The sequence below is a fragment of the Chanos chanos genome, chromosome 3 (assembly GCF_902362185.1).
Source record: "Chanos chanos chromosome 3, fChaCha1.1, whole genome shotgun sequence".
NCBI classification, from domain to species: Eukaryota; Metazoa; Chordata; class Actinopteri; order Gonorynchiformes; family Chanidae; genus Chanos; species Chanos chanos.
Window position 1 is genome coordinate 11,153,616 of NC_044497.1, and position 144,179 is coordinate 11,297,794.

Genomic DNA, 144,179 nt, shown 5'->3' on the forward strand with positions numbered 1-144,179 from the left:
ATATCGTAACCTTGTCAAAGATATTCATCAGTTAAGCAGAATATTAGCCATTGCAAAAATTCACTACGTCTGCTATCTGCTATAATACATTTACATGCCTCTTCTTTCCTGACCATTAGTTGGCCTTAATGTCCACTAACTGTCTCTCCCCACTTCCTCTGGATGATGATTACAGTCTTGATTGAGTATGCCGTGCTGATGCATTGCATAGATGCAGGCCAGTTGCTGGGAGACAGACCCAAGTGATAAGGATTTACACAAAAGGAGTGACAGTTGTTTAGTGCCCAGCATAGAATCCTGAAACAGAATGAGTTGGAAAAAGCCCAAACTAGGCTTCAAAGTCTTGTGGACCTGGTGTTGTTTTCTAAATCAAGTTACTTTCAAGTAAGGAGATCACTACATCTGAAGTATTGTTGATCTAAGAGGAAACTCATTTAGAACTTCTGAAATAAAATGTTATTTTTGACCAGTGTTTCACCAAGCTTGTGTCTAGAAGTGCTTTGGATGGTCGGTAGTTGGTGGGGGGAAAACCTCTCTTTTGGTGCATTTAATGCATATGAATCACTTTGAAGGAATAGCTACTATACTGAAATACCTTGACTCTCACCAGCATTTGACAGACTTCCTCTGCACTGAGTTAATGTTGATATTAATTTTCATGCTGACTCATCCCTCTTATGTTCACGCACTTTTATGTTCAAAGCTCCCAAGTGAGACTGATTCTAGCCACCATTACTGGTTAGAGACAAAAGTTAAAACAAACTAACATCACATGTCTTTACTGTTGTGTTTCTTTCAGGTGTCGGACTTATATTGTTACTGCAGTGGGTTGCATGATCTTCTCCACCAAGTGAATAATCTATTCTCTAAGCTTTTGTCTTGACTCACAGGCGCTCTGTTTTCACTCACAGGTTGAACAGGTAAAGCTGCAGGACCGATTTAGCAACAAGTCCATCACAGGAACCTTGTATCTGACGGCCACACACCTTATCTTTGTGGAGAGTAACTCTACCAGTGCTCAAGAGATATGGGTAAGTTTAGGTTAATTCTCATGCATTCTGCTCCACTGGCCACACCTGACATTGTGATGCTCTCCGTAGAAATACACTGTACAAAAGTCGGTGAGGACTGAAATGAACAGGGAAGTAACAACTTTGTTTACGGACTGAAAGGGGTTTAATCCATGGGAATTGGGTTAGCGGCGCCTCGGTGGGGTAGAATGCGGTGTTGCCGTGGTAACCCGCGGGCAGAGACTCGGACAGAGGATAGGAGAAGCGATTGAACGTCAGGAAGGACTGGAGAAGACAGGAATACCAATGACCCAAAGGAAACGGGTCGTGATCTGACATGTTTGACCCAAAGGAAACAGGTCATGATCTGACATGTTTACACTCCGCTACATTGATCTGATCTGCTGGATAGCCACGATGTGTGTGTGTGTGTGTGTGTGTGTGTGTGTGTGTGTGTGTAAGATTATCTCGGCTCAGGGCATTAGTCTTATCTCTCGATCTGTTGTCTGAGGAAACGCAAGATGCGACGTGACACTCGCGCAATTCCTCCAATCAGCGTTCAAAATATGTGTGTCCAGCATGGCCTCTCAGATTGAATTACCGTCGGGGGACTCTAGGAATAGCTACAAGAAGAAACAATGTTTTAGCCCAACGTTAGAGAAGATTTTCTTTTTTTTTTTTTTTGGTCAGGACAAATGCAGTGATGGCAGCGCTTCCTCTTATTTTTCAGCCTTTGGTGGTTTCCTTAGCCCTCAGACATAAATCTGCAAACAAACAGGATCTACTGACCGCGGTGTGGCCTAGTGCACAGAACGTTTGTGGGGTTTTTTTTTCACTGCCGCCTTCTGGCTAGGTTTTACCCAATACTTCAGTATCTCATGATGAGGTAGTGTGCATTAAAGAGGATAGCCAGGCAGAATGAGTCCCGACGCATAAATTATTGAAATGAACATCGGGAGATAGTCTTGTGTTTGGATGATGAGATAAGTTTTTAAGAGAGAAACGCATGAGAAATCTCCTGCATTACCTCACCTCTGCTGATGTCACCGATGCACTAAGCGTGGAATACTGGCTTGACGTTTACAACAAGCTTAATTTTCATATAAGCTGGTCCCTAGTGTTCTCCCTGATCCCAGAAATATGTACTTTTTCAGAGAGTAGGACTAAATCAACATGTAGCTTATGACGTGTTGACAGTTTTGGAACAATGCAGACAGTAAAAGTACAGGCAAGTAAATGTGGATTTTAAAAGGCTTTCTGAATATTCTGCCCTAAATGAATATAGATGTTTTATGTGTGGAAAGTCCACATCGATACATGGATATTAAATCATTCTAATGGAAACTCTCTGAAAACTATGTTGTGAAGAGAGGTAAAAATGAAGGCGGGGGGGGGGGGGGGGGAGGTTGTGTGGATGACTGTTAACTTTGGAAAGAACCATGACGTGTGAGAACTGAACAAACGGTGACAGCAAATTCTATGTGACATTGGCCATATGTCTCTCTATCTCTCTCTCCCTCTCCCGGTCTCTCTCTGCAGATCTTACACCATCACATCGCGTCTGTGGAGAAACTTTCTCTGACCACCACTGGCTGCCCCCTGGTCATCCAGTGCCGGAACTTTCGGGTTGTCCACTTTGTGGTTCCACGCGAGAGAGACTGTCACGATGTCTACAGTTCCCTGCTGCGACTGCTCAGGCCAGGTGGGCAAACTCCCATAGGGACAGGAACAGGGCCTGAGAGGGCACTGTCTCTCCTACTAGACTAGGGGGAGGGGAGACAAAAGACAAAGTTTTGGGAAAGTCAAAAAGGTGACCGTCAGGCCTCCTTCTGTTTTTTTTTTTTTTTTTTTCGATCTTTGTTTTTTGTTCCGGTAAGCCACAGATGGTGTTGTCATGCTTTGGTGACTCAGTAACCAAGGCCTTGTGTGTGTGTGTGTATCTGTATATGTGTGTGAAAGTGAGAGAGAGTGTGGTGTTAGGTCAGCACCCAGATGGAGAGCAGTATCCGTTTCCCTATGACTGTGTCACTGAACTCTCTGACGTTTTTTCCTGTCTGTTTGCAGTATCCTATGAGGAGCTCTATGCCTTTTCCTATAACCCTAAGCAGAATGACGAGCAGAGGGAGGAGGGCTGGCAGCTCATTGACCTGGCTGCCGAGTTTGAGCGAATGGGCGTGCCCTGTGACCAATGGCAACTGACCGACGTTAACAGGGAATACAAGGTAGGCGTGGCAAGTCAAGCCTGTTTCAAACAACAAAGCACCCTACCTGTCACAACAAGGTTTCACACCAACACAGCCAACTTTTCAAGCTCATTCATGTAGTACGGGAGAGAGAGAGAGGAGCTTGTCTAACGACTTGGTTACAGGGAACAATAGAGAAATGTTTCTCTTCGAAACCAATTCAGGATGTGCCTTTTCCTCCTTTGTTTCCGTACGATTAAAGGACCAGAAATATAATCAAACAAAAGAGATGATTTAGAAAAGATTGTAAGAAGAATGTTCAGTGGAACTAATTTGCTGGAGAGAATCAATGCCAAACTTCAGCTGTGTACTATTTTCTCCTTCTACTTTAAAAAAAAAAAAAAAAAAAAAAAGACCATGAGCCTAGATACCTCTAGATGCCTCCCAAACTCCGTCTCAGTTCAGTGCAGTCTTTCACAGACTATTGTGTGCAGGTCATGCACTGTTTATTAACTGAGCTGAATGGTGTATTCAGGTGTGTGAAACATATCCCAGAGACCTGTATGTGCCCATCACGGCCAGCAAACCAATTATCGTCGGGAGCTCAAAGTTCAGAAGCAAAGGGCGCTTTCCTGTCCTCACATATTTCTACCAGGAGAAGAAGGTGAGTCATACTAAACTCCATTAGAGAGAGAAAGAGAGAGAGAGAGAGAGAGAGAGAGAGAGAGAGAGAGAGAGAGAGACAGAGAGAGAGAGAGAGAGACAGAGAGAGACAGAGAGAGAGAGAGTCAGAGAAAGAGAGAGACAGAGAGAGAGAGAGAGAGGGAGTGGGTAGAGAGTTAGCTATAGTTTTAATCAGTTTTAATAACTGTTTGTGTTGTTTCTGTTGGCAGTGTGGAGAATTGAGCTCATTCAGGCTGCTTGATGTGTTGATTTCTTTTTGTCGGTTCTCACTGTGTCCGTATTCAACAGGCTGAGTCATCAGTCGGTTTTGTGCTCTTATGTCTCTCCGATAAGACATGAATGGACGGGCACGCCGAAAAGCTGTCAACAAAGCCTGCCTTATTTATGTTATTAGGACACACACCGAAGACTGTTATTAATTCTGGTGCTTATCGGGATTCATGTCACCGGCAAAGACAAAACTCTGCATTTGCCAACATGTCCCACCCTGACCCTGGCTCACTACACTGCCTCAGCTTATCTCTCCATGTTTACTTTACGCTGTTCCTCTAACCGGAAGACCTCTAGCATAAATACCATCTGTTTGCATTGATCTAAGTAACAGTGGTTTGGGGTGGTATTTTATTGCATAGTTAATGGTTGTGGTGTGTTTGTAGAGCTGTTTTAAGACGTGTGTGTGTGTGTGTGTGTGTGTGTATTATTCCCAGGCCGCTGTGTGTCGATGCAGTCAGCCTCTGTCGGGTTTCAGTGCTCGTTGCCTGGAGGATGAACACATGCTACAGGCCATCAGCAGAGCCAATCACAACAGTCGCTTTGTCTACGTTATGGACACGCGGCCTAAGGTAGCTCACCTCTCCCTCTGCCCTTTCCCTCTCACAGACAGTCTGGAGCTTTTGAATAAGGGGATTGTGATCTCTGCTCTTTGTGTGTTAGCTGAATGCACTGGCGAACCGAGCAGCAGGAAAAGGTTACGAGAATGAGGACAACTACTCCAATATTCGCTTCCAGTTCGTGGGCATTGAGAACATTCATGTCATGAGAGCCAGTCTGCAGAAGCTTCTGGAAGGTCAGAGATACGTGACCGTTAAAGGCTGGGTCTAATACATTCCTTTTGCCCAATCGGATGAAAATGTTAATTGCGCTCTTTTTTTTTTTCCCTTCCTGTCCCTCCTAATCTATATCTCTCGTTTTGTCCCTCTCCCGTCTCTCAGTGGTGGGTACTCGCGCTCTCTCTATGACTGATTACCTGCAAGGCCTGGAAAACAGCGGCTGGTTACGCCATATTAAGGCTGTCGTTGATGCCGCCATCTTCCTCGCCAAGGTCGGTTTCTCACCGTTCTCTTCCCAGATACCATCTCCTCTTATTTACTCAAACTGTTCATTGGCCACACTGACTCTCATCATATCAAGTTTGATATGACCCGACTGTTTGACTGACTGTGCTGTGTGTCAGTGTACATGTACTGAAAATGATGTGGATTGGTTGAATGGTGTGCATCCTGTTGGTTGCAGGCTGTGACGGTGGAGGGGGCCAGCGTGCTGGTACACTGCTCAGACGGGTGGGATCGCACGGCTCAGGTCTGCTCTCTGGGAGCCCTGCTGATGGACCCCTACTACCGCACCATCAAAGGTTTCATGGTACGGCCAATCAGATCTCTCGTGACCTTGTGCCCCCCCTCCCTGTACCTGAGCCTAATGGTACAGCATCCAGCAGCCCCTAGGCCACCTTCCTCCCCCCCAAATAATCCCACGCCCCTCGTCACGAGGCCTTACCCATACATCCCGGCTCCCCATGGACTATCCTAGTGTCACACTGTAAATGCAAGTATATCTGGGTAGGAGCCTCAGACGACTAGGCCAACACTCTCATTTCAAGAGCTTAGTAATTTTTCTCTCATTTCAAGAGCTTAGTAATTTGTCACACATATCCTCTCTGTTTTTTTTTGTCTCTCTCTCACTCTCCCCTGTGTCTTTCTGTCTCAGGTGCTGATTGAGAAAGACTGGATCTCATTCGGGCACAAGTTTGCTGACAGGTAATTCAATGTGTTGTATTCTACCACTGGTGGTGCTGTTGCAGGTCAAATCAACTGATCATCTTTGATGCTCTTGCTTGTGTCCAGGTGTGACCAGTTAGATGGGGACAGTAAAGAAGTATCCCCAGTGTTTACACAGTTTCTGGAGTGTGTGTGGCAGCTGACAGAACAGTTCCCTCAAGCCTTTGAGTTCAGTGAGTGGTTCCTCATTCAGATCCATGAGCATGTGCACTCGTGTCAGTTTGGCAATTTCCTGGGGAACAACCAACGACAGAGAGAGGAACTTCAGTAAGTGTCTTGAGACAAAACCCAAAACCACATCCAACGCCTCTCTTTCTTTCTTTCTTTTTTTTGTTCTTTAGCATGTCTCACAAACGTTGTCTGTGTTTTATCTCAGGATAAAGGAGAGGACCTATTCTCTGTGGGCTCACCTTTTGAGCGAGAAGCAGAACTACCTGAACCCTTTGTACAACCCCATCCTTGCGGAGACAAACCCAGTTCTGGAACCTTCCACCCAGCCTTGTTTTTTCAAGTATGGCTCCCCTCCTCCGGCTTCAATTCTCAGTTCACCTCGGCACTGCCGCTGTTTTCTGTGCAAAGTCTCTGAGCTTGTGTTTGCGTTCCAGGTTCTGGAGGAATATGTATCACCAGTTCGACCGCTCCATGCATCCACGACAGTCCATCCTCAAGCACATCCTCACGCTGACCGAGAACAACAGGGAACTGGAAAAAACAGCCCAAACCCTGAAAGCTGTGAGTCCGCGGGCGCTCTGCCTTTGACCAGTTCAGCTTGTCTTCTGTTCTAAATACCCATTCGCCAATGACATCAATGCTTTCTCCTCCTTTTCACCGTTTTTTTTTTTCCCCACTTTCTTTTCCATCTCCTGTTCTGCACGTGCCTTGTAGCGAAGTTCTCACCTGTTCTCCTGTTCTTGTTCTGTGCTTTTTCTCTCGCTCTCGGACCTTTTGTCGGCCTCCTGGATGTAGTTATTTAGTCCCTTTTGTTCCTCTGGTGTGACGCATGCCTCCCTGCTCCCTGTGTCTCCCTGCAGAAACTTCAGAAGCTGGGGGTTAGTACCTCCCCGTTGGGACTGTACACCCCCTCCCGGGAACGGGCTCTCCCTCCCCGACCACAGTCCTTGATTCTGGGGGCTCCTCTCAGTCGGAAGGAGGCGCAGCAGGACGAGGAGGAAGAGGAGGCGGTGTTTGGAGAAGAAGCGCGGGAGGACGAACCTCCCGGCAGTGACGGGGAGCGGACAGTAGAGGGCAGCAGTGCCACAGAGAACGGATACCCAGAGCTGCAGGGCACGTTCGAGTCAAAGAGCGAGCCAGCTATAGTCAGCCTGGAGTTTGGAGTGGCCAGAATGACCTGCTGAGGCCTGCAGGGATACTGGAGTTCATGCATTACTGGAGGAATGGAGATTTTTGGAGACGTTGGGTTCAGTGAGGAAGGACAAAGAGAGAGAGAGAGAGGGTGTGGTGAGAATAAGAGTGAGTGTGTGTGTGTGTGTGTGTGTGTGTGTGTGTGTGTGTGTGTGTGTGGTTTGGCAGTGGTGATGGTATAAACCCTGTGGTGACTGCCATGTGCTGAATGGGTGGTGTCTGTTCTGTGAATCCACTATAGTTAAAATGTTACCTAATGATTACCTGCACTTAAACAAGTTGTTTTTTTAAAGAATGAAATGATTGAACGAAATGGAAGAGAATAAATGAAGCGGTGACTGTACCCGTGACCAAACAACGTCAGTTTGCTTTTGTATGTGTTGGAAACACCGGTTCAAACAGTAAATCAAATATGCACCAGTATAGCAAGGACAGAAACATCCCAGTTCAAACACTGTGTGACACTCATAAATTGCCTGAACTGTTATGCAGCCGAAATGAAGAAGAATGTCGACTGAAATGAAAGATCAGTGCAATGACTCTTCTCCAACAGTAGATGTCAAAAAGATCACGACCCTCACCGCTATGGTCCCAGCAAAGGTCAACCCAGTCACACAGGATATTAAAAGAGGTCAACGTGGGGTCATAAAACAACACTGTATTCAAAAGAGGTTATTGGTAGGCATGCTGGGTCGCTATAGATCGCAGTACCTTAAATGGCTGATGGGTATTTTCCATTACTGTCAATTACAAATGATAGATGAATCTCAGTCCTCCCAGCTTTAAACGTTCGTCCAAGCACTCGGCTGTACGAGTGTGTCCCAGGAGTGATTAGCACATACACAACCTCGAGACCTGTATTACTGGCTGGAATAGGATTACTGGGAGGAATGGGAGGATTTTCCCCTTGATCCCCACCCCAGTATGTGAACCTGGGCGACGGCCAGCATTAGCGGCGGAAAACACGCGCGTAAATAAGAGGAGTGTGCGGCGGGTAAAGAGTGTGTACGCGCACACACGCGCACACGTGTCGTTTTCAGAAGAGATTTTCACATAAATTCTCCAGTCTCGGTAGTAAAAAAAAAAACAGAGAGGGAGAATCAGGCCCTCTTTGCAGATACACTGTCGGAATAATAGGATTGGTACATTGGCGGTTATGTGCTTAGTGGTGAGCTGTGTATTGGATGATAAAACACGCTGAAAGAGTGATGTTCTCTTGTGGGTTAAGTGCCTGTGGAGTGGGTATGGATGTCTCTCTGCAGAAATGAGGTAATGAGGTCTGCGAAATTCATGCCGCTTAATTCAATCTCCCATGTGCACTTACCAAGCATCAAACATTAATGCCCGTTTTTCATCACAATTGTGTATGGCACTGAAACACTGAAACGCATTCACATTGGTCCGCACAATATTAGCGTTGGGACTAAGAGAAAGCTGGCGCGGGGAACGCTACGTTTATTTATTTTTTATTTTATTTATTTATTTTTTGATACGCTGAACCTGAGGGATGTTGTCTCTACGCAGTTTATTTGACCTGAAAGTCAGAGCATTGTTTGTGTTGCTATGCCTCAAGCTTTTAAACCAGACTGCACGCTCTGTTCCTTATTAAGCTATCCACACACTGAAATTCACATTCGGTGAAATGAGCATTTTAAAGATAATCTCACAGGTGTTGTCGATTTGGAATATAGAACGGTATGAAATGACATAAATGGCCATTTCTGTGAAGTGAATGCGGAGTAATGAGCAGAGGACTGAAGCCAGGGTGTGTGAATGTGGTACTGTGGAGCTGTGCGTGTAGACTGATGAACAGTGGTGGAAGGTACATGTTTAATGGAATAAACACTGGGGGCCTGTTTGTAATTCTGTTAATGAGAGTTAAGTCTTCTCACCAAGTCATGAGAAGAAAAGGACAATAGTCTATAGTGAGGTCTCTACTTCTTAAACCCTCCCACTAACCCCCTTTAACAGATTAGAATAATTCGGACCACTTTCTGTCTGCACAACGCAACATTTGTTGCTAGAAATGGGTGGGGGGGGGGGGGGGTGTTGACTGTAATTTTTAAATGTTCACCCTCTCTCTCTCTCTCTCTCTCTCTCTCTCTCTCTCTCGGTTTTAATCACTCATCTCTTTACAGAGTAGGGAAAAAAAAGCTTGATCTCAAAACGTGAAGAATTATTTTAGGGTGCAGTCTGTTTGAGAATATGCTACCTTTTTTTTAAACACTAATTTGATTCAGTTCATCAGCGTTCTTTGTCTCTAGTGTGATGATTCAATTGACATTTTTGTTCCTGGCTCATTAAGGCTGAGAACATAACAATAAGAGCTGACCTATCTATTGAACAGTCTTCACCATCTTTCTGCATGCCTCTAAACAGTCAATAAAGAGGCGTTGTTGGGGAAAGAAGAGCCACATTATTGAGATACTGTATGTGTATAAGCATAAACAGTACCTATCTGCGCTGTTCCTTAACTGTTCTTTTTTTACCACCGTGGAGGGATTTGCCCTTGGCAGTGCTGGCGATGTCAGCCTCCCATTTCTTTCCCACTTTCTTTCTGTTGTATAATTTTGTTATTAGTTCTCACTCAGTTTCTTCTCTGCCTCCTCTGTCCGTTTATTGTCTCCAATCTCACTCTTTTTCTCTCTCTCTCTCTCTCTCTCTCTCTCTCTCTCTCGCTTTCACTCTCTCTCTCTTTTTCACGTGGTCATGGTTAGTATTGGCTTCCTTTACCTCACGGCCTCACAGTGGAGATCCTGTGTCCCAGATTTCTGTTGGTGTTGAGGACTGAGTGTGCAGTGTGCAGGTCCAAACTGACCCACAGAGAGACAATGAGAGGAGACTCAATGCTGGACACGCTCATTGTTGCATCAGCCACGCATTCCATCCACAGTGTCAATGCCATTTGGAGAACCTGGACCAAACGCTAAAAGTGTGACAACAAAAGTTGACCTGCTCCATCGTGAAGGACATGATCCGGTTAATGTTCCCCCCTGAATATTGCTTCCACCGTCACTAAAACTGGAGCTAGGGGAGACGGAGAGCCATGACAGGAGAGAGGCAGGGACAGTGAAGGGCAAGCTCCTGAGTTGCCTTCCTCTTGGTCAGGCCCCCCACCACTTAATATGAATGCACACATTGTTTCACATCAGTGAGGTGGAAGAGGAGGCCTGTGTTTGGAGTTTGGGGGAGTGTGTTTGTGTGTGTGTGTGTGTGTGTGTGTGTGTTTGGGAGGGGGGGGCGTTAAGAATGCACAGCCTTTTTAGTGGGGCATGTCCCGTGGGATTTGACTGTCCTCTCAGATACTTGAGAGAGATACACTCTTTTTTTTTTAATTGTGCTGAAGGGACCCTGTCATTTTTGCAGTAACACACACAACAGCTTTTTACCCTTCATTGAGACTACATACTACAGCGGCTCCTGTTATGTAAGAATCAGCTGTTTTCTTTATTCTGGCCCATTTCTGTGAAGTCCATCACTGAGGGTCAATCAGTGACCAAGCACATGAACTCTTAAAGAACCTTGATCATGTGCTGTCACACACACACACACACACACACACACTTACATAGACTGTGTTGTGGAGCAGTAGCCTGTCATAACTGGAGTTAGCCTGTGTCCATATGGCAAGGGCAGATGGGAGAGAGCTTTACTGAGGGGTGACAGGAGCATGTGGAGCCTGATAACAACACTAGACAGGCGGGAAGAACCGTGGACTGTCAACAAGTACAGCATTTGGTCAAAATTAAATTTTAGAAGATTTTGAGAGTAATACTCAGAATCTCACTGCACTTAATTTATGTCGACAAGAGAGGAACTTAACATTCTGTTCTCTCTCTCTCTCTCTCTCTCTCTCTCTCTCTCTCTTTCTTTCTCTCTAACCCTCCTTTCCTAAGTGAGGGTTGAAATATTTCACTAAATCCACATCCCTGCTTTATCCCTGTAATTTCTCCAGTCAGCAGCTTTTGCCAATCCTGTACACAGACATTACATTAGTCATTCAGCTCCATCTCTGTGTTTCCTGAGTCTTTTCATCTGAGGGGGATTTTCAGAGGCTTATTTTTGTTTATTCAAAAAAGGCTTTTTGCTTATGCCATTTTTCAACGGTGTAGAGATAGGTTCAAAAGTCTTTGCACATAATTGTGTTTTCTAAGTGACACCTTAACGTCAAAGTGGCAGTAACGGTATCTAAGTGTCAAAACGAACACAGAGGAAACTCTGTAGCATTCAAACACAGACACCCCCCCCCCCCCAATGTATGCACATACTATCTCATACACATTTTCCCATGCATGCTACAAGTCTAGCACAAATAAGTCATCAGTTTCTAGCACATAGGAAGAGAGGCAATAAATTTAGGATGAAGAGATAAATAATGAAGGTAAAGAAAAGAGGAGCAGGATCCTGGTGCTGGTGGGGTGGGGAAAGGGGGGCAGGGGTGGTGGTGTGGGCGGAGGGGCGGAGGGATGAGAGCTGGCTCCCCTCCAGCACTGACGAAAGCTGCTTAGCCCTCCCAGTTACCATAGAGACTGTCGGGAGCAGCCACCAGAGAGACGGAGGGAGAGGGCGAGAGAGGGAGGGAGGGACAGAGAGAGAGAGAGAACACCAACAAGCTAGAGCACGAGACAGACTCACGGAAGGAGTGATAGAGAGAGAGAGGCTGCAGTTGTGAGACGGAGGGAAATAATAGACAGATAGATAGAGAACAAGAGAAAGAGAGGGATAGAGTTGCAGCAGCAGTGATGGAGGTTCAGACCGAGTGCAATGAACCGCCTCTGTGCGACCCCCAGCCATCCGGAAAGATCAACAAAGCCGCCTTCAAGCTGTTCGGCAAGCGTAAGTCTGGCAGCGGCTTCTCAAGCTTCTTCTCTATGAGGAACAAAGGGGACGGAGGCAGTAAGCCTGCCGGCAAGGTTCTGGAGCTGGTCAGGAGCAAAACCCACGAGGGTTTAATAACCGACACACCGTCTGAGCTGGAGGGTCGCAAAAAGGAAGAGTCGGCAAGCAGTGACCAGCTCCACCACGCCACGAATGGGGACAGCGAATCTACGGCTCCTGCCCGCAGCTCCATCACCAAATCTTTCAGTTTCTTCTCCCTGTTGCGACGCAGCAGCACGCGCGCTAGCGATGGTGCAGCCACGGTGGGGCGCAGGGGACGGGGACTGAAGGGGTTGTTCAGCAGCATGCGCTGGCGTCGTAAGGAGCGGCCAGCACTCGAGGACTCGGGTGAGGTGCAGGAGGTGGCCAAGGAGGTGAAGGAAGGAGATCTGATCCTGTCTTCCTGCTCGAACAGTGTGGAGATTCTCAACCAGGATGTGACGCTCACCTTGGAGCCCCAGACGCAAGTCTTTGAGGAGAACTCTGCCCCAGAGAGTGTGGAGAGCTGGAATGGACACTCTCCTCAACCAGAGCAGGGCATAGATGAAGAGTGCGGAAAGAGTCCTCCTCAGTTAGAGCATCTGCTCGCTAAGGAATCTCCTCCTCCCTCTCCACTCAGAGCCCAAACACAAGGGTCCCTCGTGGCCAAACTCAGCAGCCCGGCCCATGGGTTCTCGAGTTCTGCTCCCGTTTCCGCTGCTACCCCTCCGCTGGAGCACAGTGTGGCCGACCCACCCTCCGAACCTTCCATGGACCGCCTGTGTTCCATGTTCACTGATGTGACATCCCTCAAGAGCTTTGATTCGCTGACAGGCTGCGGTGACATCATTGCTGATCCAGAGGAGGACTCTGGGAACGGTGGCAGTGGGACGAGCAGTGGAACGTGCAGCAGCAGTGGGGGAGGTGGTGGGGGGCGAAGAGTTAGTGGGGCAGGAGGCGTCGCTGAGAGGTGCTCTCCAGCCAAACCACCCATTTCCACTCAGGCGTCAGCCCTCACCTCCATCCCAGCATCATCTTACATTCCAGTTCACCAGCGACCACGTGCACCGGTAAAGAAACCACAGGGTAGTGGAGTGGTGGCCTATATGGGTGGTGGGGAAGAGATGGCCAGTCCTGAAGGGGTTGATGACGCAGATATGCAGGGGCTGTGGCACATGTTGCCTCAGAAGGGGGAGGATTCTCCAGCACTACCCCGTGCTGAGCCTGTCCTGCATCATGCACCTCAACGATCAGAGAAAAGGCCACCGCCAGTGAAGGGTTTGGGGCTCAGTAAGATCCCTGTTAGTGGGGTTAGCAGAGCATGTAAACAACAACCCACACGTCCATCTCCTCCTCCCACTGAGAAAGAGCTCCAGGACGCTCCACCCAGTGATGAGGGGTACTGGGATTCTTCCACACCTGGGCCAGAAGAAGAGGAGAGCGGCTTCCTACTTCGAGATAGCAGCCTCTTGCCACGCGACAGCTGTTCCGGAGATGCGCTCTATGACCTCTACGATCACGAAAGCCCGGGAGCTGTCGGCTCCGACGACGATGACATGAGCTCGCCGACGCTGTCCACAGGTGATCTGAAACTCAGCCCGCCCTCGCAGAACCCTTCGTCTTCCTCCTCATCCTCCTTCCGTTCAATGAAGGGCAGCACCAGCCTCCCGCGCGATTCCAAGATCCCCATCAGTGTGAGGCAGGTGCCACCACCTCATTCCTCCAGCCAGGGGTCACTCTCGTCCTCAGCTTCTCACAACCCCCCTCCAAAAACTGATGCACCCACTCGCACTCGCATTCCTGTCTCCAAGGTTCCCGTCCGTCGATCAGGAAACAAGAATACGGGTGCCGCACGAAACCTGAAATAGAGCTCTTCAAACATTTCCGATCATGCAGACCCATCACTGAGAGCTTTAGCCCAAAATAAGCTTTTTATATTTTAGAACCAACAACTTTCACGTCACTGGTAACACAGTCTTGTAGAAGACTGTTTGCACTTTTTCTTTTTTTTCTTTTTCATAAATTGTTGTCCCATGGTAAAACTAATGTCATTTAATATGTCATATATAATCAAATTAATATATATGTAGTATGTTGTTGGTAACATATTACTTTGAATGATCTGAGCCTGTTTCAGTTCTCTATCCACATTAGAATCACAAATTTTCGAACCCATCCTCACACATCCGGGACACAGGGAAATGAATTGTCTTTTTCTCCAGAATATGTCCCTCTGGAGAGACTCTTCAACCAGCAACTGCGGGAGTCTTTGGCCAGGCAACACACAAACGTTCTGAGAACTCTGGGAAATACAGCTGCAAACACAGTCTCTTTGGGATTTTACTAAACAGAATAAACATGGAATACCCTGCAGGAGAAACTCAAAGCCAAGGACTACAAACACTGTCCCAACCCCCCCCCAAAAAACTGAGATGCATGGAGTGTTCAACACTCAGTCTGGATCAGGGAACATATTCTTTATTTGAGACTCTCTTTCTTAAAACACAAGATGACTTCCTACCATGTTAAAAACATTTTTTACTCAAAATATTCTTGCCACCTTTCTTACTCTTTTTTGTAGGACATGCATCCTGGCAAACCTCACTGTGGATACATGTGTGCTGCTTATTTTGTCCTATGTCGGGAAACACCACTTGCAAAAATGGGTCAGGACGACCCCCCCTCCCCCGACTGCTTTTCATATTGACTGTCCCTTTTACCACTCTCACCATTCTGGAAACACAGGAGATCTTTGAATGTAGCATGTCGCTGTTCTCCACCTCCACGTTTCTACGTTTGCTCACACACTGATTCAAGGAAGAGTAAGGTCTAGGACACAAGTCAAGTGTCTGCCCTGAGGCCATCCTGAAGGAGACTTCATCTCCCACCATCCCCCTGTGACTCTCAAACAGAATGGCTGTGGGTAGGAGTAAGGTCATAAGTTTGGGGCAAGATTTAATCGCTTTCAATAATGGATCTTTTCCATCTTTTCTGGGGTTTTTTTTGTTTTGTTTTGTTTTGTTTATTTTTTTTAACCTGTTTTTTTTTTGCACACCTGTCCAAGTTGTACCAGGTATCATTAGAGAGAGAGAGAGAGAGAGAGAGAGACAGACAGACAGACAGGCCGCAGCATTTCTCCTCTCTCTACTGACTGTGTGTGATTAGAATTGCTGTTTGTTTCTGTTCCTTATTTAAATGAATAAAAACACTGCTGTGTGTGTGTGTATGCCAAGGCAGGGGCTCCAGACTGGTGAATGTGAGCGTCTTTTTCACACCTACAGCAGGACCGTATGGGGAACTGGTTCAGGCTAATGACTAAGAGGCACCGACATACTTTTCTGTCTCTTGTCTGTCACTCACATCCTTATTGGGTCCTAATTCCCCCCGGAGAAAGGGAGAAGAGTGGTTTATGTTTAGGACTTTAGCATGTGCTGGGGCAGCTGCTGATTCTGGAGGTGTTTACTGTAGGTGCACTACTGAAAATGGAAGGCCCTCTGACTGACTGTGGTATCGACGGTGTTATTGATGTGGATGTGGAGAGGAAGTACGAGTAGTAATGTGTGGGCTGAATACAAATGAAGAGGAGGGACTCTGCATGTAGAGCAGCTCTTGTTGTTACTCATGAGGGGAAGCCAGTTAGAAAGAATGGAGACAGACGTGTGTCATAAGATAGTGGTGTGTGTGTGTCTGTGCGTGTGTGTGTGTGTGTTTGTAAGGAGGGAGTTTGGTGCAGTCCGCACTGTAAGAGTGCAGGGAAAAACAAAACAATCATTCCTGATCACACACTCTCTCTCTTTTTCTGCAGTTTGGCTCCTTATATAAAGATCTTATGTAACACTACAGTATTCATGTCTGGGAACCCACCAGATCATTTAGTGGATAGAGTCAGAGATGCATGAGTAAATGTATATATTTGTGTGTACATAACCTGGTATGATGGATTGGTGGTGTTTAAAACAGGTCTATGTTTATATTTTTTATGGGTCAGTGAGTGTATAGTGCAGTAAGTCTCACTTTGTGTCTGTGATTATTATAGCACTGCTAATAGCATTAATATATCTTGCAGAGGTGTGTGGGTGTATGTGTGTGAGACTGGTGGTGGAATGCCCCAGTTTTCAAAGACCTAAGAAAAAGCGAGAAAGAAAGAGAGAGGGAGAGAGAGAGAGGGAGAGAGAGAATGGGTTGAGAGTAGAGAGAGAGTGAGAAAATAAGGTTGTTTCAGGTGTGTGGAGCCAGACAAACATCACTCATTGAGAAAAAAAATTGGTATGTGAGTAAATGTAATTGGTGTGAAAAAAAAAATGCATGAAGAGGTTTGGTTTGATGGTGCAAACAGAGGCATATGTGTCTATGCATGTGTCTGCACATGGATGATAAGATGTTTGAATACTGGCTGACAGCTGGGACCGGGGGGGTGGGGGGGGGGTAGAGTCAGAGCTGTCGCTGAGATACACTCATGTTCTCATTAGCCTCTTATCCCACCTGGGTGTCAGGCGACCACCCCTGGGCCCAGGCTGCAGCCAGCTCAGCTGGGACAGCTCAGGGAGGCCCGTTTAATGAGCTTCCAGCTTTGTTGGAGCCCAGTCTTATCCCAGAACAAAGCTAAAGACCTCCAAACTGTCACAGAATGAGCCCAGAGCCCATTACAGCACTGGATGTGGATACCTGTGTCACTGTTGATCTGAAAGATGTACTCCCAAACAAGAACAAGGACTCTCTGAGTCTACCACTGCCTGTCTTTCCACAGACCCTGCGTTTGGTAACTGTCAGAGCTGGGTATGTGACGGTGCATTGTGGAGTGTGTGGGTGAGGGAAGAGTTTCACTGGAAGGCTTTGGAAGACTTTCTGTAGGGTGGAATCTCATTGAATTTGCTTACAGAGGAGAACACAGAGTAGACACAGAGCAGTGCATTTACACAAATAAGTGAAAGAGAGAGTGAGGGAGAGAATCAGGCACAGAGAAAGAAATGGCTCTGTTTCATTGCTGAGAAAGGGATTGTTCCAAGAGGACTCCAAATGTCAACTGGTCCATCTATGGAACAAGGGTAAAAGACAATCTGTGCTCTTATACATACACTATTTGTGTGTTTGTGCGTGTGTGTATTTGTGTGTGTGTGAGTGTGTGTGTGTGTGTGAGAGAGAGAGAGAGAATTTACATCCGTATGCAAACATTTAATTATGTGAAAATGTATCAGTGGAATAAGAGAAGGAAGCGTCCTACTGAGAGCGCTGTAAAAATGGGCACTTAAAATTCCTGCAAAGGTCTTCCAAGTTGTTTTGTTTCTCTCGCTCTCTCTCTCTCTTTCTCTCTCTCTCGCTCTCTCTCTTTCCTTCTCTTTCTCTCTCTCTCTCGCTTTCTCTGCTTCTCATGGAGCTCTTATCCCTTCATCTCCAGGGGAAACTTGAACTGGTTGTATAAAACTGCATCAGTGTTTACTTCTTGCCTGGGGCTTTTAGTTCACTCCAAACTTGAACGTGAACAGTACTCTGTCTTCTTGTGGTAAGTCCTGTATGACTAGAGAAAACATACGTATGTACATTTCTCTCTCTCTCTCTCTCTCTCTTTCTTTCCCTCCCTCTCTCTCTCTCTGTCATACTGACATTCTCTCACACAGAGGGCATTGCAGTGTAAGGAAAGGTCACAGGGCTTTAAATATTATGCAGTGTATGATTTATCAGACTTTCAGGTTTCAGGGCATATTGTTAAAGGATTGAGTGTGTGCTCTCATGCCACCCTCTTGTGTGTATATTTGTGTGTGCGCGTGTGCGTGGAACAGAAAGAGAGGGAGAGGGTGTATGGTGGGGGTTTGCCCATTCAAATCTGCACCCCTGATTTTGCACGGCTGTCTCACTACACAAGTCTCCATGGCAACCTCACTAGGTCATCCAATGAGAGGTGGAGGTGGGGCTGGGAGTGGGGTGTAAATGGGGCTGACACAGAGAGTCTGAGGGAGCTGATTGGAGTGAGACTGGTGCAGTGTGAGTGAGTGTACAAGAACACACACACACACACACACACACATACACAAACACACGCAAACACGTGCACAGGACGGGACATGCACTTACTGGTAACAACAGTGAAGCACAAAAAACCCCCCAAAAAAACAGGTTGTTATATTTCATATGCAAATCTCTCATCTCTCTTTGACTCACCTCAGATGTTTTGCTGCAGTCTCACGAAATTAGAAACTAAACACAAGCACTGTATGACAGACTATTCCTCCTGTCAGATTTACAAACAACACAGTAATTACATGGTTCAAACTGTTTTTCTCTTATCTGTGAACCAGGCAGCCTACTACTATACTGAAAGCTCAGATTCAAAAGATGATGTCATCTCGTGTCCTCAGAAGTGGGTCTGTCTCTTACGTTGTTGTATAATGGCTGTTCAGTCCTCATAAATTATATACACACATCCTGTGCCTGTGTGAGTGATATTTCATAATTCATCTACCCTGAGTGGAAGCAACACTGTTCCTTAACCCCCAGAACATGACAGCCTGTGTAAAAGACTGTTGTGTGATTACATGTGTTTGTGTCTGAGTCTGTGTTTTTGTGTGTGTGTGTGTGTGTGTGTGTGTGTGTGTGTGTGTATTTGTATGTGGGGATCTTGCTCTGTTGTAAATGCATAGCTGTCTGAAGGCATTTTTCTGTCCAGTGCATGCAGTAGGTAGTTTGTAGCCTTGCTCTTCTCACTGCTGATGAAACTCTGTCAGCGTTTTTCTGGGCTCTGGTGCACACTGTCGAGAGGATAAGCCTCAGGAGAGAGGGGGGATTTAAAAATCAATCTGATCAATACTCTATATCAGACTGATCTGATGTGATGAGTTAATGTCCCACAAATCTCTCAGAGCTCCAACACTGGCTCTGAGAGAGAGAGAGGAGAGAGAGAGAGAGAGAGAGAGAGAGAGATAGAACGAGAACGAGAACGAGAGAGAGAAAATAGCTCTGGTTTAACTGCCCAAACACCAGCGGCTTTTGAGGGCCAAGGCCAGCATCTAGGGGAATTACACTTTTAGTTTTCTGTTAACGCTCACAAATCACCGAGAAAACCGACTGAAGAGATGAAATTAAGGGGACTGCGGTACAGTGCAGCAAATGTCCCAAACTCTCAGTGAACAAGACTTACATAACAGTGAGTAAGCGCACATCTGGTGTGTAGTGGCAGATCGTTGCTCCTCTGTGTCTGCGCGGATCACAGTCCTGTCTGAAGAGAGTAAACACTGTTAGCAGGCATGACCACTACAATACTTCTTAATCCTAAAGAGGGGTGCACTTTTATCTGTGACTGCAGCTGGGATCACCAGCTGTGCTTTTTCACAGAAAAAAACCCCACACGCTCCTGAAATTGGGTTTGAGCCTATGACCCTTAGATTAGTACCCCAAACACACACGCACACACACACACACATTCTGCAGTCACTGTACACTTCCCCCACTCCTGGTCCATGTTACAGAGAAGTACTGAGACATACACAAAGGCATAAGGTCAAGTTCATTTGGGGTTGACCCAGGAGGACGTCAGTGCCACAGACAGATCTTTGTAATGCAGTGGTCTAACAGAATACACAAAGGGACCTGTGACTGACAGTTCAACACACTGACAGGTTCCTCTCTGAACTGGTGCTCTTGTCATATTATGGCTCAGACATTACAACCCCCCCCCTTTTAAGTATTATGTGTCCATAACATTATACGACCCTCCTGAAGTATAATGTGTCTCTCTCCATTACCTAAGAAAACCTTGATGAAATATTCATTTTGTGGGTGAGGGGTTAGGCGAGGGAGGGGTTGACCTAAAGGGTGTTCTGCTTCACAAAGCTGTCAGTATACATTTCCCTAAAACACGGCCCCCTCCTCTGAAGACTCTTCCTTCTTTCTCCCTCTGTCTCCTGCTCTGTCCATCACTGTCAAAGGGTGCAATGGGGGTTTAAACACTGATGGGGGGGGGGGGGGGGGGGGGGGGGGGGCAGGGGGCGGGCAAGTGACCGTGTGTGCATTCAAAGGGGAAAGATATTCTCTAACGTGTAGCGGAGGTAGACCAACACCCCCATCATTTATCCTATGACTGACAAAACCGAACACGACAACAGGGGGTCCAAATCAGACCCCCCCCACTCAAATGATAAAGGATGCGTTCAACACATTGAATTTGTCATGCACCACTGGCGTGTGGGGAAACGGGTCCATCACAGTGGGAGATTCATCTTAAAAGAGATTTTTATTAAAGCAAAGGGGAGGGCAAGACAGACAAAAAAAAAAAAGGATGATAAAATGAAAGAGGAAGGTGCGAAGATGAAAGAGAGAAAAAAGAAAGAAAGAAAGAAAAAAAAGGACGGTCGAGAGGTGGAAAAAACGAGGGATGATCAGATTGACGGATGTAAGCGAGTTTGCAGAGGTTCAGGCTGTTCTCACCCTATCGTGATGAGTGGATTCACCGCACTAATAATCTATAGGTTTACGTAACTACCCTTGCTTGCCCAGTTCGCGTTAGACACCCGTTTATTCTGCGCATAGAGCAAAGCACAGGGGGCCAGAGAGAGACAGAATCTCTCCAAACCGGAGAACAAAAACATCACTGGATAAAAAATGAGACAGAGAACCTGAGGCTATAACACCAAGATTCATGTATTAACTAGGCCAAACATGAAGAAATTAGGTTAGGCTTTTGCTCATGCATACATGCATGTAGAAGCATGTCATAGTGTTGGTGCATGTGTGAACACTGCATCTGTTATTGGGTGAAGGTTTCTGTCGTTGGTTTTCGAGAGGGGGGTTGGTAACACTGGCTTCACACATATGGATACGTACTTTAGATGAAAAAACATGTTCAGTTTATGACGGTCTTACTTGGCCGAACACCGAATCCACACAGTAATATTTGGACTAGTCTGAGAAATCTACGTCCTTGCTGTTATCAGTCAAAAGCCTTTTCTGACGAGAGTCCAAAGGATGAGAAGCGTAAAACCGAGCCAAAAGCATTCGAGCAGAAGAGCGGATTCGCGCAGACTGGAGTGAGCACAGCGAAAGCATCCCCTACTCCCCCGAGTCTTCAGAGCAGAGTTAAAGTGGGTTTAGGACTAAGCTCCACTCGCTTGCTTGTTTAGCAGAAGTACCGAGTGGGTCTGGGTACCTTTCTGTAAAACCTAGCTCCTCTCCAGACAGTGGTGTTCCCCTCTAACATGAGGTTCTAACATAACATTGCAGATGACAGTAACTGACAAAAAAAAAAAAAAAAAAAAGATTGCTGTATCTCATTAGCAAAATAAATTGTAAAAATTAAACACAAAAGAGTCAGAACACTTTCAGAAGACTGATAGATGTCACTCCAGAACTCTTACTGACAGACCGAACATTTTCAACACTCAGTAGAATGACAAAAGACATGACAAGACTGTGCAAAAACTTGGAACTTACCCAGAAAATATAAAATGATATTCACCAATTTCATGGTTTGTATCACTTCCAAGTTACAACAGAACAAATGAACACGGATATGCTTATTTATGTTTGGGCTTTTATTGTTTTCTGCATGAAAAAATAATGAAACATGCATGATAAACAGCAGCTTAAATATCCTCATAAAAGATTACAAACAGGGCAGTCATCCACGTAACATCAATGGGCTTTAGAAAACATACAGTAGGCTGAAGCAGCTAAGGACGCCAGAGAGAGGACAGCTCCCTGTGAACGTATCAGCCTCTCAGGGCAGCTACTGCCCTCTGCTGGCGAGAAAGAGTAGTGGTAAGAATGAGAGAAAAGGCATAAAAGATTCATCACACGTACAGTCATTTTAACCTACTATAAAACCGCTGAAGACAGATTAAAAAAATATGTGCAAATTAAATACAATTGTGTGAATAATACAAAATAAGCTCTTCATAAAAACTGAACATAACGACCACAGACTAATCACTCTCCTTGGCAAAGTGTTAGAAAGCAACTGATGCGAAAGCATGAGTGGGATCAGGCAGAAGTATGTGGTGATTTCACAGGTTAAAAATAAGATAAAAAAAAAAATCTAACCGTGGCCTGAAAACCGGCCTAAAAATGCATAACCTTTGCTTTATTCCTCTTCTGAAACACCTCATCAGTGGTGTATTGTCCCCACAACACATAGAGTGGGGGAGAGAAAGAAGCATTCAAATAAATTTCACTATTATTCTCAGTACTACATAAAATGTTTTCATATTAATATGGCATAACCTGGTTAATACAAGATAATTCTAGAAACACTACAAATTACAAAATAATCTGTGCTGTACTCTGTGTTATAATCTGTCATATGTTGTAAATCTTGGGCATATATCCTATGGGATCTATTTAATAGCTCAAAACTAGTGTAATAATATATCGCCTTAGTGACAAAGAGATTGGACTGAGTAGCTCAGCCGTCAGTAATGTTTTGAGGAGTCATAACTCTCAGCACCTTTGGCTACCGTGAATAATACACTGTACAAAAGCTTCTCTGATACACACATACACACACCAGCATATGGTCTTCTCGTTTCACTCTCTCATCTCTGGCAGTTGTAGGAACAGCTGAGTGCCGTCAATACCTCCATTAAATCTGCTCCCTGAGGTGAATAATTAAAAGACCACACACTCAGAGTGGCCCGCTGACACAAATACCTCAGATTGCTCACGCACAAACACACAAACACATGCACGCACGCACACGTTTGCATGTACACATGTATGCACACACGCTCGCACATGCATTCACACACCCGCACTCACATACGTTCATTCTCAGGGACACTCACATGCACTCACACGCACAATGCTTCAAAAGCGGTAAGCAAAAAAAAAACAAACAAAATAAACAAACAAAAAAACAAAACAAAACAAATAAAAAAAGGTTTTTTCAGCCCCTTTTCTTGTTTTCAGTCATGTGATGCAGAAACCACTGTTCATTGGATAACCAGTTAGTCCTCTTTTTTTCTTAGGTAAAAAACTCATGTAGTGTAATACGGAAATAAGGCACTCATTTTTCCATTGTTTAGTGAAGACATAATATATATATATATATAAGAACATTCTTTATCAAAAGAACATTTAAGACAAAATAATAAAAATATACAAAATTTGTTCAAATAGTGTGAGATACCAGAGGCCAGTGAGGGACAGAAGAGCAAGTTCAGTCTTTACGTAACAATCCTGCATCTATCCCTTTGAGCTGACTGAAGGATGACTCTTAAACCATGAACTGTGTGTATCCCTCTGCCCCTGTGACGATGACATCCATCCAGATGCGCATGGCTTCGGGGGAAGGAGCTACCATGTAGTAAACCCGATCGTGAGTCTTCACACTGAAGGTCAGGGATGGATTGGGGCTCTAAGGAAATCCACAGAGAAATTATACAATCATACCACTAGGGGGCAGCACTTGAGTGATGCATAATCTTTGCCAAATAAATAGTGTTGAATGAAGAGTTAAATTAAAGTAACACTAGCATACCTTATGAGCATTCTTTAAGTGGTCGTAATACACCTCCTCTATCGCCTGGAAGTAAATGACGCCTTTCAGTTTGGCCTCATGTTTATCTGAAATAAAAAAAAAAGCCCTTAATCAATTTAACAGCTCATCACTCACAATTCAGCAGTGTTACTGAACCCTTTTCTGTGCTCTCACCTGCGTAATAGGAGAGGGTTCTGCGATTTCGGTCAAAAACGAACCAACGCTTTTTCCAAGTCTTGATCTTGCCGCCCATCTTGATGAGGAAACCTCTGCAGGTTTTCTCTGTGATGGAAATGTGGTAACACGTCTCAATGTTGTGGCCGGCGGACTCGATGTGACCTCGAAGGTCAAAGTCATCTTTTCTCACGGGTAGGTAGCGGGTGAGGGGTCGAGACTAAGCCCAAAAAAAACCCAGAACCGAAGATCAAATATTTTGGTATTATAGATTGAAATGGCAACAGCTAGTTACGGTTTAAATGAATAAATCAGATTTACTGACTTGGTAAAATGAAGACTTCTTTCTCTTACCTGCGCTCTCTGTTTCTCACGGAGTTTGACTTCTCTCTCGATGAGTTTCTGTCGTCTGTTGGTCTCTTCCTGCAATCGTTTCTCCAGTTCCTCTCTTCTCCTCCTCTCCTCTTCCAGAGCCTGCTTGCGTACCTCTATCTCCCTCTCCTGAAGAAAAAAAACAAAACAAAACAAAAGGGAAGTAAACAAACATGGAAAAACATCAACGGTGTAACGAAAAATTCCGACATGATCGGCCAAATCACAGTCATGGCCAATCAAGTCTGGAACAGAATCCCATGAAGAGTTCTTCAGAAAGGTCCATTAGTCCTAATGACTGTGCCTACCCACACTCTTCCCATGGCCTTGTCTAAATCTGTCACACTTCACGGCTGAGTGAGAGACTTCTAACAGAGTAAACAGGCTGTTACAGAAAGACCAGTGCGATGCATTACCAGAATATACGGAAGTGTTTATGGGTGAGTGAGTCTCAGAAGGATTCACAGGTGAATTTGTATGATTTGAATTGTGAATCCATGGTGGTATGTACATTGGATATATTACCCTGTGCTCCAGGAGTCTGTTCTTCTCGGCCTGCGCCTCCCGAAGGAGGCGCTCCATTTCCACAATCTTCTCCACGTTGGAGGTGCTGGCACTGCTTGTAACGAACGAGAGCAGACATTCCATTTACTTTTCAGAACTCAGCAACCCCCACATGCATACTACAATGCAATATCACACTCTACAGGAACTAAATGAATTCCCAGTGGAGTTTAAAAATATCTTCAGTTTTCAGAATGTAAGAACACACACGCACACAGACACACAGACATGCACACACACACACACACACACACACACACACACACACACACACACTCTACTTGGTTTTTCAGCACAGCAGGAATCAATAAGACTGGTCACTGCTGGAACGCATTAAACTCCAGGCAGCCAGCCTAAGAGTAGGGCTGAGAGAGAGAGAGACTCTGATGCTTTCATTTCAACTTCAAAAGACACACAAGGAAGACATCTGAGTAGCTCCACCCCTTTTCAATCCCTCACTTTCTCCCCCAAAGCCCTCTCTCCATCTCTCTCCTCTCCAACCATAACAGCCATCTCACCCAGCCCACCCCACTTCTGCTTAACTCTGTCCCACTAAGTGGTCTCTTTCTGGTATTCCTCCTCCACAACACTGTCCAGTAAATGCATGTAACTCTGTCAACAGATGTGTTTCTAAACATTAAACAGAGATCTTCACTTTGAACTGCTTCGGAAAGGCAGTACCCAAACCAGACAGGGACATAATCCGGATCTCCGCCAAATCCCGAGGCTGAACGGTTAATTCTGAGAGCCGGGTGACTGAAGGAGTACCCTCTGAAACTGCTCTACTGATAAAGAGTCTTGACTGGAGCCTGGACAAATCCACACTCCTGATGCTGAATATCATTCAAGCTGTGCTGCTGATTTCCATCCGCTCTCAGAACGGTTTGATATTTTTCTCATTCTGACTTGGCCAAATTTTAATTCACAAAGTTCTAATGAACTCTCTCTACAGCTGTTTGCATTCATAGTGAGGAACTATTGATTGATATCGTTCAAAATAAATCCGGAACCCTTAGCGCCAATCCAGTCTAATGAGGCTTTGAGTAACCACTGTTTACTTTCCAACACGCAAAAAAATGAAAACACATTTCTGAAACTGCCCACACACATATAAACACACAATCAGATTGTATGACCGTCCAAACCGACGTTAAGACGTTACTGTTGCAGAAACACAGTGTATCGTGCCGTTTTTCCAATAAATGTGGAACGGCTGAAAATAACTGTATATATTTCTGTCAAATCCTCTCTCCATCCATCTCTCTTTCTTTTCTCCTGCCCAGCGTCCATCTGATCTTACCATATACACATGGCTTTCCATCTGTACATCACATTACTGTCCTCCTTCACTCCACTCTTCTCCTTCACACTCTTTCCTCATCCCTCGCTCTTCATCCTTATCTCGTCTTCTGATTACTCAGGTACTGTTGCTCTCTGTTTGTAACATCTCTCCAGGGATGTTTTTTTTTTAATGGTAATAGCTTCTTACCGGCGGTGTTGAGGATGAACAGAGGTCATATCCACTCAAGAACCCACAGAGCAGAGAACCATCGGATTGAACAAGACCACGCAGAACCGCACAATGAACCGCCAAGTACAGAAAATGCGCGCTCTGTTGCTGATTACATTCAAAAAGCGAGGGGGGGAAAAAAAAAAATTGTAAATCGGTTTCCTCTCACTGTAATCCGATCGCCCCTCTTCCCCGGGGTGGAGGTGAGGAGGGGGCTGTAGTTGTACTCTCTCCTGAGAGGCCTGCCTGGATCCCGGTACATGACGTTTCTTTTTCTCTCTCTCTCTCTCTCTCTCTCCCCTTGCCTGGATCCCTGCGTGCCTTGTCTCTCAGGAGTACTGTGGCCCTGCAGTTCAGCTGACACTAAACATTTGTCCAGTGCACCACTCGCGTTACACACACACGGGAACCACACCGATGCCTGAGGTGCACGTGCCAGTGCACACACACTTCCACAGTCATAAACATAACAGGCCACTCGACTCGATGATCTCAGCAAAGTCTCAGGCGTCGCTTTCCATTTTCTCCGGCTGCTGTCACCCAATCATCTCAAACTGGAGTTGTGAACGTTCTCTACAATAATCCCCTAACATCACTCACTCCTTCTTTCTCTGTCCATCCTCTCTCACTCTATCGTTCCCTCATCCCTTTCTTTATTCGACAAGAACCATAAAAGGGCAGCTCCTGCAGTACTGTTTCAGATTATGAGAGATAAAAAGTGCACAAAACTACCATGACTTCATGAGGTCAGTATGTACTACTCTCTGTAGGCTCTGAAAAGTGTGTATGGAATGCACAGCGAAGCTGGAAGTAAGGTACTGAACCCTGATTAATGGGGCCTCACTCACCTGGAGATGTTGTCAGGGGAACAGGCAGAGATGCTGGTCTCCATGCTGTCCGAACTGTCCACGCTCAGCGTGTCGAAGGCGTGGCCGTTGTCGTGGTAACCGTAAGAGTCCAGGTAGACGTTAGACTGAGAGGCAGCGCGGCTGTTCAAGTCACTCAGCCTCTGCCTGGGATCCTCTCCAACATGCTGCTGACTGTGTCCTAAACAAGGAAAGAAAGAAAGAAAGAATGAGAGAGAGAGAGAGAGAGAGAGAGAGTGAACATAAGAAGACAATAGAGTCTACAAAGACACGACAGGCATTTCAGAGCTCCGACCATCACACAGACCACAAACAGAAAGCAGTCCCAGACACATCCACATGCCTGTCTCTGAGCAGGCACACAGTTACCTGCTGTATGTGGAGCACTTTTCCCAGGAGCCTGTTCTCCATGGCTAGTTCCAGACTCGCTCAGAGCTGGCTGACTGCTGTCCAGCTCAGCCTGAGGCCCCTCTATCTGCTCACACAGATCAGCCACTGTGGAGCGATGTTCCCAAACCAAACCTCAGAGAACAGCAAAGGCTAACCGCTACAGTGAGGCGTACGGCTTCTCCCAAATCTGTTACAACTGTAGCCTACGCGCTGAGACCATTCCTCGCGCGTAAAACTAAATTAAATATGCTTTTCTGTCTGTAACCTCTCCTGCCGAGACAGATGTGATTCTTTGAAAAGCTGCGTTTAATGTGTGGAAGAGCCTGCCCGCTTCAACCTAGCGGATGTGAGACAGTGCGGGAACTAACTGATAGCATCTGCTAATGTGGACCCGAGCACGGACACGCCCCACTGATGACCTGGCCCTGGGGACGTCACTGATAAACCACTCTACTACTGTATACCCCAACCTGGAGTTTCTCTAAAGCACATCTTAAAAACGACTTAAAGCTCAAAAATCTATAAAACACAGAAACACTGCGAATATCTTTGCCATCACTCACCTTATCAAGACCTGACTGGGTGTCCTCATTGGGACGTGTAGGTAGCGTGTTGACAAACAGGACAAAACTACTCATCTTTACCAGGCAGAGAGCATTTCCTGTCTCTCCTCTAACTAACATTCCTCCATTATCTCAACAAACAAATAAATATAGCCAAATATTCTCCGCCCAGATACACACGAGTCACCGCAGACTACCTTATCCCATCAGTCTAAAGGCTAAGAGGCCTTCAAAAAAAAAACCTTATAGGAAAAAAAACCCCCCCAAAACAATAGAATCTGTTTCATTGAAAGGGTTCTGGGCCCTAACCTACGCTAACGTCTCTTTGATTTACGCGTTGTTCTCGGTCGTGACAGGAGAGATCTTGTGATAGAGATAGGGGGCTGACAGGAAACAAGGCACGCTGCTAAGTGCAGGCTATCTGATGTCACAGTAGTCATCTGAAAATTATGACTCAGGGTGTGCATGCCCAGGACACTGAGGGATTCAGAGGAATAATTTGTCCTCACAGCACAGGGAACGGCGACTAAAATGACTTTCAAAGTATTTAAATCACTCGTCCCTGCATCTGCTTCAAATAAACACATTTAACAAGATCAGGACACACTGCTTTTTATAGAAATGGGGTTGTAAAAGTTAAATTAAAAAAACAACTTTGAAAGAAAACATAAGGAGAACTTGCGCACACGTGAAACTGAATGAAGACATGCAGGGAAAGTTCAAAAGCTAAAAAACACATGGGGAAAGACAATGCCGAGCTTTTCAAAGGGCGATGCATGAGAGAACCATCCTGTACCAACCAAACAACATCCCACGAGAAAAAAAAAAAAAGAAAAAGAAATGAGAAGTTTAAAAACATCCAACTACGTTCATGCACTAACATGAGCTACATGGAGATCCCATTGCAATGACCATAAATCCAAAAGACACTCTGTAGTTTTGGGATCGGTATGAGTTGACAGACAGATCCTCTGCTACATCGAGGAGCCCAGTAACACCACAGGGACTGAGAGGGTTGAATTTCATAAAGTTATGATATAATATCATTGCAATGCAAATCACGCGACTGTGTGATTTGATAGGTCACACGCCGCCCTACCTGTCTTAGACTTTCCTGGGGAGGCCGCAAAGAGAGAACAAAGAGTAAAGATACAGTATTAAATCATACACTCTTTCTCTGTGTGTGTGTGTGTGTGTATGTGTGTGTCTGTAGAGTACTGTGGAGACCCTTACCCTTGTGCAGGCGTCGTGAATCTGGGTCTTTAGGGGAGACGGTGAGGACTCGGTTTAACACGCTGCTACAGCTGGAGCTTTGGGCCAGTGGTAAATGAGACTGAAATGAGAAAATCCCAGTCAGTGACAGTTTGCTACACTATACACATGCGAATGTTTGTGTGTTTATTTGTTTGCGTGTTTACCTTGGACATCACATTGCGGCCAAGAGTGGCACAGTTGTACTGCGGGCTGACGGTGGGTTGGGTCTTCTTACGCGGCAGCGTGTCGCTCAAGTGTGCTCCGCCCTCTTTGCCCAATCTCTTTCTTTCCTCTAGAGTGCGGAAGTGCTGAGATCGCACGCACAATTATAACCAATCACAATCTGCACCGAAACACATGGAGCTTTCCCCACATACACAAATGGTCTTCAGACACTCTTTACCTGCCTGTGACGGCGGTGTTTTTTGGCAGGGAGAGGTGGAGGAGAGTCGGGGGGAGGTGAGGGGCTGACATAAGTCACCATGTCCTCAGGCCAGTGCACGGAGACGGGTTTGGCTGAGACTGGCCGAGAACACAGCGGGACAGAGGAGGAAGAAGAAGAGGAGGTGGAGGAGCGGGAGACAGAACAGACCGCTAGAGAAGAAGAGCTACAAAACTTAGACACAAAGAGAGAAGATAGGACAGAGGGGTAAGAAAGCAGAGAGGAAGCGAGAAATATTGCCTAACATATTGAAATGCTTGCACCCGCTTGCATGTGCACCTGCTTGAGCAAAACACTACGAGTCCAACCCTGAGATAACAAGCGTCAGAAAAGCTGGACAATAATCATAGTGGGCTGACAGCCAAAGGACGAGAGGTACCTTCAAGCAGGCGCTATACCCACTCACACTAACCTAAAGTTAAAAAAATAAATAAATAAAAAAATTGGCATCCAACAAAGATGCACATGCTGTGTCTATTCCCACGCACACACACACACACACACACACACACACACACGTAGACAACGTCCCACTCACACACCTCGTCCTCTCCTGGTGGGGAGGTGTTTTCTTCAGGAGCAAGACTAGACTCTTGTTCAGGCTCAGAGGCCTCTGGGGAGGGCTTGGCTGGGTCAGGGAGGGGAGCTGAGGTGGGGTTTACCCCCAGCTGAGAGTAGAGCTCATTAATCTCACTGACTGTGACATAGCCCTGTGGAGCAGACCATGAAGACAAACAAGAGGAGAGAAGACGGGATAAAGAGGGTTAGACAAAGCAGGACACGGACGCATCCAGCCAGGTTAAAACGCCATAGCAAGTCATGTTAGAAAGTTTACAATTATGAGACACAGCGACAAAACTTTATTCAGTCAAAGGAATTTATTATAGGGTTACTGGTACTGTATGATTCAACAAAGAGGATATCGAGTATAGCTTACAAAGCGAATCTATTAAAGTGTGTGATAGGTGGATTGATGAATGTGACCGTTTTGGACAGAATTAAGAGCGTTAAGAGTGTTATCAGCGTAGTTGTAGTTGAGGAAGAGTCGGACAGACCATGCAATGATAGCAAAGGTACAGATACCTCAGCGCTCTTCACGGAAAGAGAGGAGAAGAGAGAGATGGCCACGAGATCGGCAGGAAACACAGAGAGAGCTTTATTGGCTTGGGAGGAGTCACCATGAGACAAACACACATCAGCCAATGAGGAGCCATCCTGAGGGACAGTGAAAGAGATCCTATTTCTATGATTAAAAAAAAAAAAACCCTCGGCCCTGTGATTCTACACTCTACCAGCGGGAGACAGTAAAGATACATACGAACACAGGTTAGCCTGTCGAATTCTCCATGTCCTTGAATGGAGATGATGAGGAAAGCAAGAGAAGTCCAAAATACTACCACTCATTATAGTCCAGGCAGCACACAGTGCTGCAGTGTACTATAGCGAGTACTACCAAGGTACAGAATGTGTATTCTCAGGTAGGGAAAAACGTGCTACAGTTTGAGCTGACACATCATGTGTAACTCCATATGCAAGAGCAGAGAGTAATACAGACCAAAGTGGACTGACACACAAACACAGAATGAATGTAACTGGTTCCTTCCCTCTTACCTCCTTCATACTAATGGGACTGACTGGGAAACTATGACCTCCTGTCAGTTCAGCATATTTCTTCTCAAGACTGGCCAGTTTTTCCTTTTCCTAAAACAAAAAGAAGTCTTAAAGCTACAAAATCAGGTCCCAACATGGCAGCTGTAGTAAATATAAAATGCACCTGTTTATGTTTAGAAACAACCTGGATGTATCGGTGATCTTGTTTTATGGACGTTAGCGACCCGCACGCTTACCCTCTGCAGCATCATCTGAAGGTTACTCTTCTCTTTCAAGAAGCTTTCCTTTTCTCGCTGAGTCTGCTGGGTTATCTGAGCCGTCTGCTTCTTCAGAGTCAAGAGTCTCTCCTAAAAACATATTGTGTTAAAACGCCAACATTATGATACATAATCGAGAGAACACAAACAAACACATACAAACATGCTACATTCTTACCTTGCGCGTGACTGTGTTGCGTTGGTACTCTGCAATCTCGCGTAGAAGTTCTTGGGTCTGAGTTTCTTTCTCCTCGTCTTGGCGGCTCTCTCTCTCCAGCTGCTGGAACTCCAGATCTTCAAATCGTTTCGTCTCTACCTCCAGCACCTCTGCATCCTGAGGGATACATCGTAACATCCCCACACACAGGTTGGTTAGGCACGGAGCTTGTTTGTATTTGAACTGGGACCAGTCTAAATTACATGTCAAATGCTGCTGGCAAAGTTGAGGATGTCTTCAAACATTCCAAGGAAGTTTGTCAATGCCGAAGAAGCCAGACACTCTCTGACTAAACCATGCTTCATTCCGCCTCCCCTGTCCCCTGGGACGAGGCACGAGATTCGAATTTCACATCTGGAGAAGAGCCAAACAGTGCCATAATCAAGCAGCCTCCCCCCCTACCCCCCAAGCCTCTCCCGGATGCCAATCAAGACAGAGCAAGTTCTACAACTTTCCCTCGTGACCTGTGAACTTCAAATAAATCAACCCACCGCATACCACATAAGATGAAAGTCAGCAACATACAAACACTGCGGTCATTTGACCTAACCCTGACAGTGACCGTCATGCCAAACATACTTATGGGTTTCATCACCAACTGCCCAGTTTCTCCATAACCTCAGAAACCAAGCGTAGCAGCTCCCTCTGATCTCAGCATTTAACCTCTTCTTAACCTCCAAATGGCCCACATAACCTCCGAGCACTCCAAGCAACATAAAAGCCCCAGGGCGACAGAGCCTGAAACCAGCCGGAGACAGCAAGTGTCACGAAGGGGGATGCAAATACAGCCACAAACCACACGAGCAGTCCCTTGCGGAATGAGAAAAAAAAGGTGTTTCAAACCAGTACGCAGGAGATACTGAAAGTTTGAGGAGAAGGACGGCCAATCGTTGCCGCGGATACAAGAAGAGGCGGTGCAAGTAAGGGGAAGGAGTGGCAGGAAACAGGTTAATAGGAAAGAGGAGGGGCCTATGTTACTGACCCTGGAGAGCTGGAGTTGGAGCTGTTCCTTCAGTGCCTCTGGGCAGGTGTCAAGTTGGTTCTTCTGCTCAGACACAAGCTCTGCCAACTTCTCTACCTTAACCCTCTCAGCATCGAGGAGGGCTTTGTCCTACACGGCACCACGAAGACACACGTAAACACACACACACACACACACACACACAGACACACACATGGGGTGGACAGAGAGATAGAGGACAGAAGCGTTAGTGCTGGGGAAGGGAGTGGGCTGGGTGTTAGTTACTACATTAGGACCAGCAGCAGCAGGACACATGGAACACACAGGATGACAGTTATGAAGGTGTTACACGTATGGTGGAAATAAAACGAGAAGAAATATATGAAGTTATACGTGACCAAAGAAGATGAAGGTTCTTGTCCTTGTCTCATAATCTGATGTCAAAACCGAAACAGTTTTAAGCCGACGTACTTCATAAACACCAGTCTCTAATCTAACAGCTACAGCTAGTATCTTCCAAACACCCTCTATCATATGTTCTCTGTCATTCTCATGTCTCTCTGAGTGAAGGTTCTAGCATAGCAGCATAGCTGTGAGTTTTAGTGTGTATGACAGTTGCTGGGGGTAAGTGGAAGACACAGGAAGCAACTCTGAACACGCCCTTACGGATGGGAGAGGCCACGGGTGCCAAACCTGCCATCTCAGCTCCAGTCACCACACTCTTTCTACAGCAGCGTAAATGGAGACAGAGCCAGTGGATGGGGTCACTGCTACATCCAGCTTAAGCTCTAGGAAGGTATATTTGAAGCTGACAGGCTGTGAAGCGGATAGGGTGGAGATTATCACCTGGGCTGACCACTGACAGTGCCAAACAGTGTGTGTGTGTGTGTGTGTGTGTGTGTGTATGTGTGTATATGTATGTGTGTGTGTGTGTGTGTGTGTGTGTGTGTGTGTGCACATGGGAAAATGGGCTTAGGCTGAGTGTACCACAATGCAGGGTGGGCATGTGTGTAAATATATATTGATATACATTGGCACTCACCTTGAGAACAGATAGAGGTCAAATTGGTTCAAAACCCACTGAGAGGTTTTGATTCATATTAGAATGTGTCTAATTACCTCAGACTTTTCTGTCTGCGCCTTCTTCTCCAGTTCAGCCATCTTATCATTGAGCTGTTCTAAGGCTTCCTTCTCCTGCTGGAGCTGAGCCATCTCAGAGTCCTGCTCCCCTTCCAGAAGAGCACGTTCCACCTCCATCTAGACCACACACACACACACACACACACACACACACACGCACAGACACACACACACACACACACACACAGACACACCTTCATTATCATCATCATGGCTGTAATTCAATTTCTGAAACAACCAGTTCTCACATATTCCATCCTCTATGCTAGGTTCATATCTCTCGCTATCCACACGGACTCATCAGTAAATGAAGGGAGGCAGTTATGACTGCAGCTATTGTTCTAACACTGGGGGTGAGATCACAGTCTGTAACTAAACCACAGAGTGATATAATTTACTGAAACTAGCTGTGCCTAATTTCACATCAGTAAAACTAAGGTTTCCACATTCTGAACCTATTAAGTAGTTGAATCTTGTAAAAGTGCTGGCTGCCAAGTCTGGAGTGGGTAAATGAATTGCGAATGGTTCGGTAAATTTAGCAACTATGAGAGACTTCTGATAGCTGTACAATAAGCTTGAAGGCATAATTGATCAGGTGTTTGGAGAGGTAATGGATAGAGCTTGACAAAGTACGAACACATTCGGCAGCGTGTTCTGTTACTTCGGACATTGGCCTTTGTGAACGCCACATAATTGTTTAATACTCAGATAATCAGGCAGAACTGGAAAGTATGAAAACTTGGCAGCAATGAGAGAGAGCCCTTAACAGTCACATCACAAGAGAGAAAGAGACAAGGAGGAGATCTGAGCTCAGACGAGCAGATTTGCTCGGCCGTAGCTTTATTTTACATCACCACCTTAAAAGCCTTTTTCAGCACGTGTGCTCTCTAACACAAAGACGTTCTCTCTCTCTCTCTCTCTCTCGCTCTTTCCCGCATGCTATTAAATTAATCATTGGTTTCTCTGAAAACTCAAGACTCACTCAGTGGTGTGTCAGTGCAAAGTTGCAGAAATTCTTTGATCTGTAAACAGTCCAGAAGAGAAGAAGAAGCGAAAAAAGAAAAGACAAAAAAAAAGTTTCCAGTTTCCCCGTCACCCCTTTTTACCTCTCTGACAGACTCATCCATCTGGTTGTCCAGGTCTTTGATCTTCTGTTCCAGCTCTTCCATGTTGTTGAGGACCTGAATTCTCTCCTCCTCTATCCGTGTCACCTCCTGCTTCAGTTGTAGATCTTCCTCAGGAGTCTGTTAACCATACCACACAATAACAATTCACAATATTCATCTGTAAACAAAACAAAACAAAAAAAGGCTGGCTTATAAAAACACTGGAAGACGCTTCATTTTTCTCATCATTAAACCGCAATGACTGTTAATGTGAGGACTGTATGATGATCTACGATCAACGACAGGCTTGATGGTAAGAACTGGGGTTTAGGATTGGGTCGTCTTTGGCCCACTAACCAAGCCCCAAGATAGCAGCCAGCTGTCTGTGTGTTTTTTGAAGCTCTTTAATCTAATAAACGCACTCACTTTGGTGCGCACATGCCTTGCCTGCTCTCAGCTGCGTTCATATCTAAGCTCTGAGAAAGAAAACCTACCGAAATATCGAGTATATCTCGTCGATACCGGGCAGATCCTATTCGGTTTCAAGGGACTGGAGCCAGTCTACATTCTGAAATGACCCCCCAAAAAAATCATTTATCCGTGGTTTTAATACCCGTGGCAACAGGGATTGTTTATATTAAGTTTTATTGGCCACGTGCTGACCTGTGCTTCCAATAAAGCAAATTCCAGTCAAATGCAAGCACTGAGGAATGCACACAGAGGGGGAGATGACATTGCAACCCTCGCTGTGTGTGTGCGCGCGTGTGTGTTTGTGTGTACGTGTGTGTACTTAAAGGTGTGTTTGGTTATCACGCACAGGTGAATTGAATGCAAGCTGCACTGCAAGCCAACTTTTCTTCCACTGTTGTGGTTTAGCGAAGGAACTGGTGCATAATCTCCCTCTCACACAAGCACAAACACACTGCTCACGACCTCTCTATATTTGGGTAATGATGTTTATCTCTGCTCATCACAGTTTATGCTAAGAAGTGTGTTCATGAACTGCACCAGCTCTGTGTGCATCTGCGTAAACATGAGTGAGAGAGAGAGAGAGAGAGAGAGAGAGAGAGAGAGAGAGAGAGAAAGAGTGAGATGAGAGACAATAAACGGAAAGAGGAGGCAGAGAGGAAACTGAGTGAGAACTAATAACAAAATTATACAACAGAAAGGAAGCGGGAAAGAAATGGGAAAAATTAAGCCTCAGAATAAAGTATGGTTACCTTTGCGCCATCTTTTGTGTGTATGTATGTGTGTGTGTGTGTGTGTGTGTGTGTGTGTGTGTGTGTGTATGTGCGTGTGTGTGTGCGTGTGTGCGTGTGCGTGTGCGTGTGTGTGTGTGTGTGTATGTATGTGTATGTATGTGTATGTGTGTGTGTATGTGTGTGTGTGTGTGTGTGCGTGTGTATGTATGTGTGTGTGTGTGTGTGTGTGTGTGTGTGTGCGTGTATGTGTGTGTGTGTGTGTGTGTGTGTGTGTGTGCGTGTATGTGTGTGTGTGTGTGTGTGTGTGTGTGTGTGTGTGTGTTTGTGTGTGTGTGTGTGTGTGTGTGTGTGTGTTTGTGTGCGCATGCCAGAGGAGGGTGGAGAGCAAAGTGACTTGAGGCCTCTCCAAAGGTCAAATGAATGAGCAGCACGGAGATGGCCTGCTTTCACTAAATATTCAATTACCTAACAAGATTACTCAAATTAGGATGCTATATAGCCATTCTAAACAGCTGGCCGTTTGTATTTTAAATCTGGAGTTTATTAGACCAAAATGTCAAATCTGTTTGAAGAATAAAGGTCTTCAGGGTATTAAAAACACATCCAAGATAAGACAGTATCAGCACTACTCTCTTCTTTACCACTTGGAGCAAAAAAACAACAGATTACATAGCTCTTTAAGAAACGTCATTGTTTCTAGAGTATTCTATAGTAGAGAGCCCACCTTATTGGTCCGTACAAGACGAGGTGAGGGGGAAGGGGCGGAGTTGCGGAGCCCGACCGAGGGGGACTCTGCCCTGATGTCTCTGCTACGGTGCTGTCGAACCTGGCGCTCCTCTGTAGCCTGGTATTCCCGGATTTTGGATGTGTAGCCATTCTCTGGACCAAGGCTGATGGAGTCGGAAAAAACAGACTCATCTTCAGACACCTGTAACTTCTCTAGCTCTTTATTGATTTTCTGTAGGTCAGCAACAGCTGAGCCTCCCTTCTCCCCATCTGCTGAACCCATCTCTGAACATAGACTCAAAATGGTCTCCAGACGCTGACGTTCCTTAAAAGACGGAGAGGGAGACAGAAAGACATAAAGACAGAGAGAATTAGAGAAATAACAGATGGGGAAATTCAATGACATGAGCTTTGCCATAACATTTAAACAGTGCTCTCCTGACATACCTTCAAAACAAAACCAAGAGGGAGAAAGACATTACTCTAAAACAAACAACTGTAGTCTGGATTCTTTAAAAAAAAAAAAAAAAGCTTTTTGTAATTTTAGAATTGTTATACCAGAAATACATATTTCTCACCTTGGATATACAGATGGATCTATTTGCTGAGGTCTTAAACACATTTCTACAAATATCCATAACAATAAACAAACACATTTCACACCCAGGGACCAGCCAGAAAATAGCACAAAACTGCTACATGACAGCTTCTCTCACAGACCCTTAAAGTGCTACCAAGGACCTGGTCATAATCCATTTCAGTGTTCTCCACTATCAGATAGAGACTAAACCTGGGCAGTGGAGTGAGTTACTGAAGGACCATCCAAGAGTTTTTTTTATTTAAAAAAAAAAAAAAAAAGACTTAGGAGATTTGGTTAAGGAGCCTGGCTTTCCTGAAAATGCCTTTGGCTCTAAGTCTGACTCACAGGGGAGAAAAGCCTTGCAGTAACTGAATAATAATGATACAAATACACAAGCTAAAAACCCTCCAAAGATCTTTACACACACTCCGAAACTCAATCTTCACAGCGTTATAGCCTGTGCAAACCTCTTAAGCTCTCATGTATAAAATCCACTTGACTCTCAACTTTGGCGAGTTGGCGTCTACAAGTCTACTGTAGAGAGCATCGTTTAAACTGCTCTGTCTAATGCCCCATATTAGCTTTGCATTCGCAACTTCCATGAAAAAGACACATGGCCTTGATTACGCCATACTGCATCAAGTGACAGTCCCAAAACATTCAGAGATCCAGCTCACGGCTAGAGAGAGTGCCTGACTCACCATACTCAAAGCCCCGGCGGCCAGGGGCTGGGCGCGCATGATGATCAGCCCAACCGGAGGACTTCACGATGATTCAGGAGAGCGGACCGAAAAAAAACCACTCACTAACGCTACCTCAGGTATTTTAAATAACATGACACATAGGGCACTTGAGACGATGAAAAGACTCGACCAGACTTCAACCGGAGTCCCGTCAGGCTTAGTAACAGAAGGATACTGATGAGTGGGATGGATGAACGCACAGAGTGATGAGGAGAGGAGAGTGGGAAAGGAACTGAGGTGGCACTGAGGGTCCAGTTCATAGTAACTGAGTCCAGAGTGAAACTGGATATCATCAAAAACAGTCCTGGCACTGGACAGAAGAGGATATACAAATATAGGCGCAAGGGTGATTTAATCCTTCCGCTCACAACTCCGCACTAGCCCAATGCGGCAGCTGGTCGATCCCAACGCAGTGCATTACTGAGAGGGATATCACGGCGACAAACTCTTCTGCCCCTGTGCAGAAACCCAGGACGTCGACAACGTAAACAACCCTAAAAGCAGCTCTCTCTTTCGCCCTATTATTGCTAAAATTCATCCGCCGTCACTTCATGAAGCTGACATGTTTGAACAACCCTGAAAGAAACCATCTTTTCGCTTTTGAGATGAGAGCACACGGAAAGGGAAGAGTCCAAATACAGTGACAGTGCAACAGATACACTCTCAATGTTTGTCTTTCACTCAAAGACCGCAAGGTCTCGTGACCCCTCTGAAAGTCCTGTGCGTGACCCCGTGAGTGGGTTAACCTTGAAACTGTGACTGAGGCTTTGTCCCAGTGGATGGGGGTAGGTGGGCTCTCACATTTCCACACCCTGAGGGAGTAAACACGATCTATCTCAAAGAAAGGGAAGGCGTCTTGTCTTCAGAGTGGTGCACTAGAGTAATACTTCATCAATTTGTGTGTGTGTGTCTTAAAATGTGGAGGGGAGGAATATATTTCAGTGTGTATGATGATTCAGAATACTGTGTGTAAGCACAGTGTGTATGGACAGTTTGTATGAGTGTACATTTGCCAAAGTGACTTGCTGCATAATTGTACACACTTGTAGAGCATATTTTTGAGTGAGTGTTTTTGGGCCAGAGGGAGAGAGAGAGAGACAGAGAGAGAGAGAGAGAGAGAGAGAGAGAGAGAGAGTGTGTGTGTGTGTGTGTACTTCTCCACCTGCAATACACTAGTATTTACACTCCAAAGCCTTACCCTGTAATCTAGCCTGTAAAAAGCACCACAACTACAGGCCTGTAATGGGTAATGAGTGAGCGGCCTTCACTTTTGGTCTGGCTTAAACCCAGCTGGGTGGTGCTACAGGTGGCCTCCCTAACCTCTAGCGGACAAACAGCACTGCCTTCTATTTGAACTCCACTAAAACCGGCTGTAGCGTAAGAATAGCATTGTTAGCATGGGAAAGCTGCCAGCATCTTCTGCCTCCGCGGTATGCCTCCCAAAGAGACAGTGTTGGGGAGGCCACAGTCAATGAATGTGGATGCAATTCAAGATTATCTATTAATAGAGGGCATGCAACTCCACCTCTGGTTGGGTCTTCCCCAACACCCACTCCAGGGAGGGGGTTTTTGCATCTTTACTACTTCTGCGCTGTGCACAACCCTCCAAGTTACTAAGTCACTGGAATGTGACAGGGAGAGTGAGCTCCAGAAAGAGATTAATTTGGAGACAGGTGGGCCTCTCCCTTCCTGACCTCCCACAGAACCCTGAATTCCGCAGGAGCACCATGTTGTTAGCCTTCCTCTTAAGGCCCTTCGGGCCAACAGCTAACCAACAGGAAAGTCTAAATACCTTCTCGTCACAGATAACAATGTGTAAAATGAAACCCATCAAACCTGTCAAACTCTGCTTTTGTTGGACAGCTATCTTCATGATTTGTTGATCTGACAGCAAACCTGTAATTAATTAGATTACGCAGTGGAAAGAGAGACAATGGAAAGAGAGAGGAAAAGGAAAAGAAAGAGATAAGATTTTCCTTACCAGTCTTTCCACCTCCTGTTCTCTGAGACGCTCATCTCTCTGTCTCTGGTGGTAGTCTTGTAGCTCTTCTTTCCCACTCAGGGAACTGATGCTGCCTTTTCGTTCCCTGAAGCCACCTTGTGGGCCCAAGCCAGCCTTCCCAAAAGACTGCCTCCTCTCTCCTAGACCCACCTCCAGGGCTGGAGAAGGTCCACGGGCTACCTGACGCTCCAGGTCTGAGTATGAGCTACTGGAGGTCAGACTCATTTTCTTGGCCACCCTGGGACTGGTAGGGGCACCAGAGGGCACAGTAACATCAGGAGGAGCTGGTGAGCGCTTCGGTTTGGTAGACAGAGAAATGGAGATTACTTCAGAATGCCCGTTATGCTGTCCAGGCTCGGGTGTAACACAGGGGCGAGGGGGGTGACTGTCCAGGGAACGTCGGGGTGGAAGGATGGAGAGGGGGACGAGTTGGGTTTCGGAAGGCCGGTAGAGACGGGGCAGAGAGCGACTGTGCGTACCCATACCGGTGAGGGAGCCGGCCGAGTACTTCCTTTGACGCGGTGTGGGCTCCAAGCAACCGTTACGACTCGAATCATGAGACTGATGCCTGCGGGCTAGACGAGGGCTGGAGGGCATGCTGGCGGCCCCGCTACCGCCCCCCGGTGTAGGGGGGAGAGAATCGCCCACCGTGGAAGAGGAGCCATTCCACATGGACAGAAGGGAGCCAGAACTCGGTGCACGTCGACCATCTGTAGACGTCGACAGGAGCAGACTGTCTTGGGACTGGTTTCGTGTTATGGGACGTGATTGCGGCAAAGACATCTCCCGTTCTCGAGGGTCAGATCGACGTGGTGAGGGAGGCATGCTGGTGGATGTGTGGGAGGGAACTTTAACAGATAGGGGTGGGCGCTCAGAACTATATAGCCTCCTGGCTTGATCCTGATAGGATGAAGCAGGGCTAGAGCAGGTGATAGGTGACAAAGGGTTGGGTGTGGTGGGTGGGGACTGTGTCATGCTGAAGTAGGAGGGGCTGCTGTCCCCATTGGTACGCAAACTGTTCTCCAAAGCCAATTTCTTTCTCTGCAGAGTGTCCATCAGTTCCCGAAGCTCTGACGCAGAGCGCATGCCCCTAGGGCTGGAACCCCCGATACCATGGCTATAGTCACTGCTGAACTTCAGATAGTCTGTGAGTGAGAGGGGGGAAAAAAAGCATGCATTCATCGAAAGTGTAACTTTCTTCCAAAACTCAGTCTGTAAATTGCACATCTGTAAGCATGATTCACGACCCGCTCCTTCATTTCAACATTACATACCATCTGAAGAATGCGAATCTCCTTAGTTAGCATCAGAAAAACTTACCTCACAGTCTAGTTAGCCTTCATTAACTCCTGAAATTACTTTAATAATATCTGGGGGGGGAAAGACAGCCTGGCCATAAAAACACACCTGAGACTAGTCTGACCTAAGAAAGGCTTGGTATGAACTTCTCAAAGGAAACAACCAAATTCTGCTTTGAAATGATCCAATGTCTTAAGCCATGCTCTGTGCCCAAAACAAACACACATAGCAATTCATGCTTTTAGAAATAGCAACTGAACCACCCACCGTCCAATCTGAGGAAAATGTTTCTTTTTTTAACATATCCGAAAGAGTAACACACTTCCTTTCCCTTTCTCTCTTTCTCTTCCTCTCTCTCTCACACACACATACAGCCACACACACATTTCTGCTGTTACAGGGGTCATATAAAATATTCTCTCAAATTCTCCTCTCTCTCCTTTCTATATTTCAGTCCACCTGTGTTTTGACTGGAGCAAAGACGGACAGCAGAACACTGTGTGCTCTCTGCTTTGAAGCCTGTTGGACTCCCTTGCGATTCACACTGATGCTTCTCATCTGTTTTGTGTCTATGCTTCACAGGCGTAAGTAGAGACCATGCCAACATGTACCAACACTGAGAGGTCAAAGTATATCTCACATCAGCCGCATCACAAAGGAAAACTGCGACACCACAAATACCACGACAGAGCTGAAACTCACAACGGCTACAGCAAGCACTCTGAGATGTGCGTGCGTGTGTGTGTGTGTGTATGTGTATGTGTATGTGTGCATGCATCTATATGAAAATTTGAGGCACAAGATAAGATTAAGAGAGTGATCTCAGCCTTGTATAGGGCAGAGGAAATAGAGCAGAAACAGAGCTATCAGAAGAGTTTGTTAGGTCATTGAGTTAGAGGCATGCACACACACACACACACACAAACACACACATCTGTAGCAGTCTGTTCATGCCATACATGGGGCGATTTAATCTTCACAACAGAGCTATGTGAGTGAGCTGTAAAGGACTGACTCAACCCAGACAAACAGAACACACAGATAGCAACACTGTGGTTAACCTTTACCTTCACAAGGGCTACGAGAGAAAACAATGAGACCATGAATGTATACATGTGGGTATGTGTGCTTTTCTTAGTTCTGTTGTACGTTATAGGCTCTGTGTAAGCAGGCTCTGTGTTTGTTTATGTGTACGCACATTCCAGCTGTCTGCAGATGCAGACAGAGAGAGTGAAGAACAGTGATATATGACACATGCTCTGCACCTCACTCAAACACATCAATCACCATGGCAACAGCTGACCACATCTGCATGCAGGATGGGGGGAGAAAATTCCACAAGCCTTACAAACTCTGTGCAAAGGTGAATATGTGTGTGTGTGTGTGTGTGTGTGTGTGTGTGTGTGTGTGTTTCTCTGAGAGGGAGGCAATAAAAAAAAAAAAAAATTCACACCCTTAAAGAATGGTTTAGCTTGTGAGTAACATCAAAAGCCTAGTGACTCCTGACAGAGGTGACTGTCTCAGATAACACACACCTGTGGAGAGGGGAGGGGGAGTAGTATTGCTACCCGTAACTTAATCCAGACAGACAGACAGACAGACAGACAGACAGACAGACACACACACACACACACACACACACACACACACACAGAGGTTTTTCCATGGTGGTGGTGGACATGGTATAGGACTGTAAGAGACGTGTATGGAGAAGTATATGTGTACAGCTTTGTGGTTTCACCGCCTGAGGTTTGGAACATAAGGTAGAATAACAAGACGAGGGAGTGTGGAAGACTAGAACAGCAGTGGGACAGATGCATAGAAGGAGCAAAGAATATTTTGGAAATACTGGAAAAGAATATGTTGGAAATATTTTGGAAAAATATATTTGTCAAATTTGGAATGAGAGTCTAGATAACTTACCGGTGCTATACACCAAGGGCGACACTGGACTCTTTTGGGGTAGCATGCTTTTCATTCGGCTGGCCTCCTCTGGGTGGTTAAAACGGAAGAAGTAGGATTTACCCAGACAGAGAGAGTACCCTGTGAAGAGGAGCACACCCAGGGTCAATGACACACACACACACACAAAAAAAAACCCCACACACGTTCACAAACACAGTGTCGAATTCAGTCCAAACAAGTCCATATTTGAATTGTGTAACCTTTTGGTCTGTTTCTATTTGTTCTGCAACAGCCTGTGTCCATCTGCAGTTTTCAGTCAGTGTGCGTTGGGCTCCATTAGAGACCAGACTGTGTATTCTGGGCATCAATTCCCATCAAAAACCCAATCATTAAACAAAACGTCGGGGCCACGACCCCTTCAAGACATAGCCCCAGCTGTCCAAATATTTCATAGCACTGGAGAGATGAACCGGGCAGTGAAGTATGACAGCTATACTGCTGCCTTTGCTTACATTATTACTCAACAATATTAATGATGAAACTTGACAGAGTCTCCATGGTACTTCTTAACCTGGAGAGCAGAACTATCAATATGACACACAGAGTTCTCTCATGACACCTTTTTTTTTACAAGCTTCTGGTTCTTGTTTTATTTCCACTTCCTTTGCTCCAGGGGTTCATGGAACCGACTGTGAAATTTTGCAAGGCCATTTTCAGCGCTGCTTGGTTCCTAGGCGCTCATATCTGATGTTTAAACGCATTATCATACAGATGGCAAGACTGTTGTGGGTGGTTGTTATGCAAAGTAGTGTTTTTAAATATACATTTTAAGTATTCAAAGAGCAGACTAGCTACTAGAAGAACATTTCCTTTTCTGGGTCCCCTCTTGGACTGAAAATAAATCAGGAACCAGGCCGTCAGACTGCTTGGTTCCAGTCCAAGCTTAGTTCCAATTCTGAAGTGGTAGTGGAAAAATGACATCAAGTTAACTGCTTCCTGCCTACTTCATTTTAATATCTCACAACCATTGTGTCTCCAACGTCTCCAAAAATAATTCAAAAGGAGTTAGACAGATGCTCATTTTAGACAAAATGCTCCGTCAGTGGGCTCATTTAAATGAACGCACAATCTCTTCGGACCATCGAAAGGCTGTTGACTTTCCATTGATTTGAAATCGGAGACACGGAGGCAGCAGTCGGATGAGAGCCCAGAAAAAGTAAGTCACACAAAGCAGAAAAACAGATGATGGAAAAAATTCAGAACCTCTTCACTCTCCCCATTCTAAAACCCCAAGCGTCTGCCTCAGTGTTTACTGAGATCTTTATTTTTCTGCTTAGAATAAGGGAATCAGAGAGGAGAGAAGAGGCCTCTATTTTGGGTAGTTAAAAAAAAGGGCTTCCCATCAAAAAAAAAAAAAAATTAAAAACATGATTGATACTCTTTAGATCTGAACAGACTTTAGTAATAGTTGTCCTTGTGTATATGCATAGATTGTGTATTGAGATGTACACAGTGCTGCTCTATTTGGTTTGAGTCAGTCACTGGATGTATGTTACAGGTGTATGGCACTTGGCATTACAACGGCAACTTCCTGTCCAGCTGAATGCAGGAGGCCTGTCTAGCACGCTTCCTTTAAATTGCTTATTCAGGCCTTTTCCACTTCAATAAGCCTTCTACTAGAGATTTCTCCCTCAGATCACGTCTTTTTTTTACTGAGCGAATCTTGCACTGAATCGATAGACAAAGGCCTGCAGCAGTTCAGCTTGTCCACTGCACATTTGAGTGCCCCCTCGTGAAAGGATTGAAATATTGTACTTAATTAACATGCCAGATCTCTGATACTGCATCTACTAAATCAGCCAGATACATTCCTCGGGTTGGCATTCCAACAGCCTGTTCTTTCAGAGATGAGGTTGGTATTTCTTGGCTTCTCCTATTATTTCCATGAGCTCTTAACTTCCACCATAGAAGGATATGGGCAAAAAGAGGACAAAGGGCAGACGTGGCTGGAAGATGCAGAGATTTCATAACTATCCCAGATGGACTCAGTTTTCACGAAGAGCTTTTCATACAGACAGATATTTCATCGTTTTAAGAAACTCCTCCACAATTACGCAACAGATATACATAACTTTGAGATGAATATCCCGTCAGATTTCGGAGTTCAGTCATCACACACACACACACACACACACACAGACACACGCACTTACACACCAGCATGACACTGATGCGCAAGGATGTGTTTAGTCTACACAGCTGTGCTCTGAGGGTTCAAACTTACAAAAATACACTCTTACAGAACCATCAAATCACACATCAAAGACTGCCATTCTCCCCCCAACTGACACCCTCCCTCTGGGTGTCACTCATACTTACACACACACACGCACACACACTCATGCATGGACATATATCCTAATCTTTTCACAAGTTCTGTCTAATGATCACCACGTTCTGAAGAAGGGGGTCCGTGATTTTAACATCTGTCTGTAGAACCATTTTATAGACTAGACTCTGGACCTAATACTGTGGCACATGTGATCTTTAATAAGAAGAGTGAGTTTTCTCTTGTTTATTATGTTCTTTTCTCATTTCCTGCCTTTGCATCCCTACAAATGAAACCCAACTAATGAGTAAATGCAGTCACATAGACCCATAAGTCTCTCTTGGAACAAGGAAAATGACTTTGATCACTAAATCAAATGTACATGGTCGTTCCCTCTCCTTCAAAATTAGTTCAGGATTGTAAGAACACAAAGTACTGTTGGAGTAAAATAGTTTGCGTGTATTTCTGGCAGCTGTACTTAAATGAAAGAAAACGACTCGACAGAGCTAGGCATATCCAGTGCTGTCGAACGATTAAATTAATTCCCCACTTCTAATTACCAAGGGAATCGTCCGTGCCTCAGTGGCCACAAATTAACCCGTCCGATCACAGGTCATGGCTTGCACACACATAAACTGACCGAGAGCAAAACAATGCCAGGCTCTGTGTAGGTGACCACACCAGAGGGCGCGTGTCGTTAATTTCGCTGTTCTAAAACAGATTTCACCATCTCTGCCATCATGGGAGTCAGATTCCAACAAAGATGAAAGCGGCTTTGGGTGACGTACACTTCTCACAGTTTTGAATGTTGTGAGGTGATCGCTGAACAAGTCCCTCAACTGAACTTTAAGTTGACAAATAACAGAAACTTTGCTACAGTGACCTGAGCATGTATTAACTAGTGCTACATGCGTAAGAAGCTGTCCATATCTCAAATCATCGTAGCAAAGTATTCCAGATTATTAATCACAGAACATTTCTAGTCTTTATATTGGGTCGAGTAAAGTTCATTCATATATAAAATATAATTGTCATTGACATATTAAAGGTTAAAAATTACAGAGGTATTACTTTGGCCGGCAAAACATAAACAATAAATTAAGACAATGGATCACAAGTTTGTCATGGGGCCTACACTGCGTAAAACAAACATATGTAAGGTGTGAAATAATTGAAACACAGTAGATGATTACAACTACGTACAGAGCTATGTATATGCCTAAGCAAAAAGTAGCCTATATCAGTGGAAACGCGATGCGTTCTTCAGTAATAAGGATAACCAACCTTTTCACGCAGTCCCATTCAGTGAGCTCCACAAGCGCTCCGCGCTAAGTGTGGCAGTTATGTTTGTCAAATTCTTCCTGGGGATATCGACTCTCTGTGCTGAATAGTTTTCCCCTCTCTAGTCTAACCCACCACTACTTCAATAGACAGACGCCCCTACGCTTCTCCATGGATCCAGATTCGTTAATACGGAATGTGATGTACGAGCAAAAGTCGGCAAAAGGGGAGGTGCTACACGATTTCCGAATTTATCTTAGAAAAAACAGACCAGTTTAAGAGACGTAACTAGATTAAGTTTTAAAAAAAAAGTTTCAATAAACTTTGCAAGAGTCTCTTTCTCTCTCTGGCTGGACGGACTCTTTCTCTTGGTTGGCTAACAAAGGTTTTGAGCCAGAAAGCAGTTAATCCCGCCCCTTCACTTTTCTCATTTCTCTACCTATCCTGGTCCACCCTGATTTACCTCAAGGTACACAATACAAACACAACGGTATTGGACAATGTCAGAGGTCATCTCAGTCAACTAAACGATAGCTTTAGACACTCATCAGAACGCAGACGTGGAAAAGAACTTTGGCCATGGTAACGTTGTTTTTGGTGTGCATGCAAAGTAAATAGTGTGTTTTTTTTCAGTGCTTGTTTTTGTGACCTATTAACATGACAAACAGGCCTGATTCAGAGGAAACACCTCTTACCTTATGCTGTAGCCTACAATCTTATCACTGTAAATGACTAATATTGATACCTGGAAAACCAAATATGGTACTCAGCAAAAAAAACAAAACAACAACAACAAAAAAAACACAACTCCCACAGGGTAATAGATAGTCAGAAGCCACAACGGAAATCCCTGTGAGTCAGTTTCTTTTAGATCAGTCTGACTAGAGCTGTCTAACTCATACTACTATCAGTAGTATGATGAGGACAGGGTCAAAGACAAACATAGAAGTTGGAGCTCACTTAGTCACTACGGGGCCACTGGCCACACAGACTGTGCTCTGAGCTTTAAACATAAGTCACTTGGAGCATCTAGAGCCCAGCAGATCAGCCTGAGCCTGGAGGATGTTTTCATTTCACGCCCTCCGTTTGCACTCTCTCACTGGCATGTGGCTCCCCTGCGCTTGCAAACAGATAAGGACGATTACTTTTGTTGTCACCTCCTCCACCATTCCTCCTCCACCTCCTCCACCATGCCTCCTCCATCTCTTCAAACTCCCCACATAGGAGAGTGACATTATTGCTTCTCAAGTCTTAAGTGCAAAAAAAAAAAAAAAAAAACCCTTAACATTTTAGTCAAATTGCACCATTGTCACTATAGTCACCCACAAACCAGCATCTATAGTCACCCACAAACCAGCACAGCACAGTCCTGTACTCCACAATGCTGTCAATATTTGCAACCCCCCCCCCCACCCCCCCAAAAAAAACCCCCAAAGTCAAAATAAATAAAAAACAAACTGGCAAGAAAACACCAAACACAATGGCATAGATGTATTTAATAGTAGAGAAAGAATGATGACTGATGAAGTCTTGGGAGTAAGAAAAGCAAGCGATTACGTGGAGAGGGATGGAGAGAGTAAGAGTGAAATAAATGGGGGAAAAGGAGCAGTAATAGCAGAAATCATTTGAGCTCTATTGCATTGCCCTGTTGCCTTTGGAAACTCTGAGTCACTGCATAGCAGACAACAGCAGACAACCATCCCAAAAGCCACTCTAATTAAGCAAGCTCTGACGTACAAAACCAGGGCACTACTGGAAAAAAACACACATCACACACATTCACAGTACAGAGCACAGAGTTCACCACCAACTGTTAAGATCATACAATGCAGAGTCGGGGGGGGGGGGGGGGTGGCAAAATAAAATATGCATAGATTTTGAGAGAGTGAAAAAAAAAATACCCCTGCCAGATCTCTGGACAAACAAATGCATAAACTGATCAGAGATCAGGGAAAATATCAGACAAGATGAGATAAGATTAGGGAGCTGATCCAAGCCTTGCAGTTAGATGAACCAGCAGGGGGCAGCAGCAACATTTGTTAGTAAGGACATGTAAGTCCTCTTTAATGGAGAAGTAAATAGCACTGGCCATGCATAAGAAATGTATGAGAGAACATGACAGAAAATGACAATGTCAATGTCAATGTCACACACAATGTCTTTACCTTGTGTTAGCGGTGTGGGTTTGGTCACAGGTACACCATCAAGAGAACACATATGTCCACAGGGATCAAGGCTTACGACCCCTCCTCTGTTTTCAATTGTACAGTGCTCTGCCTCTATGCCAGGACCTTCTATAGTGATGTCCTGGGGAACAGGGGCATCTTCCCGCCCTATGCGTGTCACCCCTAAAACACAGAGAGGTGTCAGTGGAGAGTTTGAAGTGTGTTTACATGCCTGGGTGTGTAGGTGATTGATAAACTGTGCACGTAAATGTATTTACTCATTTTATTTACACCATATATCTGTTGGGTAGATCTCTTTGTTGAGGTGCGTAAGTTTTGCAGTCAACCCTCTATTTACTTTCAGATCAACGTATCTTTAAAATCTACACAGGCTGTATCTGTTGGATCTGATAGTAAACCTCTTAATGACTCACTGCCAACTGTGTGGTTTTCACACTCCCCTGAGGGACTTTAATTTTATTGAATTTTAATATAAATGTGTTATTTCCCACAGCACGAAAGATTTAAATTCTAGTAATGTCAGAACACAGCAGAGCTATGTCTGTCTCAGGACAGACTCTGTCTGACTGACTTTGTGTCTACATTAAGAGGAAGTGTGTTTGTATGAGCGTGAGAGTGTGTGTGTGTGTGGGTGTGTGTGTGTGTGTGTGCGTGTGCGTGTGTGTATCTATGTATAAACCTGTGAAATTTCTACACTGTGTAACCACACCAAAACATTTCCATTCCACTCAGAACATTAAAGCTTCACCCCCACAAAAATGATTTCTGACACAAACTGATTTAAAGATCTCTTCATTTAGTTTCCTAGTCTCAGTACCAGACACTCCTCACACATATCTACTATGTTAAACATCAGTAAGTGAGTATTATGACTAAATTTTCTGGAGCCAGATCCAAACATTGTCTATGAGACAATAGCATTGGGATTTTATCATTACTACAGGTTTAATAACAAGCAGCCCCCAGATGAAGGAAGTTTGTCTGACTCCCTTATCCGGTCCCTGTTCTAAAACACTTCATACTTCTCTTCCTTTCAGAGTGTCAGATTACATTCCTCTGTCTACCCTGGAGACCACAGATAACAGGGGCCAGAGAGGTGGAGTAGTCAGTAGGCAGTCTGCAGACACACTGTGACCAAGACCTGACCTGGTACCTGAGTGTACAAAGGTCTAGGTGGAGCATCTTTATCATCTCTTAGAGGGGAAGAAGAATGAAGCGTACTCTGTTTGTATTGGGGGAAAACGGAAAATCAGCATCAGAAATGTAGACCCCCCCCCCCCCCTCCCCACCCTCAACCCTCCACCCCCACACCCCCATTCCTCACAGATGATATTAACACAGCATTCAGTTTCTGCAACCTCCGGGCCTCAGACTACAACACACAATAGAAGTCACACAATGGCATTAGCACAGACAGAGCAGTGAGGATGCACCTTGTTTATTGTGCTATAACTAGGTACCATAAGTTTGTTTAGGCCACTGGCAATGCTTAAAACTGTGTGTGTGTGTGTGTGTATATGTGTGTGTTTGTGTTTGTTTGTGTGTGCGCGTGTTAATGTGTACTTGAGTGCAGCTGAGACTGGCTTACCCTCTTTCAGAGGTAACAGAGTGATTGCCACGCTGAGTCGGCCACTGCCCAAGCTGACCAGGTGGGGTGTGGCTGTCTGTACCTTAACTCCTTTTCCTGTGTCAATCAGGTCAAGGGGTGGGCTCTGAGAGCCAGAGGAGATGCTTGTTGACATAATTTACGTTGAATGTTCAAAGGGTTCAGAATTCTTTGTGAAGCTTACACAGTACAGAGTGAGACTACAGTATTCATGTATCTCTTTTACCTTAGGGCTGTCGAGGCTCAACTGGTCAGACTCTGGCTGAAACATACGATTTGCACAGTCACTCTCCGGCTCCTGGAAGAGAAGCATGAAATACCAGAGGCATAAACACACAATAACACAAACAAAAATGACTCCTGCTGTTGCGTATCCAGCTGAAGCATCTGGTACTAATCAGTTGTATTGTTGATTGTGGTGTTTGTATTTGTATGTATGTGTGTGTGTGTCCATGCACACACACACACACACACACACACACACACACACACACACACGTATGTGTGTTTGTGTGCATGTGTCTGCCTGTACGTTTGTGTGTGTGTGTGTGTGTGTGTGTGTGTGTGTGTGTGTATGTGTTTGTGTTTGTGTGCATGTGTCTGTCTGTATATGTGTGTGTGTCTGTCTGACTGTCTGTGTGTGTCTGTGTGTGTGTGTCTGTGTGTGTGAGTGATCACACCCAGGGACTGTCCCAGGGGCTAAATAACAGGCATGCTGCTGTGATAAACCATTATCAACTCAAATTCTGACGCCATGCGTGAAACTATTACCAACTGAGGGTAATGTGTCTCCATTGGCTCAAAGTGGTACCATAATGACACTCACAAGAACCTTCCATTTTTGCAAACACAGATGAAAACAGTTAGGGCAGACAAACAAAAACTCTCACGTACAGCTGCCACATACAATACAAGGAGGAACGTGTGTGTGCCAAAAGCTTCCAAAGGGAAAAAGGCACATTTCAGCTGGGCAGAGGGTGGGAAGAATGGACAGGAATGTTCCTTGCCTACGATTTCCCACGAGTCACTGGGAGTGTTTGGCATGCCATGTCATTGGAGGAGTTGTGAGAATGAACAGCTTTGGTCCAACCACCTTGAAGTAAGCAGTAACCATGGAAATAAAGCCAAAGATGGAACAGCCACACATCTGTGGGTCCCATAACTTTGGCCTGAGATCACAGCCTACTCTATCAATCACAGCACCGGCCATGTAAAAGCTGGATAAGGCCATTCTTTGGGTTGAGTAGCTTAGTCTTGAGTGGTCACTTCAGATGTTTTTTCTCTCTTGTATGTTGTATAATGCTCTTCCAAAGCGACTTATGTCTGTGAAAATGCGATATACAAATAAATTTTACTTACTTACTTACCAATGTGAGAATACCCATCAGTTGTCTGGTAATTTCTTTGAATTAAGAACCTAGCGTATCCATGGCTAAAATATTTCAGACTGGATTTTGCAGCACAGTGGATGACTACAGGGGTATTTACAATTCTGAGAGAATTCTGTATATAGACACATAATTCCTTTGAGTCGGGGGACGACGGGATAGTTTAAATGTACAGTGGCTGAAAATGGGCAACACAGAGAAAGAATGAGAGCGAGAAAGAAATAAACAGATGAACAAAATTCACATCAGAAAGGTATTAAGTAGGCAGAGACCATCTGCCAAAATCAACTACCCATAACCCAGCACAGATCAATTGTGATCCCAAATAAAATGTGCCACAGTTCTACAGTGGAGCTGATTAAAGATTTTAGGAAAACCACCGCGTCCTGTGAGCTGTGCCCCTCCTCCTTGGCATCGCTCCGAGCATTGGTCTAAGGCTTTGGATGGCCTGATCACAGCCAGTTCACAACACTCCCGTTTCCTGAAATTCAAGCCTGGCTTCCCGTGTGAGGTCAGCAGTGCTCAAACACCCTCATCTCAGCACACACACACTCCAGACTGTAATCAGCTTTCTCTGTTTGTCAATCATCCGTTTCCCTTCATCACACCACAACACAATGTATGCATCACACAACACACCTCATTAAAGCATATTGTCACTGCTGATTACTCCAAAGACATTTCTTAAAATTGCTTACAGAATTCAGCAGGTGAGCTTTTGTTAAAATGTGTTTTTAAACTCTTCATACATAAATAAGGTATTTCAGAAGAGGGCAAGTTCATGTATGCACATATTTCTCAGGGTACTTGACTATGACTTGACCTTCTTCAACGGCCTCGTTGAACCTCCCCTTTCCCTGGCCCGCTCCGCCTCCACCTCCACCTCCACCTTCATCTTCACCAAGCCCACTGTCGCTCTCCCCTCTCTCCCAGGTGAGCGGGCATGTCCCAGCAAGACTCACACACTGTGATCCCTCTGAGATAATCTGAGGTATGTCGCCCCAGGACATGAATACTGCTGCAAGACACATTCCTCATCACCAGTGCATGAACCAGGCAGCCACAAGGTAAAGATTGATGATAATATAGATGGGCAAAGAGGGGGGGGGGGGGCGTCTTATGAGACAAACGGTTATTTATAATTCTACGCATTCTCCTTTTTGCTGGTCCTGCAGATAACTCAGCACCAAAAAAAAACAAAACCAAAAAACCCCCCCACTTATTAAGACAACAGGGACTTAGACATGCCCGTACAGTTAAAACAGAAACAAAAACAAACAGGTGGCCTTTAATGTCGAAAGCGGAAAGTTATTTACAGTCGGTGAAAAAAATCAAAAAGGGAGGGGAAGTGAGCTTTAAACTTCACTAGATTTTGGTTTTAGACAATCTGAGAAAAGAAAAACCAAACGAAACAGGTGAGGGCCTTTGTAAGGAGGTAAAAGACGTAGAGCGTTAAGATGTAAATGTGGGAATGGAGTGACAGATACAGACACACACTGAGCAAACATCAGACACGAGGCATTGTCTGCAGTCTCTATTCTGTTAACTTAGACACAGAGGTGTAATGCGCAGAGAAATCATTAGCTGGATTACAGGCTGGGATGATGAAGGAGTGTGTCTAAAGACAGCATATCGTTGATTAAACGCTATAGAGCCTCAGAGAGAATTGTGGGAAGAGTGTTGGAAGTGTGTAAGCTGTCAAGGTCAGTGAAAAAAACTAGGCTGGGGTTTTAAAAGGGGAAACTCCTGTCACTTGATTCTCTCATGTTTTCTTTCCTCCCCTCTCACAAACTCTAACACAAATATCTGCAAAGGCATTGCCTCTGTGGAGGTCAGCGTAGATGTGTTTAATGTTTGCTGGCCTTGACTTTGACGGCCAGTTAAAACTCTTCTAACCACATGGAAACACTTGGAAGATTATTAAAAAAAATGATCTCTTGTAAGTGCTTCGCATTCACTGAAAACTTGCGTGTGCCTTTTGGATGGAGTTCAACAACAATATAACTTTGATGTACAAAGTTATTGGAGTACCATATAATTATTTATCAACTGAAGCTCTCCCTCTGCTTTTACAGCGGGGGAAAGTGAATAATGTTTGGCTTGTGCTGAGTTTGTCCTTATTAGGCATCTATCGTGTCTAAAACATCACACTATGATCAGCCCTCGGCAGACTGGCCCGTAGGTTCAGTGAAAATCACGGAAATCAATGCTACCGGTCACTACATGATAACGTTTCCATGGAAACCAAATCTGTCTTCTTGGAGGGGCCCAAATCCACGTCAATCATTCAGGTCTGCGTGTAACCATGACAATGTGCACATTGTGTCCAGCCTCCTGTTCATTATGGGATTCCCTTCAGCATGCCACACATTTATGAGGGGGTGAAGCAGCCCCCCGCGCTCCCCCAGACACACACTCTCCTCAGTGATGCTAGGACCTTTGGGAAGACAAACCCCTCTCTGTTCTGAGTCTGCCCCCTGCATGGCTCCTCTCACACACTGAGTCCAGAGAACTGCATTAGAAGGGCGTTCAAAAAGAGAATCGGATGAATTCCGAAATGTTCAACACAGCAAGGGGTAAAAGCGACTTTATGCAATGAACGGTGCCAAACAAAAAAGAGCGCCTTGGGAAATAATGCCACTTTGTCTCAGTAAGTGGCATTTTCTGTCAGCCAACTGATGGAACTGTAGTTCCGAAAAACCAAAACGCTAAACACTGCTATTGTCTAAAACTGGCTTTGTTTAAAATCCTATTAACTTCATAATTTCAGAATAAACACATGTGGCAGAACACAGAATGTTGTTACAGCTGAGTGTGGAAAAGGACAAAATCATAATACCACATGTAAAATCTCAAATGGGTATCACTTGAGCTCCATGAAACGTGAAACATTTTATAGTTATGATAAGTTAACCTTCAGCATTTTGATACATCCTGGATCACGATTAAAAAAAAAGATACTATCTTATTTGAGGTTATGAATCCTGGTGTTATATATGTAATTCCTCCTACGTGTGTGGACTTTAAAGAAGCCTCCAAGTGAAGGCAGACCATATGCGTGCTCCTCTCCTACTGCAGCAGGTAACATGACAGTTTCACCATACAGCAAGTTGATCAGCTGTCTCAAGGGCAAATAGATACCATACCCAGCGCATAATTTCCATTACTGTCTTGTCTCCACTTGTCTATATGAAACATATGTGTGTGTTGTTTTTTTTTTTTTAGATTTTGTCTTTGGAGATATCTGTGTCTCGTACTGGTCATTGTGTGTGGTTGAATATGGTGTCAGGTTGGTGTCATGAATACATTCCCATTTTCTTGTTGACTCTGTGTGCCCTCGCTCACCGTTCATTAACACCAGGTCTCCTGTACTTCTTTAAGGTCCAGACCTCAAGAAGTGCAGTGAACCACCACTCTCGCACTAATAAGAACATACAAAGGTACATGTGACAATAAACATGTTCTCTAATCACCTCCAGCCAGAACAAAATAGAGCTGCACTGATCATTGTTTTCATAAATGAATGCCTTATGAGGGTTTATTGCGATCACAATGAAAACGCTTTTGCATGACTCCAATGTCACCTGTGATTTCTGGACCCTACTTATGAAATAACTCTAACTGTGATCCAAATTTATGTCTTCTTAAGTGGGTCACTTGTACCTCGTGGATCCGAACAAAAGTAGGTTATCTTAGCATCTCTGGAGCAGATTACTGTGTGATGGTTATCGTTGAATCCAGGCGCCTCGCTGCACGTGATAAATTCAACAGACGCACCTTATCATTCGTCTCGTCCCGCTAAAGCTTGAGCAAGGGACGTGGTCCAAAGATGTGTTGGCATACAGAGTTTGCAAAAATACGTTAACGACCAAAGCTGTGATTTCTTAGTACAGAATCTGTCAAATCCACAGTCAAATACATCTTAAACCGAGCAAAGCCGTTAAATTCTCAGAAAACGCAAAGAATACCACTTTATACTAAATCGAAAATTCTAAATGACAGATTTGTACAATGATTTTCAATGTATTTGTTAGAAATCTGTTCTTTGGAAATAATATATCGTGAAGTCTCACCATTGTTGAAATGAGGTCTGTCATGATGTGAAGTAAAACCAAAGCAATTCCTCAGGTGCGCAAAATTGTCCCTCAATTTACAAAACAAATCCAAATGGTTTATGACTTGCGGCAAGTGCAATATCCACAGTTAATTTAGTAGACGTCGCTGCCCAGAGTGGCAATTGGTACATAAACTCAAAAACTCTTGTGGCTTTTTTGCGATCAGAGGCGCTGTCCTTTCCCTTCCGCCAGCGGCGACTTCGCGCTGTGGAATGCGCAACAGCTGGAAAGGGACCCTGGACAGACTTGCCGCCTGCGCAGTAGTGATGGTGTAGAAAATAGTTCAGCCCACGAGGTTAACAGGCACTTCAATTAAGACATAATGAGTAGGTGTTAACAAAGACTGGTGCTACTCTTTTGGATGAAACACTTCCTCACCTCAGGAATTTGTGAGCTACCAAAACACACGTTAGTTTATTTGCTAACATCTATCACACTAGCCTATGTTCCGGCGCTTTTATCCATGCACATAAAAGAAAATAAAAATATGAAAGAGGCTTAATTATCAAGTTTATTTTGGAATATACCAGAATTCAAGATTATAAATGGCTCGGTAGGAGTCATATCATTAAGCAGGTTGTATTCATGCCGTACTGTGACTGAATATTGCTGGAATTTGATCCAACGGGACCAGAATTTTCCTTAAAACATTCAGAGGAGACTATCAATCTGTACTACAAAAAAAAAAAAAAACAGCCACAGAGGCACACTGAGCAGCTTCTGTGTACTTTCTCTTCTACCACCCTCGCTGTAGCCTACCCCTTAAAAAGTTTCTCAGCTTTGTCATATTTATGGTTAACAGGGTTTTCCTAGGTCATGTCTGGTTTGTAAGACTGGGAATACTCACCATAAACAGGAAGCATACGCATGTGCCCAGCCCTACGGTATTCTCTTTGGCTTTGGAAAATGATCTGAATAAGCAAAACCATGGCAGAGTGCATTTTTCATCTAAAGATTTATTAGTATTTCCATGAATAGAGCACGTGGGGAAGCTTTTTTATCCTCTCTTGTGAGATATAGCTATACCCATTGTTAGTTACACATAGTATTTTAGAAGTAACAAAAGAAGTAACAAAACATACCGTAATGCAGCTTATCACCAAGTCTGTGTGAATTTTTTGGAAACAATTCAAGTCTATTTAAATATTTTAAAATTATTATTATTATTATTTTATTTGATCTCACATCAGCATTAAAATATATAAATAATGCATGGGAAATGTCCCCCCTTTTTATTTTGTAAGCAATGCATGTTTAAGGTATGAGCTCCATTAGAAGGTGATAAAACAATGATAATAACATATATTACATTATGCTGTTTATACACATTTCACAAATGTTTTAAATACTAAAAACACTATATTCTGAGTGATAAATATGCTATAAATATATTATAAAAATATAATCATAAATATTTGATTAAAAATTCCTGTTGTAAAGTTTTATTAAAACCATTAAATACATTGCATTAATCACATTTCTAATGTACTGATAAGATACATAAGGTGGAACTCTTGTCCTACAGTCTCATAGACTGAAATGATATCATTCTACAATGACTACAATGTTTGCAGTCTAAAATTTGTTACAGGCATCTTATTTGATATGATAGTGACTTTGTGGCAAATGTTGTTGGATGAAGATATTTTATAAAATGTGTAAACTCTTCTCTTGTTTGACCGAAAATTTAATGAACACATGGAATTGTAGAGTGCAGGTCAGAAGTTTGTGAGCAATACAGTTTGTGGATAGTGTTCGGTCTTATACCTCAGCACAGGTGAACTCTGAAAGCTGTTGTCAGTCTACCATACAATGTCCTAAAAGAGCCATGCTTAGAGAGAGCCATCTGGAGCTCATACAGTCTTCATACTCCATAACAACCCTCTATTCATAGTCAAACTGAAGGAGTTATTAACCCAGTCAGTCAATTACCTCGGCTAACTTTTAAATGCCCTCCTCCGACTACCATTTCTAGAAACCGGTGAGAGTTCAAAGCATTGACCACTGAACCAAGTCTTATGTCATCACAATGCTATAGCAACGACAGTAACTCTCACATAGCGTGATTGGTATGATGAGAGGCAAGTTGCTATTGCATGACACCAGGACTGTCACTTGTTCTTTATCTGCTTCTCTGGGTACATAAAATCTCTCCTTAGAGCAGGTTGTTACCTCAAACTGCGCTCGTTTAATTACCTGTGCAAACGGCAGCGATGGACCAAGTATGAACCTAGAACAAAAAGAAAAGAAAGAAAAGAAAAAGAAAATGAAAGAAAAAACAACCAAGAGGAGATTGACCAGAAAAAAATTGCACACAAAAAAATAAACAGAAACGCAAAAAAAAGCATGTCACACTCCATCCACCATAGAACTCAAGCCCACAAGCCTAGAGTGGAATGCGTAATTACACTGCAATTAGTGTCCCTTTATATAAGTTACTGCCTCACTACCCAAACGAAACAGTGCCAACATCAACGAAATTTTTCTCAAAATCTGGACCCTACTGGCCTCATGCATGAAAGAGAGAGAGACAGATAGCAAGCATGAGAGAGAGAGAGAGAGAGAGAGAGAGAAGAATGGATTTCTGGATTCCCTCTCATGCAAAGGCATTGCAAAATGTCAATTATATACAGAGAGGCATGGAAATATAAAATATCATCAAACAAAAAGAAGAAAAAATCCAAAAGTGAAACGATTCTTTTTCCACACAAACAAAACAGCAGGGTTTCAATGTCTGAGAGAGGGTGCACAGCTGTGCTGATAAAATCTCTCTTTGTCTCTTTGTCTCCACATCTTCAATGCTATATGGTTCCTCTTTTATGTTTTTTTTTATCTTCTCTTATGCCCTCCTCTGTCCCAAAACAAGACCTACATAGACAGTGGCAGGAAGACAGCCCATAATAACCTATAAACGTGTTAGATTAAAGGTGTGGGGGAAGTGGTTTAGACCAGACCAGTAGCTCAAGCAACTTACACGAAGCCTTCAGAAAGAGAAAAAAAATCCATTGTACGATGCAGGTGTCCTGCAGAGTTACTTTTGCAAAAATGACCAGAATGCCATGATACTTAAAAGAATGAAGACATATCATCATTGCAACTGCTCATTATTGCCCTGTAGTGTGTATCTGTGGGTTAAAGCAACCCCACAGAGTAATTCACAGCTAGCTCGGGCCCTAAACGTATCGCTTTTTAGAGGACCGTTGCTTGGTATGGTCTGATCCATTCTCACAGCTCTGCCTTTAGAAAAAGTAAGAATGACTCCACTTCCAACGTACACACTCAGCGGATCACTGACGTCCCGGCAGGCTGTTGTTTGTTCCAGGCCTGGGCCCAGAATGCATACCTTCCACACCACAGCACCCACCCCCAGACTGCCAGAGAATGACAGAAAAAAGTAGGAGGGAGAAAGAGCGAGTACGAGCTGACTAAACTTAATCACACAGTAAAACAAAAAAGCAAAGTCTGGAAACAGTGTACGAGAAAAGGACCAATCAGTGTTTGTCTTGGTTAAAACGGTGAACTTCTCTGTTTAGAGTGATGTTGTGACAGGAGGAACATGCTTTTATCGTTTATGGCATTTTTACAATCCATGATAGACGGAGGGATAAGAGGGAGGATACCCTGTTCCCTTCATGGAAACCTTAGGATGCAATATGGAATTTCTCCACAGAGGTTTTAACTACAATTAACTCCTAAGTTGGAAGTTGGAGTTCCAAGTTGAAACAGATAATACTTATATACCTTGAGAATAAGCAACCGAGACGTGGGTCCCAAACCTCTGCTGGTGACTCTGAGCGACAATCTTTATTAGATTGTGGCTGAAAGAATATTTTATCATCATATTTAGCTGTAATTGCTGGGTGACCTTGCTTCACTGAATTTGCAAGGCCACTGGTCTTTTTGTTGTTAAGAGGTGAAAATCATATGACTGTTAACTTCATTTATGATATGAAGATGATTATGGTGTTTTGATGGTTATGTGATCGCGCGCGTGTGTGTGTGGATTGTCCATGTGATGGCTGGTGAAGATAGGTGATTGTTTCTCTCTGGCAGAACATCAAGACCAGCGGCCTCTGCGGAGGTCATGTGACTGCACGGTCATGTAGCAGAAGATTATTGAGCCTGATGACAGTGTCTGCAAAGTCCACTAGCTCCACAAAGTCAGAGGTGATGATGTTCACTCCATCCACACCAGGTTTCTGGGCTGCCACCCAAGTCATTATGGTTGGCAGGTTCCTACGGGAGAAGTAAGAGATCCATCATGAGCTTTACGTGTTTGAATAGGAGCTCGTACTAAGCTGCCTTGTGTGCGTGTGTATTTTTTCAAGGCAAAGTGGCTAAACTTGGCCGGTCTGAGAGAATTTTACAAGCATTAGTCCGGACTGTTAAATGTACTGGTCCTATTTCAGGGCACTGGGCCCGGCACAGACGGGAAATAAACTGTTACAAAACTTCAAGCTCTCCAGCGTGACTCCAATGCTCCTCTGCAACTGTCGCAACAAAACCAGGAAATGGGAAGCTTGAGCTGAATGTTTACTCTGGAATAACAAACAATCCAACTTCCACATTGAGGCACAATTAGGCCATTTCCTCCTAGACGGCAGGCTGAGTAAGGCGTCCGGTAAGACTCATAAAGACTCTTTCGCTGCAGCCTGCTTAGACACGTTCAGCTCTAATAGTCTTCTATCTCTGTGAACCACAGACGACTTTTCACCAGTTTTGCTCTACTCTCCTCTCACTCTTCGTAAAGAAACATTAGAGAGCCTAAACTGTAATCAAGACCACATGAAGCTCAGCCATACTAACATAGCTACAGACAGATGCTGAGCCATATGCCTGATATAGTGACAGACAGAAAAAGTTGGAGCAGATCTTTTTTCTCTCTTCCTCTTCCTCTTCCTTTTTCTCTTCTCTTCTCTTCTCTTCTCTTCTCTTCTGCCACGCCCCTCTCTCTCACTCTCTTTCCCTTTCTCTCATTCTTGGATGTTCTACCACCAGTCTCCGAAGGGTTTAAGATTTCATCAGGAAAGCCACAAAAGGATTCTGATGTGGGTCTGAAGTCATATATCCATATATCCATACTGCCCCCTACTGGTCATCTTTAGAAGTAGAGAAAAGAGAAACCGAGTACTCAAACATGCAAAGACACACACACACACACACACACATGCTCGGACATACACACACATATGTACAAACACGCACACGCGCACACACACACACACACACACACACACATACCCACACACAAACATGCGAGCGTGCACACACACACACACATAAACACAAAAAGTCAAACTAGGACCCCACCTCTCTACCAAGTAGTTGCGTAGCCCTCTGACGAGGCCTTGGACGATAGTCTTGACGCGGGGAGTGAGGATGGCTTGAGAGACGTGGAAGCTGCCGTACTTGGCCCGCTCACCCAGTGTCGTCTCCAGGAACTGGATGAGCTTGGTGGTGTCCGTGGTGTTAGCCCATGGGGCTGGAATTTTATTGCCGGGCCACATCACTGGGCATCCTTCTGCAGACGGGTGGTGGTAGAACACTAGAACCTGCAAAACCACACAGACAGAGACATGAGAGAACGTGCGAGTGATCTGAAAGGATGAAAGGACGTTCAAAACAACAGCAAGAGCAACGCTCACAAGGGCACGTAAATGTGACCTCTGACACCATCTGTTCATTTGCATGCAATTCACCTATCCACTTGAGAGGAAATAAGATTGATTAAAGATTTACCATTGATTAAGTAAATAAGAATAAATAGGAATGATTAAGGTTAGAACACAGCAAGAGCTATTGAACTCTGCTGCGAATCATGGAAAATAAGCCATAGACACGGACAGAGATCCTGATCCCTAAACAGCTGAGTCAAAAGGTTCACATGAGGTTATACATCTCTACTCACTATAACATGTCACATGAGTTGCCTTTTTGATTAATACAATCTATAATTCAAGCATCTTTTTTATCCTGTGCAGAAAACAAGGTTGTTATTTCTCATGTAAACTCTGGAAGGAGAGACATTTCACTTCAAATGTACTTTCCAGGTGTCCAGACTGTCAGATGCACGCACAGACACACACACACATATATATCTACACACACACACACACACACACACACACACACACAAATAAACACAGCTTTATCTATATACACACAGAAAATAAATTCATACAGCTGTGGCACCCATTCATATACACTATGAAATGTTTCATAGCGGCTGGCAGCACTGGACACTTCAAGTTGAAGACACCCTGACTACCTCCTGACTCTCTGTAATCTTCTAAACTTCTTTTCTTAAGACAGTGACACTGACTAGCTCTTCCGATTACTGCCAGAAATAGCCTGGCAGCCTGTCCGTGCTTCTCCATGCCACGTATTGATGAAGTGAAACATATACGTATCAGTTAAAAAGAAACTATGTTTCAAATAAAAAAAGGTCCGTATGTTCTATTCATAATCACTTCTGCATTGAATAATTTTACAACGAGACGGCCTCAGCCTAAATACAGTTTCCTTCCTACTACTTGCTTTGACTGAAATTGCACTGAAAGGTCTTTTAATGGCACATGACTCCATCAGTCTTCATCTATGAATATGTGCCAGTCTGATTACGAGTGTATGCTCAATAATCCTGGTTAAAAGGAATTTGCATCATTCACTTGACTGTCCATTTCTACCTCAGTAACTTATGAATGATCATATTAAACTATATCCCCCATTCACTTCAAGTTGCAGGCCCTCTTACCATTGCCTGTGCTTGGACACTGCTTGCAGTCATTTTACCTGAATGTAACATATGGTACATCAAGACGAAAAGCTCGCGTGCTTGTAGCAATATTGTTTGTTTACTTTCAGTGATCACACGCGCCCGGTTCACCTGTGCGGTGTTGACCTATATATGTCAAAAGACTGACAGGTCAAATTACCGCTAATATCCTCAGTGCACTCACCTGGTACTTATTTTCCCACAGGTAGTCAAGCGTGATGTCCTCCACCACATCAATTTTGCAGAGTTTGTGGCCAAATATCTGCTTCAACATGTTGATGAGGTAACGGTGATGCTCCTCATCCATAGCATAGTGGTGATTAAAGTCCAAAAAAACCACCTCTTTGGAGTGGGCATTCAGGAACGTATTAATGTCATTCAGACCATCACGAACTTTGTGGCCAAACAGCCCGTGAATGAAGTAGACTTCATGGCCTGGCTCGCCTGGTTTAGATGACACACGTAAGTCAAAATAGCGGATGCCGCCCTCCAGCTGCTCTTTGAAGGTAAGATTTTGGGTCATGGACCATTTCTTCATTACTTTCTTGGCAAGCAGGCGAAACACTGCGGCCAGGTGTTTGACAATGGCTTTCTGGTCAGGACCAACAGGGGCTTTCTCATCAACCCAAAAGCTGAAAGAGTCGTGGGATCCTGAAACAGCAACGTGGTTACCCATAGATGTGTCGTGGGTCAGGAGCGAGCTTATTGTAAAGTTACACGTGGAACTTCATTGATTAAACATCAGTACATGTCAATGCATAACCGTAAGAGTCCAATGTGCTGTCAGCGACAAAGTAACGAGCTGTGCTAGTGGGTCATTTTTTTCCCGTCAGTTATTAAGAAAACTATAAAAATGAATTAGGCGTGAAGTACTATTAACCCCAGGAGAGAACAAAAGAAATTCTATAATTACGTATCGTGAAGTAACTTTGTCAGATCAGTACAAAGATGACAATATTTCGTTGTCAAAGCCCTCTACTCATTAAAAAATTGCAATCATGCATATAGCGTCTCACCTGGTACCGCCAGATACTTCAATGGCATTGACGTGAGCCTGGGACAGAGAGAGCCCATCCAGTCGGCATTACCAGTGTTACCAGTTGGCCTAGTCTTCATGTTTTATTAAATTTCGCACACAGTGTCAGAACTGTAGAGTGTGATGCCTACTCCACACCCTTATCCATGCGAATCCAGGATGGCGCGCCTCTTGAAAAGTCATCTTGCTCTCACAATACCCGACACTTGTAGTCATAAGCGATGCGCATTGTGGTGTCTCGAGGAAGACACATTTCTACTAACGACGATAATCAGCTTAGATCGCAATTACGGTCTTTGTCGTCCTCCTTATCTCCTGTTCGAGTTTAAAATCCATTGGTCATTGGTGTCTCTTGGTTATCCCGCCCTCTAACCCACATTTACAACCACAAAGAACTGTGACAGATGGACATTCACGAGACCACTCCAATCATTAGCGAGACCTCAACGTGTTTTTGGCATGCCTTTAAAAATGAAGGATTTTCTAATAATGTCGTTACGAAAACGGCGTTTAAGTGCTTGTGCGTCTAAGTAAACAATTTAACACTCTTACTCACAGTTAGTTTGCGACAAGTTGACTTAAAGAATACTCATTTTGTCTTTGATTAACTGCAAGTGGGTTAACCTTGCATTTCATGTTACAGTTAATACATTTCAATTACTTTTAAATTTACCTTTACAAATGCATACAATCAAACAGACTTGTCCTTTTAACTTAAATTCCAGTTGTTAATCTTTGGCCAGTTGTGGTGGGCTTGCATGTGTCATACAATGGTGAAAGCTCCTTGTCTGAACAGCGAATTTAACCCCACTGGTACAAAAGAATCTTAAAAATGATCATTCTCAGGAAGAGCATCAACAAAATGAACACATGTAAATAACACATATTTGCTTATGATGTGCTTAAAATATATTAGTTAACAATATTTTTTGACTGTCCACTTCATGCACTGAATACACAATACAGAAAGCTTTTTAGAATTAAACTGAAATACCCCTCAATCAAATGAACTTGGCATACTTGAAATAAACTGTAAATACAGGTGAAAGGTACTGCTTTTCAACACAGCAACCTTTTGGTAGAGTAATGCCTTTGCACTTGTCTACTCTTGACCATCTTTCTCTGTTTCTCACTATGTACCTCTCTCTCTCTCTCTCTCTCCCTCCCTCCCTCTCAGATAAGTTTACAAGTGCACACCATACAGTGACACATGCATTCGTTTACCACACAGACTACAGGAACTTCCTGTGCGAAGGGCTCTATGTGGAGTGTGACTCAGTGGCTGAAGAACCTTGCTATGTTCTGCGGTGAAAAAGTTTACGAGGCATAAACAAAAGTGTTTTCAAATAAATGCTTTTACTTCTCAGAATAGTCCAGAATTTTAGCTTGGACCTTCAGTATATTACTGACTGTTTTTTTTTTTAACAGTCAAACTTTGTTCTTAATGTTCTTATCTTGATCTGGCGGACCACTGGTGGAGGGGCGAAAGATTCCTCTGCAAAGGCTGAGACAAAAAGTATTCTGATCTTTTGTGTCGCGTTCACTGAAGGGGATGGATCACCCAGTGTATCATGGAGCTATATCTCGGCAAAAATGTGAAGAGCTGCTGGACAAAAAAGGAAAGGATGGGTCATATCTTATTAGGGACAGTGAAACCATTCAAGGAGCACTCTGCTTATGTGTATAGTGAGTAGTCTTGCATCTCTTTGGTTTTTTTTTTTTCTTCTTATCATCTTCTGGTCCATTTCCTTTCGGCCGTCACACTCCCTTCTTCTCTCTTATTCTGGAACCACTTTCCCTCCCATCTTTTGCCATCTCTTTCTGAGGTTAGGATGGGTCATTCAAAATTGCTAGTGTTTGCGTGTTTGCTGGATTAACTGTTGGGTGAGAACACTGCAATGGCACAATGACTCCCCTGGACGTAGGCTAATCTAGCCATCCTGTACATAATCCTTATCACAGCACTTACCGAAATATGGTGCTATTTGTGAAGACATGTAACCTGTATGTCCAGTTTGACTTAATTCATGGTCACTGAAACAGAACATCCAAAGTGACAGAGTGGTTAACGTGTGCTGATTGATTTTTCGCGTTACATTATCGTGTTGTACAGAATGGAAAAGTCCAGCTGAGGGAAGAAGTATTAGGACGTTTGAATTTTTTAAAGAAATTACTGGTTAGCTTCCCTTTTACGTGACCTTTAAAACAACTCGCAATGAATGTTTTCTTATGGTCAGTTTGTATGTCCAAAATAAAATCAAGAAAAAGCAAATCGGTATATAATGTCCTGCAACACTTTTGAATCCCTCAGATTGTACAAGTTGAGCTCTCCACAGTTCAGAAGCATGAAAAACTGTTATAACTGCATTTATGTACCTGTTTAAACATTTGTCAAATATGCCATTATATAGTATGTACAAAGGCCACTAATATGTCCTGTGACCATGACAAATTCAGATTGCCATGGAAATTCTAAATTTTTCCTGATTCAAAAGTTTAAACAAGTTGAAATGGAGTGTGGCTCTGTGTAAGGTCACTGCCAAAGCAAAGTAATTGTAAAGAGGTATTACACGTTTGATAGTGAAAAAGAGTGAAATTGATCATTCTACAGATAATTCAGACAATTCAACAAATACAGAGAACTTATCACTGATGAAAGACAGGCCCTTATATATATATATATATGTTCGTGTGTGTATGGTGTGTGTATATATATACACACGCGCGTTTATACATATGTAATAGATATGTACATTTACATATATACACATACACACACACGCACACATTTATATATATGTGTGTGTGTGTGTGTGTGTGTTTTTTTTTTTTTAAATAATGTGTGTGATGTTTTACTTTCTGCTGTTACAGCAAGAAGAAGGTGGTCTACACTTATAGAATTCTACAAGGCCATAATGGATATTACACTTTACAGGTACGTTACCCCAGATATCCTTTTTCTTATAATGCCTCGACCGATAAACAAAGCATCACATTTCATCACTACGTCCACATCCAATTAAATGTTAATTAGGGCCACATGTCCAAATTTGATTTGAAATCAACCTATTAAAAATCAGAGATATTGCAGAGATTTTATCTTATCCTAAATGAATTGAAAAAAAAAAAACCCAAACTAATCCAGCGTGTATCATCTGATATCATATGATGTTGGATGTTATGCTCAAGAAAAACTGGGCAACTATTTGAACAACTGCTGTGAGAGTTGAGGTGATTTAAATGTAATAAGCATTCATAACAGTGCTTGAATGACAATGTTAGTGTCTATTCCATTCCTTGAAACAAGACAACACATGTGATTTACATGTGATTTATCTGCAAAAGCCTTCATTCCAAAATTACCCCCAAGTAGTCATCCTTTTAAGACATCCCCATTCTTTCCGTCTGTACTGCCAGAACACGTATTCCACACGCTGATGCATATTTCAAAAATGTACTGCAGAAAAACAAAAAATCAACCTTGACATAATATCTTACATATTGACTGGTTGATCAAAGTATTAGCGCTAAAGGCCTACATTTTGTATTGTCAATTTAAAACAATTCCAGAAAAAGTAAATTGAAAACTAGCGCTATTATTGGTACTACAGTCACACAGGTACAGATGACTTCTTTCAAATGTGCAAACTTAACAAATCATTGTAAGCTTTTTGGTTCATGTAAAGTAGAATTTTACAGCACTAGCTAAATTAGATTTAATCCTAATATGAAACCTTACGGGGAAAAAATTCTTTCACGTCTTTATTCGAAATGTTCTCTGTTTTATTTAGACAAGTTCAGGAGTAGAGGAGAGGTTTTTCAAAACACTGCAGGAGCTTATCAGCCACTATAAGAGGAAAAACCAAGGTCTGGCCATACATTTGCGTCATTCTGTTAAAAGGAAAACACAGGTGCCAATTTCTTGTGACCCTGATGACAGCCCCGATTATGAAAGTAAGTAAAATATCTCATATATTTACTAAGAAATGAAAGTTTGGCATTTGGCGGATGTTTCCGATTGTTTGAAATCAGCACATCTCAGCCTTCACTCTATTAAGAGCTGTTTGTGAGTGATTTCTTTATTTTCTGTAGTAATACATTTTTTGATTAGATTTTAGATTTTTAATTTTCAAAAATGGTGTAGCAGTCTAAACAAGAGGAACATAGCATTACTTTATTTTGTTTCTACAATCTGTACAGCTTTTAATCAATATAGGCTATACATTGGGCGTCAGATACGGCAAATGTCTCATTATTTTGTCCAATGACTGGGCTCTGAAGTTTATCGAGTGCGATCATATCTCATCTCTGTTGCCTCGTCTGTTCTTTTTTGAAGATGTTGAAGATTCAGACTACGTTGTTGTCCTGCCGTCATGATATCACCGACTTGTCTCTTCGTTTGCCTTAATGTTGCTTTAATAGCTGCTTACATGTAGCTCCGTTCAACTGTTCCAAGGACATTTCTGAATGATATTTCTCATTCTGGATCAAAGACATGGAATTACCTCTCAGTCAGCTCTTAATCCAGTTGGTATGGCTATGACAACAGCAGGAACTCCAGTTTTGGGAGCACAGTGATCTACCCATTTTAAGGTTAGGTGTCAACGGTTACTCTTATTCCTGTATTATCTAACTTAATCATGAAGGCAAAACTAAAGACTTGTTGTATAAAATTATACTCCTACAGCCATGATATGATCACTGGTCCAGAGAGTGGATCTAAAAATTCTGATCTAAAGACTGCACAAAGATGGAGTTTGTTTGGTAATTGTTTTCTCAGAAATACATTAGGTATAATATTTGATATTTCAGGAACTGAGTTTCTTCCTGTAGACATTCTTTTTTTTTAACCACGGCAGTTGTGGTAAGACTAGCACCCATGATGTACAATAGCCCCATTGCTACTGTTGCACAGATGCACATCAATCAAGTTAATGGCTGATGAAATATACTGGTGTACACTTTAAGATATCATTCACCACATCGATATTTAAGTCGCGTACTGCGTGGTATAATGAAAGCATTCTTAAACAGGTCAGAATGTTTCACAGTGGCTCATGAGAAAACTGCTGTAAATATATGCACAATTTGAAGAAGCACAATTATTCTGTATAAACAGAACAGTCTTTTTGTTGTAAATTTGAATTGTCCTCATGTCAGTATCACAAACCTTTTAACAGTCAGAAAGGAACCTCTATGATGTTCAACTTTCAGCAATGTTTATTGGAACTCCTTTGCCAGAATGAACTGAACAGTTTTAGAGAGATACATTATTCTAATAAAGAATAATGATATATATGTTAAGAGGTGGGGTGTATGAGTCATCGCTTCCATTAAGTGTGTCTTGTGTTCAAATGCTAGGAACTACAAACAAGTACAAGTGGGCAAATAGGATATGTTTGGTCAAATGGGAACCTTAACACCTCTACCTCACAAGACAGCAGGTTGTGAAACGTCATAACCCCACTGGTGGGTGTCATGGAAACCCATTGAACCAAAGGAAAGAGATGACTTGAATGTTAGTTAAAAAACAACATGACCTTTCATCTCAAATTTGTTATTGCTGAGACTGGACTTGATTCCACTTATGTCATAATAAGCTTAAAAGGTCTATTCTGGATTTTGTTGTTTCTTACATGTTAATGTATATTGTACATAAATGCTTTCAGCTGATGCTGAAATTTCAGAAAAGACTAAGAGAGTGAGAACAGTGTAAGGACACGCATACTGACTCCCGCTTTTGTCTATCTGGGATAATGTTTTACAGATCATTTCACTGTGATTAACAACAACACTGATGATTTGAGATGTACCAGTCTGAGCGGGTTTTAGGCAGGATCTTCCCCAAGAAAACAGTGCCAACTTAATTCCATGTGATGCAATTTTTTGACTCTTTTTAAATCACAATACTTCCAGAGATCTTTTTTATAGGTGACAGTTACAATTTTGTTCCATCTCTATTGCTCTAATTACGGGCATTTTTAAGTTTGTCTAGACGGAATGAGTGTTGAGGCTGTGGTTAATTTTCTCAGCATTTCAACCACATTGTCAGCTAATTTGCAAAACACCAAATACAAACACAACACATTTGTCCACTGTAACAAATCAAGTGTTCAGTAGTTGACTGCATTCAACAAAAGCATAGGGGAAAGTTCATGAACAGGATTTTTAAAAACAACTTTTAAAATTGCTTGTGTCTCGTGTTTGTGAAACGTTTTGCCTTGCGTAAAACTCTCACTCGTAATTTTGAGGTACAAATTCCTGGGGGTCTCGATTGAAAACCAATGTTTTGATGTAAAACCAAACAGTGAGAAGACAGACACATTCAGACCCCAGAAACATTCAGACCCTTTCACTTTTACCACACTTTTTTTGTGTTACAGACTGAATTCAAATGGATTCAATTGACTTTTTGCCATCAGTCAACACACAACACCACATAGTAACAATGTGGCATGTGTAAATTTTTTGCAAATTCATGAAAAATAAAATCTGAAATTTCTCATTAATATAATTATGAAGATGCTTGACTATGACAAGATGCATCCTATTTCTTTTGATCATCATTGAGATGGGTTTAGAATTTGATTGTGGTGGCAAATTCAGTTAACTGAACTCGATTTAGAAAGGCACACACTATATGTCTACAAAGGGTCCCACAGTTCATAATGCATGGCAGACCCAAAGACATGAAATCCAAGAATCTCTCAATAGAGCTCCAAGATTTTGCCAATACATAGATCTGGAAAAGGGTAAAAAAAAAAAATTGCCAATGCGCTGAACATTCCCAGGAGCACAGGTGGCCTGTATAGAGATGGGAGAACCGGCTGGAAGTACAACCATTCTCTGAAGCACGTCAACAGTCAGGTCTCTATAGCAGAATGGCTAGACAGAGGACACTCCTGAGTAAAAGGCATATGACAGCCTGGCGGGAGTTTCCTGTAAGACACTTACAAGTCTGAGAGCATGAGGCAAAAGATTCACGGCCTGGTGGGACAAAAATTAAACTCTTTAGCCTGATTGTCAGGTACCCTCTCTGGCTAGTACCATCTCTACAGTGAAGCATGGTGGTCACAACATCGTACTGTGGGGACACTTCTCAGTGGCAGACACTGGAAGACTTGTCAGGACTGAGCGAAAAACGAACAGAGCCAAATACAAGGAAACCTGCTCTAGGGGAACAGACAACCATGGATGAGGGTGAAAATGAACCTTTCAGCATCAAACTGAAAGCACACAGCCAAGACGATGTTGGAGTGGCTTCGAGACAAGCTCTGAATGTCTCTGCGTGCCCTAACCGAGGCCTAGTTGCCAAAGGCCTGTTGTTTGTTGACTCTACCCATAGAAAATCTATGGAGAGACCTGAAGCTCACCCATACTCTCCATTTAATCTGAGTTTATAAGTATCTGCAAGGGAGAATGGGAAAAACTGCCAAATCCAGGTGTGCAAAGCTGGTAAAAGCATATCAAAGACGATCCTACATAATAATGAATTAAGGGTTTGAAAACTTATGCAAATAAGAGATTTTAGTTTTTAATTTTGGAATGTTTCAGTACATAACTTTTAGTTGCGATGCATAATACATTGATGTATATGAACTTTTTACATAAAAAAAAAAAAAAAAATTATATATATATATATATTAATCATTGCAGCTAATCCAACAGGTTACGCTTGCTATATCCAAGACAATCATTAAATGCACTTCTGTGAATAAAATACATCTCAAATGATACACATCAATGTAACCATGACATATTAGACACAAACACTAGCTAACTGTCAGTAGAGGTCTCAGTAAGAACTCCATATTTCATCTCATTTTAAAAGCAAACCCAGACACGTGTCACAGAACTACATAAATGCATGATTGCAGGTAGCTGCCAACGTGAAGGAAACCCTGGAGTGATGTACTGAAAGCTGGTGTCTCCATGAAGATGTAGTTCCCATCATGAACCACCATTACTTTGGCTATGAAGGCAAGAGAACAAGGCTCACGGCAAGGCTTGACTAATTTTCAGGTTTTCAACCTGAAACATGTATTTGCATTGTCCCTGACAACAACAACAGCAAAAAGACTAAATAAAAAAAAATGAATAAATACAAATTCCTGAAACACGAAAGAGATTGCATTTTCAACAGTCATCACCAATACACGACATGATCTAATTTCTCACGGTAGAACGATGCAACATCCCTCCAGTAGGATTCCAGACACTTCAAGAATCGAGAATTTAAGCTGTTTTGATAGCAATGTCAAATTCAGAGACTTTAAATTGGATTTTTTCTTTTTTATTTTAGCAATCAACTGTAGGAAATCTTTTTGAAAAGACACTCTTCACAAAATATTTGGTAGTTTTCCAACCCATAAAATAGTATCTTATGTTAAAAACTGTTTAAATATCTGCGTGTCAAAGTGTGTCTATTTGTAGAGACTGTCATTAGAATAAGTAAAGATCACATCTCGATGGAAACATTAGTGTGATGGGGAAGCACTAATCTTCCATTACCATATGTATAGGCTATAGCATTCTAGTTCACAGTGCCTAAACTATGCAATTTTCGCAACTAAAGCTAAATATTTTTGACTAAATCAACTAAATATTTTTCAATGACTTTTGTGAGCTTGGGAAAATATCATCTAACATGCTTAAAACTGTGAACGTAACACCCATCTGAACGATAAACAACCAAGACAGTGCACAGAAGAGGGAGGATGCAAACACTGCAGAGGAAATGCTGAAATAGGAGTGCTAGAAGACCTGCTGTTTGTTGCCTCTACCAACCACTGTATGTCTCTGACTAGCAGATGAGTTGACATGTCTCTCTTAAAGGTAGCAATCCGCTTCTGATTATGCTGTGAGGTTGAAAAGCAAAGGCACTTGGAGCTGGGCAAGCTTCCTCCACGACCCACCACATGGGGGTCGCTCATCCACAAATACTGCCACAAAGATTTTTGACATATAATAACGAACTAGCATATAGGCTAGTGTGAGGGAGGAAATCTACACTTTTTTCGTCCACAAATATAGCTGTGTGGAATCGGAGGGAGTTCTGCAGACAAGACTGAAGGACAGTAAAACAAAGCCTTCACCTAGGATTGCACAATAACAACAACAACAACAACAACAATAAAAGAAGGAGAAGAAAAAGAAATAGTACAGAAAGACATTCAACAGCATAGACGCTTTAGCTCCCAGACGCAGCAAATACTGGGTGCCGTTAGTAGGATAAAAAAAGACTTATAGTGGGTAAAAAACAACAAAGATGATTGTATGAAAATGAAAAACACGTGGGGGGAAAACATATATACATAAAAACAAGGCTTGGGCTATAATTCCAAAAACTGCCTGTTATACGAATACCAACTACAACGGTAGGTCATAACCGCACCTTTCCCCCTTGATTCTCACGACCCAATATAAACGCTTAACTCGCTCTGTAGCTAAAGTAGCACGCAGAAGAAACCACCAGGCGAGACTGACGTCAGTGTATTTGCAGATGCGGAGCAAATGGTTCCGCAAATCGCATGGTATGAATACCCATTAGAATTCTAGTTAGTACCCTTACAGGAATTATACAGTATGTGGAAATTACATTTAAAAAAAGAACTACAAATACAGCCTGATTCCGCGTTTTCAGAATTCTTTACAATTCACGTAAAAATATGTAAATTTTCCCAGCTACCTGAACTCTACATCACCCACAGTAGATCCACGACTGCTTCATCCTTCGCGATAACCTCACAATGAACTTTAAACCGATTGTTTCGCTATTTGGAAGAAGATCTGTGACTCAAATTCAGCAGTTGTCTCACGATTAATTTCAGGAAAGCGTTCATGTGGGGTTATGTTGGTACAAAGTGGATGTAACTACCCTCGAAGTGTTTAACTGTGAGAGCAGGTACCTCACAAACACAAACGGGATTTGACAAGGTGACTGAAACTAACATACATCCTCGAAAAGTAGTTAAGAGCATAATCAAAGCTCAATTTAACTGTCGTAAGCAGGTATGACAAAAGTAATAAAAATCATTTTAAGCATGGAAGGAACATTTAACTGATTCACCCTCACTGAAAATTAAGCGCGCTCTCTTCCTTTCAAATCTCCATTTGCAAATCAGTGAATCAAAGTTGCATAGGCACCCATAACAACAGAGTGCATCTGCGTCTCAGCAGTATTTAACACAGACATAAGCGGCAAAGGTTTACATAGAGCTTTGCGTGACTACAACACGTGGTAACAACGTAATGGTGTGTGTTGAATTGTACTGAAGCAGGAGGGGGAGACATCCTAGTCTAGCGTTTCTCATGAAATGCTGCGGGGACCACTATGAGATTAAATACACAAATGAATCTTAAAGATTTGTACTGTCCTCAGCATTAAAAACTGTATTGAATAAGAAATTGCGAAGCTAGTTGGAAGGACAGTAGAAATAAACCCAGTGTCCCCCTCTTGAAATCATGAACTGATCCAACGATTTGAAGTTGAAAGCGGGAGTACGTTGTTAGCAAGAGCAGTAGGCTGTTGGTGATTTACGAAGTAAGTCGGGAAGTCTACCAAATAATCTCTAAATAGAATAGATCTCACTACCTTTTTACAGTTTAAACATACTAAACATCACTCGAAAAATCACATTTTTCAAAGTTATCAACCGCCACGATGCGAGATAGTTGGAAACAATGCTAACAGCAGTAGTACAGTATCCAGAGCTAAGCGTCTAGGTGGTTAGCTTGTTAACGTTAGCCAAGTTAGCTAAATAGCTAACCTAGATTGTCAACAAAGTTATGCTTGAAACATAGTAATAATTATTATATACAACTATATAAACCTTAGTAATGAAAGGATCAGGCCAAATATATTAATCCCCGTATTTTTTAAAGATTTAAAGTGCAAGCGATCTCTACTGTTTTTCTTGATTTTCAGCATGGATGGGGCTACATGTTTGAAGTCCCTTCTTTTAGCAATCCGTCATTACAAAAACAGTAAATCTGCACTTAACGCTGCACAGCTTCAAAGACAGATCAAGGTAAGTAACAACCTGTCCGAATAATACTCTGGAAAGACACAAATAGCCTGTTCGTCTCTAATCACTCTTTTCATGATCCGTGACAATAATAGTTCTGAGCTGACTGATCTATGACCATATGCAACGATAGTGGCTGGATAATATTTAATGTAAGTTAGTGACATTTAACCTGTTTTATGTCTGGCTGCACAGGATGTGTCTGGACCTAAATGCCTGAAGCTCCTGTCCTCTGAGCAGATTCTTCCTAGTGAATGTTTGAGTGGCTTGTTGGACGTTGCTGGAGATCCCAGCACTGACTATTCCCTAACAGAGAGCATTGTATCTCTGCTTGCCCAGCTTGGTATCAAGATATTTATGTTACATTTTATTTCATTTTATCTGCATTAATAGATATGTTTATTTATAACAATTTAATCTGTTTCAGCATTGAATGATCAGTCATATGGTTTTACAGTTGACTCCTCTTGTGGTTTTTCCTCCACCAGCATCTGATGATGAGAGCAGAGAGAACCTGCACGGTCGCTATAACCTCACCAGCACTCTGACTGCTATCATCCACTGTAACAGAACTGCTCCTGAGGATCCACTAGTGCTGCAGGTGGATTTTAATTTTGAATATTCAGCGTACTCATTTTTCCATTGGGTAGTATTCATCTGCAATGTGCCACCACAGTGTTGCATAATTTAAAGATTTTAGTAGGCTGAATTTCTGCACTGTTTTGGTTTGCTTGTTGAGTGATTTGTGCTGAGTGATTAGCTTTATTTTTGCTTCTGTTGTATTTCATCCAGTGCCTTCAGGTGCTGCAGAGACTAACATACAACATGAGGACATCCCACAGTGTTTCCTATCTAGATGAGCTCATCACCTTCCTTATGGTGAATATGTAAGACCCTTTGATGTGAGATCTGTTATTTTGGTGGTCTGCACAGAATCTGCTGTCATGTTTTTAGCCAGTTGTTAATTGGGTAAATGATCGATTTCTCGCTGTGTCCTTTTCCCCCCAGTCAGTCAAATAATGATGACATCACAAAGCTCTGCCTGGGCTTGCTGGCCAGTCTCTGTCGTCACAACCTCTCTGTCCAGACCCACATCAAGTCTCAGGTGAGAGTTTGGTGCTTGTGATTGGCTACAGGCGGATGTTTACGAGACTATCAGTTAAATCAAGTTTGTCAAAAAATGAGAGCAGCGGAGTCGAAAAAAAAAATCAACTGTAATTTTTCTCGGCCATAATCTTTTTCATAATTACAGTGAAACTAGCGTACAGAACACCCAGAACTAACGTATTGTTAAAAAGCATGTTCGAAGAGAATAATGCTCCAGAGATGTCAAAATATAGAATACCGTTGGGCCAAAGTGAATTAAGATATCAAAACAGATTCAATCAATTCAGATTCAACTTAGTTTACAGGAGATACATAACTGACTCATATTCGTCTTTTTCTCTCTCACAGAGTAATCTCAAGGCCTTCTATAATGCACTAATTGGCTTCCTGTCTCATAACTCCCTGACTGTGGTCATCTTTGCACTGTCCATTTTATACAGTCTGTCATCCAATGAGGAAGCAGCACAAAAGGTATGTTATGATGTGCTCCCAGTGTGCCTTGAACAGTGTTTATTGTTTGTGAATAATAGTTTAATGTGACTTGTCCTGTGGGTGTGATCAAGTTTAGTCAGTGGGCTTGCATAATGCTTGTGGTTTTCACTCCCAGATATTTGGTCCAAAGAACATTCACCGGACCTTTCAGATGATCTTCAACGTGACTGTCAATGGTGACGGTTCTCTGGCCAGGAATTACGCTGTTGACCTGCTCGTCGACCTCCTGAAAAACTCTAAAATGGCAGATTTCCTCACTAAGTATGTCTATGTAGCACTTTTTATGTTACTGGCAGGATTAGCATTCATTATTGACCTAATTGCGTGGAGTTATGAATTATGTAGCAGAATTTAGCAAGGTAACCAAGCACTTTTTAAATATCATTGTCTCATTGCAGATATGAGCAACTCCCTCGCTCTCTGTCTGAGGTCCTAGGTCTACTACAGGGCAAAGACCCTGATGCTGCAGCTAAGGTGAGTGCTGTTGTGTTAGTTGAAAGAGAAAGGGTACTCAGTCACTGTGAACCTGTTTTTCCCCTACACTGGCTCCCCTTCTGTGGGTAACTTAATTCATTATTCCCCTTGGTTTGTGTGTGCAGGTTCTGGAGTTGTTGGTATCTCTGTGCTCTGTGCCTGCTTTGCGGAGGCTGATCTGTGAGATTGTCTTCTGCCCTGCCAGGCCTTCCCTGCAGCTTGGTGCCAGGAAAGCTGTCCACCAGGGCAAGGGGGCGGGCCCGTGCATGGCTCTGCTCAGGTGGGCCACAGGGCCCCTGGATAAACCAGAGCAGTGCTACCTCCAGTCTCTGATGCTGCTTACTGAACTATTTGAGGTGTGTGATTGATTGATTTGTATGAAATGAACTCCAGGGACTGATGTATTGTCTCGCTGTAGCTTTCTTAGGGTCTAGTTTTATGAACGGTCTTTCTTTCTCTCTCTTTTCCCCCTATGTCTCCAGGAGGTGATTGATTCTTCTCAGTCACATTCTGTGGAATCGTTTGCTGATCTCCTGCTTTCGACCCTGTTGAACCTGTTGAAGGTTCCGGAGCCTCCTCTGGCTGGTCATCAGTTGAAGAGGCATTGCGAGCGTGTGGGACGGGCTGTGGATCTATTACTGGATATCCTTCCAGTGCCTCACTAATGATGAACTCACATCCAGATGGAAAGGTCTTAGACGGCTAATTATGTCTGCACCAGACACAAAATCGAGGGCAAAATTGCAGGACTTCCTATTAGGGGTGTCACGGTACACAGGAGTCACGGTTTGGTTCACACCAATGTTTGGACGTCACGGTTTGGTACGAGTTTGGTACAGCGGGAAGAAAGCAACAAAAACCCTAAAATGCATAAGGCTAGGTTTTTTTCATTTATTTTGAACAGACAGAAGTGCAAGTTACAGTTTGTTCCACATAGTAGTTGGGACAGCCTGTTGTGCATTAAAGGTGCTATAGAATGGAAATCACGATTTTTCCTTGCCCTTTCGAATTCTCTTAGATGAATGTGCTATGGAAACCTTTCTATAGCCCGTTCTGAATTCCGTGTTTCTGTGACGTCAGGACTGCACATGGCTGCCTACAGCGGCGTGTAGCCAATCGTAGGCCATTGACAGTCCGCATAGCCATCCATTACTTAAGAGATGCGGTTTACTTGTTACTGCAATGAACCAGTAAACGAGGACCTAAGGTCCTTGAAAACTTATGTCGTCATATGTTTGCACCACAATCAAATCTTAGAGAGAAGAGAACAAACCAACTAGGAGAGGGTGAAATGAGAGACTCGCGCTTTTGAAATTTGGTTCCAAATTACGTTCATCAATCTTAGCACATAGGCTACCGTGTATTCTCCCTGCAACTGCATGCATAATGAACCATAATGTCCATACCGTGATGATTCGGTATGAAAACGTACCGCTACACCCCTACTTCCTATGCAACATTCTTGGATGTATAGTGAATGTGTGTGTGTCTATATATATATATAAAATGTTTTATGTTTTTACTGTGTTCTGCTTATGCTGTCTCGGTGGTTTGTAAGCCGTCTGTCTTTACACCTAGTTTGCCCTTGACTAGCTCACTCCTGTGTAGGGATGATGTTCTGAGGAACCTACAAGCTCAGCATATCAGCTCAGACCTGTGCGCGTCTCAGGTTGAGTTCCTGCTCTCCAGCAGTCAGGGAGACCCTGCATCTGGCTTTGTCTCTAACTCCAACCTCAGGTCAGATACTGCTTCTAGGGCGCGGGGAGTCACTCATCCGTTTATCTAAATGTAGAGATCAGCCGCTATTGAGACAATGGCCAATGGCCACGACTAAGCTCTCTTACTCTCTTTCAGTAGCCAGGTGTGTTCAGTAGTTGTGCTGAAAATTCTGGAGCTCATGAGTCAACTGAAGCAGCAGGTGACCGACATGGAGACGTGTTTTTACAGGACCCTCCAGGTACAAACGCTCTCCGTTTCGTTAAACAGGCAGGTGGGGACGATTTGATTGGGGGAAAAACCTGCGTTATCGCGTGACTTGTCTTTCTCTCATTCGGACAGGAGCAGAGGATAGCCGTGCCTCTTTCTCTAGCACTCACGTCTGTCTACAGGGAGCACGTGCAAACGGCTCTACGCATTTTGACGGAGGCAGTGACCCTGCCGGACTTCCCCTTTATTGTGTGGGTAACAGAACAGTGAAATAGCGATGTATGGATTGTAATGTGGTTGAGAGTCTGAGGTCCTTGTGGTTGTACCTTGCCGTGCTCCACATAAAGGTAATTAAAAACAACAACAACAGAAAAAGTGCTTTGACCGCACTGCAGCCTTTCCTGGTCGTCATGCTACGTTTTTCTGAAGAGTTGACGGTATAAGCTATAAGGCTTAAACAAACCGAGTTTTCCGTTTCAGCTTTTCATTTTCAGTTATCAGATTTTTTTTTTTTTTTTTTTTTGCACGTCCCATTTTCTCACCAGGCTGGGTGAAAGCATCGCGGCAAACAACGCGTACTGTCAGCGGGAAGGAGAGCTGGGTGGGAGAAGCGCAGTCGATCGTGGTGACCTGTCAACAATCTTACCCTTATCCACACCGGCTTCTGCAAATCCAGCGAGGTCTTCTCTCCAGAACATTGATAATCTGATAGAAACCCTCCAGAGTGGCGTGCAGGTTTGTGCCTTGCTTATGAGCCTCTTTTGACACTGTTTAGGGAACAAACTCAGAATTTCTTTTTTTTTTTTTTTTTGCAGTTACAGGAGCAGATTAAGGATGTCCATGTGTCGGAAATTATTGACGTATACGAACAGAAGATCTCTGCCTTGGTGGTATGTGAACTGATGCTCACTAGAGAAGTCTTGGACATTAAAAGGATGCGCAACATTGCACATTTTAGTCTACCATTTGCTACTTGGGGTTCAGCTAATCACAGCTGTGGTTGTGGATGACTCACGGTGTAAATGAGGGGTGGACCTGCACTAATGAGCTGCAAACGCCTAATGCCGTGTGTCGTTGGAGGTGTCGTAGGAAATCACTTCTTTTATGGCGTCGTCCCTTCAACGTGCACATCTCATATCTGACGGTTTTGTCTGTGTGCAGTCTGAGGAGAGTCGCCTTCAGGATTTGTTGGAAGCCAAAGCCCTGGCGTTGTCACAGGCAGATCGACTCATCGCTCAGAGTCGTTGTCAGAGGGCGCAAGCTGAGGCGGAGGTAACACACGTGGTTGTGCTTTTCCGTTTGATGTACCGTTAGCCACAAAATGTGAGCTGTTAGGACGTCCAGCATACATACACACACACACACACGTGCATGCACACGCAAGCAAACGTGACGGTACTCGCCTTTTCTTGACCTCGCATGTAGAACAGCAATTTGACTCGCTCTTGTAGGTGAATCTGAATTGTTTTATGTAAGACGTAAGGTATTTAATTTTTAATGGAGATTCTCTCTTCTGCCCCTACTGTCTTCCTCCTGCTTTATTACAGGCCCGTAAGCTTGCATCTCTGCTGAAGGAGGCGGAGAGAAGAAAAGAGGAGCTGCAGACAGAGTTGAGTGAACAGAGGATGGAAATGGAGCGACTGAGGGCAGATTCTCGACAGATATCGGAGCACAACGGTCGACTTCTGGCTCTGTCTGAAGCTCATCAGGCCTTAAAGGGGTCCCATACAGAGCTCTGCAACAGGTCGCACACACACACAAACGCACGCACGCACACGCACACGCACACGCACGCACACACACACACACACACACCACAGACATTTCACACCCGTGAGGGCTCAGGTTCCTGTGGCTTAGAAGTATACTTAGCGATAAGAGAAACATAAGCTCATACCACAGTAATAGCGAGAGGGGGAACATTAGACAGACATATAATGGAATATGTCAGTTAAATTGTAGAGTCTGATTTGTGTGTGTACGGTTCAAAAGTTTGTTCTCTTGAGTAAATGCAATATGTTTTCGATATAGAGGATGCCTTTGTCATTGTATTGCTCTGGTCAACGCAAACATGACCACTTTGCTGACCAATCCTTTTTGTAAAAGTACATTTTCTATATTAAGTGGTTGTGTTATGCAATGACAGGAACTAATGTTATGGTCTGATCATTACTACGTGATGCAAAGGTTGTGCTCAAACCCGACATGCACAGGGCTACCTCTCAACACTCCCATTCTATTTCAAGCACACGTACATCCTCCTCCTTAACACTCGACTGGTGAATCGTGGCAATTGTGTAACGTGTTTGAGAGTGATGTGGTTGCTGTCTGCAGACTGAACGAGCGTGAGAGGATGCTGGAGGAGCTGCAAGCTGCCCACATCTCCCTGACCCAGAAAACTGAGAGACAGATCGAAGCCCTGAAAACACAAGTGCAAGAAAAAGACAGAAACATATCAGGTGACTACTGATCAATTGATTTTCCTAAATGTTTGCGCGCCTGTTTAGAATTTCGGATTTGAAAAGACAAAAAAAAAATTGTTGTTCCTGTCTCTGGAAAGAGGAATGTTGTAACCTGTTGCGTTCATCTGTTATTCCGTCACAGACCTGCAGACTGAGTTAGATAGACAGGGGCAGAGGGCTTCTGACATGGAGATAACGATCAGTGCTATGAAAAAAGAACTAAAAACGATCGAGCAGGCCAGGAAGGATGCCAGCATCAAGGTGGGCGGAATATGCGATCAGGGACCAGTGTCTTTCTTCATTTCAAATGACTCCGTCATGTTTACGATTGTTTTGTGAGGTGGGGTGAATGGTAGTCTGGTAGGCCTCAGACTTATCCTGGGTGTTTCCTGCTGTTTTGTCCATTTTACAGGCCTCCTCCCTGGAACTGCAGAAGTCCCAGTTGGAGGCCAAGCTACAGAAGAAAGAAGAAGAGCTGAGCAAACATACCCAAATGATAGCTATGATCCACAGCCTAAGCAGTGGCAAGCTCAAAGGGGATGTAACAGCTAACCTGTCTCTCTGATACAAGCTCACACACACACACACACACATGCTCAAGAATGGTGAATGAAAAGTACTGCGTCGTAATGATGTATTTGAATAATATTTAATTCTAATTTCTTGAATGATTTTTAATACTGACTTCTTTTTAATCAACTTCAGTGTATATGAATTGCATCTTTTAGCATACATGTCCTCTGTGTTTGAATTTATCACACATGCTTTAAAAAATAAACTTAAATTATATAGGAAATGGGAAACACTGTCTTAGTTTGGTCTGTGGTAAAATTAAGGTCTCTTTATTTGCAGATAGTAAGATATTAAGTGATTTTTCCCCCCCTGGAAAATTCATTTGTGAACATTACATGAAGTAAATGAACGCTGTCAGGGAGCCACTGTGATGGAGAGACACTCACATTAAATATGTTTTATACTCTTTTATGTGTGATCCACTGGAGACCAGTCATTCCACATCTCTGTTTTTTAGTAGTTTTTGGATTGTTCAACTGTATGCACTGTTTCATTCTGGAATGTGTGTCGTGATATTTGAATATAATAAGATATTTTTCCAAAAAATAATTTGGACTTGCATGTGAACGCTGTAACCAGCAGAGGGAGTGACAGTCCAGATTAATTCTGTTTTTCAAAAACATTGCTGTTGTCTAATAATGTGGGGATGATTTATTCTTGGACATTTGTACCAACTACGGTTTCAGTGTCTGTACTCTATGTAGAGAGGTTTTGTCATTTCTAGAGACTTTAAATTCCAGTCTTGAAGTACTTGAGTATTCAGTATTGCTTTGTCATGAATATGTCACTTACAGGTAGACACTCCCTCTGATGGAATGGAATGACGGAAATGAATCACTCATTAAGGTAGAGATTATGTTCCCACACTTGATTCAAGTCTCCTTATTCCTGGCTATTTTTTTCATTTTTAATCATCTTTTTTTCTGGCATGGTATACATCTCAAAGACAAAAAGATTTGCTGTAAATACTGAGTGTTGAACAAATTACAGGGAAAAAAACCCTTACAGAATTCATAGTGCAAAAGGAAAAGCAAAGCAGCAACCAGTGATAGAATTTAGTTGATTGTAAATTGTGAAAGTACTTGAGTATTTGGAATGTGTCACTTATTAGTAGGCACTCCCTCTGATTGAATGGAATGACGAAAATGAATCACCCATCAAGGTAGGAGTAATCATTAGTCATCAAGGTAGAGGTCATGTGCTCCGACTTGATTCAAGCCTCCTCATTCCTGGTCATTTTTTCTGTTTAATGATCTGTTTTTTCTTCTGGCATCGTAAACATCACAAAGATAAAAACATTTGCTGTAAATACTGTGTGTTAAACAAATTATAGAGAAAAAAAAATCTTATAGAATTCTTAGTGCAAAAGGAAAAGCAAAGCTTTTTCAAAAGGTTTAGCAGAAGCAGCAATCAGTGATAGAATTTCATTAATAAAATTCTAGAAAGTTGAAAATTGTTTCAGTAGTTTTATGGAATTCACAGACTTTGATCTTTGATACAGTCAGCCAGTCTGAGCTTTAAACCAGAGGGGAGTTCAGACAGTTAGGCTCTGCAGCTAAAGACTGGCACCCGAGGTTATTCATTAAAAGATGTGTAGGATATTACAGGGCCAAAGATTGGCTTGAGAGGTCCTTCAGTAAAAGATAAGTAGTGTTTTACAGGGTCAAAGAACAACTGCTCTCATAATCTTTTTCCCCCTATGCTGAGAAGAGAGTCCTCCCAAAAAAAAAATACACTGTAAACATTTCACTTTGAGCACAAAGTGTAGCAGACAACAAATTTCTGTTGGCCAAATGAAAATGCAATAAATTAGTCACCCGTGAACGTAGTAGTGTGTAAAAACAAACAAATAAATGAAAAAAGAACAAGCGAAAAAGAAGAGACATTGTTCTTGGAAAATGGATAAGTGAAAGTAAAATGATAACTATTGTGTTTCAACACCTTAAGCTACTTAAAAATCAGTTGGAAAACCCTGAGCTCTTTTAGACTCACTTCATGGGTTTTACTTCAGGAAGCATCCTTCATCTTTCATCATCCTTCATAGACATTTTTTTGGTGAGATTATGACATTGATATCACCATTCTGTAAACAAGCTGAAAAAGTATTTTATGAAAAAGTGCTTTTTATTTTGTCACCAAAGGAAAAAACATTCTGTAGGTCTGTGATGCACAGTAGACTGTCCCCTGAGTTCCTGTTTCTGGATGCTATGTCCAGAGATGTTTTTGTCCAACCTTTTGGATTTCATGTGCATTTGTGGTAAAAATACACATCAGTAAATTTCATCTCCTCATAGGCAAAATTCTCTGTATACTTCATATGGAAAAATAACTAAACAATGAAAAAAAGTAAAATCTGATTTTAAATTTTCGGGTAAATGAAACAAAGTTAACAATTATATGGGGTAATGAATCCGGGTTTTTTTTAGATGTGGTAATCAGATCCGTGAGAGACAAATTAATCTTCTTTACTGCTGAGTGGGAATAATCCTATATGTCATCTTTTTTCCTCTTACATCTTCTTTTTGTACTTTGCTTCTTCTGTTCTAATGACATGATTGGTGTGCCGGCATGTCATGGGATATGCAATCCATATTAGTGTCCTTGGCATCAGTCCAACAATTAACCAGAAGAAAACCACTCTCATTTTTGGTCTGTGATTATTTGATACATGACTCTTAGACAGTTTCATGGTTATGTTGGAGGACTAGTCAACTAGTCAATGAGTCTGTGCAACAGTTAGCACACACTAAGTTGTGTCAAAAGTCATACTGCTCATTTAAAAGGACGACCATTGATTGTCCAGTCTGTTTGGAACAGTTCAGTCCACATGATCCTGTAATTCTGCTTCACTGTGTGAGGCATGAGGGCACTTTCCTTAAAAAACCCTGTTTTTTTGATGCATCGTTAAAACAAGAAAGTCGATACATTCATTCTATGCTGACATCTTTGTTAATGGTTCACATTCTTTCAACTCTGGGTTTTTCTTATCCTCCGAGCAGTCAGTTTCAGTAGGGGCGAGCAGTCCTGTCTGTGAAGAAGATACCCGTTAGACATACAGCACAATGCATTGAGCTTCAGTCTGTATAAATATAACCATTCCATATTACTGTGCCAAGTGCTTGATAGTTCCTCTGTTTGAATGTGAAAATTGTTATAATCTCTGTCTAAAGTGAAAGACACTGACTGACTACTCCTTACATACTGATGATGTAATTAAGTTCATCTCATGCTCTCATGTGCTGCTCCATGATTCTGTCTCTGGCTTTTGTATTAAGTGCATAAAGTTATAATTCCATTAATGCATTGTGAAATACAGAGTCCAATACAAAGATAGTGATTTAGGAATCTATACTATTACATTGGTTACATGGGGTGATTTGTACAAAGACAGAGCCTAAATGCGTTCCTTTAGAGGGTGTGATTTCTAAGTGTACTCTATGTCTGTGCTTCTGACTGTTGTCCTGTTACAAGTGTATGTTTCTGTGTGCTTAGTGCTTAGAAATACCCATTAGATCTTCAGCACGGTTTATCTTCAAACTCTTTCATTTAAAAGCCTTTCATGAAAAGGACTAGTATCACAAACATAACCTCTGGTATTGCTGGACTGTGTACTTGTTGGCTCTTAATTATCATTATGATGTCAGCCCAAACTGAAAGACAGCATTGGGTATTCCTAGCTAGGGAATTTCTTTTTAGTGACTGAAAGAATTTAGGCTTTAGAAAGAATTTTCAAATTTCTGTCAATACATTATGACCAAATACTTATGTCCATACTGAGTGACAGTCAATGAACAGAAAAGAAAAGGAGTGAAGGGCAGTATATAGAAAGAGGCTTACCCCTACACTTTTTCATGTAGATTACTATTCCTGCAATTATTACAACAGCAACAGCAACACTGATTCCCACATATAGTCCCACATTTGACTCTGCAAAAGAAAAATAAGAATATTCACAGAAAGTCCAATACCAATATAGTGATTTAGGGATCTCTGCTATTACATTGGTTAATGGGATGATATGCACAGAGAGACAGCATAAATGCTTACCTTGAGAAGGTGTGATGTGTACACAAGTGTGCACTATGTCTCTGCTGTTGTCTGTTGTCCTGTCACAGGTGTATGTTCCTGAGTGTTCAGTGCTTCTGAGGTTTTGAAGTTGAAGAGTCCCCTCTCCTGTCACAGTTTTAACTACATGCTCCCACTGGTCAGACTTCTTTAGCTCTTGTGTTTGGCTGTCATAGGTCACAATGGTAGTTGTGGAGTTGAAGGTCCATGTGATGGAAAAGTCCTGTGAGTCTGACTGATGGACAGGGCACTGGATGCTCAGAGTCTGTCCTTCCACAGAGCTCGTTTCCACTGAGAATAATTGACATAATTGAAAGAATGTCAAAAAGCTCTTATACAAACAGTCTTGTCATTATCTTAACCTGCATCACTGGGAAATTGCTTTTTTTTTTTTTTTTTTTACATCTGAATAGAATTAACTTGGCTTAGCAATGTAGTGTTAGAAGAGATGAAACAAACATTAGACCTATAGTGACATACCTGTGGACATTGTCCAATGATCTTTCACAGTTAGAGGTGTTCTTTGTGGCTGTTATCCTGTATTTTACAGTGTGTTTGTTAACATACTGACAGATAAATGCTTACCTGTGTGTCTCAAGCAGGCAGTCCATGTCTGACCACTGGAAGTAATGGAGCAGATATAGGTGGTGGAGTTATCTGGGATTTTCTTGAGTGTACTCTTCACAGAGAACAAACCCTGCTGATCCTCTGGAATTTCAGTGGTCATTTTCAAGTTTTCCTGGTCTGAAGAGGGAACGGTAGACCAGGAGACTGTTGGAGCTGGATATACTTCTCCAGAGGTGCACATAACTTCATCATCTGTTTCTGTGATATTCAGTGATTTGACTGGAGCTGAAACAGGGGTTAAAAGTATGAATTTGTTTTCATGTTTAATTTGATTTGGACTTTTGCCAGACATCACACACTGTTTCTGGTTCATGACTACCCTAAGTTTTCTTTTATTAATAATAATAATAATAATAATAATAATAATAATAATACAAGTTCATTTACAGCCCAGTATCACTATTTAATCTTAATGGGCATAATATGTCCAAAACAAAGTCAAATCAAAATTATATTAATCATAAGTTAGAGAAAATAGATATGTCTTTGGTTCGGTTTTAAAGGTATGAAGAGAGTTTGCCTCCCTAATTTCTGTAGGTAGACATTTCCAGAAGAAGGGAGAGCAGAAGGAAAAGGCTCGGTAGCCAGCGGACTTCTTTTTAACTCTTGGAACGACTAATAGTCTGGAATCTTTAGGGCAGGGGAGGGGAATAGGTAGGCTGGCACACACCCATATAGAATTTTGTATGTCAATAAAAGGACCTTAAAATCTGCCCTTGCATGAATTGGAAGGCAATGAGGGGACAGGTAGAATGTGGTCAGACTTCCTTATTCTGGTCAGGATTCTGGCAGCAGCATACTGGACCAGCTGAAGACTTTTGGTACTATAGGCAGGCAGGCCAGAGTACAGAGCATTGCAGTAATCGGAGACGAGATGTGTCAAATGAGTGAACAATGGTTTCTGCATCAGCCATACTTAGAGAGGGCCTAATTTTAGTGATATTACGGAGGTGACAAAAGACAGTTTTAGTTGTGTTTTTGATATGAGTGACTACCGAGAGACTAGAGTCAAAAAACAGGTTTTTAGCTGTCGAGTTTTGAGAGATGATACAGTTGTCAAAATTTAGGGTAAGATCGCTAGAAAGATGCTTATGCACAGGGGAACAAATGACCAGCTTTTCAGTTTGCCTGCGTTAAGCAACAGGAAATTTGAGGACATCCAACCCTTACTAGCGCAAAGACATGCCTCAAGGTTAGCCAATTCAGAGCAGTCATTGTGCTTGAGAGGTAAGAAAATCTTAGTATCGTCAGCATTACAATGGAAGTTAATGTTGTAACTATGAATGATGTCACACAAAGGGAGCATGTAAACAGAGAATAGGAGAGGACCAAGGACTGACCCCTGAGGAACACCATAGTCAAGCTCACAGTACTCAGAGGTTGCATCATTATAGCGGACACACTGCTTTCTCTCGGCGAGATAAGACTTAAACCTAGAGCGCGCCAGGCCATGAATGCCAGTTTGATTTTCCAGGTGCTTTAGCAATATAGTGTGATCGACCGTGTCAAATGCTGCACTCAGATCAAGCAGAATAAGAATAGGGGTAGCACCAGTGTCCATGGCTAATAAAAGATCATTAGTTACTCCAGTAAGTGCGGTTTCAGTAGAATAAAAACATCTGAAACCTGACTGAAACTTTTTAAACAGACTGTTAGAGGACATGTAGGCTATAAGCTGAGCAGCTACAATTTTTTCAAGTATCTTTGAAAGAAATGGGAGATTAGAGATTGACCTATAATTATTTAAGGCTTCAGGGTCGAGGTTCTTTTTTTAGGTAAAGGCCTAATCACGGCTGTTTTAAAAGCGGAGGGTAAAACGCCAAATTTAAATGACGTATTTGGGAGGTTAAGCATTGTTGGGCCGAGGACTGAGAAAAGCTCTGTGTAAAGTTTAGCAAGTAGGGGGTCAAGCAGGCAAGAGGCTGGTTTAGCAGACTGTACCAATTTGGACAGCGCGTCTAGAGAGATAGGGTTAAATTGAGTTAAAGGGTGCACATCCCGATTAATCTCAGGCGCAGTGATGGAGAGCATGCAGACAGGCTGATTTGATAGACTAATTTGAATATCACCACGAACTGAGTCTATTTTTTGTGAGAAAAATTCAACAAAAGGGCTAGATTGAGGAGAGTGATTCTGGGTAAGTTTAGATACTGCATCAAAAAGGAACCTGGAGTTATTTTTGTTAGGATTAATGATTTTTGAGTAATAAGTGGATCTGGCTGTGGAGGGGGTGCATTTATCAGGCTGCTGTACCAGGCGAGGCGGAAGACCTCTAGTTTAGTGGCCCGCCAGTTTCATTCCAGTCTTCTACACACCTGCTTCAGTGCATGGGTATCATTATTAAAGCCAGGTGTTGAGTGTTTACGCTTGATTTCAATTTCTTGTAATGTTTAATTGTTAATGATATGCAGGAGAGTGAAAAATCAAAGTACTTCACTTATAAACCAAAGTCTGCTGTTTTATATTTTATGGCAGTTTAGTTTTCAAAGGCTCTCTCACCTTTCACGGCAACCAAAACGTAGCTCTCTTCGTTGCCCTTGTCATTGCTGGTGTAGCATTTGTATCTGCCGTCATCTTGAAGCTCCACTGGTTTTATAAGGAGAGATGCATTGCCACTGTGTATCTGATCTTTGAACAGGGCTGTCCTCCCCTCGTAGTCTTTGTCCTGATGTCCTAGCTGGTCTTGGCCTTCATAGAAGGAATGTATTGTTTTGCGATCTTTGATCCAATGAAGCACCTCTCCACCAACAATCTCTTTGAAGTGACAGGGCAATATGCAGCCTTCGGAGTAGATACAGTTAATGTGAATGTCTGAAAAGGATATCAAGTTGGAGTGTGAATATCACAGTGAGAAAGAAAAAGTACAATTCTGGTGATGTCACATTCCAAGAATGACCAGAATGGCAATACTATATGCAAGACATTTGACCTATACATATCACCCATCAATCTAATGTGTAATGCCATCTTCATCTCACTGGTCTGTTCATCTTTTATTTCTATTTTTATTTATTATTGTTGCTGTTATTGTTATTATTATTGTTTTTCTTGCTGTTGCTGTTGTTGTTGCTATAATCACCAGTCATTATTAGACTGCTTCAGAAAGTGGGAGCACTAGTTTTAGACGGAGTCCAAAATGAAAGTAAAAGACTCGCGTAAAAAATGCATGAAATGCTGGCAGATGAGTTGAACTGGTTTAGCTTACAAATGCACTGACCAATGAAAAACCCTACATACAGCAGGAAAATGAATGAATGTACAGAATATTCTGTCTGAGACCATCAAAACTTTGAATAACCTCAAAAGTTTAATAATTTCACACTGTTTTCAGTCCTATGAGAGAATAACAGCTCCATGTCAAAAGGCTGAGTACAAAGGTTATTTTACTCACCAAATTATTTGACTTATAACAACATGATTGATCTGTCGCCTATTTTAAACACAGTTTGTGGCACAGTTTTGTCAGCATCAGTTAAGTTTTTAACTATCTAACTGTTGTCAGACATCTAAAGTGAACTGATAACTTAATTCTCCACTCAAAATTAAAGTACCATGATAGTTGTGATTGCTTGGTATGAAAGGATGTTCAGTTCAATCATTAATTCATATAAACAACTAATCATTATGAGGTCAAAGTATCAAACAAACAAGCCATAGTTCAAATAGGATGAACAAATTGGAAATGGTACGGATCTTGTTTAAATAACACAGGTGAAGAAATAAAAAGGTGAAAGAATGAAGTGCTACTTCCTGAGAGTCAGAGTTCATAATCTCAGAGCAGGTAATACTATTGCTATGAGCCAAGTTCATCATTTATATTCAGAGGACTTTACTCACCTCCCTCAGTTAAGACTACTAAGATCCAGAGCAGTGTAGAAATCCTGATTAATGATTCCATAATCATTATGAGCACATGTCTCCGTGTTTAATTCTGAAAAACAGTACAGAACTGTGGACTTGCTTTTGTTTTTAACTGGGCTGATCTCAACAGTCCCACAAAAATGCTGCATGACTTGTTGTAGTGTGGAATGTAGTGTGAGCACTACACCTGTAGTTTGGATTTTGATAAGGTTACAGTACAGTACAGTCCAAACTCTTAACCTTTGTACCGGAGAGGTGGAAACACTATATAAGCCATAGTTTTTCAGATGTAGATCTGCTCATGACTCATTTGAATCAGCAAATCTGGATTCAATTCTTGACTACTTCATTTATGAAAAGACTGGAAAATATTAGGAAATACTGGTACTGAAAGGCTTTAACTTTTGTATTTTATTTTCTGAAATTGTCTCAATTTGTAAAATAAGTCTGTAAATGTCAGGAGCTTTGAACACACATTAAATAGCAGTGATTTAAATAAAACTTTTTTTTAAATCACAAAAGCTTTATTTTAAAATGTAACACTGTCTTACCTTTCACAGTGGGTTAGACATGAGGTTAAATATAATTCAGTTTAGCGTCTTTAAATATTGACCAATTCAAGTCGAACCATACTATCAGTTAGGAAAACTCAGGTGCTGCCACCTTCTGTAGAGAAAAAGGTTGATCATTTAAATCAGAGCAGAGATAAGATCTCTTTACATCACAGATATATTCTTCTTTGTCATTTAAGTTCACATTGAAAAGCTTGATTAAAGCTTTAGTTTTTCTCTGCAATGACTACAGAGGATTTGCAGACAAAGTCATTTTAGCCATGTTGAATAAACTGCAAGTATTTGCTAAACTGCTACACTGCCTATCCTAAGGATATTCTTGTGACTTTACTGTTGAAATACTAATCCAACCCAAGGTTACAACTGACTAATTGAATACTTGAAAAAATCATTTGCAGCATACCTGTATTTATTTTCCTAACATTTATTTCTTTTCTTATTCTTGGTCCAAAAAACAGAAGAAACAGCCTTGAAAATATCGACACTGGCAAAAACATTAAGGTGATCTGAATTCCATCCACAGATGAACAAAGACGGAATTGTGCCCCCACTCATCATGTGATTTAGCTCATTTGACATAAATCATGTGACAAAGGTCCAGAAGTTCAGTACTTTCAGCGTGATATTTGTAAAATCAAACGTTTTTTTTTAGAGGTGACAACATTACACATGAATTAAGTGGAGAACAAAAAACAAGCAAATTAATTTTTTTAAAGCTAATATTCGCCTGCAGAAATATGCTGTGTCCAGGACGTGTGCTATATGGCAGAGAGGTAAAGTTTTGGAAGGTGTGTACTGTAACCTGTAATTTTAGATCAAATGTAATCTGTACTTGTTTTTGAACAAAACCGTCTTTATTGAATCTGTGATTAGGAGAGTGTGATGGGACCCTGTGCGGGTCCAAGCAACATCCATAGAATATGTTCAGACATGAGGTGCTTGTTGTTTAAGGTGACTCTGGAGAAACTGCGAAATATGCTACAAACATAAAAGTGAGTTTGACGTTATCACTTTGTCTCTTTGTTATATCATGTGTGTCAGTGAATGTAATTAAAAAACACTGATTATCAGCTCTGGAGCTCCTCTGTCTTGCGTTCACATTGTGTTGTATGTTCATGGACTGAAGCTCTAGCGGAGATTGTGGCACAGAGATACAGAGGGAGAGAGAGACACATGAATTCAATTTTGAAAACACTGAACAGCACTCCCCTCTTTCCAGCATGGTACACTTTTACATAATCTCTTTCTCCTACTTTCTCTTCTCACCGATATGTATATGAGCTGATTTATTAGGTTATACACTGTCATATTGCAATGTATACATGTCTCTTTTCCTGTCTTTTCCATTAAGTGATTGAGGTCATTTAAACATTACATGTAATTCTATTGATAAGTTGTGAAATACTGATCCATACTGACAAGTTAAAAATGCTGTTTCATGAGTATTTAACATATTCAGACAACCTGAAAGAGAAAAAAAAGAAAAGAAAAGAAAAACAGACAGAGAAAAGCAAAGAGATCACTATTTATTCCAGAGTGCTCCCTTGCAGCTGTTGATACTCGTTGTTTATATATTTTTATGATTGTCATTATCAAAATTATTAGCAGTATTGAAAAGATAGGGACAAAAACATGTGACACAGTGATCTTCAAAGAAATTTTTGAAATGACCCCTAACTTCTTTCATCACATATTTTTGTGTGTAGATCAACTGGTGTTCACTATCATTCTAAGAGTGTTTATTTCCTCAGTGTAGATTCCCATCTACTGCAGTTAAGTGTGGTCTGTTGTGGTATGGTGATGGTGAAACATCCAAGTGCTCTTATACTTAATATTAGCTCTCGTGGAATGCCTGTTGTCCGATCAGATTAAGTGACAAGATCGGACTGTTGTGTAAGTCGGATTTTAACGGAGTGAATGATTTGATTAACATTTCACAAAATTTTGATGTAAGAGTTGTTTTGAAGTAAATTCACTGACACTGAGTCAGTGTAGGTAATGAAGTAATCACTGACTGAAAGGGTTTTGTATTGGTCTTTGTTTTGACTGTAAAGAGATGATTGAGCTCAATGAGGTGGAGTAAACTGGGCTGTTTGAGAGTTCTACATCTCTCTTAATGTGCTTTACATGTCAGGTTAAGCTCTTTTTTCTCCCTCTTTCTCCTCCTTGTGCAGTATTTGTTAAGAAGTCCTACACAGACTCCAAACTGACAGGCTGTGTCCGAAATGGCATACTAGCGTACTGCATACTGCATACTAGCCTAGTATACACTGCATACTGCACACTACTCCACACGCTAGTATACAGTATGGTACGCAATTATGAGAACTTTCGTTTGCTATCAGTTGGGCTATCTGTTCTGTTAAAATCCAACAACACACGAGTACCACAAATATGTATCAAAAGTAGCCCTATAAGAAAGCGTATGAAGACTTATAGAGTCTCATTTTTGGTCTATAATAATTTGAGACACAACTCTTTCATGGTTATATTAGAGGACCTGTCGACTGGTCAGTGAGTGCACAAGAGCTAGTACACACTTGCCCAGTCGATCTGGAACCATTCAGTCCACATGACACTGTGATTCTGCTTCACTGTGTGAGGTATTAGGGGGCTTTCTTCAAAAAACACTGTTTTTCAATGCATTGTTAAAAGAAGAAAGATGATACAGTCATTCTATGATGACTCCTTGATTATTCACATTCTTTCAACTCTTGGTCGGCCTTATCCATGCAATTGTCAGTTTCAGTGGGTGTGTCAGTGTTGGAAGCTTGTACAACTTCATTAGGGCCAGCCTACAAAAAAGAGATACCTTTTAAATATACAGCACAATGCATTCAGTTTCAGTCTGTACAATCTTCAACAGCTGTGACAAAGCCCAATATCCTAGGCACTTGTCAAATTTCTGTCAATACATTATGACTAAATACTTATGTCCATACTGAGTGACAGTCAATGAACAGAAAAGAAAAGGAGTGAAGGGCAGTATGTAGAAAGAGACTTACCCCTAAACTTTTTCATGTAGATTACTATTCCGGCAATTATTACAACAGCAACAGCAACAGTAACAGCAACACTGATTCCCACATATCGTCCCACATTTGATTCTGCAAAGAAAAATAAGAATATTCACAGAAAGTCTAATACAAATATATTGATACAGGAATCTATACTGTTACATTGATTAATGGGGTGATACGCACAAAGAGACAGCTTAAACCTCACACACATTCAGCTATGTCACTGTATGAAGCAAGACATTGACAGAGACATTGAATTTTGTGCAGCTAAATAAAATTACAGGGGTTAAGCCCAGAATTGAATTATTTCTGTTTATTCCACAAAATCTGTGCTCAGAATCATCAAGACAAAAGAACAGAGCTGTATACATATTTAACTGATTTCTCACAGTTGCTCCATATTCCTGTTATCTATTGAATTTATCACACAGGGAGTAAGCTATGTTTTACATTGTGTTTGTTTCATATACTGATGGAAAAATGCTTACCTTCATTTCTCAAGGAGGCACTCCATTTCTGACCATTGGAAGTAACGGAGCAGATATATGCAGTAGAGTTGCCAGGGATTTTCTTGAGTGTACTTTTCACAGAGTACAAACCCTGCTGATCCACTGAGTTGTTTCTGTTCACTTTCAAGATGTCTTGACTTGACGAGGGGTCAGTAAACCAGGAGACTGCTGGAGCTGGATACACTCCACTGGAGCTGCATGTAACCTCATCATCTGTTTCTTTGATATCCACTGATGTGACTGGAGCTAAAACAAAGGCTACACACCCAAATGTAGTTTCATATTTGTTAGAATAATGTACAAATCTATGAGATTTGAAGCATTTATACTTTAAGAGTCACTTGCCATATGCTCCAGTTTCGTTTTGACCAAAACTTACTCAAATTCCGGATCATTTAATTTTTCGTGAAACATTTGATTGTTACCAATTAGAAACCAGTTTTTACCCAAGAGTCTTTTCTGATAAGACATGTCCCAGCACTCTGTATTTTTTAGTGTTCCTCGTTTGTCTTTTCACAAGAAAACTTAATGAACAAAACTCTTGAAATGTGAAAGACTCTCTCACCCTTCACAGTAACTGCTACAAAGTTGTTATCGCCGTCTGAGTCGTATCTGGCGTAGCATGTGTATGTGCCTTTATCTTGAAGATTCACCTCTCTTAACAGGAGAGATGCATTTCCACTGTGTATCTGATCTTTGAACAGGGCTGTCCTCCCCTTGTAGTCTTGGTCCTGATGTTCTAGCTGGTCTTTGTCTTCATAGAAGGAATGCACATTCCTTTCTCCCTTTTTCCAGTGTATCACCTGTCCTTCACTACTCGTTCTGAAATGGCAGGGTAGCATGCAGTCTCTTGAGAAGATGCAGTTAATATGGGTTTCTTGGGTTTCTGAAAAAGCACATTCTAAGGAGGAAAAAGTATTATTCTGGTGATGTTGACGATTCAGCAGCAGAATGGCAATAGTATACAGAACATTTGATCGATTAATCTCAGTTTATAGGTCTTGTTAAAAAAGGTACATCAGATCACAAAGTGAATACCATAGGCAAATACAAAATAGGATCCCGCGGTTTTCACTATACTTCAGCTACATGCCAAGCACTACATTTAGTCTTTGAGTCAAATCTAATATCCGTCATTTCCCTGATCTGTTCAAGTTTTTAATCTTATTTTCTATGACCGATTTTCTGTCATCAGTTATTATTAGTCTTATGCAGAGAATCATGCCTTGAAGGATTAATGGAAAATATGCCTGAGCAGGGTAAGTAGGATTTTACAGGGTCAAAGAATATCTGCTTTAACAATCTTTTTCCCCCTGTGCTGAGCAGAGACAGTCCTCCAAAAATACACTGTAAACATTTCATTTTGGAGCAGAAAGTGTAGCAGACAACACATTACTATTGGCCAAATGAAAGTCCAATGAATTAGTCACATGTGAATGTAATGGTGTGTAAAAAGTCAGGAGACATACTGTTCTTGGAAAACGGATAAGTGAAAGTACAATAACAACCCCTGTATTTCAGCACCTTATTTTACCTAAAGATCAGTTGGAAAACCCTGAGCTCTTTTAGACTCATTTCATGAGTTTTACTCCAAGCAGTATTCTTCATCTTTTGATTATTCGACTTGTAACAGCATGATTGATCTGTCTCCTATTTTATAGACAATTTTTTTCAGTATCAGTCACTTTTTACTATTTGTTGCCAGACATCTAGAGTGAACAGATTACAACTTAATTCTCCACTCAAAATTAAAGTACCATGATTGTTGTGATTGCTTGGTATGAAAGGATGTTCAGGTCAGTCATTAATTCATATCAACAACTGATCTCACTATGTGGTCAGAAGTATCAATCAGACAAGCCACAGTTCAGATGAATTGGTTGGAAATTGTACAGATCGTGTTTAAATAACACAGGTGAAGAAATAGAAAGAGGAAAGAATGAAGTGATTTTTCCTGAGAGTCAGAGTTCATAATCTCAGAGCAGGTAATGCTATTGCTATGAGCCAAGTTCATAATTTATGTTCAGAAGACTTTACTTACCTCCTTCAGTTAATATTACTAAGATCCAGAGCAGTGTAGAAATCCTGATTAATGATTCCATAATCATCACGAGCACATGTCTCCATGCTTCATTCTGAAAAACATCACAGAACTGTGGACTTGCTTTTGTTTTTAACTGGGCTGATCCCTACAGTCCCCCAAACTGCTGCATGACTAGTTGTCAGTGGAATGTGTGAGCACCAGACATGTAGTGAGCATTTTGATAAAGTTACAATGCTCGTCAGACCAAGTTTTTAAGCTTTGTACCTGAGAGGTGGAAACACTGTATGACAAGGTTTTGCAAACACAGGTCTGCTCATGACAATGGATTTGAATAAAACATTTTTAAAAATTAAAATAGCTTTATTTTAAATTGTGACACTGTCTTATCATTTTACGGTAGACTAGACATGAGATTAACATCCAGTTCAGTTTAGCTTTCTCTAAATATGGACAATTTCAAGTCAAATCTTACTGTCAGTCAGGACAACTCAGGTGCTGCCACCTTCTGTAGAGAAAAAGGTTGATCATTTAAATCAGAACAGAAATACATCACAGAATTCTTCTTCTTTTTTAATTCAGTTCACATTGAAAAGCTTGATTAAACCTTTAGATTTTGCCTGCAATGACTGCAGAGGATTTGAAGATAGAGTCATGTTAACGTAAATCAACTGCAAGTATCTGCTAAACTGCAACACTGCCTATTCTAAGGAGATTCTTGTGACTTTACTGTTGAAATACTAATCCACTGATGGGTGATTATCAAGTAATTGAACAGATAACAGAAATAATTCACTGCATACCTATATTTATTATCCTGCTTATTTCTGTTCTTGTTGTGGTCCAAAAAGTAAAAGAAACAGCCTTGAAAATGTCGACCAAGGCAAAACCATAAGGTCTTCTGAATTCCACCCTCAGATTAACAATGATGGGATTGTGCTCCCCACTCATTTTGTGACTTTAGGACGTTTGACGTGAATCATTTGGCAAAGGCCCAATAGAGTTCAGTACTTTCAGAGTGATATTTGTAAAATCAAACGATTATGTAAAGGTGACAACATTACACATGAAATAAGTAGAAAAGATAGAAAGAAATGATCTTTTAAAAAAAAGCAAAGAAAAAAAGAAAAGAAAAAAAACCAAATGAACTAATATTGGACTGCAGAAGATTTGAGTCTAGGGTGTGTGCTATAAGGCAGAGATGTAAAACTTTGGAAGTTGTGTACTGTAACCTGTAATTTTAGATCAAATGTGCTCTGTACTTGTTTTTTTAATGAAAACATTTAAACATTACATGTAATTCTGTTGATAAGTTGTGAAATACTGATCCATTCTGACAAGTTAAAAGTTATGTTGTGTGTATAGTTAATGCACTCAGACAACCTGAAAGAGAAAGAAAAGAAAAGAAAAGAAAAACAGAGAGAGAGAAAAGCGAAGAGATCACCATTTCTTCCAGATTGCTCCCTTGCAGCTGTTGATACTCGTTGTTTATATATTTTTATGATTGTCATTATCAAAATTATTAGCAGTATTGCAAAGACAGGGACAAAAACATGTGACACGATGATATACAAAGAAATTTTTGAAATGACCCCTAACTTCTTTCAACACATATTTTTGTGTGTAGATCAACTGGTGTTCACTATCACTCTAAGAGTGTTTATTTCCTCAGTGTAGATACCCATCTTCATCATACCCATAATATTAGCTCTCGTGGAACACTTGTTGTCCAATCAAATTAAGCAACAAGATCCAACTGTTGTGTAAGTCGGATTTTAACAGAGTAAATGATTTGATTAACCCTAGAACACTTCACAAATTTTTGATGTAACACTGTTATTTATTTTGAAACAAATTTATAAATTTACAGGAATTTCCACTTAGCTATGCATAAACATTGTAATATATCAGTGCAGATAAGAATACACAGAGAAATGAGGCAGTGTAGGTAATGAAGCAATCACTGACTGAAAGGGTTTTGTATTGGTCTTTGTTTTGACTGTAAAGAGATGATTGAGCTCAATGAGGTGGAGTAAACTGGGCTGTTTGAGAATTCTACATTTCTCTTAATGTGTTTTACATGTAAGGTCTCTAATTCTCTTTCTCCTCCTTGTGCAGTATTTGTTAAGAAGTCCTACACAGACTCAAAACTCACAGATTTAAAGTAAGAGATTACAATAAAAACCAAAGAAAATCAAAAACAGTGGTTGAAGCATTTCAAGAAACAGAAGATCAAGTCATTATGATCCATGAAGTTAACAGCACTACATAAAAATGTGGACATCCATAGCAGTCTTTTTTTAAAAAAATATAAGTGCAGTGATTCAAGCTATCACAAGAGGGTGTGATTTGTACCTATGTGTACAATCGGTCTCTGTGTATGTTCCTGAGTGTTCAGTACTTCAGAGGTTTTGAAGCTAAAGAGCGCCCTCTCCTGCTACATCTTTAAATACATGCTCCCATATGCTATTTAATCAATTAATCAATTAATTAATTAGTTCATTCGTGAATTCATTCATTCATTATCTAACCCGTGTATCCTAGATAGGGTCGTGGGGGTGCTGGAGCCTAGGGCGGTCACTGGGCAGAGAGCGGGGAAAAGCCCTGGACAGGTCACCAGTCCATCGCAGGTATATGCTTTAGCTTTAACTATATTTTTCACATTCTGTCTCATCTCAGTTGGCCTGATTCATACAGTGGTCAGTTTCAGTGGGCGTTACAGTCTTGGAAGCTTATACAGCTCCATTAGCACGGCTGCCTATAAAAAAGAGATACTTCTTAAATGTACAGCACAATGCATTCGGTTTCAGTCTGTAAAATCTTCAACAGGTGTGTTATTCATCTGTTATTCCGTCACAGACCTGCAGACTGAGTTAGATAAACAGGGGCAGAGGGCTTCTGACATGGAGATAACGATCAGTGCTAAAAACGATCGAGCAGGCCAGGAAGGATGCCAGCATCAAGGTGGGCGGAATATGCGATCAGGGACCAGTGTCTTTCTCCATTTTAAATGACTACGTCATGTTTATGATTGTTTTGTGAGGTGGGATGAATGGTAGTCTGGTAGGCCTCAGACTTATCCTGGGTGTTTCCTGCTGTTTTGTCCATTTTACAGGCCTCCTCCCTGGAACTGCAGAAGTCCCAGTTGGAGGCCAAGCTACAGAAGAAAGAAGAAGAGCTGAGCAAACATACCCAAATGATAGCTATGATCCACAGCCTAAGCAGTGGCAAGCTCAAAGGGGATGTAACAGCTAACCTGTCTCTCTGATACAAGCGCACATACACACACACACACACACACACACACACGTACTCAAGAATGGTGAATGAAAAGTACTGCGTCGTAATGATATATTTGAATAATATTTGATACTAACTTCTTTGAAGGATTTTTAATCAGTATATAATGTATATAAATTGTCATTTCTAGCATACATGTCCTCTGTGTTTGAATTTATCACACATGCTTTAAAAAATCAACTTAAATTATATAGGAAATGGGAAACACTGCCTTAGTTTGGTCCATGGTAAAATTAAGGTCTCTGTATTAGCAGATGGTAAGATGTTAAGTGATTTTTCAAAAACATTGCTGTTGTCTAATAATGTGGGGTTGATTTATTCTTAGACATTTGTACCAACTACGGTTTCAGTGTCTGTATTCTATGTAAAGAGGTTTTGTCATTTCTAGACGCTTTCTTAATACCGGTCTTAAAGTACTTGAGTATTCAGTATTGCTTTGTCATGAATATGGCATTTACAGGTAGACACTGCCTCTCTGATGGAATGGAATGATGGAAATTAGTCACTGACATAAGTCATAAAGTTAGAGATAATGTTCTCAGACTAGAACCAAGCCTCCTTATTCCTGGTCATTTTTTTTATTTTTAATGATCTGGTTTTTTCTTCTGGCATCGTATACATCTCAGCGATAAAAAGATTTACTGTAAATACTGAGTGTTAAACAAATTACAGAGAAAAAAAATCTTCACAGAATTCATTGTGCAAAAGGAGAAGCAAAGCTTTTTCAAAAGGTTTAACAGAAGCGGCAATCAGTGATAGAATTTCTTTAATTATATAAACTGTAATTTTTGAAAATTCAAGAGTTTGGTTCAGTAGTTTTATAGAATTCACAGACATTGACCTTTGACACAGTCAGCCAGTCTGAGCTTTAAACCAGACGGGAGTTCAGACAGTTAGGCTCTGCAGCTAAAGATTGGTGCCTGAGATTATTCAGTAAAAGATGTGTAAGATATTACAGGGCCAAAGACTGGCTTGAGAGGTCCTTCAGTAAAAGATAAGTAGTGTTTTACGGGGTCAAAGAACAACTGCTCTCATAATCTTTTCCCCCTGTGCTGAGAAGAGACAGTCCTCCCAAAAATATACACTGTAAACATTTCACTTTGAGCACAAAGTGTAGCAGACAACAAATTTCTATTGGTCAAATGAAAATGCAATAAATTAGTCAGCTGTGAATGTAATAGTGTATAAAAAAACAAAACAAAAATAAAACAAAAACAGAAGAAACGTTGTTTTTCTTCAAAATGGATAAGTGACAGTCAAAGGAAAATTCTACTGTATTGCAGCACCTTATTTTACCTAAAGATCAGTTGGAAAACCCTAAGCTCTTTTGGACTCACTTCATGGGTTTTACTTCAGGGGGTCTGACCCACCTAATTAAGACTTGAACACCCTCAGGGAAAAACAACAGTTCGGAGGGGTTGAAACATTTATATATCCTATGCTATGCAGCCCTGGAGAAAAAGTTGACCCCCTCAACTGTCATTGTATAATTCGCACTCTGTGCACAACAGCTAGTACACACTAAATTGTGACAAAAGCCAAATTTCTCATCACCTCTGATTGCCCAGACTGTCCACATGACCCTGTGATTCTGCTTCACTGTGTGAGGTATTGGGTACGGAGCCCCTTAAGGGTCATGGTGGGGATTGTTTTTTGGAGCTACTTTTGCGTTGCTGCGCAATAAGTTTTGCCTTCCCATGCAATACGTTTGCTTTCCCACGCAATGCATTTTGCGTTCCCTCGCAAACAATGACATTCGCTACAGTTCCATGCAGGCTACCTTTCCGTGTTACTCTTCATCGTGCTCTGGCAGTAAAACTATATCTGCATATTTAATGCCAAGTTCAAAGTAAAACTCTGTGAGCTGGCCCATGTTGTGTTGCATGTTAATAGTGGAAAACAGAGTAAGAGTAGTGGGATTGCAAAAGTATTGTGAGGGAACACAAAATGTATTGCGTGGGAATTGAAAACTTATTGCGAGGGAACGCAAAAGTAGCTCAAAAAAAAAAATCCCAGCCATTACCCTTAGGGGTCTCCGTAATTAGGGCACTTTCTTCAAAAAACACTGTTTTTCGATGCATTTATTCTATGATGACTCCTTGATTATTCACATACTTTCAACTCCTGGTCAGTCTTATCCATGCAATAGTCAGTTTCAGTGGGTGCGTCAGTCTCGGAAGCGTATATAACTCCATCAGCACAGTTGCCTATAAAAAAGAGATACTTCTTAGATAGACAGCACAATGCATTGAGCTTCAGTCTGTATAATCTTCAACAGCTGTGTTATCTGTGACAATGACCAATATCCTAAATATAACCCTTTCATATTGGTGAACCAAGTGGCTGATGGTTCCTCTATTTGAATGAGAAAATTGTTATAATCTCTTCCTAAAGTGAAAGACACTGACTGACTACTCCCTACATACTGATGATGTAATTATGTTCATCTCATGCTCTCATGTGCTGCTCCATGATTCTGTCCCTGGCTTTTGTATTAAGTGCATAAAGTTATAATTCCATTTATGCATTGTGAAATACAGTGTGAAAAACATTGCGAAATAAGTCCAATACAAAGATAGTGATTTAGCGATCTATACTATTACATTGGTTACATGGGGTGATCTGTACAAAGGCTACCTTTAGAGGGTGTGATTTCTAAGTGTACACTATTTCTGTGCCTCTGACTGCTGTCCTGTTACAGGTGTATGTTTCTGTGTGCTCAGTGCTTGTGAGGTTTTGAAGATACCCATTAGATCTTCAGCATGGTTCATCTTCAAACTCTTTCATTTAAAAGGTTTTCATGAGAGGGACCGGTATCACAAACATAATCTCTGGTATTGCTGGACTGTGTACTTGTTGGCTCTTAATTATCATTATGATGTCAGCCCAAACTGAAAGACAGCATTGGGTATTTCTAGCCTGGGAATTTCTTTTTAGTGACTGAGAGAATTTAGGCACTTGTCAAATTTCTGTCAATACATTATGACCAAATACTTATGTCCATACTGAGTGACAGTCAATGAACAGAAAAGAAAAGGAGTGAAGGGCAGTATATAGAAAGAGGCTTACCCCTACACTTTTTCATGTAGATTACTATTCCGGCAATTATTACAACAGCAACAGCAACACTGATTCCCACATATAGTCCCACATTTGACTCTGCAAAAGAAAAATAAGAATATTCACAGAAAGTCCAATACCAATATAGTGATTTAGGGATCTCTGCTATTACATTGGTTAATGGGGTAATACGCACAAAGAGACAGCTTAAATGCTTACCTTGAGAAGGTGTGATGTGTACACAAGTGTGCACTATGTCTCTGCTGTTGTCTGCTGTCCTGTCACAGGTGTATGTTCCTGAGTGTTCAGTGCTTCTGAGGTTTTGAAGTTGAAGAGTCCCCTCTCCTGTCACAGTTTTAACTACATTCTTCCACTGGTCAGACTTCTTTAGCTCCTGTGTTTGGCTGTCATAGATCACAATGGTAGTTGTGGAGTTGAAGGTCCAGGTGATGGAAAAGTCCTGTGAGTCTGACTGATGGACAGGGCACTGGATACTCAGAGTCTGTGTTTCATTAATGTTCTTTTCCACTGTGAATAATTGACATAATTAATACAATGTCAGACCTCACACATATTCAGCTATGTCACTATATGAAGCAAGACATTGACAGAGACATTGAATTTTGTGCATCTAAACAAAATTACAGGGATTAAGCCCAGAACTGAATTATTTCTGTTTATTCCACAAAATCTGTGCTCAGAATCATCAAGACAAAGGAACAGAGCTGTATACATATTTAACTGATTTCTCACAGTTGCTCCATATTCCTGTTATCTACTGAATTTATCACACAGGGAATAAGCTATGTTTTACATTGTGCTTGTTTCATATACTAATGGAAAAATGCTTACCTTCATTTCTCAAGGAGGCAATCCATTTCTGACTACCGGAAGTAGCAGAGCAGATATATGCAGTGGAGTTGCCAGGGATTTTCTTGAGTGTACTTTTCACAGAGTACAAACCCTGCTGATCCACTGAGTTGTTTTTGGTCACTTTCAAGATGTCTTGACTTGACGAGGGGTCAGTTAACCAGGAGACTGATGGAGCTGGATACACTCCACTGGAGCTGCATGTAACCTCATCATCTGTTTCTTTGATATCCACTGATGTGACTGGAGCTAAAACAGAGGTTACACACCCAAATGTAGTTTCATATTTGTTAGAATAATGTACAAATCTATGAGATTTGAAGCATTTGTACTTTAAGAGTTACTCGCCATATGCTCCAGTTTCGTTTTGACCAAAACTTACTCATATTCTGGATCATTTAATTTTTCGTGAAACATTTGATTGTTACCAATTAGAAACCAGTTTTTACCCAAGAAACGGAGTCTTTTCTGATAAGACATGTCCCAGCACTCTGTATTTTTTAGCGTTCCTCATTTTCTTTTCACAAGAAAACTTAATGAACAAAACTCTTGAAATGTGAAAGACTCTCTCACCCTTCACAGTAACTGCTACAAAGTTGTTATCACCGTCTGAGTCGTATCTGGCGTAGCATGTGTATGTGCCTTTATCTTGAAGATTCACCTCTCTTAACAGGAGAGATGCATTTCCACTGTGTATCTGATCTTTGAACAGGGCTGTCCTCCCCTTGTAGTCTTGGTCCTGATGTTCTAGATGGTCTTTTTTTTCATAGAAGGAATGCACATTCTTTTCCCACTTTACCCACTGTATCACCTGTGCTTCACCACTCTTTTTGAAACGGCAGGGTAGCGTGCAGTCTCTTGAGAAGATGCAGTTAATATGGGTTTCTTGGGTTTCTGAAAAAGCACATTCTGAGGAGGAAAAAGTATTATTCTGGTGATGTTGATGATTTAGCAACAGAAAGGTGATAGTATGTACAGAACATTTGATCGATTAATCTCAGTTTATAGGTCTTGTTAAAAAAGGTACATCAGATCACAAAGTGAACACCATAGGCAAATACAAAATAGGATCCTGCAGTTTTCACTATACTTCTATTACATGCCAAGCACTACATTTAGTCTTTGAGTCGAATCTAATATCAGTCTTTTCTCTGATCTGTTCAAGTTTTTAATCTTATTTTCTATGACTGATTTTCTGTCATCAGTTATTATTAGTCTTATGCAGAGAATCATGCTTTAAAGGATTAATGGAAAATATGCCTGAGCAGGGTAAGTAGGATTTTACAGGGTCAAAGAATATCTGCTTTAACAATCTTTTTCCCCCTGTGCTGAGCAGAGACAGTCCTCAAAAAATACACTGTAAACATTTCATTTTGGAGCAGAAAGTGTAGTAGACAACACATTACTATTGGCCAAATGAAAATCCAATGAATTAGTCACATGTGAATTTAATGGTGTGTAAAAAGACAGGAGACATGCTGTTCTTGGAAAACGGATCAGTGAAAGTACAATAACAACCCCTGTATTTCAGCACCTTATTTCACCTAAAGATCAGTTGGGAAACCCTGAGCTCTTTTAGACTCATTTCATGAGTTTTACTCCTGGAAGCATTCTTCATCATTCACCATCCTTCATAGACATTTTTGTTGCTGTTGCTACTGCTGTTGTTTTTACTATAATCACCAGTCATTATTAGACCACTTCAGAAAATCAGAGCACTAGTTTTAAGACTGCAGTCAGAAAAGAAAGTAAAACACTCACATAAAAAATGCATAAAATGCTGGCAGACAAGTTGAACTGGTTTAGTTTACAAATGTGCTGATTGAAAACACACCTTCACACAGCAGGAAAATGAATGAATGTACAAAATAATCTCAGTCTGAGACCATCGAAACTTTGAAGAACCTCAGAGGTTTAATCATTTCAAACTGTTATAAGTCTTATGAGAGAATAACAGCTCCATGTCAAAGGGTTGAGTAAAAAGATTATTTTATTCACCAGATTATTCGACTTGTAACAACATGATTGATCTGTCTCCTATTTTATAGACAATTTTTTTCAGTATCAGTCACTTTTTACTATTTGTTGCCAGACATCTAGAGTGAACAGATTACAACTTAATTCTCCACTCAAAATTAAAGTACCATGATTGTTGTGATTGCTTGGTATGAAAGGATGTTCAGGTCAGTCATTAATTCATATCAACAACTGATCTCACTATGTGGTCAGAAGTATCAATCAGACAAGCCACAGTTCAGATGAATTGGTTGGAAATTGTACAGATCGTGTTTAAATAACACAGGTGAAGAAATAGAAAGAGGAAAGAATGAAGTGCTACTTCCTAAGAGTCAGAGTTCATAATCTCAGAGCAGGTAATGCTGTTGCTCTGAGCCAAGTTCATCATTTATGTTCAGAAGACTTTACTTACCTCCAGTTAATATTACTAAGATCCAGAGCAGTGTAGAAATCCTGATTAATGATTCCATAATCATCACGAGCACATGTCTCCATGCTTCATTCTGAAAAACTTCACAGAACTGTGGACTTGCTTTTGTTTTTAACTGGGCTGATCTCAACAGTCCCCAAAAAATGCTGCATGACTAGTTGTCAGTGGAATGTTGTGTGAGCACCAGATATGTAGGGAGCATTTTGATAAAGTTACAATGCTCGTCAGACCAAGTTTTTAAGCTTTGTACCTGAGAGGTGGAAACACTGTATGACAAGGTTTTGCAAACACAGGTCTGCTCATGACAATGGATTTGAATAAAACATTTTTACAAATTAAAATAGCTTTATTTTAAATTGTGATACTGTCTTATCATTTTACGGTAGACTAGACATGAGATTAACATCCAGTTCAGTGTAACTTTCTCTAAATATTGACCATTTCAAGTCAAATCTTACTGTCAGTCAGGACAACTCAGGTGCTGCCACCTTCTGTAGAGAAAAACATTGATCATTTAAATCAGAGCAGAAATACAATCTCTTTACATCACAGATATATTCTTCTTTTTTTTCAGTTCACATTGAAAAGCTTGATTAAACCTTTAGTTTTCTGTGTAATGACTACAGAGGATTTGAAGATAGAGTCATGTTAACGTAAATCAACTGCAAGTATCTGCTAAACTGCAACACTGCCTATTCTAAGGAGATTCTTGTGACTTTACTGTTGAAATACTAATCCACTGATAGGTGATTATCAAGTAATTGAACAGATAACAGAAATAATTCACTGCATACCTATATTTATTTTCCTGCTTATTTCTGTCCTTGTTGTGGTCCAAAAACCAAAAGAAACAGCCTTGAAAATGTCGACCAAGGCAAAAACATGAGGTCTTCTGAATTCCATCCTCAGATTAACAATGATGGGATTGTGCTCTCCACTCATTATGTGACTTTAGCACGTTTGACGTGAGTCATTGGAAAAAGGCCCAATAGAGTTCAGTACTTTCAGAGTGATATTTGTAAAATCAAACGATTATGTAAAGGTGACAACATTACACATGAAATAAGTAAAAAAGATAGAAAGAAATGATCTTTTTTAAAAAAAAAAAAGCAAAGAAAAAAACAAAAAAAAGCCCAAAAAACAAATCAACTAATATTGGACTGCAGAAGTTTTGAGTCTAGGGCGTGTGCTATAAGGCAGAGATGTAAAACTTTGGAAGTTGTGTACTGTAACCTATAATTTTAGATCAAATGTACTCTGTACTTGTTTTAACAAAAAACATTTAAACATTACATGTAATTCCATTGATAAGTTGTGAAATACTGATCCATTCTGACAAGTTAACAATTATGTTGTGTGTATAGTTAATGCATTCAGACAACATGACAGAGAAAGAAAAGAAAAGAAAAAAGAAAAACAGAGAGAGAAAAGCTAAGAGATCACTGTTTATTTCAGATTGCTTCCTTTTGAAATGACCCCTAACTTCTTTCATCACATATTTTTGTGTGTAGATCAACTGGTGTTCACTATCACTCTAAGAGTGTGGTGATGGTGATGGTGAAACATCCAAGTGCTCTTATACTTAATATTAACTCTCATGGAATGCCTGTTGTCCAATCAAATTAAGCAACAAGATCCGACTGTTGTGTAAGTTGGATTTTAACAGAGTAAATGATTTGATTAACATTTCACAAAATTTTGATGTAAGAATTGTTTTAAATTCGCTGACACTGATTCCACTTAGGCCTGCATAAACATTAAAATATATCAGCACAGATAAAAATGCACAGAGAATTAGTTAGTGTAGGTAATGAAGTAATCATTAACTGAAATGGTTTTATATTGGTCTTTCTTTTGACTGTAAAGAGATGATTGAGATACATTTCTCTCAATGTGCTTTACATGTAAGGTCTCTAATTCTCTTTCTCCTCCTTGTGCAGCGTTTGTTAAGAAGTCCTACACAGACTCCAGATTTAAAGTAAGAGATTACAATAAAAACCAAAGAAAATCAAAAATAGTGGTTGAAGCATTTCAAGAAACAGAAGATGAAGTCATTATGATCCATGAAGTTAACAACACTACATAAAAATGTGGACATCCATACCAGTCTTTTTTTTAAAAATATAAGTGCAGTGATTCAAGCTATCACAAGAGGGTGTGATTTGTACCTATGTGTACAATCTGTCTCTGCGTATGTTCCTGAGTGCTCAGTGCTTCAGAGAATTTGAAGCTCAAGAGCGCCCTCTCCTGCTACATCTTTAAATACATGCTCCCATATGCTATTTAATCAATTAATCAATTAATTAATTAGTTCATTCGTTAATTCATTCATTCATTATCTAACCCGCATATCCTAGATAGGGTCGCGGGGGTGCTGGAGCCTAGGGTGGTCACTGGGCAGAGGGCGGGGAAAAGCCCTGGACAGGTCGCCAGTCCATCGCAGGTATATGCTTTAGCTTTAACTATATTCTTCACATTCTGTCTCATCTCAGTTGGCCTGATTCATACAGTGGTCAGTTTCAGTGGGCGTGTCAGTTTTGGAAGCTTATACAGCTCCATTAGCACGGCTGCCTATAAAAAAGAGAAACCTCTTAAATATACAGCACAGTGCATTCAGCTTCAGTCTGTAAAATCTTCAACAGCTGTGTTATTCATCTGTTATTCCGTTACAGACCTGCAGACTGAGTTAGATAGACAGGGGCAGAGGGCTTCTGACATGGAGATAACAATCAGTGCTATGAAAAAAGAACTAAAAACGATCGAGCAGGCCAGGAAGGATGCCAGCATCAAGGTGGGCGGAATATGTGATCAGGGACCGTGTCTTTCTTCATTTTAAATGAGTACATCATGTTTACGATTGTTTTGTGAGGTGGGGTGAATGGTAGTCTGGTAGGCCTCAGACTTATCCTGGGTGTTTCCTGCTGTTTTGTCCATTTTACAGGCCTCCTCCCTGGAACTGCAGAAGTCCCAGTTGGAGGCCAAGCTACAGAAGAAAGAAGAAGAGCTGAGCAAACATACCCAAATGATAGCTATGATCCACAGCCTAAGCAGTGGCAAGCTCAAAGGGGATGTAACAGCTAACCTGTCTCTCTGATACAAGCTCACACACACACACACACACACACACACACACACACACACAAGAATGGTGAATGAAAAGTACTGCGTCGTAATGATATATTTGAATAATATTTGATACTAACTTCTTTGAAGGATTTTTAATCAGTATATAATGTATATAAATTGTCATTTCTAGCATACATGTCCTCTGTGTTTTAATTTATCACACATGCTTCAAAAAATAAACTTAAATTATATAGGAAATGGGAAACTTAGTTTGTCTTAGTTTGGTCCATGGTAAAATTAAGGTCTCTGTATTTGCAGATGGTAAGATGTTAAGTGATTTTTCAAAAACATTGCTGTTGTCTAGTAATGTGGGGTTGATTTATTCTTAGACATTTGTACCAACTACGGTTTCAGTGTCTGTATTCTATGTAAAGAGGTTTTGTCATTTCTAGACACTTTCTTAATACCGGTCTTAAAGTACTTGAGTATTCAGTATTGCTTTGTCATGAATATGGCATTTACAGGTAGACACTGCCTCTGATGGAATGGAATGATGGAAATTAGTCACTGACATAAGTCATAAAGTTAGAGATAATGTTCTCAGACTAGAACCAAGCCTCCTTATTCCTGGTCATTTTTTTATTTTTAATGATCTGTTTTATTCCTCTGGCATCGTATGCATCACAGCGATAAAAAGACTTACTGTAAATACTGTGTGTTAAACAAATTACAGAGAAAAAAAATCTTCACAGAATTCATTGTGCAAAAGGAGAAGCAAAGCTTTTTCAAAAGGTTTAACAGAAGCGGCAATCAGTGATAGAATTTCTGTAATTATATTAACTGTAATTTTTGAAAATTCAAGAGTTTGGTTCAGTAGTTTTACATTGACCTTTGATACAGTCAGCCAGTTGGAGCTTTAAACCAGAGGGGAGTTCAGACAGTTAGGCTCTGCAGCTAAAGATTGGTGCCTGAGATTATTCAGTAAAAGATGTGTAAGATATTGCAGGGCCAAAGATTGGCTTGAGAGGTCCTTCAGTAAAAGATAAGTAGTGTTTTACAGGGTCAAAGAGCAACTGCTCTCATAATCTTTTCCCCCTGTGCTGAGAAGAGACAGTCCTCCCAAAAATATACACTGTAAACATTTCACTTTGAGCACAAAGTGTAGCAGACAACAAAGTGCTACTGACCGAGTGAAAATTCAACAAATTAGTTGCATGTGAATGTAATAGTGTATAAAAAAACAAAACAAAACAAAAATAAAACAAAAACAGAAGAGACATTGTTGTTCTTGCAAAATGGATAAGTGACAGTCAAAGGAAAATTCTACTGTATTTCAGCACCTTATTTTACCTAAAAATCAGTCGGAAAACCCTAAGCTCTTTTAGACTCACTTCATGGGTTTTACTTCAGGAAGCATCCTTCATCTTTCATCATCCTTCATAAACATTTCTTTGGTGAAAATATGACATTAATATAACTATATTATAACCAAGCTGAAAAAGTGCTTTTGTGTGACCATCACCAAAGGAAAAAACATTCTGTAGGTCTGTGAGGTATAGCAGACTGTCCCCTGAGGTTCTGTCTCTGGACACTACGTCCAGAGATGTTTTCGTCCAACCTTTTGGATTTCATGTACATTTGGTGTAAAAATACACGTATCAGTAAATATCATCTCTTTATAGGCAAAATTATGTGTATACTTCATATGGAAAAATAACTAAACAATGACAGAAGGTAGAATCTGATTTGAAATTGTCAAATGAAACAAAGTTAACAATTATATGGAGTTATAAATCTGTTTTTTTTCTGATCCATCTAATCTGATCCGTGAGAGACAAATTAATCTCCTTTACTGCTGAGTGGGATTAATCGAGCCTGTTGTCTTTTTCCTTCTTAGATCTTCTTTTTGTGCTTTGCCTCTTATGGTCTTGTGTCATCATTGTGCTGGCCTCATAGGTCATACAATCCATATTAGCATCGTTGGCAAGAACTTCAGTCCAATGACAATTAAGCAGAACAAAAATAACCCAGTCTCATTTTTGGGCTATAATAATTTGATACATGACTCTTAGAAAGTTTCATGGTTACATTAGAGGACTTGTCAACTAGTCATAGAGTGCACAACCATGGTTCCAATTACGGGGGGGATGGAGGGGGGGGTCTGACCCACCTAATTAAGACTTGGACACCCTCAAAAGAGGGAAAAACAACAGTTCAGAGGGGTTGAAACATTTATATATCCTATGCTATGCAGCCCTGGAGAAAATTGACCCCCTCAATTGTCATTGTATAATTCGCACTCTGTGCACAACAGCTAGTACACACTAAATTGTGACAAAAGCCAAATTTCTCATCACCTCTGATTGCCCAGACTGTCCACACGACCCTGTGATTCTGCTTCACTGTGTGAGGTATTGGGTACGGAGCCCCTTAAGGGTCATGGTGGGGATTGTTTTTTGGAGCTACTTTTGCGTTGCTGCGCAATAAGTTTTGCGTTCCCATGCAATACGTTTGCTTTCCCACGCAACAAGTTTTGCGTTCCCACGCAATACACTTTGCGTTCCCTCGCAAAGTTTGACAATCGCTACAGTTCCATGCAGGCTACCTTTCCGTGTTACTCTTCATCGTGCCCTGGCAGTAAAACTATATCTGCATATTTAATGCCAAGTTCAAAGTAAAACTCTGTGAGCTGGCCCATGTTGTGTTGCATGTTAAGAGTGGAAAACAGAGTAAGAGTAGTGGGATTGCAAAAGTATTGCGAGGGAACACAAAATGTATTGCGTGGGAATTGAAAAGTTATTGCGAGGGAATGCAAAAGTAGCTCAAAAAAAAAAAAAAAATCCCAGCCATTACCCTTAGGGGTCTCCGTAATTAGGGCACTTTCTTCAAAAAACACTGTTTTTCGATGCATTGTTAAAACAAGAAAGGTGATGCATTTATTCTACGATGACTCCTTGATTATTCAAATTCTTTCAACTCCTGGTCAGTCTTATCCATGCAATAGTCAGTTTCAGTGGGTGCGTCAGTCTCGGAAGCGTATATAACTCCATTAGCACAGTTGCCTATAAAAAAGAGATACTTCTTAGATAGACAGCACAATGCATTGAGCTTCAGTCTGTATAATCTTCAACAGCTGTGTTATCTGTGACAAAGCCCAATATCCTAAATATAACCCTTTCATATTGGTGAACCAAGTGCCTGATGGTTCCTCTATTTGAATGAGAAAATTGTTATAATCTCTTCCTAAAGTGAAAGACACTGACTGACTACTCCATACATACTGATGATGTAATTATGTTCATCTCATGCTCTCATGTGCTGCTCCATGATTCTGTCCCTGGCTTTTGTATTAAGTGCACAAAGTTATAATTCCATTTATGCATTGTGAAAAACATTGCGAAATAAGTCCAATACAAAGATAGTGATTTAGCGATCTATACTATTACATTGGTTACATGGGGTGATCTGTACAAAGGCTACCTTTAGAGGGTGTGATTTCTAAGTGTACACTATTTCTGTGCCTCTGACTGCTGTCCTGTTACAGGTGTATGTTTCTGTGTGCTCAGTGCTTGTGAGGTTTTGAAGATACCCATTAGATCTTCAGCATGGTTCATCTTCAAACTCTTTCATTTAAAAGGTTTTCATGAGAAGGACCAGTATCACAAACATAATCTCTGGTATTGCTGGACTGTGTACTTGTTGGCTCTTAATTATCATTATGATGTCAGCCCAAACTGAAAGACAGCATTGGGTATTTCTAGCCTGGGAATTTCTTTTTAGTGACTGAGAGAATTTAGGCACTTGTCAAATTTCTGTCAATACATTATGACCAAATACTTATGTCCATACTGAGTGACAGTCAATGAACAGAAAAGAAAAGGAGTGAAGGGCAGTATATAGAAAGAGGCTTACCCCTACACTTTTTCATGTAGATTACTATTCCTGCAATTATTACAACAGCAACAGCAACACTGATTCCCACATATAGTCCCACATTTGACTCTGCAAAAGAAAAATAAGAATATTCACAGAAAGTCCAATACCAATATAGTGATTTAGGGATCTCTGCTATTACATTGGTTAATGGGATGATATGCACAGAGAGACAGCATAAATGCTTACCTTGAGAGGGTATGATTTGTACATAAGTGTGCACTATGTCTCTGCTGTTGACTGTTGTCCTGTCACAGGTGTATGTTCCTGAGTGTTCAGTGCTTCTGAGGTTTTGAAGTTGAAGAGTCCCCTCTCCTGTCACAGCTTTAACTACAAGCTCCCACTGGTCAGACTTCTTTAGCTCTTGTGTTTGGCTGTCATAGATCACAATGGTACTTGCGGAGTTGAAGGTCCATGTGATGGAAAAGTCCTGTGAGTCTGACTGATGGACAGGGCACTGGATGCTCAGAGTCTGTGTTTCATTAATGTTCTTTTCCACTGTGAATAATTGACATGATTAAAACAATGTCAAGTCTTACACACTTTCAGCTATGTCACTATATCAAGCAAGACATTGACGGTGGCATTGAATTTTGCGCACCAAATGATATTACAGGGGTTGAGCCTTCATCCTAGAATTGGCTCACTTCTGTTTATTCCACAAAATTTGTGCTGAGAACCATCAAGACAAAGGAACAGAGCTGTGGACATGTTTGACTGATCTCCCAGAGTTGCTCCATATTCCTGTTGTTTGGTGAATTGGTCACACAGGGAATAAGCTATGTTTTACATTGTGTTTGTTTCATATACTGATGGAAAAATGCTTACCTTCATTTCTCAAGGAGGCACTCCATTTCTGACCATTGGAAGTAACGGAGCAGATATATGCAGTAGAGTTACCTTGGATTTTCTTGAGTGTACTTTTCACAGAGTACAAACCCTGCTGATCCACTGAGTTGTCTTTGGTCACTTTCAAGATCTCTTGACTTGACGAGGGGTCAGTTAACCAGCTGACTGCTGGAGCTGGATACACTCCACTGGAGCTGCATGTAACCTCATCATCTGTTTCTGTGATATCCACTGATGTGATTGGAGCTGAAACAGAACTTAAACACATGAGTTTGTTTTCATGTTTGTGACAATAATACAGAAATGCAACATTTAAAGTGTCCATATTTCAAAAGTTAACTGCCTTACTCTTTTTTTTTACTTGAATCTACTGGTTGTCTCCAGCTGATGACCATGACCATGTCTAGTCTTTTACATTGTCTCACAGGTCAGAAGAAAATTTGCTTGTTTAATAGCTGACCATTTACAGGAGAGAGAAAAACTTGAGTCTTACGCAAAACTCGAGTGTTTTATATTTTTAGAGATGTTTGATTTTCCTTTCACAGCAAAACCTCTCTCTGAGTGTGTGTGTGTGCGCGTCAGAGTTTACGCTAGGACTATTTCTTGTCGGTCCGGTGTCTGGGAAAGAATTTTTTTTACCGGACAAACTAGAACAAATTTGAAATTTACCGGTCACGTTACAATAACAGTATATGTTACAAACGCAAATCTAGTGTACACATAGGTTGACGAAAGAATGGCAACGACCTCAAATCAGTTTGACTATTTAATTAACAGTAACGATTTAGCAAAACGAACAGTGACAACTGAGCAAAACCTCAACATTAGCCGCTAAAATGTAGGTTATTACAAAACATCTGTGACCTGTAACATCTGAAGCCTGTTAGAAAAAAGGCTATGCTTGCAAAACATCAAATGTAGCCTATAGACTCCCATTTGATTTCCCCTTTTTTCTCTGCGGCAAAGAACTCTGCTGCCTGCTTGAAATCAAACGTGTAGCCTATAATGTGTCTTTGCAGCTTGAAATGCGCCTAAGCCGTGTCACTCTCTCCTCCTCCAGACTACTTCGCAGTGCCGTCTTAATTTAGTTCTGCAGAGAGGAACCCCTCTCTGCTGGCTCGCTTGACACGGGCAGAACACAGGCAATTTTAGACAGCGTAGTCCAGTTGGGGTACAGCTCGCTGAACTCATATATAAGTTCAAGTTAAACCCCCATAACCGTGGAGCACCACTACATTTCGTCGTCGTTATAGGCGTTGGCACGTTTTGTATGAGAATTATTACCGGACATTTTGACCGGCAAGTTTTTAGTTTATCGGTCTACATTTTATATAGTTATAGACAGTGATAGTGATCACGTCTGTCCGGGTGAAAATGATCACTATAAGCGGGCGGATCATTATAACCGATTCGATTTTTTCCTTTGTCTTTATATTTCATACAGACTACCATCTGACTGACATTTGTAGCCTATATTTATTACATGAATATAAAATAATGAAACGGATAGCGTCGCGATTTACGGAATTTTATGGACTCTTTCAAAATACAGTAGGTATAAAGTTGTTTCAAACGCTTTTCAAATTACAGGACTGTACAAATTAAATTACTGAACTGGGTATAATTCAAATTTAGTACAGTACAGTAGCTTACAGTACTGTATATAATATATAGCTTACTGTATTTCAAATTGTAATTAGGCTATAGCCTAAAACTTCAAAGTATTGTGCGGTTTACAAAATACAGTAACGTCAGTATAGTGCAAATACAGGCTAAGCCTGCATTTCTCAATTTCGAACAGAATTGGAAACAAACTGTAGGCTATGCCGAAGTGGTAGCAGAGTTTGAAATCAAACTTAACCGTAAAGTATTCTGAGGAACGCCAAGTTTCACTGCTGGATCTCGTTGGCTCGTTTTGGCAGTTTGTCATAAGCTTCGACGAGTCTGCGTTTGTCATAAAGAGAAAATGACTTTCTTCTTCCCCCCATGATTTCTGTGCACGCACCATTAGCCTCAACTGGCTAGTCTGAAGCAGACGAAGTTACCGCGCGACAAAGTAGGCCTATCAGAGTAAAGTTTAACAAAGAAAAAGGATTACCGTAGTTTCAGTTTTTATCAATATGTTGTCATGTATAAAAAGACCCAAAATGAGCACTGTAAGCAGACTGCTTAATCACTATAAGCGAATTATACAGTACTGTACTTGTATAGGGATGATTCTATCCCAAGCTTTTTGATCCATATAAGTGGTTGATCACTATAACTGTGAGCACTATAAGCGGTTTCCACTGTATATATATATACATATATGTGTACACTCATGAATTGTAATACACTCTCTCTCACCCTTCACAGTAACTTCTGCAAAGCTTTCATCACTGTTGGAGTTGTAACCGGTGTGGCATTTGTATGTGCCTTCATCTTGAAGCTTCACCCATCTTAACAGGAGAGATGCATTTCCATAGACTATCTGTTCTTTGAACAGGGCTGTCCTCCCCTTGTAGTCTTGGTCCTGATGTTCTAGATGGTCTTTGTTGTCATAGAAGGAATGCACATGCTTTTCCCCTTTTACCCACTGTATCACATTTTCTTTACCACTCTTTTTGAAGCGACAGGGTAGCGTGCAGTCTCTTAAGTAGATGCACTTAATATGAATTTCTTGGGTTTCTGAAAAAGCACATCAAATCACAGTGCGTATCAGACTGAGGAGAAAAAGTATTATTCTGGTGATGTTGATGATTTAGCAGCAGAAAGGTGATAGTATGTACAGAACATTTGATCGATTAATCTCAGTTTATAGGTCTTGTTAAAAAAAAGGTGCATCAGATCACAAAGTGAATACCATAGGCAAATACAAAATAGGATCCTGCCGTTTTCACTATACTTCAGCTACATGCCAAGCACTACATTTAGTCTTTGAGTCAAATCTAATATCAGTCTTTTCTCTGATCTGTTCAAGTTTTTAATCTTATTTTCTATGACTGATTTTCAGTCATCATTTATCGTTAGTTCTGTGCAGAGAATCATGGTGCTTTCAGTTCAGACTCCACGGAGTTAGAAAGTAAAACTGGGAACATGTAACATGTAACACATGACATATTAAAATGAAATGCTGACAATGAAGTTAAACTGGCTGGGCAGCAGTCTTAGCATCAAAGGAAGATGCCTTAGTAGGGAAAAACATTGTGACAAATCGAAAGGTGATTTCAGTGGCAAATGGATAAAATTGTCTCATTTCCATAAAGAAGATCCATCTCACATTTTAAGCAAAGGTTTAACAGTGTGAGAGAACACCAACTGTCAATCCATGTTCAGAGTAATTTGAGTGGAATTCGATTCTCCCTTTAAAAGTCAAATAATGTTCACTCCCTTTGTTTACTGGTAATAAGCAGTATACAATCTAAAGATCAGTAAGGTTGAACTGGTTTTGAATATAACACACACACACACACACACACACACATATATACACATACTGTGTATATATGTACAGTGTGTGTGTCTGTGTGTACGTATGCATATGTATATGTATATGTATAGCCTATATGTGTGTGTGTAAGGGATAGTGTACAGCTAGCCGGTCATTATATCGAAGTAAACCCCGACAGGGTGATGCAGGAACCCGACGCGAGGCAGATTTCACAGCTAATTAAAGAAATCAATAATTTGACACAAAATATTTGATTTTATTGCTTCCGCTAAAAAACATATATAGGCTATGTAACGGATGATGTACAGTCCGCCGGTCATTGTCGAAAAATAATGCTGCGCGTCAGTGTCTTGTTCGTCCCGTCTGGATTTATTTTTCGATAATGACCGGGGGACTTTCTCCCGCTTATCATACGGTTAATTGCGGAAATGATAAAAGAAACGTCACACAGTATTTCATTTTAATGTTTTTATCTCCTTTTCATGGCTTCCGCTGAGAAAAATAGCCCTTTTAGGAAATAGAACTTTAACGTTGCAGGTGTTGCGTACCAACGTGTTAAATACAAATTACCATGAATTTCTGTTAAGATAAGTGAACGGACTACTTGCGGAATGATATGAAGGGTGTGAATCAGAAACACAAACCCCTTCGCCAATGGCTGCTGTCAGTTATCAATTCTTTTCCAGCGGTCATCATCAAGAAATATCGCACCTCCGAACGCTGGGATGGCCTATTCAGTTCAGTGGAACTTTGTGCAGCATTCTGAGGAACCGTATTTACGGTTCTTTCTTATATCGAATGCCAACGGTTCTTTTCGTACGGCGTCTTTCCTATGACGGAATCAGATATGTGTCTTAAAAATCTTATAACACTTAAGGGGGGTTGGGGCTAACACCGAAGCCAACCTGTGTTAGAGCGAAATGTGAACTTGTCAAACATGCATGTACCATCAGACCAGCGGACTATACATTATCCCGTACATATAGGCGCACAGGTATGCGTCATTTAACGATGGAGATAAGTTCTGACAAATGCGTCGTTAGGTGATTTCGTTGTTGTGCGAACGTCATAGAGTGTTTTTTTTTATACATAGAAAGAGTACAGTAAAATAATGATAAAAGAGTGCAGTATAGCAACTACATAAACCAGTAACATAGTTGTTTATTATCTTTATCAAGTATCATGAACATCTTCAGCTCCATTATAATCTTATGGCACCACTGTCGTATATGCGGTCTGTCGCTGACTGAAGCATGGTTATGCGGTGCAAACCTGTATGTGTGTGTGTGTATATATGTATGTATGTACACACACACACACACACACACACATATATATATACACATGCACATTTAATAGTAACAGTTTACTAGTACTACTCCAAAACAGTTCAACCTTATTAATCTTTAGATTAGTAATCTTCGTATTATTGATTAAATACAATTTATTATGTGTGTATGCATACACACACACACACACATATATATATAAATATATATATATATATACACACACACACACACACACACACACACATTTAATAGTAACAGTTTACTAGTACTATTCCAAAACAGTTCAACCTTATAAATATTTAGATTAGTAATCTTTGTATTATTGATTTATTATTTACACACACACACATACATACATACATACATACATACATACACACACACATATACATATATATATTGATTATATCTCTATATTTTCAGTCATTATCAATAAGATATTTTATCAGCAACAGTTCAATAGTTCAATATATATGTGTGTGTGTGTGTGTGTGTGTAATTTCTCAGTTGACGCTAGTTCGCTACTTCTTTCAAATTATTTATATGTAGAGAGAAAGATGAAGGTGGAGACAGAGACGGATAGCTGGCAAATTTAGGTGCCTGTTCCTAAGAGTCAGAGTGCGTAATGTTAATGAAGTGAGCCAAAAACATATAATCACAAGATTTTACTCACCTTGCCCCTCAGCTAGTACCACTGATGTGAGGAACAGTGTCAAAGTAGCTGACACTGAAGCCATAATGACTTAAATCAAAGGTCTCTAATGTTTTACTCTGAAAAAGAAAACAAGGGACATTGTGTTTTTGTTTTGAAATGGGCTGGTCTGGGGAATTCCTGTATAACTAGTTGTGACTGTGTTTTCTTGTGACGCGGTAAAGTATCTGTGCTATCTCTACGTAATAACCTTTGTGTCACTGTGGTGTAAACAGCAGGTAATCGAGAGATCTTCATAGTTCTTGTTCTCCTCGCGAATCTTATAAATACTTTGAACAAGCATTATTGGACCCCATATTTCACACCTTGTAGAGGTAAAGCTAACCAATAAAAACGTGTAAATCAGATCTTCAACTTTTGTTTGAGAGATAGTTTTACAATGGTGACAAAAAACGTCACCTATAAGAAGACATAGCGTATGTAGATCAGCTGGTGCTCACCGTAACTCTAAGAGTGTTTTTTTTCCCGCTTTATTGCAGGTTGTGTGGTCGGTTTATGTGTGGTCAGGTTGTGTGTGGTATGGTATGGTTATGGTAAAACATTCCAGTACCATAACACTGAAGATTAGCTCTCATGGAATGCTTCTTGTTCAGTCAAATTAAGTGACAGGATCCAACTGTTGTATAAGTCGGATTTTAAAATAGAGTCAACGACATGATCAACCCTAGAACAATTCACATTTTGATATGAGTTTTATTTATTTTGAAGTAAATTTACTGACAGTAATTCCACTTAGGTATGCATAAACATTGTAAGATATCAGCACAGGTAACAATACACAGAGTAATGAGTCAGTGTAGATAATTAAGTAATCATATTGGTCTTTTCTTTCGACTGTAAAGAGATGATTGAGCTCAGTGACTGTAACGACCTCGCCTCCCCCCTTGTCTGCTTCAGCCACTCAGCGTTCAGCGTCGCCGGTCTACTGATCACCGCTCTGATCATCACTCACCACCTTCACCTGTTTGCCCTTTAATTTCGTTAAGTCTCCTCCTTATTTAAACCCCTCACTTTTGCACATTCTTTGTGAAGTCTACGCTTGGTTAAGAGCCACAGACCTTTGCCGGTTTCCATTGTGAGATGAATACAGTTTGTATCTACTTGTGAGACGAATCCAGTTTGTGTGAACTTTGAGACCAACCTTGTCGAACTTCCCAGTTCCTTGTTTACCTTTGCCTTTTGTTGAAATAAAAGCCTGTATTGCGCATTTGCGTCCTGCGTTTGTTCTGGCTGTCTGACAGAAGACTTCGCCGTACCATGGACGCAGTGAACATTCCCCTGCCCATGGAGGAGAGTCCAGACCAGCATGGGGAGTCCTCGCCGGTGCAGGCCCTGGTCGAAGCAGTTGCTGATCAGCAGCGTGAGCTTGTCCAACTCCGAGCTGCCATGGGTGAAGTTGTCCACCGCATGGAGCAACTCACGACTGTTCTGCGCCCGCCTCCCGTCCCGGTTCCCCCGCCTGCTCCACCAGCCGAGCCTTACCGTCAGTACGATTCACCGATCAAACTTCCAGAACGCTATGAAGGTTCCCCCACTGACTGTCACGGTTTCATCCTACAGTACCAACTATACTTTGCTCACCATCCTTCCCTTTCAGATGCGACTAAGATCATTACCATCATCTTGCGACTGACAGGAAGGGCCCTGCAATGGGCGACCGCCGTCTGGGAAGGAAGAGGTGAGGAAGTTGCCACTTATGAGCGTTTTGAGAATCTTTTTCGTGCAGTGTTTGATCACCCAGCAGAGGGGCGAGAGGTGGGCGAGAGACTGCTCCAGCTCACCCAAGGCACCAGCTCTGCTGCGGACTACGCCCTGGCCTTCCGGACTGCTGCTGCTGCCAGCGGCTGGAATGAGCCAGCTCTCTGTTCTATCTACTGGCGTGGACTCAGAGAGGATATTCAAATGGAGCTGGCCTGCCGTGGTGAGAACATGAGTCTGGACTCCCTCATTGCCCTGTCTATCCGTTTGGACTGTCTGCTGCGTGAACGCCGTCGACAAGCCTGACCTACCAGATCGCCACTCCAATTCCATTCAGACCCTGGGCCCGAGCCAATGCAGATTGGTCACACCCGCCTCACCAACACTGAGCGTCGCCGCCACATCGAGCAGGGTTTGTGCCTCTACTGCGGAGAGGAGGGTCACCAGCTGGCGGGCTGCCCGGTGAGACCTGCTCGGTCTCCAAGGTCCATCAGAGGGGCGCTGCCCCGGGAAAGGACCTATCACAGTGAGGTAAGCGCTCCCTCTCCAATTCTGGCGGCAAAACCATTCATGGTGCCGGTGACAGTCCGCTCCGGTGATTGCTCCTCTTCTATTTCAGCCCTGCTAGATTCGGGGGCGGCGGGCAACTTCATCAGTGGTGCCTTGGCCCGGGCCCTCCAACTTACCCTCCGTCGCCTCCCAGCTCCGGTCTCTGTCCACGCCTTGGATGGCCGCCCTTTGGGAAATGGGTCAATCACTCACTCCACCAGCGTTGTCAGTCTCACTGTGGGGGCCATCCATCATGAGGTCCTCACATTTTTAGTGCTGCCTTGCTCCCTTCACCCACTCATCCTCGGACTACCTTGGCTCCAGACCACAACCCCGCCATCTCGTGGACAGAGAGAGAAGTCGTCGCCTGGTCGTCAACCTGTCAGCACCGGTGCCTACAGCTAGTTTGTGCAGCCACATCCGTCAAAAGCCCTCCAGCCGCAACTTCTCCTGAGATCCCCAGCCAATATCACAACCTGGCAGAAGTCTTCAGCAAAGATCACGCCACCCGTCTCCCTCCTCATTGCCCTTGGGACTGCGCCATTGGCCTCCTCCCCAGTACTTCACCTCCTCGCGATCGCGTGTACCCCCTCTCCCTGAAGGAAACCCGAGCCATGGAGGAATACATCAGCGAGGCCCTGCAGCAAGGTTCCATCCGCCCCTCTACCTCTCCAGCCTCGGCGGGGTTTTTCTTCGTGGAGAAAAAGGATGGGGGTCTGCGCCCCTGTATCGATTACTGGGGGTTAAACGCCATCACGGTGAAGTACCGGTACCCACTCCCTCTGGTCCCTTCAGCAATAGAGCAACTCCAGGGGTCCCAGTTCTTCACCAAATTGGACCTCCGCAGTGCCTACAATCTCATCCGAATCCGAGAAGGGGACGAGTGGAAGACCGCTTTCAGCACAACCTCTGGCCACTACGAATACCAGGTGATGCCCTTTGGTCTTGCTAACGCACCCTCTGTCTTCCAAGCTATGGTGAATGACGTGCTGCGGGATATGCTGGGACGGTTCGTCATTGCCTACATCGACGACATTCTCATCCACTCTGCCACGCTCCCGGAGCACGTCATGCATGTGCGCAAGGTCCTGTCCCGGCTGCTACAACACCAGCTCTACGTGAAGGCAGAGAAGTGCGTGTTCCATCAGCCCACCGTCTCCTTCCTGGGCTATGGGATTGGACCTGAGGGAGTGAGGATGGAGGAGAGGAAGATCAGCGCCGTGACAGAATGGCCAGAACCCAGCACTGTGAAGGAGCTCCAGCGCTTCCTAGGGTTTGCCAATTTCTACCGCCGCTTCATCCGGGGATTCAGCTCGGTGGCCGCCCCCCTCACGGCTCTCCTCAAGGGGCAGCCTAGACAGCTCCACTGGGGAAATGCAGCCAGGGTTGCCTTCCGCCAGCTTAAGGATCGTTTCACCTCTGCTCCGATCCTGAAAATGCCAGACCCTCAACAATTCATCGTGGAGGTGGATGCTTCCGACGCTGGTGTGGGTGCAATTCTGTCCCAACGACATGGTGAGCCGTCAACTATTTCCTTGTGCCTTTTTCTCCAGGAAACTGTCCCCGGCTGAGCGAAACTATGATGCGGGCAACCGCAAGCTCCTGGCGGTGAAATTGGCACTCGAGGAGTGGAGACACTGGCTGGAGGGATCTCAGGAGCCTTTCCTTGTCCTAACTGACCACCGCAACCTGGAGTACATCTGAGCGGCAAAGAGGCTAAACCCCCGTCAAGCCAGGTGGGCCCTATTCTTCTCATGCTTCAATTTCACCATCACCTTCCGTCCAGGGTCCAAAAATGGCAAGGCCGACGCCCTATCTCGTATCCATGGGTCCTGTGGAGCTCCCTCAGAAGAAAAGACCATCGTCACCCCCTCACTGATCGTTGCTCCAGTCCAGTGGAACCTCGATGAGGACATCTGGAGGGAGCTCCGTAGGGAACCTGCACCAGCTAACCGACCCGTGGGTAAGACCTACGTCCCCACCACTCTCAGAGACAGACTAATCACTTGGGCACAATCCTCTGCGTCTTCAGGACACCCTGGTATAACCCGCTCCATTCACCTCCTGTCCGCAAGATATTGGTGGCCCACCTTGGCTTCTGACGTGCGGCGGTATGTCTGGTTTTGCTCCATCTGTGCCACTACCAAGTCCCCGTGGGAGGTCATTGCAGGAAAGCTACTGCCGCTGCCCATCCCACAGAGACCTTGGTCTCACATAGCCCTGGACTTCATCACAGACCTCCCCCTCTCGGATGGAAACACCACGGTCTTGGTAGTGGTAGACCGATTCTCTAAGACCTGTCGTCTGATTCCCTTTGCCTCTCTTCCCTCTGCTCTCCAGGTTGCGGATGCCCTCTTCCACCACGTCTTCCGTTGTTATGGCCTTCCCGGAGGACGTGCTCTCTGACTGTGGCTCTCAGTTCATCTCACGGGTTTGGAAGGCCTTCATGGAGAGACTGGGAATCACAGTAAGCCTCACCTCCGGTTACCACCCGGAGTCCAACGGCCAGGCAGAGCGGACCATCCAGGACCTGGGGAGGTTTCTTCGTAGCTACTGCCACCGTAGACAACATGACTGGTCACAATTTCTGCCCTGCGCAGAGTATGCCCAGAACTCCTTGCGTCACTCCTCCACTGGCCTGACGCCGTTCCAATGTGTCCTTGGATATCAACCTCCCCTGTATCTCTGGAATCTGAGCCAGACGGAGGCCCCAGCAGTGGATGATTGGTTTCGGCAGGCGGAAAGGGTCTGGGAGATGGCCCATGTCCATCTTCGTAGAGCCGTCCGCCAGCAGAAGATCCAGGCTGATCATGACCGCCGGGACCCACCTGAATACCACCCTGGAGACAGAGTCTGGCTCTCCACTCGTGACCTAAAGCGCCGCCTGCCTTGCCGTAAACTCAGTCCTCGGTTTGTGGGGCCCTTCAAGGTCCTCCGGAAGGTCAACCCGGTCACCTACACATTACAATTGCCACCCAATTACAAAGTTTCACCCTCTTTTCGTGTTTCTCTCCTCAGGCCGGTGATTCCTGGTCCCTTGGCTGATGTGGTCACCCCAGACGCTCCACCTCCCGCACTGGAGATCGATGGCGCACCTGCCTACACGGTGCGCGCACTCTTGGACTCCAGGCGCCGTCGGGGCCGCATGCAGTACCTGGTGGACTGGGAGGGGTACGGCCCCGAGGAGCGTTGTTGGGTTTCCCGCTCAGACATATTGGATCCCAACCTTATTGCTGAGTTCCATAGGGCTCATCCAGATCGTCCTGCTCTTCACCCTTGGGGACGCCCCCCAGGCCGGCGGCGCTCCACGGCTGGAGCCGTGCGTCGGGGGGGGGGGTACTGTCTATCTACTTGTGAGACGAAGCCAGTTTGTGTGAACTTTTAGACCAACCTTGTCTAACTTCCCAGTTCCTTGTTTACCTTTGCCTTTTGTTGAAACAAAAGCCTATATTGCGCATTTGCGTCCTGCGTTTGTTTTGACTGTCTGACAGTGACGTGGAGTAAACTGGGCTGTTTTAGAGTTCTACATTGTCCTTAATGTTCTCAGGGGTGCACAGTCAGGAGAGAGAAACCAGGCAACTGTTTGGGGCCCCCCAAAAATTACATGCTCCCACTGGTCAGACTTCTTTAGCTCTTGTGTTTGGTTATCATAAATCACTATGGTAGTTGTGGAGTTGAAGGTCCATGTGATGGAAAAGTTCTGTGAGTCTGACTGATGGACAGGGCACTGGATGCTCAGAATCTGTCTTTTGTCAGAGCTCATATTTACTGAGAATAATTTACATAATTAAAATCAAAGCTCTTACACAATCAGTCTTTGTTAATCTGTAGTCTCTCACTTTTTTTTAATCTGAGTAGAATTCCCCTGGCCCATCATTGTCGCAAAACAACTTTTAATGTTAGAAATAAGTTGTGAAACAAACATGAGACCTGTAGTAACAGACCTGTGGAAATAGTCAAATGATCTGTCACCGTTAGAAGTCTTCTGTGTGTCTACAGTTATCCTGTGTTGTACATTGTGTCTGGTTAACATACTTACAGATAAAAGCATACCCTCATGTCTCAAGGAGGCTGTCCATTTCCGACCACTGGAGGTAATGGAGCAGGATAAAGAGTAGAGTCATTTGGGATTTTCTTGAGTGTGCTTTTCTACAGAGTGCTAACCTTGCTGGTCCACCGAGTCTGTACTGTTCCCTTCCAAGATCTCTTGACCTGATGAGGAAGCAGTGGACCGGGAGACTGCTGGAGCTGGACACACTCCACTGGAGCTGCACAGAATCACATCATCTGTTTCTCTGATATTCACTGATTTGACTGGAGCTGAAACAGAATTTCGACATGTTTTTGTGTCCACAATAGTTTAATGTATTTGTACTTTAACAGGTAATTAATTTTTTTCTCCAGTTTTGCTCTGAATGTGATTAGTCACCATTTCTGGTTCATGATCACACCTAGCTTTTTTTCAGTTCCTCGTCATGTTTAGTTGTTAAATATTTAGAGAGGACTGAAAAATGTGAGTCATTCTCTGATAGAACACAGTCTGTATTTTTGGGCTGTTTGGTCTTCCTTTTTGATTCTTTTCACTCATTTAGTCATAAGTAAGCCTCTGGCTGCATGAATGACACTCTTGAAAGACTCTCTCACCCTTCACAGCTACTTCTATAAAGTCTTCATCTCTGTTGCCTCTGATGTCGCATTTGTATCTGTCTTCATCTTGAAGATTCACCTCACTTAACAAGAGAGATGCATTTCCATTGCGTGTGAGATCTTTGAACAGGGCTGTCCTCCCCTTGTAGTCTTGGTCCTGATGTTCTAGCTGGTCTTTGTCTTCATAGAAGGAATGCACATGCTTTTCCCCTTCTCCCAGTGTATACATTTTTATCACCTCTCATTTTGAGGTGACAGGGTAGCATGCAGTTTTTGGAGTAGATACAGGTAACATTAACATCTGAAAAGCACATCAGATCACAGTGTGGATATCGGAGTGAGGAGGAAAAAGTATTATTCTGGTGAAGTTGATGATTCAGCACCAGAATGGCGGTAGTATGTACAGAACATTTGATCTATTCTTCTCAGTGAAGGATAAGGATGTTTTTTATTGTCATTCCAGAACATGTTGTAAGTGAAAGGAATGAAATGAGGTACTCAGATCCCAGTTCAAGTAATAATAATAATAATAATAATAATAATGTGTGTATATATATATATATATATATATATATATATATATACACACACACACACACACATACATATATATATATTTATTTATTTATTTATTTATAAAGAGAGAGAGAGAGAATCCCGCATACACACACTGAGAACAATGAGCAATGAATTTATCTGCACTTAACCCATCCTTACACACTGTTAGTGAACACACACACACACAGAGCACAGGAGCAGTGGGCAGCAGTTGAGGTTTAGATGCCTCGTTTCCCGCTGGCCCTGGAAATTGAACCAGCAACCCAGCGTCACAAGTCCGATTCCCCAACCTCTAGGCCACAGGCTGCCCATGAGAAATGATCAAAAGAAGAAGAAAGCACAGAATAAAACACCATATAAAATAAAGATAGAAAATAAAAGTAGATAAATAATTTAAAAATAAAAATAGATCATAAAAATAGGTCATAAATAAATGTAAGTATAAAGTGAGTATAAAGTATAAAGTTTAGATCTAAAAGATAAAAGATAAATGAGGTGGCCAAGTGTACCCAAACTGCAGCGTGCCCTGATATGGAACGACGGCAGTAATAGCAGCAAAATTGTTTAATGAGAGCGCCGGTTGTACAGTGAGAGCAACAATGTACATTACAGGTTGCAGAATGAATAGGCCTTGCTGAATAAAGCACATCAAATCACAAAATGAATAGGCAAATACAAAAGAGGTTCCTATGGTTGTCACTATACTTCCACTACATGCCAACCACTACATTTAGTCATTGAGTCAGACCTAATCAGTCTTTTCCCTGATCTGTTCAAGACTTAAGTCTTTTTTTCTATCAGTTATTGTTAGTCATTGCAGAGAATTACCGTGCTTTATGTTCAGACCCCATGGATATAAAAAGTAAAACATGTAGCACGTAACACAACAGATAATAATGAAATGCAAAAAATGCTGGTAAAAGAAGAAAAAACACTAAGAAAAGAAAACCAAAACTACAAAACTACATTTTGCCTGAGCACAGTGTCAGCCAAATGAAAATCCAACGAATTACTTATATGTGAATGTAATGGCGTGTAAAAAAAAAAAAAAAGCAAAAGCAAAAACAAAACGAAAAGCAAACAAACAAAAAACACAAGAAAAACGCTGTTCTTAGTGAATGGATAAGTGAAAGTAAAATGGAAATTCTATTTCAGCACCTTCTGTTACTAAGAATCTGTTGGAAAACCTTGGGCTCGTTTAGACTCACTTCACGACTTTTACTCCAGGAAGCACCCCCCATCTTTCATCATACTTCATAAGCATTTTTATTGTTACTTTTATCACCAGTCATTATTAGACTATTTCAGAAAATCAGAGCACTAGTTTTAAGACTGCAGTCAAAAAAGAAAGTAAAACACTCACAACAACAACAAAAAAAGTATAAAATGCTGGCAGGCAAGTTGAACTGGTTTAGCTTACTGTCATGCTGGGTTAAAGAGGCCGGATGCATGTGTAGGTCAGGTTTGGGTTTATTTACATAAAACATTGAACAAAGACTTCAGGAATTTTTACAGATTCAGGCTCAGGATTCAAACAGACAGACAGACAGAAATACAGACAGACAGACAGACAGACAGACAGACAGCACAGCTTACAACATGCAACTTATCAAGCACTTCCATACGAAGAATGAGGCAAAAACTAGATGCATTTATGGAGACTGAACAAGGCTGAACTAACTGAGAGCAGGTGGAACCAATGGCATAATTAACAAGGATAACTAAGGAAAACCAGGATGTAACACAAACCTAATCTAAGGCTGACCAGTAGAGGGGGACATAGAGGACCAGGGTGTGACGCAAATGTACTGGCCAAAAAAAAAACCAAAAAAAAAAAAACCCTACACACAGCAGGAAAATGAATGAATGTACAGAATATTCTCTGTCTGAGACCATCAAAACTTTCAATAGCCTCACAGGTTTAATCATTTCAAACTGTTATCAGTCTTATGAGAAAATGACAGCTCCATGTCAGAGGCTTGAGTACAAAGGTTATTTCATTCACCAAATTATTCGACTTAAAACAACATGATTGATCTGTCCCCTATTTTACACACAATTTTGTCAGTATTAGTTATGTTTTTAACTATCTAACTATTTGTTGTCAGACGTCTGCAGTGAACTGATTACAACTTAATTCTCCACTCAAAATTAAAGTACCATGATGGCTGTGATTGTTTGGTAATAAGGGATATTCAGTTCATTCATTAATTCATATAAACAACTGATCATCACGTAGTCAAAGGTATCAAACAGACAAGCCATAGTTCAGATAGGATGAATTGGTTGGAAATTGTACAGATCTTGTTTAAATAACACAGGTAAAGAAATAGAAAGATGAAAGAATGAAGTGCTACTTCCTGAGAGTCAGAGTTCATAATCTCAGAGCAGGCAATGCTATTGCTATGAACCAAGTTCATCATTAATATTCAGCAGACTTCACTCACCTGTAGAAATCCTGATTAATGATTCCATAATCATTACGAGCACATGTCTCTGTGCTTCATTCTGAAAAACAGTACAGAACTGTGGACTTGCTTTTGTTTTTAACTGGGCTGATCTCAACAGTCCCCCAAAAATGCTGCATGACTTGTTGGTAATGGAATGTAGTGTGAGCACCAGATATGTAGTGTGCATTTTGATGAAGTTACAATGCTTCTCAGATCAAGCTCTTAGCCTCTGTACCTGAGAGGTGGAAACACTCTATATATCGGGGTTTTCCAGACACACATCTGCTCATGACAAAGGCTCAAGAGTCATCTGAATCAACAATACTGGATTCCATGCCTGACTGTTTCATTCCTGAAAAGACTGAAAAATAGTAGGAAATACTTATACTTGAAAGCTGTAGTTTTAGCATTTATTTGCTGAAATTGTCTCAGTTTGTAAAATAGGTTTTAAAATTTTCAGGAGCTTTTAAAATATGATTAAGTGGCAAAGAATAATTTGAATAATTTTTTTAAAATTACAATAGCTTTATTTTAAAAAGTAACACTGTCTTGTCATTTTACAGTAGATTAGACATGAGGTTAACATATAATTCAGTTTAGCTTTCTTATTGACCGTTATTGACCATTTCAGGTCAAATCATACTGCCAGTCACGAAAACTCAGGTGCTGCTACCTTCTGTAGAGAAAAACGTTGATCATTTAAATCAGAGCAGAGATACAATCTCTTCACATCACTGATATATTCGTCTTTATCATTTCAGTTCATACTGAAGAGCTTGATTAAACTGTTTTTCTCTGCAGTGACTACAGAGGATTTTTTAGGTCATCTGAACTCCATCCACAGATTAACAATGATGACACAGTGCTCTCCACTCGTCATGTGACTTCGGCATGTTTGACATCAGTCGTGAGACACAGGCGAAACAGAGCTCAGTGCTTTCATAGTGATATTAGTAAAATCAGAAGATTATTTAAAGGTGATAATACATGAATTAAGAGCTTAAAAAAAAGTTATTTTTTTACTAAACTAACATTCGTCTGGAGAAGTTTGAGTTACTGAGTCCAGGATGAATGCCAAGTCACGGAGCTAAAGATTTGGAAAATGTGTACCGTAATCTGTAATTTCACATCAGATGTACTTTGCAGGTTTTTTTTGTGTTTTTTTATTTTTAACAAAACAGCCCTCATCGAATCTTAGACTTAGACTTAGACTGCTTTTATTGTCATTTCCACATATGCATGACTCATACATACAGGGGAACGAGATTGCGTTACACAAGGACCACAGTGCCACATGAAACAAATAACAAATAAATACCACATAAAACAATAAATAACGCACAATAAGTACTGAGGGGAAGGTTATTAAAAAAAGAAAAAAGAAAAGAAAATCCGGGGGGTAATAAATATGACAACAGAAAGCACTGAGTAAAACAGAAGTACTAAGTAAAGACAGAAAGTACTGGGTAAGAAAGGACTAAGTAAGTAAGTAAGTAAGAAGTAAAACTTCTACAACATTAAAAAAAAAAAAAATTAAAAAATTTCAAACCTAGACATACATGACATAACACCTACAGACATAACACCTGACACAGACAGTGACTGATTAGGAGAGTGTGATGGGACCCTGTACTGGTCCAGGCAACATCCAAAGAATATGTTCAGACATGAGGTGCTTGTTGTTTTAGGTGACGCTGGAGAAACTGAGAAATATGCTACAAATATAAAAGTTAAAATATGCTACAAGTATAAAAGTGCTTGATATTCTCACTTTGTGTTGTTGTTGTATTGCACGCGTCAGCGACTGTAAATTAAAAAACGCTGATGATAGTCTCTGGATCTCCTCTGTCTTGGATATACGTTGTGTTGTATGTTTATGGGCTGGAGCTCTACCGGAGAATCTGACACTAAGAAACAGAGGGAGAGAGAGAGAGAGAGACAATTCAGTTGCTTTGAATTCACCAGAGAGCACCTTTCCCTACTTTACAGCATGGTTCACTTTAACATGTTCTCTGTCTTTTACTTTTGATGAATTAAGCTATGCACGGTTTTACTGAGATATATGTTCCTTTTCCTGTCTTTTCCATTAAGAGCATGAAGTCATTTAAACATTATAAGTATTTAGTAGTTAAACATTTTGTTGTATGTATACTTAATGCACTCACTGCCTGGGGTCAGAAGCACCTGGGCGATATTTCAGAAAGCAGGTTTTAGTGAAAACTCAGAGTTGGTTAACTCAGAGAAAGTAGTAAACCTCCTAATAGAGGAGCCCTATGGCTTCATTTTCCAAGCAAAACAAAGCCACAAGGGTCTTCTATTAGGAGGTTTACAACTTTCTCTGAGTTAACTTTCTCTGAGTTTTTGCTAAACCCACTTTCTGAAATACCCCCTGTTGCAATCTACTTCCTGTCATTGTTTGTTTGCCTGGCTTTTTTTCACCTGTTTCTCACTGTATTTGTATCACTCAGCCTGTTTAAACCTTGCTCTTTAAGTCCCAGTATGTCAGATAGTCCCAGCCTTTTGACTGTGTCCATTTAGCCTTTTTCCCTGTTTTTGTATTTTGCCTGTTTGAACACTGCCTGCTTCTGGATTTTTGATTTCTGCTTGCTGTATTGGATTATTTGCCTGCCTCTGCTCCTGTTTCTCAGTTCGTCCTTTGCCTGCTCCTGGATTTCTCTTTTGAACTGTTATCTGGTTTGTCAATCTTTCATTTGTTTTTTTTTCCCTTCTTTTGGTCGATTGCTATCTTGAGCCTTGTTTTTGGACTGGAGATTTTTGTGCTACCTGTTTGGCGAAGTCAGTCTCTGCTTCATTAAATTATTGAACTTAATCTGCTTTTGGGTCTGAGTCTCTACACAAACCTGACAATAATGTTCTTTCCCTTTGCTTACCTGGTAATAAGCGGTATACAATCTAAAGATCAATAAAGGTGAACTGATTTGGAATATTACTGCTAAATAAATAAATAAATAAATAAATAAACACATATATAGTCCCACTTTACAATAAGACTACCCATATAAAGGAGTCATAAATGGCTTACAATTAGGTTATTAATTAGACTGTAAACACCTTATTAATAATGAATAAACACTTAACAAGTTATAACACAGTTTTCATACATCGATGCGGGCTCACCGTTTGGCAAGATCAAGTTACTGCCGCATTTCTTTATCTGCTCTGTTAAATCTCAGATCTTGCTAGTTGCTTAGCGTACTTTATGGTGTCCTTTTATCTTTGAGCATGTTAAACTGTAGGCTTCATCTCATTTTTATGACCATTTATTTATTAGTTACTAACATTCATAACTGCTGAAAGGGAACCTTATTGTAAAGTGTGAAACGTATCACCATTAACTAATGAGTTACTAACATTTATAACTGCTAAAAGGAAGCCTTATTGTAAAGTGTGAAACACATCAGCATTTACTAATGAGTTGCTGGGTTTTCTCTAGAGTGATAACCCTATCTTTTTTTTTTTTTTTTGCAACAGAACAAACCAGGAAATTACATTTACGATACACCGATAATATTAAACTATCACAAGAATTAACAACAGAACACAAAGACTACATGATGAACAATGCACATACACCTCTTCTAGACACAACAGGAAACCGAACAATAACAAACTGGGGCTAAACAACAGTCCATGGCCCCAAGGCATGCTGGGAAGCTCCGCCCATCTACCCCCAACACGCATCACAATATACCACTTCAATATGACAGGATACGTCATATCAAAGCCCGTGATAATAATGAGGACGGCTGCTTATAGCATGCTGAAAATGTCAAGGTAAACAATATTACCAAAGCCTTAGTGTATGAATCTGCTAATTTGATATGAAAATTTGATATGCAATAATCTGATATGCCAAATGAAACTTTTTGACTATTAAGATATGTTAATGATGGTTAAATGCTAGTAACTAATTAACACATATCTGATGGAGCTAATAGATATAAATGCTGGCTGATGGAGAGGACAAAGTAACCCAAGTAACCAATGAGACTGGAGGCTTAAGAGTACAGATAGATGTGGGATCCCTATTTGGCAAGCAACAGGTGACTGTTGTGTTTTTTATCTAATGGTTTATAACAGTTTATTAATGATTTATAAAGTGTTCACAACCTAATTAATGAACTAATTATAAACCAGTCACAAACCCTTTATAAGGGTGGTCTTGTTGTAAAGTGGTACCAAATATACACACACACACACACACACACACATGCACATCAGTATGTGTGTGTGTATATATATATATATATATATATATATATATATATATATATATATGTGCACACACACACATACATGCACATCAGTGTATATCAGTATATATATATATATACACATCAGTAATTTATATATATATGGTTCTCCTCATGAAAGCTCATAAATGCTTTGAACAAGCATTACTGGACCCCATAATGTACCCATTGTAGTGACAAAGCTAGCTAAGAAGAAGTGTATAAATCAGATCTTCACCTTTTGTTTGAAGGGTAGTTTCACAATGGTGACAAAAAGCATCATCTATTAGAATGTGTGTGTCACCATTTTGTTCCCCCCTCTACTGTGTGGTCTCTTTTTGTGTGGTCAGGTTATGTGTGATATGGTATGATTATGGTGAAACATCCCAGTGCTATAACACTGAAGATTAGCTCTCATGGAATGCCTCTTGTCCAATCAAATTTAGCAAAAGGAGCCCACTGTTGTAAAAGTCAGATTTTAAAATAGAGTTAACGACACGATCAACTCTAGAACAATTCACAAAATTTTGATGTTAGAGCAGTATTTATTTATTACAAACAGTGAGTCCACTTAAGTATGCATAAAGATTAAAATATATCAGCACAGATGACAATATGCAGAGAAATAAGTCAGTGTAGGTAATTTAGTAATCATTTACTGAGAAGGTTTTGTAATGATCTTTTCTTTTGACTGCAAAGAGATAACTGAACTCACTGAAGTGAAGTAAACTGGGTTGTTTGTGAGTTCTACATTGTCCTTAATGTTCTTAACATCTACGTCCTGCACAGACTCCAAACTCACAGATTTAAAATAACATAGTAATTAAAACCAAAAAATATCACAAAGATTGATTTGAAGCATTTCAAGAAACAGAAGTTGACGTCATTATGATCCATGAAGTTAACAACACTAAATAAAAATGTTGACTACCGTACCAGAGATAACTACAGTGGTTGGAGTTACCATGAGAGGGTGTGATGTGTACATAAGTGTGCACTATGTCTCTGCTGTTGATTGTTGTCCTGTCACAGGTGTATGTTCCTGAGTGTTCAGTGCTTCTGAGGTTTTGAAGTTGAAGAGTCCCCTCTCCTGTCACAGTTTTAACTACATGCTCCCACTGGTCAGACTTCTTTAGCTCCTGTGTTTGGCTGTCATAGATCACAATGGTAGTTGTGGAGTTGAAGGTCCATGTGATGGAGAAGTCCTGTGAATCTGACTGATTGACAGGGCACTGGATGCAGAGAGTCTGTCCTTCCTCAATGTTCTTTTCCACTGAGAATAATTGTCATTATTAAAACAATGTCAAAGCCCTTACACAGAGTTATCTTCGATAACTTGTTGTCTCTGACTTTCTGAATAGAATTCATTCGGCTTATCATTGTAGCAAAACAATAATTGGTGTTAGAAAGAGGAGAGGAAACAAACATAAAACCTATAGTAACAGACCAGCTGAAACAGTCAAATGATCCGTCACGGTTAGAGGTGTTCTTTGCCTCTGTTATTCACCTGTGTTGTACATTGTGTCTGGTTCACACACTGACAGATAAATGCTTACCTTCATGTCTCAAGGATGCTGTCCATTTCTGACCGCTGGAGGTAATGGAGCAGATATAGGTAGTAGAGTCATTTGGGATCTTCTTGAGTGTACTTTTCACAGAGTACAAACCCTGCTGATCCACTGAGTTTTCACTGTTCTCTTCCAAGTCCTCCGGGCGTGAAGGGGGAGCAGTAGACCAGGAGACTTTTGGAGCCGGATACACTCCACTGGAGCTGCATTGAATAACATCATCTGTTTCTGTGATATTCACAGATTTGATAAGAGCTAAAACAGAAGTTAGACATTTTCACATTTTAAATGTTAAATTTTTATATCCAAATATTTCTACTTTAACAGGTAATATGTATTTCTCTGGTTTTGTTTTGAGTATAATAAGTCACTGTTTCTGGTTCATGGTCACACCTAGTTATATTTTCAATCCCTAGTCATGATTAGTTGTTAAATATTTAGAGAGGACTGAAAAATGTGAGTCATTCTCTGATAGAACACAGTCTGTATTTTTGGGCTGTTTGGTCTTCCCTTTTGATTCTTTTCATTCATTTAGTCATAAGTAAACTTCTGACTGAATGAATGACTTTCTTGAAATGTGAAAGATTCTCTCACCCTTCACAGCTACTGTTACAAAGTTGTCTTCTTTGTTCTCACTGACGTAGCACCTGTAACTGCCCTCATCTTGAAGATTCATCTCTCTTAACAGGAGAGATGCATTTCCATTGTATATCTGGTCTTTGAACAGGGCTGTCCTCCCCTTGTAGTCTTGATCCTGATGTTCTAGCTGGTCTTTGTCTTCATAGAAGGAACGCACATTCTTTTCCCCCTTTTTCCAGTGTGCCGTCAGTTCTTTACCCCTCTGTGTGAAGCGGCAGGGCAGTATGCAGTTTTCAGAGTAGATACAGTTAATATAGGTTTCTGAAAAAGCACATCAAATGACAGTGTGAATGTTAAAGTGACAAGAAAACCATACTGTAGATTTTTTTGGGGCCGTCACAGTACAAGACTGCCAGTGGTATATGATTTACTTTTAACTAAGTCATCTAAATGCCTATGAAGTGAGTCAAATGTTGATTTTTTTTTAAAATCAGAAAATGATTTATCTGCATCACATTTCAGCTTTCCTCAGAATCACTTGGAAACTAATGGTCAATGATTTGTTGTGCAATGTCTAGTGTCACTTGAGTGTGATTTCATTCTATCTTCCAAATTTAAAATAACTCAGTCAAACCATCAGCTCCACCTTTGTTTATAGGATGTATTGGTTTGGAACTTTATAGATGCTGTTGAGGTAAGATTACATAATTCTTACATTTTTTCATTTTGCAAGACAGACAGAGCAGAAAACCAAGCAAATAGCCATTAAGGAGCTGATTGCTGCATAATTGCCCTCACTAAATTCATCATCAGGCTTGATACACATTTAAGTAAGTTACAGGAAAATCATAGAGTGAGCTACAAATGGGTCAAAGATCCCGTGTGATTTAAAGTAGTGTGTGCCAAATATCACAATTAAGTGCTTGATAAATCTACATAGTAAAAAGGCTCAGTGCACATAGGTCACTATGGGCAGAAGTTTGTAGCAGAAGTAAGGAAGTGCTGTATTGTATACATTGTAGAGTGTTAAGTACTGCATGAGAAGTTGGGGTAGTAGGTAGGAGTTGAGTATAGAATGATGGATCAGTCAGAGGTTTGTGGAGGTAAGGGGTACATAGTAAAGGTGAGTCTGTAGGCGCTTGAGGATTGCGAGGGAGTTGGCAGACCAAATAGAGTTGGGCAACTCCTTCCGCCATCGAGGAACCATGTATGCAAAGAGTCCAGTTGGTGATTCTCTGCCGCAGGGTGGCGGAATTGGCAAACGCCGTTCGTGACGGACTGTAGTTCCCGGATGTATGTAAAAGTGGTTCCTTTGGTTGATCGGGAAGCCAGCATCAGGGACTTAAACTTGACGCGGGCAGATAAGGGGAGGCGGTGGATGGAGATGAGGAGGAGTGTGACACGTACCCGCTGCTTTTGATTAAAGACCAGATGTGCAGCAGCATTTTTTTCCCCTCAAAGCCAGAGTTTGCTAACTCCTTAACAGGTAACGTTTATTGCTTTGAACTCATAGCAAGATGCACTCACCTCGTCCTCCAACTAATGTTATCAAAGTGAAGAGCAGAGCAGAAGTAGCACTCGTTGACTCCATGATTACAGACTTCAGTTCTCTGTTTGAGATTCTGAAAGAGAAAATAGACCGGAGACTTATTTATTTATACTTTTAACTGATATACATAATAAGAGTAATAAAAAAAAAAAAACATCGCTCTGATTATGATTTATCTGAAATTCCAAGCGCAATGCAGATCATGCACTTACGGGGAGAACTTGTTACATGGGTATTGCAATTGTTGTTGTTGTTGTTGTTGTTGTTTTTGTATTCAAACCTCTCACAGAAAACAAACAACCAGACAAAAAACTCAACATCAACATCACAACAATTTATTCATCAGGTCGGATTGGCTGGAAATATCTGTCCCGTATCACCCTGTGTTTCATATGTTGTCCCCACCTTGATTAAAATTACTCAGGGCATGACTGTGCAAAACTGCAGACTTATTTATACATGTTCACACCTCTTGTGGACTGAATACTTTTGCATGGAAACATCTGTTTAAATATCAGATTCGGTACTAATGGTTTGAAAACAAAGGATTTTTGTAAAGGCTAATAGACAAGTAGTTTTCGAAAATAAAAGAAATACTGAAGTACGAGAGGGGCACAATGTAGACTGAAAGCAGGCAGCCCTATACAGGTGTGGTACCTGAGCGTGTTAAGTAATTAATTATCTATTATGATCCTGTCCTGTTATGAGGGTGGTGTATCAGGTGCTTGACAGTCCCATTTGGCCATTATTCTGGCTACCATCACTAAAGGCTGGAATCTCTGTGTTAAAGACTGCTGCCCTTTTAGGTTCTTCATGATAAATGCAGAGACAAATTCACTGCTCACTGTTCACAGTGTATGTGTGCAATCACAGAGATTTACACATGATGTACAGTGGTTAAAATCTGATGGACAGACATGATCAACTTGGATTAGCTCTGGGTGACAGTGCAAGTAAGACAAGCTGTGGTTTACTGAACAGTGGACGAAGTCATTGTCAGATGAGTCATGAACTGTTGAGTTTCCTGTTTCCTGTATTTTCTTTGCTCTCCTTTATTTCTCAGGCCTCTTCCAGTTTGATTTGTCAGTGATGTGGGCTTAATAAAAAATTTCATTTCAATAATTGTCCTTCCTTTAAATGGCATGTTTGCTTGTAGTATATCTTCTTTAATAATAGAATGTAGAAATGAAGAGAATAAGTGTAAAAGGAATCTGAAACTCAAATAGTGTTGCACGGGAAAAAAAGTCATTTTTTCTTTTTTTTCAGACTGAGTGTGACCCTTTTGAACATGCATAGCTTATTAAAACAGTGTCTCCTCACTGTTTCCGGAACCTCTAGCAGGCTCTTCTCGGTCAAAGCAAGCAAACAACATCAAATTTGAAAAACCGTCAATTTGCACGACTCCTATCCCTGTTTTTTTGCCACCGACCACTTACAGTAAAACTGGAGGTGGCAAACAGTTTAATAGCAAAAGCATCTTCCCATGTTTTTCCACAATCAAATATAACATGACAGCAGTTGGTGCTTCTAAAAATGAAACTATTTTAATCTATGTTTTCATATTTTAATATCAGATACAGGTTTTGTGGAGCTCCCTAGCATATCATTTTTCGAATGTATTTTTTGGGTTAAAAGAGCTATAAAATTGAACAATTTTTTTAAGCTCGTTTTTGCAGTTGCCCTTAACTAAGAACAATTTCAGATGGCTATGAAGATGAATTTGCAGAGGTAGTGAATGGTTGTTCAGGTGGGTAGCTGTATTATAAGGTAGCATGAAAAATGATAACAGTAGGCCTGCTTTTCTGAATACATTTGCAAATTTGAAAAATCTTGTAGAAAAGTACATTCAACAGCATCACTCAGTTTTGAAAAATATAGACTTACCTGTTGTATAATGTATGTTTTTTTTTGTTGTTGTTGTCGTATAATGTATGTAATGTATGTTCACTCCTTTCTTATCAGTCTGATCACAGTTTAGAGACTCAGTGAGTCTTCACCTCAGTATACAGGAAGGAAATGGGAGGAGGAGGCAGAAGTAGACAGGTTGAGTGGGTTTCCTCCAAAATGATTTTTCTTTTTTCTTTTCTTTTCTTTTCTTTTCTTTTCTTTTATTTTATTTTCTTTTCTTTTCTTTTCTTTTCTTTTCTTTTGTCTCAAATAAAGATGAATAGACAGCTGCTGGGGATTGTGAAAGTTTTTATTTTTGACAGCAGTACACATAAGTGTGGTCCATTTTGAAATAAGCTTTTGAAGGTTACAGATACTTGAGGGAACATTCAAAGAATGGTGTCTATGAGATTAAACGTGTGATTCTGATTTCTGCGAATGGCATACATCAAAAGACAAAAACGTCTGATATATTGTCCTGTTGTAAATTTAAGCCTACCTGGGCTTATTGGATGGAGCAGATCGCAGCATATTCAGATCTGAAGTAGTTATCAGATAGTGATTTCTCAAATGTTATTGTAAACTCAACATGGAACTGCAGAGCACGGTTGCAGACTTGGCCTAAAAGTACAGACATCTATGAACCTCGTCACATATTCCTCTCAAACTGTGTAGGTTTAGGTTTAACTATCTGCAGTTTAATAAATTTAAATTTAATAAATGAACAAAACACAAAGCCTTTAGAACACAGCACTCTCAATAGTTACTGTCTAATCTGGAACATCTCTGCAGGAAACTGCCAAAAGGTCTAAACCATTTACCATCTCTTGTTCTCAGTTTCTAATGAGTAACTACGAATGGTAAGTTCCTCCAAAGTGATGGTGATGGTGTTGAGGTTTAATGTTTATGCTGCTGATGTTTTATTTAGCTTTAAGTCAGCTTTACACGTATTCCCTTATCTGCTTAGTTTAAGATTTCATTAGCATTGCATGCACGAGTCCCTAAATGTAAAGGATGGGGAGGCACGTGTTCATGGTTGGTGTATCAGCGTACGTAGTTTCAATATACCATGAGTATTTACCAGGTTTTTTTCTTCTTCTTCTTTTTTCTTCTTTTACTTTTTTCCAGTGTTACAGGGATGCTTGTGGATGTTCGTGCCAAATTTGTGGAGTTAACACAGAGTTTGGGGTTCAGTCAGTAGGAGGTCAGCGCTGAAGTTAGAGATAATGTGTCTGAAATGCAATCTAAAACTGAGGTTCTTGCCAATTACTGTGAATCACTGAAACAGTTTCAACTTGATCTCCGAACTGGAAGTATGAGAGAAGAGTCCCAGACAATCCAGAGGAGGCAGGTCACTATATTTCATGACGTAGGCTTTAAAAGTACCACCTGATCAAGCCCACACTGTCACCTTCCACCGTATCCATAGGTTTGGCAAGTCAAAAGCAAATGGTCTTTTGGCCAGCTGATGCCAAGTTTGAGCATATTAAGCACACAGAGTTACTACTTGGCAATGAGAAAAAACGAAAATAACAAACTTTGGAATCACTGAGCAATAATGACCCATGCTCAAAGAGCGCAGAGACGTCCTCCTCTGAGTGCACACGGAGGAAGGGATGTGAAGTGTTACAGACATATAAATGTAGACAATACAAACAGAGTGTACATAGAGGGTGGTCTGGAGAGAGACCCTAAAGTAACATCCTGGACCTTCAAAATACAATGAAGAACTTCATTGCATTGGGCTTTATTGCATCAGCCCCCTGTGTGTTCTATGCTGGGTTTCAGACAATGGCACCATCTGAATCCTGACTGCTTATTCTGCGCAGCCTGACATACAACTATTGTTACTTCCTTTTTCACAACATTTTTTTTTCTTCCCTTCCTCTCTGTCTTTCTTTGCTCATCGTCATTTACTTTGCAATGTGTGGGTCATCCGTTCCAAAGTGAACTTAGGTTTCTCTATGGCCTTCTAGCCGCTTATTTTTCTCTTTTTGTCTATGTCTGTACTACGTGCAATACCACCGCTGTTTCCTCTTAAGAATTATTTACACCTTTTTTCTACTTTCTGTGTTTGCCGGTTTCAACTTTTTTTTCGTTTTATCGACGTGTGCCCCCCTCCTCCTTTGCCTGTACCTACCGCACATACGCAAGCACATGTGGAAGCATTCATACATGCATACACACTCCTGCTTTCTCTCCCACGCATGGGTTCTGACATCCTCTTGCCCTAACAGTTAAGTTACACAGTTCCTCTTACACATACTCATATCACACTTTCCTCATGACTTTTTTTTTTTCTAGTCAGTAGGTCAGCCGTACCTTTCATCTCCAACAGCGCCATTCATCCAGTAAACTAATTACCGACCTTCCTACCCCCAGCTCCCCGACACACGCACACACACCCACACCCACACACTCTCACACACACACACAAGCATGCACGTGTTTCACACCTTTTTTGTATAACTTTTTTGCATGACTTTTATTCTTTGCCTGTTATGTGTTGTTTGAGACTGTCTGTTTCTGCACTAAAAAAGTAAATAAAATACTTTCACATGGCTGATTAAGAGGCACTGCAAAATGTATTAGTTATGCTGTGTTATATTAACAAGATGAGTGTGGGAAAAAAAGGTGTTTATTGTAGTTGCTGGATTGTAGATAAGGCAAATTGTACAGCTAAAATATAATTGAGGTCCTTGCTGAAAAAAATAAAAATAAAAATAAAAAATATATGATACAAATACATTTGATTTTTTCCTCTTGTTTGTATATCTTGCATGTCAGTGAATGAGATTTTTACGAGCAGCAATCCGTTTTTGATCTCCTCTGTTTCCAGGTAATGTTGTATTGTGTGTAGATCGGCAGGAACTCACTGTCACTCTAATGGGCTGCTTTCTTCAGTGTACATACCCATCTCCTAGGGGTTTATGTGTGTTCATTCACCTGATCCACTGTCAAAGGACTGCTTTCAGAAGGAATCCCACCGTCTGTTGTGTGTTTATCTGAGAAACAGAAACACATTTATTTGTGAACACAGCAAAGAGCACAGCCAACTCAATAAAATGCAGTGTCAGTTATGTGACTTGAGACTTACTTGATTGTATCACTACAGCTTCTTCAATGTTTCTATCTGATTGTGAGCATTGGTCTGGTGAGGGGTAGGGAAAAAAAAAAGTTTTAAAACGAGAGAAAAAAAAGACATTTACCAGTACATGTAATCTAACCCTAAAACTTGATAATTATGTAGTTTAATTAATGAAAGATTTACCTCGAAGTTTTAGAACCCCTACGACAGCCGCTGCTGTGATAGCCAACACTGCAATGACAATGGCCGCGATCCACCACTTGGGGGAGTGCTCCACCTGCCCACTCCTACCTGCATGTACCAGTGATCTCATCAGTGTACAAGGGTATAGATAGGAACAGGGCAAATGAGTTTTTCTAAGAAAACCACGAGATATAAGCGATGCATTTTTTTTTTTTTTTTTACCAGGAAATATGCTATAACCACAAAGTGTTATCTTATCTTGTCTGTCATCAAGGTATCTCTAATGTCTGTCTTACTCAGCACTACCATATGAGGTTATTGTCAGAATAAAATGGAGAAGGGTTAGAGTGGAAAATTTCTTTTTTTCCTGAAGTCTGTGGAGCTTATACCGATCAGTGTGGTGAAGTTCACTTCTGTATGGACCAAATGTCTGTTTTGGAAGGCTGAGAAGAGACAGGTATATGCCCCTGTATGTTCCTCTTTTTCAGGTTTGAAGATCCTCAGTGTAGCATCTCCAACCTTTGCTCTGTTGATGTCCAGCTTAGCACGGTCCTCCCAGCGGTTGGAGGACTGGTGTGTTCTGCTGTCGTAAGTGAGGATGACTGCAGGGTCATTGGATCTGGTGTAGGACCAGGTCAGGAGGAAATTCTGAAGGCCTTCTGGAGCTTCACAAGGGATGATAAGATCTTGCCCCTCAATAGCAGTCATCTCTGTTAATGTGAGACAAGACTGTGATAGAGGTAAAAAAATACTCTTAATGGGTAATTGTAATTAACTAAGCCTATTTCGTACATGCAGATAGCTAATTTCTACTTTTAAATGTATTATAGCAGAAGAAACATAGAAAATGCCTCTGAAACAGTCTAAAATGGCAGTATAATGGTTAGGGCGGTGAGTTATGTCCGTGAATGATGTGAAAAGTGGTGGTCGATGAACAAACCTCTTTTCCTCAGTGAGGCTCTCCATCTTTGTGCTCCGTAAGAGGAGTTTAGGGTACAGATGTAACAGAGGTCTGAACGATTGCTCACTCTCTTCAGCTTGCTCTCCACCGTGTAGAGGCCCCGGCTGTCGGCTGTTTTGCGAGTGGTGGAGATGAAGGCGTCTGTGGGAATGGGTGGCCGGGTGGACCAGGACATGTGTGGGGCTGGGTAAACATCCCGAGCGGAGCATTTAAGCTCCTCGTACCCACTCAGCCAAGTCGACTCCAGGGTCAGAGAATGGACTGGGGCTAAATATTTAGAA

At 41.7% G+C, this 144,179-nt stretch overlaps 7 protein-coding genes across 7 annotated transcripts in view; 4 read left to right on the plus strand and 3 right to left on the minus strand.

Annotated features, from left to right (window-relative positions):
• mtmr6 (myotubularin related protein 6) overlaps positions 1-7,377 on the plus strand; it is an 8,362-nt gene extending 985 nt beyond the window's left edge. Inside the window, exons 2-14 of the mRNA XM_030768553.1 lie at positions 912-1,031; positions 2,550-2,712; positions 3,075-3,232; positions 3,729-3,857; positions 4,585-4,719; positions 4,811-4,943; positions 5,089-5,198; positions 5,390-5,515; positions 5,861-5,910; positions 5,998-6,198; positions 6,308-6,442; positions 6,537-6,663; positions 6,963-7,377. Coding sequence (XP_030624413.1) covers positions 912-1,031; positions 2,550-2,712; positions 3,075-3,232; positions 3,729-3,857; positions 4,585-4,719; positions 4,811-4,943; positions 5,089-5,198; positions 5,390-5,515; positions 5,861-5,910; positions 5,998-6,198; positions 6,308-6,442; positions 6,537-6,663; positions 6,963-7,286 — 1,911 coding nt within the window. The 3' untranslated portion in view covers positions 7,287-7,377. The remainder of the gene's footprint in view (positions 1-911; positions 1,032-2,549; positions 2,713-3,074; positions 3,233-3,728; positions 3,858-4,584; positions 4,720-4,810; positions 4,944-5,088; positions 5,199-5,389; positions 5,516-5,860; positions 5,911-5,997; positions 6,199-6,307; positions 6,443-6,536; positions 6,664-6,962) is intronic.
• Positions 7,378-12,035: 4,658 nt separating this feature from the next.
• Positions 12,036-14,018, plus strand: amer2 (APC membrane recruitment protein 2). The gene has a single exon (XM_030770062.1). The coding sequence runs from the start codon at positions 12,036-12,038 to the stop codon at positions 14,016-14,018; it is 1,983 nt and encodes a 660-aa protein (XP_030625922.1).
• A 9,241-nt stretch (positions 14,019-23,259) lies between these two features.
• phldb2b (pleckstrin homology-like domain, family B, member 2b) lies at positions 23,260-56,385 on the minus strand. Its single transcript, XM_030769014.1, has 25 exons — positions 56,362-56,385; positions 51,127-51,198; positions 50,883-51,006; positions 49,274-49,456; positions 43,517-43,636; positions 40,274-41,439; positions 36,968-37,294; positions 35,042-35,179; positions 33,915-34,052; positions 32,817-32,945; positions 31,796-31,951; positions 31,597-31,707; positions 31,361-31,450; positions 30,833-30,964; positions 30,288-30,459; positions 29,711-29,901; positions 29,472-29,615; positions 29,287-29,386; positions 29,153-29,167; positions 27,083-27,281; positions 24,686-24,776; positions 24,143-24,289; positions 23,789-24,008; positions 23,615-23,700; positions 23,260-23,491 (listed from the first exon to the last, which is right to left on the minus strand). The coding sequence occupies exons 1-25, from the start codon at positions 56,383-56,385 to the stop codon at positions 23,351-23,353; spliced, it is 4,416 nt and encodes a 1,471-aa protein (XP_030624874.1). The 3' UTR covers positions 23,260-23,350.
• A 4,100-nt stretch (positions 56,386-60,485) lies between these two features.
• On the minus strand, positions 60,486-64,294 carry plcxd2 (phosphatidylinositol-specific phospholipase C, X domain containing 2). The gene is made up of 4 exons (XM_030769758.1): positions 64,195-64,294; positions 63,363-63,829; positions 61,714-61,955; positions 60,486-60,639 (listed from the first exon to the last, which is right to left on the minus strand). The coding sequence occupies exons 1-4, from the start codon at positions 64,292-64,294 to the stop codon at positions 60,486-60,488; spliced, it is 963 nt and encodes a 320-aa protein (XP_030625618.1).
• A 1,472-nt stretch (positions 64,295-65,766) lies between these two features.
• On the plus strand, positions 65,767-68,591 carry LOC115806700 (SH2 domain-containing protein 1B). Its single transcript, XM_030767565.1, has 4 exons — positions 65,767-65,900; positions 67,086-67,149; positions 68,006-68,168; positions 68,551-68,591. The coding sequence occupies exons 1-4, from the start codon at positions 65,767-65,769 to the stop codon at positions 68,589-68,591; spliced, it is 402 nt and encodes a 133-aa protein (XP_030623425.1).
• A 6,551-nt stretch (positions 68,592-75,142) lies between these two features.
• On the plus strand, positions 75,143-82,267 carry cip2a (cellular inhibitor of PP2A). Its single transcript, XM_030770042.1, has 20 exons — positions 75,143-75,244; positions 75,437-75,584; positions 75,730-75,842; positions 76,034-76,128; positions 76,250-76,346; positions 76,697-76,819; positions 76,956-77,101; positions 77,239-77,314; positions 77,440-77,670; positions 77,797-77,956; positions 78,913-79,051; positions 79,169-79,271; positions 79,373-79,491; positions 79,786-79,975; positions 80,056-80,130; positions 80,402-80,512; positions 80,788-80,984; positions 81,575-81,699; positions 81,845-81,963; positions 82,115-82,267. The coding sequence occupies exons 1-20, from the start codon at positions 75,143-75,145 to the stop codon at positions 82,265-82,267; spliced, it is 2,622 nt and encodes an 873-aa protein (XP_030625902.1).
• Positions 82,268-86,806: 4,539 nt separating this feature from the next.
• Positions 86,807-106,711, minus strand: LOC115806701 (uncharacterized). The gene is made up of 10 exons (XM_030767566.1): positions 106,629-106,711; positions 104,774-105,057; positions 104,183-104,449; positions 103,550-103,858; positions 95,495-95,683; positions 92,852-92,864; positions 90,805-90,884; positions 89,467-89,778; positions 86,959-87,192; positions 86,807-86,820 (listed from the first exon to the last, which is right to left on the minus strand). The coding sequence occupies exons 1-10, from the start codon at positions 106,709-106,711 to the stop codon at positions 86,807-86,809; spliced, it is 1,785 nt and encodes a 594-aa protein (XP_030623426.1).
• Positions 106,712-144,179: the final 37,468 nt, after the last annotated feature.

What these genes read in the sequence shown, in the direction of transcription:
- amer2 (XM_030770062.1), top strand. Translation starts at nt 12,036, where the DNA reads ATGGAGGTTCAGACCGAGTGCAATGAACCGCCTCTGTGCGACCCCCAG.
- phldb2b (XM_030769014.1), bottom strand. Translation starts at nt 56,385, where the DNA reads ATGACAGACCTCATTTCAACAATG. An exon ending in GTCTTGTACGGACCAATAAG is followed by an intron (nt 35,180 to 36,967) that starts GTGGGCTCTCTA and finishes TATGGTTAACAG; the next exon opens with ACTCCTGAGGAAGATCTACA. An exon ending in ACCAGGAGAGGACGAGGTGT is followed by an intron (nt 29,902 to 30,287) that starts GTGAGTGGGACG and finishes CTTCTTCTCTAG; the next exon opens with CGGTCTGTTCTGTCTCCCGC.
- plcxd2 (XM_030769758.1), bottom strand. Translation starts at nt 64,294, where the DNA reads ATGAAGACTAGGCCAACTGGTAACACTGGTAATGCCGACTGGATGGGC. An exon ending in GAAGTATCTGGCGGTACCAG is followed by an intron (nt 63,830 to 64,194) that starts GTGAGACGCTAT and finishes TTGCTGTTTCAG; the next exon opens with GATCCCACGACTCTTTCAGC. An exon ending in CGCAACTACTTGGTAGAGAG is followed by an intron (nt 60,640 to 61,713) that starts GTGGGGTCCTAG and finishes CTTCTCCCGTAG; the next exon opens with GAACCTGCCAACCATAATGA.
- LOC115806700 (XM_030767565.1), top strand. Translation starts at nt 65,767, where the DNA reads ATGGATCACCCAGTGTATCATGGAGCTATATCTCGGCAAAAATGTGAA. An exon ending in ATGGATATTACACTTTACAG is followed by an intron (nt 67,150 to 68,005) that starts GTACGTTACCCC and finishes TGTTTTATTTAG; the next exon opens with ACAAGTTCAGGAGTAGAGGA. An exon ending in TGACAGCCCCGATTATGAAA is followed by an intron (nt 68,169 to 68,550) that starts GTAAGTAAAATA and finishes TCTTTTTTGAAG; the next exon opens with ATGTTGAAGATTCAGACTAC.
- cip2a (XM_030770042.1), top strand. Translation starts at nt 75,143, where the DNA reads ATGGATGGGGCTACATGTTTGAAGTCCCTTCTTTTAGCAATCCGTCAT. An exon ending in GTTTTTACAGGACCCTCCAG is followed by an intron (nt 79,272 to 79,372) that starts GTACAAACGCTC and finishes TCATTCGGACAG; the next exon opens with GAGCAGAGGATAGCCGTGCC. An exon ending in CCGGACTTCCCCTTTATTGT is followed by an intron (nt 79,492 to 79,785) that starts GTGGGTAACAGA and finishes TTTTCTCACCAG; the next exon opens with GCTGGGTGAAAGCATCGCGG.
- LOC115806701 (XM_030767566.1), bottom strand. Translation starts at nt 106,711, where the DNA reads ATGGAGACATGTGCTCGTGATGATTATGGAATCATTAATCAGGATTTC. An exon ending in TGTAGCAGTTACTGTGAAGG is followed by an intron (nt 104,450 to 104,773) that starts GTGAGAGAGTCT and finishes CCTCTGTTTTAG; the next exon opens with CTCCAGTCACATCAGTGGAT. An exon ending in ACACATCACACCTTCTCAAG is followed by an intron (nt 95,684 to 103,549) that starts GTAAGCATTTAA and finishes CCTTCTATGAAG; the next exon opens with ACAAAGACCAGCTAGAACAT.